The following is a 106,954-nucleotide window of genomic DNA, read 5'->3' as shown; positions in this document are numbered from 1 at the left end:
TTTTCCATTTCTCCACTACAACTATTGCAGCTTGTATTTTCTTTCCAACATGTGCTACATTGCGGCCTTTTGCCCACAAAGCCCCATCCTCGGCATACAAAGATTTTCCCATACTTGGATTAACTTGATTAAAAATGTCATGTATCATTATATTGAACAGCAACGGACTACACACACTACCTTGCGGAGTACCATTTTCCACAGCATAAACACTTGAATATTCTGCACCTACTCTTACTTGTATTTTTCTGTCCAGTAAAAATTCATAACCCAATTATATGCTTTACCACCAATTCCCAATGATTTTAACTTGATTAGTAGTCCTTCCTTCCAGAGCATGTCATAAGCCTTTTCAATATCAAAGAAGACTGCAATCACTACTTCCTTGTTGGTCTGTGCTTTCCTGATGTCTGATTCTCAGCACAATATAGAATCCATTGTATGCCGACCCCTACGGAACCCACTTTGACATGGGGACAACAGAGCTTTACTGTCTAAGATATATGTTAACCTTTCTGTAACCATTCTTTCCATGATTTTGCATACATGAGATGTCATGGCAATAGGCCTGTAGCTAGATGGATCTGAAGGGTCTTTCCTTGGCTTTAGGATGGGCACTATTATCGCTCGTTTCCACACTGAAGGAAGTTGGCCAGAATCCCACACCCTATTAAACAACCTTAACACAATGACTAGAGTGTTATCTGTCACGTGTTCCAACATTTTTTAACAAACACCATCTTTCCCAGGAGTGGTTTGACGAGTACTAATAATTGCTCTTCTCAACTCAAACCTACTAAAATGCAGGTCCAACTGATCCCCTAACACTTCTACTTTATCCAATATTCTCGGGTTTTCCATGAGTGTATTATTTCTGCACTGCCTGGCTTCCTCTGTAAGGTTATCTGAACTATGAACTTTCCTAAATGTTTGAGCTAGAAGTTCCGCCTTTCCTAAGTTTGTGACAGCCATTTTGTCCCCTCTGCTCAAAACTGGCAACTCATAATTCTTTCGAATTCCCCCCATTCTCCTAATCATGTCACGATTCTCATGTTATGTCACGTTTATAGTTTTGTAGGTTTGGGTGTTTTTGCTGTTTTCCATGTCATGTTTTCCTTTGGGTAATTGTCTGATTATGTTCACCTGGGCCCCTGTGTTTTCTCCTCCCTCCTCACCTGTGTCTTGTTGTGTGATTAGTCTTGTGTGTATTTAAGTTCTGGGTTTTCTGTCTGTCTTGGTCGGTTCGTCTTGTTCCATGACTAGTTCTGCGGTGAGTGTTCTGTTTTGTCATTGTATATATATATAGATATATATCTATCTATATCTATCTATCTATCTATCTATCTATCTATCTATCTATCTCTATATATATATCTATCTATATCTCTATCTATCTATCTATCTATCTATCTATCTATATATATATATATATATATATATATATATATATATATCTCTATCTATCTATATATCTATATATATCTATCTATATCTCTATCTATCTATCTATATTTATATATCTCTATCTATCTATATATCTATATCTATAGATATATATATCTCCGGCAGAAACGGGAAATGCCGTAACTGTATGTAACAACGGTTTCAAATCAGAATCTCTTAGACAAAAAGTTTAAATGAATAACTCAAATAAAACTCCGAACATCTTTCATTGTGTTTCTATATATCTATCTATCTATCTATCTATCTATCTATCTATATATCTATATATCTATCTCTATATATCTATCTATATCTCTATCTATCTATCTATCTATCTATCTATCTATATATATATATATATCTCTATCTATCCATATATATATATATATATCTCTATTGTTAGAAATTAAAATCAATGTTTTAATGGGGAAATGTAGTTTAAACATGCTGTCAGTTTTAATGCTCTTTTATACTGAAAAACCAGAAATTCTTGTGCACAAGCAGTTAAGCTTTTAAGCTTTTATTCTGAAAATCCTTCATCTCCGGTTAGCATTTAGCATGTGGCTAATATACGATTTCCTGAAGAGGTGAATTTAGTAGCGAAATGATATGGAGTGGTGCAAACCGAAGCCTACTGATTTAACACTACAACGATAGATGTCGAGATATTACCATGCTGAATATTAAATGAAGGTACAGTTTATTTGAATACATTATTGTTTACAGACGAGTAGCATGTGACAACATCCGGAATGACCGGCAACCAAACGAGCCGAGAAGTATTGTTTAGAGTATTGATTACAGCGTTTAGAATGTGTTAAATGAAAAGTGATGAAAGAGAATATGAGGAGAAACGGCGTGTTAAGCATATATGAATGTGAAAAGAACCTATCCTCTGTTTAAATGCAATAACGGACATTGGAGACGAGGTGAGCCGGCTGGCGGGGAGGAGCCAGCAGAGGATATATATAGCAGCGCCGGAGGAGAGATCCGCTGTCTTTCTTGCTCAGGAGAACCGGACCACAGCTGTTTGTCTGACGGAACAATATTCTGTCTGTAACACTACCGCGCCTTTTTTAATTAAAGTATCCCATTTGAATCTTTTCAGAGACTCCATTTAGTCTCATTTTAAAGCTTCTCTCCTGGACGCGAGAATAAAGAACACATTTTAACAATTGGCGAGCTAGCCCAGGATCTCGCAAAACCGGGAGAGACTACAGCAGGCTGCTTGCTGGACCCGCTGGCATCCGTTCAGCACACAGAGAGCTCAAATCAACTAGGTATGGAGAAACCTGTTATATCGAATTCTTCAATAGTTAATGTAGGACAATGTTAGTTCTGTGTGTTTGACGGCGGCCAGCGGATCCTGAAAATAGCTGTGCAATTTAAGTTAAAACAAGCCTAAATTGATAAATATTGGTAGTCTACCACGTGGCGTTGCTTTGTTACAGGCAGGGTGAGTTCAATTTCTTTTTTCTATTTAACCCTGCATGCTATTCGTTTGTCTGTTAGTACATGTCGGCTAGAGGCCAATCACTATATGTGTCTTTTTTGGCGTTTTACGTTTTACGTGAATGGTTTTAGGCCATTAAGCAGTCGGGACTGCTTGAGGGAAAGACACAGCCAAAGTTTGAAGCTAAGGTTATTGGAGTGAGTGTTTTGTGTAACAAACAGCGTGAGGCTGTTTTAAAAAAGTCCTATTTCAAGGAAAAGGCCTGAGCAGTTTGAAGCTCTCAGTGGTTACACCATTCTGTTTTTCAAGACATTGCGTTGTGGATTACGGCAGGAAGTGCGACATTCGTGCGTTAGATAGACGATATTCTTCTAATTGTGTTTGCTTAGCGTCCTATTTGTCCCATAAATAGCGTGTTTAAACAGAAGAAATGACCATACTGGCTCTTAAAGTCAAAAAAATTTACGTACATGGGTAGAGGGCTATGACGTAAGGGTATGAGGCCCATTTATCATTGTAAACTAAATGGAAATGTTATTTTAAACTACAGTGTTGTGTGTTGAATTTACTAGACAAAATATCACCTCACCAATTTCAACTCCAGGTGTTTTCTCAAATCCCTTTGTTCTTCAGGTCAAAGGTTGGAAAACCAGTTGCCATTTTGTCTTGACCTCATGTTCACGGTGAGCCACGGCAGTCACCATTTCATGAAATGCTAATTGAAGTACTCTGTTTGCTTTAACACACTGAGGCTGGGCATTCCATCTTCTAAAGAACATCATACTTCTTGTTAGAGTTAGAACTATTGGAAGTACTTCTGCTGGCAAATGTGTATTGGCGGTTATGTGTTGTGTTGTTTAACCATAGTGTAAATTCCTATTTTAAAGATATTTTTGAGGAAACAACCGTTCTCCTTTGTCAAAAACGAGTCAGTTTTGAAACAGCTATTCCCTAGTGGATTAAGCTGGAATTTAAAATAGCGCACTCTGGTGGTAGTACAGAATTATTACCCAAATAGCGGAAACACCATAACATAGTGAATATTCTTCTTTGCAAATGTGTTTTGGCAGTTATGTGTTGTGTTGTTTAACCATAGTGTAAATTCCTATTTTAAAGATATTTTTGAGGAAACAACCGTTCTCCTTTGTCAAAAACGAGTCAGTTTTGAAACAGCTATTCCCTAGTGGATTAAGCTGGAATTTAAAATAGCGCACTCTGGTGGTAGTACAGAATTATTACCCAAATAGCGGAAACACCATAACATTGTGATTTTGAACCAAATTCATATTTCAAAGTCAAAACCATACACGGTACAACTTTATTTTAACATTTCATATTTTAATTTTGCATATTTTTTATATATTAATTAACTTTATTAATATTTTACCTTAAACTTGAAAAAAAAAAAAAAAAATCTATAAAAATAATAAAACTTTGAGCAAAAAAAAAAAAAAAAAAAAAAAAAAAAAAAAAATTAAAGTTCGGACGAACAGCAACGAAGGTGATAGTCAGAAGATTAGTGCTTCATCTTTGATAGGTTAATACATAATTGGAGAACATGTCACCAAAACAAACTAAGTTGAGACTAGATGTAGAGCCAGGCTCAACAGCAGATATCAAAGGAAGGATACAAATCAGATCAGATGCCATAACAGCTCCAAAACTTAGAAAAAACATGGAACCACATGGAGAAACTGTTGGAACAATGGCAAACAAGAGGACTGTATCCAGCTGATGATCAACCAGCACCAGCCCTTCATGCAGGTCACTCTCTGAGAGAATAGTTCATATTTTCCCTCCAGTTTGGAGAAATATTATTTTATCATATGTTAGTTCAGCAGTGTCAACCAATCCTCTAATCCTAGAATTATTGAGACGCATTAGCGACACCAGGGGTATTGTTTTTCGCAGCAACGATGATGCATAATACCATGACAAAAGCCATTATTGAAACAAGTAAACTATTAGAAGTGCTAATTGCTGATTTTTTTATAGTGAATATGCATTTATACCATCAGAAAACCATAAATCATACGATATTTTTGTACCCCTTGTGGGTACACGGAGAATTTATATTTCTTTAATGCAACGTTATGGGTTTTACATGTCCTGTTCAGAATAGGGTAATCATTGCAATATTAATTGAGCATTTTATGCTCAAAGGAGGGAGTGTCATGATTATACAGATATGTTGATTTCAGTGACGTTGTAGTTAATAAATAATAACATGTAGTCAACAAGAGGTATGCCGAAGCTCGGGCCTTCTCCAAGGAGGGAGTGGTCCAGTTTTAGATATTAGACAAATAGAAGTGGATGAATATGTCAGAACTCTGAGTAATATTATGCAAGTTTTGTCTACACAGCAGGCTAGGAAAACTACAGAGATACCAGACGAGACACCAGAAGAGACTCCTGTTCGGCCAGGTGATTGGGTGAGGGTGAAAGTTCACAAAAGACAGTGGGCTGATCCCCGGTGGACGGAAGCGTGAAAGGTTGTAACAAACTTCACACGCGCTCCGGTTTAAAGGTAAAGAAAAAGGAGCAAATTGACACCACCTCACACATTGTCACCCTTCGCTGGCAACTTCCAGAACATTATTGGGAGTTAGGACTGATTTGGCAGAGCTGGAACAAAACAATAAATAGAAATAAGATAAAGATAGAAACAGCTCAAAAGACAAATTGTCTATAGATTTTTATAGATTGTACATTAATGTGAATACCTATTTTTTGTTTTACATCTGTAAAAAGAGTCCAATTTGTTATGTTATTTTTGTACTCATTATTTAAATTCTGTAACAGACACAACCAGGTTTAAAATAGAGATGATGAGAACAAAGCCAAACCAATTGTGGGGTCCCCTAGGGATAAGAGTCGGAATAGCATTGTTGATTGTGCTCATTACACTTGGCACCTTTCTGGTTGGAAGGGGAGTACAATATTATGTAAGACATGGATCCATTAGTTCACTCATAGAATGCCCACATCACTAACAAGACTCCAGCTGGGTTTCAGAGACTTTCACTTCTCCCCAGAGCCAAAAGATCAGCTGAGCAATAAGAGGAGGAGTTAGAAATACTCGGTCCCAAACAAGAGGCGGTTATAATCAAGATGATTCACCCCCTTATATGCAGTTCTTGTATCAAATGATGAGATGGGTTTAAGTGATTGGGATATGTAAGTGATGGGGATTTACAGATTAGGGGAATCTCTAAATACACTGGATCCATGTTTTAGTCTGTACCAGAAACACCCCCTGTTAAGCTATGAACAACCGATCGGTGACCTGAGCACAATTATTGAAAATGATTGTTAGACACAGGCTACTAACCCACAAGTACAGCTTTGTACGTACAAACTCTATGAACAAGATTCCCCAGCAGATAGTGGCGACATTGCAGATATGTCCAGTCACAAAAGTTACTACGGTTCTAAATAACAGTGAGATTTAAAGTGATGGAGAAAATATGGAGACGTTCTTTTATAGTGTGTGAAATATGTGGTGCTTGAAACATCTAGGTATTTAAATGTATAGAAGAAAATGGTTTCCTGAAAGAGTTAATTGGAATAAACATGTTACAGTGGGTGAAGGCAATGTTTAGGGATATGGTAAAATTATTAGTAGACATGAATTGTGTTTAGATGGCATTTAACAACTAAGATGGATAGTATGGTTAGGAAAATAGAGTGGAAAAGGTTGGATTTATTTTACCTCAGTGTGTTAGAATTTAACTATACGTAATGCCTCCCGAGATCTCTCTCTCTCCACCTGTCAGAACGCTACGACCCCATCGTCCAAGCAGACAAAAGACCTCACCACGGAAGACTCCTCCTCCTCCATAGAACAGACAGAGAACCAGAGCTGAACCAACAACTCCAACGCTGCATCCAGAACCATCTCCACCTGAGGCACCAAGAACCAAAACCAGGTGACATAAAAAGGCACACTCTCATCGGTCCCCCACAGGACATGAAGTTCCAAGCTGAGCCACAAGATTTGGGCACAAGAGCAGAGTGTGGGACATGAGAGCGGAATACGCCCTCCATGCAACAAAGTAGAGACTGTAAAGGAGGAGATGAAAAGCAAAGCAGATGGGACACTGAGAAGAGTTACAGCGGAAGGATCCAAGAGCGGATGGACTGAGGAGAAGGTGGACGGAGGAGAGGAAAGAACGGAGGAGTTGGCATGGTCCGGCAGAATGTGAGGGGGTCGTGGCGACAACCAGAGGGGGAGAGAAGGAAAACGGGAGTGAGTGAGTTTACACATAAACACACTTATTCACCAACGAGAAATACGGAAAGAAAAAGATTTATCAGCCATGAATTAATCAATTGGTGAATTTATAAAGAAAAAAGAGGAAACTATTAAATAACCCTAAAAACACACTGAGGGTAGAACATATTATTCAATCTTTTCATCATATCAACAAATTATTCTTTAAGAGTTTTTTTTATTCATGTGTGAATTTGGGGAAGATTTAATTTGTTACAGTATAGACCTACAGTTTAAAGGGATGGTTTTAGTAACCACTCTATAAAAGCAGACAAATCTTTATTAGTATGGAAAATGTTAAAGGTAGAGCTAGTACCAAGCCAAAGATGGTGTTCCAATCTAGAGTATTGATTTCTCCATTGTAGCATGGTTATTACCTCAGGAGGGAAGATTAAGGTGGAAATAACATTTGTTTTTCGTCCAAGATGTAGAGTTTTAAAATGACACTGGGCAAAGAGCGAAAGCAAAGTTTAATTAAAAAAAAAAAAAAAAACTAATGTAGTTGGGAGTAATACATGCGGGGCCTTGGATCACTCATTGTGATGGTACATATTTGTTATAACAAACATCGTTTAGGGAGAAGGGGCCGCTCAACCCACCCTGCAGATGTTTTAAATCTTACTTGCAGCTTCAGAGGGAGCGCACGGCACCAGAGTATGAGTTTTAAAAGACAAGCGCCACCAGCTCCTAAAGGTCATCCATTCACCAGATGACCTGACGTTTAGAGATGTTATTTAAAGGAGAAACATATCTGCCATAGGTGTAAATTCCTGAATTAAACTGCAAACCATTAATGAAATGACTTCTGTTTTTAAAATCCTTGTTAAAGGAGGGAGTAATTATCACATGCTCGGGCACCCAAGGTTCCACACACTGTAAAAGGGGTTAGCATAGGTATTTAAGTAGACCATAATTGAAAATAAATTAGTATAATGAGTTATTGATATTCCACCGGTTTTCACACCATTTCAGGGACTTTATCACTGCATTAGAACAGACCACCCAAAGGTACTGAGTAGGAACTTTTAAGTGATGAAACTCTACAACTGTTGTAACTGACCAAAATCTTCTCCCAGAAATGACTGTCTAGACTGCCGTACCCCAGAGTAGAACGCACAACGGCCCCTTCTAGAGAACATATTACTTTCATACCTTAAATGGTATGAAAGGAGGGAGGGTAAATTTCTCAGGAGGAGACAGTTACAAATGCTAGCAGAACAAGACGACCCACCCCGTATACAGATGTGGATGACAATGATGAGTTAGTTTAAATGATATGGATGTTCGGAGATGAGATTGATCAATGAATGTCCAGCCGATGTGATTCTTTAAATGATGAAATCATGTGAAGAAGTGAGCAAAATTAAAATGGAGTGAATCCATTTCAATTTACTTCATACTATTCCAAGATAGCATATTTTTAATATTTTTATTATTCCAATTAATTTTACACTATTCTAAGATAGTCCATTTTATTTGACTTTATTACTTTATACTATTCTAATATGGTAGATTTCATGTTGTATAAATCATTGCTATTCTAGAATGGTTTGTTTCTTTTCACTTTGTAAAAACAAGTGCCTTAACACTGAGCGTGGTATGAGAACGGTTTCTGTGAAAGGAGGGAGGAAGAAATGTTCTGATACCAAGCCATTGCTGCTATTTTGAAGAATGATATTGAATGTAAACACTAGAAGTTATACACAAGGGAAAACTTTTATGTTTAAACACAGACAAGAATTTATTTTGTATTTTTGTAAAGCCGGCTGTAAAACCATTCCATTTGATTGTATGTTTGTTAATATGAGATATGTAATATGCAAAGTTCAGATGAAGAACTCATTGATTTCAGTATTATACACACCTTTTAGGTGTGTAAGGAGGGACTGTTAGAAATTAAAATCAATGTTTTAATGGGGAAATGTAGTTTAAACATGCTGTCAGTTTTAATGCTCTTTTATACTGAAAAACCAGAAATTCTTGTGCACAAGCAGTTAAGCTTTTAAGCTTTTATTCTGAAAATCCTTCATCTCCGGTTAGCATTTAGCATGTGGCTAATATACGATTTCCTGAAGAGGTGAATTTAGTAGCGAAATGATATGGAGTGGTGCAAACCGAAGCCTACTGATTTAACACTACAACGATAGATGTCGAGATATTACCATGCTGAATATTAAATGAAGGTACAGTTTATTTGAATACATTATTGTTTACAGACGAGTAGCATGTGACAACATCCGGAATGACCGGCAACCAAACGAGCCGAGAAGTATTGTTTAGAGTATTGATTACAGCGTTTAGAATGTGTTAAATGAAAAGTGATGAAAGAGAATATGAGGAGAAACGGCGTGTTAAGCATATATGAATGTGAAAAGAACCTATCCTCTGTTTAAATGCAATAACGGACATTGGAGACGAGGTGAGCCGGCTGGCGGGGAGGAGCCAGCAGAGGATATATATAGCAGCGCCGGAGGAGAGATCCGCTGTCTTTCTTGCTCAGGAGAACCGGACCACAGCTGTTTGTCTGACGGAACAATATTCTGTCTGTAACACTACCGCGCCTTTTTTAATTAAAGTATCCCATTTGAATCTTTTCAGAGACTCCATTTAGTCTCATTTTAAAGCTTCTCTCCTGGACGCGAGAATAAAGAACACATTTTAACACTATCTATCTATATATCTATATCTATCTATCTATATCTCTATCTATCTATCTATATTTATATATCTCTATCTATATATCTATATCTATATCTAGATATAGATATAGATATATATATATATCTCCGGCAGAAACGGGAAATGCCGTAACTGTATGTAACAACGGTTTCAAATCAGAATCTCTTAGACAAAAAGTTTAAATGAATAACTCAAATAAAACTCCGAACATCTTTCATTGTGTTTCAAAGCTCTTTTAGTTTTAAGCCTGATGTTTATAAGCTTCTTAGTTTTTGCAACAGTCTGTAAATATACACAACTTTATAATAAAATGCACACATTTACCTTTTTCTAGACTAAACACAGGTATGATCCTAAGTTAAAAACATATGAGGTTATCATGAGGTTGTTAACATCGCAATTTATCAGTGGATGTTTGCTGGAACTACTTGTAAACAGCGTGTTTCCTGACGGACACACACAGCGTGACTCCGGTCAGGTAGAGACCGGTCTCAAGTCAGCACCGCTGCAGACTCGCTGTTTGAGGGCTTGATAGCCCACTCCCCCTCCACACCGCTCCACATTCGTTGCTTTGGAACAGCCCTCAATATGGCGGACCCTCCGCGTGAACGCGCAAACGGAGGGGTAGGGGTAGGGTGTAGGGGGCGGTTTGAGAATGGGCCGTAGGCCCATTTTCCATTTTCACAACTCCCGCCTGCTACGTCCAGGGTTGCGTTCCGATAATCCAAAAATCAGCTCCTAAATTCTAACCCTATCTCCTATTCCTTGACCTCTGAGTGAAACGTCACGGGGTTAAGGGATAGTGGATAGGACAATTCAAAAGGACTTAGGAGAAGAGACTGCGGTACTTTAGAGAATCCGAATGCACTTTCACTATCCGACGTGTTTATGATGCGCCAGCGGACGTCATTGTGTGCGTCTGCTGCTGTGGGGAAACTGGAAACTACAGTGTTCTATACAACGGACTACAACATGAATGAATAAGAACGAGGGACTCATCTAGAGACTCTGCACCGTGCTCTGATGCTGTTGCTTTATGCTTTATGAACGTGGACAACAGAGAAACATATTCTTCATGACCAAAGTTGGAATTTAAATAAAAAAGTGAAACTTATGCTCGTCACCCTCTTCCTCCGGTCCACATTAATACAAATGATCCCAATACGTATGATTGTATGAACTATGAAAAGATCTTAAAATAAATACAAATGTATGTATTATAAACGTTAGTCTTTAACACATATCACTGTGTATATCACCATTCAAACATCTTTTCAAAGTTGAACAAACCCCATACAGCTCAGTGAAATGTTGACTTTATTTGATCATTGCAGTAAAAACAAAGCACTTTGGCAACTTACCACATACGTTTTAAAATGCTTAATAAGCACCGTAACTTTCATGATATAATTTCTCCGTCATAATCGTTTGTTTCCGTTAACGGCCGACTGTTGTGTGACGCAAATGCTGCGGCTGCAAGGCATTGTGGGGCAGCATTTTCTCCTCTCCTTTCGGTAAGGGAGGTCCAGTGGTTCCTAAGCTAAAGGAGGTTATAAAGGAAGTTTGAAACCTCCTTTCCTTTCATTTGGAGAATTGGAACGGCACTTAACATGGCTGCCACTGACGTACTTCCGGGTCATTTCACTTGGTTAGGAAGGTTCCTAAGCTAAATGGACTATTGGAACGCAAACCATGTCTCCTAACTCGCTTCCTGCCTCGTCACTTCCCTCTGCCATCTCTCGTCCAGTCACGGTCCAGTGTTACCACCGCCCAAACTCCACACGACCATGACCAACCGCCACCTAGTGTTAAAACACGATGCTGAAGTTGGCTTCCAATTCAGAGCATCCGATTCGGCAGTTAAGGGGAAAGTTAAGGGACATTTAATTTACAGCGCTGAGCGAACAATCCTCCGTGTTTGAACCTCTTAAATCGCTGCATAGCCGATTTATTTGGACTGGATTATCCCAGAGAGTCTACAGATTCTTTATAACAGTTTGAGATTTGTGAAACCTTCATTATATTTGTGAACATTTAAAAAAGGCAGATTTCAGTGCTTTTTTCGCATCTTGACCACACATAACCAGGTCCTGATCTAAAACCACTATACCTAGACTCATCAAATATGGACTGGATTATCCCAGAGAGTCTAAAGATTCTTTATAACATGGTTTTAGATTTGTGAAAACTTTATTCTATTTGTGAAAATACAAAAAAGGGAGATTTCAGTGCTTTTTTCGAATCTAGACCACATTGGACCAGGTCCTGATCTAAATCCCTAAAAATCTAAAAATGTTTGGTTTTTGTGACCAGTTAGACTCATTAAGGCCATTGTTTCCCTTTATAAGTACAACTACGGAAGTGGATTGGAGTCTTTCAGAGCCAGTGAAGCTATATATACATTCTTAATCATAGTTTTTCTATGTCAAAAAAAGTATAAACAGCATCAATATCAAAACTTGTTAAACATGCTCATGTCTTTATTATATTTGTGTTGCAAAGGTCATGCCACAGTCTGACAAGCATAACTTGTTTAAGAATTCAAAATGTAGCCCCCACTTCAATCCATAAAGCATTCCAAATATATATCATGTGCAGTGCTCATTAGTAGCCGTCATCCCATGCAGTTTAAATATACTGGGACCCCAGCAAGGCAGCGTTACACTGGTGAGTACATGTGAAAGGATTTCAGGAGACTTTTGCTTCATTTACATTATTTTAGTGGTTTGAGTAAGAGTACTTTTTACAAATTCTAACAATGTATTTTTGAAAATGTATGAAACAAAAAAAAGTCTCCATACCTGTTAAATAACAAACTAACTTTCTACGAATAAATTCAAGATATTTTTTAAGATAGACTATATACATGTTCTGAAGCCACTGTGGCCTCAGCTTGCTTCCGACACAACATTCAATAGCTTTAGCCAGCGCCGTATAGACTGAGAGTTACGTCATCTCCGTTCACTCCAATGGACCACTTTTTTACAGCAATGGCGGATCGTGGAGCCTCTCAATCGTTCCCCTGAAGTTAGCGCCAAGGCTAGCAGAGCTGTAGAGTTGCAGCATAATAGACCGTTCGTGACGGACTTTTAAAGGTAATAAGAAGTTTAAAGATTTATATTGCGGATATTATCAGTACATCTGATTCAAATTAACATGTGTATTAAAGTATGTCAGTGGATTATCCCTAAATTAGTAGATTTAGGGAACGTTTACAGATAACAGATAAAGCTAGGATTCCGGATCAAGTTAGCAACACACGTTGAACAGCCTTTTAACTGTAAATTCCGTTCTCTTAATGTCATTTCGTCCAACGTTGTTGAATTAGAGAAGAGGGGCTTCTAAAAGGGATTGTATGCGGGGGTGGAGGGAGTTAAATATTAGATAAATATAACTTTGGTGCGTGTAAGAGTGAGTGTTTTTAGCAGAGCCATATTGTGTCCTTGTGATTATGTTGATTATTACCTGTCTGTATAATGTTGCAGCTCAGCTGATTTTGGATTGATGGCAAAGGGAGAGGGACTTAAGTGAGAGTGAAAACACAAGGTAAGTTTAATACTACTGTTTTATATAAGTAAGCATACTAAACATGTATTCTATCACTGTATTATATAAGTAATCTTGTTAGTAACCTACTGTATGGCAGGTGGAGGGGCAGTGATGTTACAGGTGGAGGAGCAAAACTGCAAGACTGCAAACTCACAAGACAGAGAAATCAAAGTTTGTTCTCCAGAGAAGAGGTTGATTTCACTTCATTTATTTCATATTTTCTAAAGATGTGGAAATGGCAACAAAAAACAACTTGAGAGCTGCAACCAAGACAACTGTAACAACATGAGTAGAGAGCCACCAAGGTTTTTCAAGTCCCTCTCTTACTCCATTTTGCCAGCCCAAACTTCCAGGTACATGACGGGACACCTTGCTTGTTTTTGTTGTTTGCGCTCCTCTGGCTGGGTGCTGGCAGGTGGAGGGCAGTGATGTTGGCAGGTGGAGGGCAGTGATGTTGGCAGGTGGAGGGCACTGATGTTGAAAGGTGGAGGGGCAGTGGTGTTAGCTGTTACACACCAGGCTCAAACTTAACACATTGCATCCTTCTTTGCAGTGTCCTTATTCCTGGAAGGGGAATCTGCAATTCCTGCAGAGTTTTGTAACCCGTTGGTCCGCACGCAAAGCGAATTTTTAAAGCCTTCTTAATTGTATCATTGCTCCATTTCATCCCCTTTGTGGTGAGTCTGCCTAATGCCTTCAGTTGGTCTTTTGAAAACGTTTTTCTTATATTTCTTGTCCCTAATTTTCATTGTTTTCTTGAGAGCTGCATTTTCCTTCCTGATTTTTCTTAGTGCAGCCTTTGCTTTTTTGGTGATTCCTTCTTGGCTCTTTAATTTTCTCTTTAATTTTTTTAATAGATGTGTTTGACTGGCTGCTGGTTCCCTCGTATGCCGACTGGCTGCTGGCTGAGTGGGTGGTGTCCGCCCTCCCTGTCTCTCCTCACTAGCCATGTCCTCTCTTTCTTCACCCTCACTTTCCTTTCTCTCAGTCTCCTCATCCCTTCTTCCCTCAATCTTTGAGACTAATGTAAGTAGAAGACATGGCACTGTAGATTTTCGAACATTTAAAATATTATACCACTTAAAAATAAGAAATATGACTTTTGTTACTAAGAGTTCATACTTATTATACCTGTGTCACCTTTCAAACTATAGCTGTGATCATGAGCTATGGGCTTTGTAGATACAGGTCCCGGGGTGAATCGTGGTGCAGGGGCCCTTCTGTTTTTGAACACAGGGCGATGCACGAAGATGGTGGGTATAGCCTCTGCTCTCAGCCTAGTCTTGCCCTTTTTTGTCTTGACAAACTGGTCTGCATCAAAATGTGCCTGCGGAGTGACTTGAGGTTACTTCACACACAGAACAACTCAGTTTTGTCTGCCCACATACATATTCCATAGTGGTTGAATACACAGTATTAGGAAACACTTTATACTTACTGGACATGTTATACTCATTACATACTGTATATCAAATATGACCAAGAATGTGAGACAACTTTATAGAAATTCATATCACATCTGTTACTGATGCCATTGGTCATACTTTGTTAAACTCACAAATAATAAAGTTCCATAACTTCAGTTGGGAACAAAGACCACACCTTATCTCCCCAAGGCAATTTCCCATCCAATAGGTGTGCTATATAGGTGTGTATAACCCTTTCTCCTGTCTGTTACCCCCTCTTTCAGCACAAGAACCAGAGGGGGATTCAATGGAGCCTGAATACCTGCATTGAGACCCTCACCCTGCACCCTGAGTCTCAACTCTCAGTGTTTTTCAAGCCTTTCCCTGTTTTTTTGTATTAAACAAAACATTAAGCTTTCTCAATGGTGTGGTTTTCGTTTTGTGAAAAAGTGCAAATGCAGTGTTTGTATATAATATCCTCACATATTTTTTTGCTGTTGGTCGTGAAATTGCTCCAGCTGACTTGAGCCAGCCATTTTTTCCTCCGCTCTGTGTCAGTGGGGAAGCCGTACATTCGTACTCCTTTCTCGGAGCGATTTGAGCATCCCCAGGCAGCACAGCAAACCATGGTGGCGACTAGGAGGCAGCACAGCAAACCAGGACAACACGGAGGAAAAGGCACAGACAAACTGCATGATATGCTATTCAATGTTTATTGAATTCCATGTATTTGCAATGGATGTTCCTAAAACAACACATTTAGCATCATCATCATGCTGCTGCTGCTGCTAGTCCTTTGATAGTCACCTGTCGGTCTCCTGTCCTTTCTGAAAGCCATAAAGATGACATTAGTCATTTCGATAACTTGTGTCCTCAATTACCATGGGATTACTGAAACTACCATGAATTTAAGAAAATGGTAGAAATTAATCTAATCTGAATTTTGAAGCATTCCTTTAGATCCCCTCCCTCTAAATATATCAATAAACATTAGAAAGTGATGCTCCTGACTACCATACAAGTTTAAGAAGATAATATTGGTTTTAAAGAATTCCAAGCTATAAACAGCAACAGGCTCTTTAACCAAGGCACTGTTAGCCTAACATGTAAACTAGTTGTTCACACTAATCCTAATATTATCACTTAATATTAGCAAATTCTATTTTATTTTTTAAAACATATTGATGTAAATACATACACATATCGATTTGTAGTATAAATATTGCAAATCAAAACCTTTATTCACTAATAATTACCAAAAAATCGTAGTTCTATCTCCTGTTATCAATGCATTCACATTGCCTGCCATGAACTTCCGGGGAACGATCCTCGTCTGCATGAACCACGTGACGATAACCGTTTTTGGACTTCCGCTGTCGTAACTCTTCTATCTATACGGCGCTGGCTTTAGCCAACGAGCTGCTGGGTCAGGTGAGGCTGCAGCAGCTCTGTGCCCTGATGTGAGCTGCATCATCTGTCTTTAGGAGTATGTGGTGTTCTAAGGCTCTGTGCCTGTTAGCATGTTAGCCTAGCTACTGCTGGGTGACAGACCCTGCAGTTTGTGATGGACTCTTACCGCTGATACACTGGCAGAAAGAACATAATTGTGAGTTCTGGTCTCCTAAAAAGCAGGTGCAGCCTACAAACAAGAGCAGGGAGGATGAGACACATGTTGGCACAGTCATGCATTACAATCATAAAGCAAAACAAAAACAGTTAGCCAAAAGCAAAGCAGCATGAGCAGAACACTGAGAACACGCTGTGGTGTCTCTTAGCAACTCGGTGCAAATAATTTATGACTGGATCATTTATTAATTGCTGATAAAGCATAAACAGTTAGTTGCTTTAACTTTAATAAAATGATCCTGTGAGGATAATAAGTTAATTTGAAGCAGACTGAGTCTCAGGGTTGGGGAGAAATAGGACCCAAATGCAGTAAAAGGACTAAAAGTTCAGGCAACAAAAAGCGAGCTTTTTAAAAAGCACTGAAATCTCCCTTTTTTAATTTTCACAAATAGAATAAAGGTTTCACAAATCTGAAACTGTGTTATAAAGAATCTTTAGCCTCTGGGATAATCCAGTCCAGATTTGATGAATCTAGGTATAGTGGTTTTAGATCAGGACCTGGTCTTATGTGGTCTATATGTAAAAAAAGCAGCAAAATCTTCCTTTTTGTATTTTCACAAATAGAATAAAGGTTTCACAAATCTCAAACTGCGTTATAAAGAATGTTTAGACTCTCTGGGATAATCCAGTCCAGATTTGATGAGTGTAGGTCTAGTGGTTTTAGATCAGGACCTGGTCTTATGTGGTCTATATGTAAAAAAAGCAGCAAAATCTTCCTTTTTTTGTATTTTCACAAATAGAATTAAGATTTCACAAATCTCAAACTGTGTTATAAAGAATGTTTAGAGTCTCTGGGATAATCCAGTCCAGTTCGAGAATAAAGTCGTAATAATATGAGAATAAAGTCATAGTAACGAGAATAAAGTCGTAACATTACGAGAATAAAGTCATAATTACGAGATTAAAGTCGTAGTTTCATAAGTGACTTGAGAAGGGGACTTGGAGGAGATTGTCTCCTGCAGGAGGAAATGGCTGGTTCTGGCCGACTACATTAAATTACATTGCATTTAGCTGACGCTTTTATCCAAAGCGACTTACAATAAGTGCATTCGACCAACAAGATACAAACTTGAAGAAAACAGAATCCTATAAGTACATCAGGTTTCAGTTTTCAGTCTGCGCCGGAAGATGTGTAAGCTTTCTGCTCCTGATTTAAATGGGGAGCTCATTCCGATTCCACTACAAGGCTATCGTTCGACTCCTTCTGGATCCAAAGCCTTGATTACAAGTCTCATCGTTTCTTGTGAAACAACAAATCCCCTTTGAACAGCTCGTAGATGTAACCAACACTATCGTTGGTTACATGTTCAAAGGGGATTTGTAGTCGGCCAGAACCAGCTATTTCCTCCTGCAGAAAGGAGACAATCTCCTCCAAGTCCGTTTGGTTCTTTCTTCGAAATAATAGACATAGTTTCTTGCACAACCTATTCAAAGTTCTAATACTTATGATAATCTGATGCTGATGTGCCAAAAGATTAAGTATTTCGTTATTTGAGAAACCTAAACTAAAGTACTGCTTCACAAGATGCTCCACATTCCTCATTGTATTGCAGGACGCTGCTGTTGTTCCTTCTCAAGTCACTTATGAAACTATGACTTTAATCCATAGACTATATATATAAAGCTTTAATCTCGTGATTATGACTTTATTCTCGTAACATTACGACTTTATTCTCGTAATATTACGACTTTATTCTCGTAACTATGACTTTATTCTCGTATTATTACGACTATTCACTATGACTTTATTCTCGTATTATTACGACTATTCAACTATACGATTATTCTCGAAATCTCTCTGTTTTTTTTCTAAGTGTGGCCCTAATACTCCGCTGTATAAAATGAAGAAATACATTATGAAAAACAAAGTAGGATTCATTTTATTAGACTTGTGGATACAACATATACAGATTATAACAATAGGCCTACTATTAATTAAAAAGTAATTTTTTTGGATTGGCTAAGATGAGTGAAAAAGAATGTTCTTTCAAGACAGGTTTGGGAAACCATGAATCTTTTAGAAAAGCAAGTAATGTGCATCCGACCATAAGTCCTCATAAAGCATACAAACAAAGAAAAGGTGATCAGATGTTTCAATACCACCATAAGGAACACAATTATTTGTTTCTATTCCAAAACCTTATTCCAAAACACTGGATGGATACACAATATTCAAAAATGTGGAATTCATTTATTTTGCTAACTTTGGGAGTTATAGGGAATTTAAAATATTTAGTCAGTAACATGTGAATGGTACTTTTTAAACAACACTTTCTCAGGAGAGAGCTCTGATCTACACATACGAATGGTACGTTTTTTTATTGAAGTTAGTAAAGAGATTGAAAACGATAGTGACAGGCTGTTTCAAATGGTCAAAAAGAAATCAATAAACTAAAAACCCTTTATTAGGGCTAACTAACAGTTCTAAGTGCAGACATAATGACTTAATAGAAAGTGAAAGGCACATGATCAGATGGTTGCGGACAATAATTCCTTTATTGGAAAACAGTGCAGAGGCTTAAAGTACACAGTAAAAGAGCACATTGGACGTCGTTTTAGGGGCGTTGTTGGAAAATTAAGGAACTGAAGTCTCGGATGGAGCGTCTCTGCAATGGGGAGGGACATTTTTAGTTCTGGCGATGAGCAGGAGGGGTGAACATGCAGAACGGGGAGGAGGAGGAAGCATCTCTGGATCTGGAAGTCGAACAAGACCTGGAGAAAACACAAAGAAAGGGTGTTGCATTAAAATAGGTTTCATCAGCAAACTTGCATAAAAAATTCATTACCTAAAATCTCATATTGCTATACTGTACGTACAACTTGGGAGGAAGAGGAGCTCTCTCGTTTCATGAAGGCATCATCACAGTCAGTCAGGTTCATGTTGAGGAGTGTGAGCTCAGTCTTTCACACCACATATGGAAACACCTGTGAGAAGAAGAGCAAGTGAACAGAAACAGAGAGCCAGCTTTAATAACACAGAAATATTTGTGCATATTAACTGAAGAAATATATCTGCATGTGTTTCTCTGGTCCTTGCTGTTCCACTCAGGTCTCCACATGGCAGTAGGATAACATCTGTGCATGTTTCCTTATAGAGGCTGTAGATGGAGGTTTGGCCTTCAGCTATTCAACAGAATGTGCAGTTGGAGGAGATGGCTGCAGGTTGCTGACAGAGGGTGGAGGTGGAGAGGAGTTTTTCATCTCACAGGCTGCAGCTCAAGGCTGATGTGTTGTTTGAGGTGGAAGGTAGAAGTAACAGGTGGAGGCTGGAGGGTGGAGCAGGTGTTCTGGCAGGTGATAACTGTTGCTGTTGAAGCTGAAGCTGGATTAAGAAGAATGTTAACAGGGGAGCAGGAACTGATTCAGAGGAAGACAATTCATCAGTGGTGAGATACATTAAGATCAATGAAAGTAAACGTATCTCAACTAAATACTAACTCTTAACACTAAATACTTATTCTTAACACTAAATACTTAAACTTATTAATAAATACTTAAACTAAACACTAAATACTTATACTTACTACTAAATACTTACTCTTAACACTAAATACTTATACTTACTACTAAATACTTACTCTTAACACTAAATACTTAAACTTAAACTTATTACTAAGAACTTAAACTAAACACTTACTCTTAACACTTTATACTTATTACTAAATACTTAAATCTAAAGACTTAACACTTAATACTTATGCTTGGCACTAAAAACTTATCTCTACACTTAATAAACTTAAACTTAACTGCCATACTTAAAACTTAAAACTACTCAAATGAAACTTAAAACAACTAAACTAAACTTAAAGCACAGTATTATTTAGACATGTCAGCTTATGAGAGTGTGTCTTAGTGCTTTGCCCTTTTTGCTGGTGGATATTCGGGCTCTGGTTCACCAGAAACATCCACGTTGTAGAGCGGAGGCTGGACTCCAGCACCGTAGGACACGTCCACATGGACCAGACCGTCTTCATCCACTGTCTCTGTGAACATCGGACGGTCCAGTCGCTCCCACAGCTTCTGCTTGATACGACGACCCAGACCCAAACTATATGGACGCAGGAGACCGTCCGGGAACCTGAGAGGAGAAACACAAAATAAATCTTTATGATGAAGGAAAATAGAGAGATAGATTTCTAAGAGAGTGTAAATTAACTGACTCATTTGGGACACAACATACCTCAGCATGTTATCCACAACTTCATGGTAGATGAGCTGGTACTCCTCGACTGAGCGGTTGTGGATCCTGATAGGGTCGTCGAGGTGCTGGGGAGCAGGGGAGGTCCGGGGGCTGGGGGCCACATTAGAGACAGGTGGCAGGTCAGCAGAAGCAGCAGGGCGCCGGCGCTTTGTATGTGGCACCTGGAGAAGGTCAGAGGATGTCAGACTCTAGCAAACTTCTTACTTAACAAAATACTTTTATAATTGAGAAAACATTACTTCAGTTCTTGAAGATTAAACTGTGTACAATTTCAAGGAACAGAGTTGAGGATCAGATGTTTCACCTGGTCGTCCATGCAGCAGGGACACTGTCTGCAGACTGCAGGCCTCCTCTGGCGGGCAGAGACTCTCCTTTCTGTCTGGTTCTCCTGCGGGAGGACGGGCACTCGACCCTGCAACAACACACACTCATGTTAGGATGAGGCTTTACAAGTACCTGCAGGATTTACCTTTTTCTAATATTTTGTCATGTCGTAATAGGAAAATCAAATGTGTTATTGCTAGTTTTATGTGCTGCAAGATTACCTGGCCAAAACCTGATGTGGTTGTTAGATAAAAAACATAAATGAAGGAATATGAAACATGTAATCAAAGTCTGAAAACCTCATCAAGACGAGACAGGTCCGGTGACAAAACAAGACCCACCTTTAGGCCATCATGTCAGTTAATATTGTGCTTTAGTGACACATATGTGACGTGTGTATAATATATATTAAGCATATTTCCGTCTAATGAAAAAAATGCTACGTTAAAATAGGCTACTTCAGTTACTTTAATTAGCTACATTCAAAGTCACAATATTAAAGTATTTCAGCTTGGAGCTGGGTGATATAGCCTACAAAGTTAATATAAATGATTTGTATTAGATACATAACATGTATGTGTTATTATTATGTTCATATAGTCTTGTTTAGATTAATTAATGTGTATTTTTGGTATTTCGTACTGCATAGATTCATTAATTGAATCGTTTCAGTGGCATAGCCGACATGATCTTAATGTAATATCAACTTTGTTTAATTGTACTTATCGTTACAGGAGCCTAAATGATTTGTTAAACATCAGTAAACTATGAGGTTTCTTAAAATGTCGACGGTAAATCACATTGGAAACAACGGGGACATGAACGTAATGAAATCTTACATTTTCCATACCGAAAGTGAGTTTTCTCTGTGTACCAACTATCAGGCGGTCTCTGACTCTTGTCGGGATGTCAAAATACTTGAGTAGAAGCGATACTTTGGAAGAAACGTCGAGTGAAAGTGGAGACCGTCTTCAGGTAGTTTTCAGGTTGTTATGGTTTAAATATTGATCCGATATTAATGCTAGTCCTGCGTCAATCCATGGCAACCATGGAATCCTTTCCGTCCATTTTGTGCACACAGTCACGTTTTGCCTCTAATATAAAGTTTACTATCAGCCTGAGATAAAGTTAATATAAATGAATCTGTAGATATAACTGGTATTGAACTGGAGTATTACAGTGTATGCAGGCAGTGCAGTAGAGACCATATCTAGTGATATCAGTAAATGGTTTGTCGTTATCTTTAACCCGAAAACAAAACTCTATGGGAATATAAATTATGACAGCACTTGTTATTGAACTATTAGTGGTAGGACAACATAGCCTACATGTTGTTGTGGTCGTTCCTTTCGTTAATTACTCGCACAGCAATTGTGCAGCTTGTTGAAAAAAGATTTAACTTCCAACTTTCCTTAACTTCCAACTTTTGTAACATATAATCTAGCAGCTAGCTCTTTCTTTTATTTGAATGTCCCTCTGAATGAATCATATCGTGGTGACTGACCATAACGTGGATTTTTTTTGATTGTTTTATTGACAAAGGTGTTATGAGAAGATTTACACCACTCATATTCACAGAGGTGGTAGAAATACTCAGATCTTGTACTTGAGTAAAAGTAGAAGTAGGCCTACCAGAGTGTAGGAATACTCTGTTACAAGTAAAAGTCCTGCATTCAAAATATTACTCAAGTAATAATGGGCTACAAAAGTATTAGCATCAACATATAATATAATAACATACTCATTATGCAGAATAATATATATGATATGTTTTGATTATAATTATTGATGCATTAAAGTGTTATCAAAGCTGGTAAAACATTTTTTCACATTGGTTATCCAAATCTGCAAAGATATTAGATAAATATTGTGGAGAACTACACTATTTACCTCTGAATTGTAGTGGAGTAGAAGTACAATGTACCAAAACATGTAATACTCAAGTAAATTATGTTGTGAAAATGTTTAATAACCCAGTGAGAATAGTTTAGGCAGAACAAACATAGACATACAAATGTCCATCATAATTACAAGTCTCTCATACTTCTACTTAAGCAGTACTTGAGTAAATGTACTTAGTTACTTTACCACTTATTTTATACTGTCCCCTTGTGCCTTCCAATACTCCTTAGTTATTACCATACTAATTTGAATGGCAAAAAAGGTTTAGCATGTCCCTATACATAGTACGTATTGTGGGGGAAACAGCAATGGAGAATCAGGAATCAGAGAGACACGAGGAGAGCTGGAGCTTTGATGGCAAACACTGGTGGTTTATTTGGAGTTACGGCCGGAGAATTGACAAAACAGGTGGTGTGTCGACACAGCGGTTGCCAAACCAATTCTGAAGAACTCTTTCTGTAGTTCGAGGTTTTAACTAGTTCGGAGTGTAATAATCAACATATTTATCAGTGAGACTAAACAATTATGGACCCGGAATCTAACTAGAGCTCTTGTCCATAGAAAAGAATGTGCGCCAGGGAACCTACGTCCCTGAACAGTAAACTACCTCATGGAGGCTTGTGCTCTGTCATAGACTGGCAACAACAATGTGCCCAAGCTGCCCCTCCTAAAGAGAGATAGCAGCAATACCCAAGGCTGTAGAACTATGCCATGAGAAAGGAGACAGTGAGAGGAGAAAATGATTAACTGTGTCAAAGGTTGAATACCTAAGCAAATTATTCCCGAACACGTATGTCAAATGTCAAAAAAGGATGTCCCTTCACATCTTGTCGCAATAATGTTTTTTTGTCTATTCTGACCCACAATCCTTTGTACAGCGGTTGTATTACAAAAAATTAAAGGTCCAATTTGTTGACTAAACAGTATGTTCCAATCATATGCATATCATATGTAATGGCAGCTGCACTAAATACTGTAAGACAAGAAAAAAAAGTATGCACTTTTTAATGCTGCCCAAGCTGGGAATCAGGACTGTTACAGGGCTCATGGAGCTTTCCAATCACAGCAAAACAACCCGTCCTACCCATAAACTGTATATAAAGGTCCTGCTAAACCCATCACAACAAGGGGGTGTCTAAAAAAGGCCACCCAGGTAAAATAACTCCTTGGTACTCTCCACTAGGGGTCTGCTTCTCTCACCATACAAGCACAAAACAGTGTACAACAAGTCATACCGGTCCCCCTCAAATCAGTCTGTTCGGTCTATGTTGTTGTGGGACATTTTCAGGCATGCAGCTGGAGAGGAGGGACAAACTGTGAAAAGGTGTCGTATTACAAAACTTCAGGTTCTTAGAACTTTATGCCCTCAAACTGACAGAATTTGAAGACTGCAATTGGCTCTCTTGATAAAGGGAGGACTTTGAACGCACACAACTCGGCTCAGTCACAGAGGAATTTCCACAAGAACCTGAGGGCGGTGAAAGCTTACACAAGCATTCATAGAGAAAGTGTTGGGGGGGTTTATGTCCATTGTTTACTTACATTGCCTCACCTTTTCCTTCTTGTTGGATTCAGTGAGCTGCAGACACAGAAGAGAGAACAATGTGGAAATCTGCAGTGTTTTTGTTCCTGCTTCTAAACGTGGATATGCAAGTAAGTGGTGATGTAGATAAGACCGTGGCAGAAAACTCCATACCAGATAAGCTCAAGACAGAAGAGGCTGCAGCGACCAGCAACATTCCTGCAAGGGACAATGCTTCTTCCGGTTACCTGGGCAATTTGCTGGTGGTACCCATGGATGGGAGTCACTGGGTGGGTATAAAGGCCATTGCCCAAGAAATGGGTCGCCGTGGACACCGGGTCACCGTGGTGATACCAGAGGTCAGAATTCGGATGGGTCCAGGAAAACACTACCATACCTTGACCTATCCTGTTCCTTATGACCGGGCTCACATTGATTATGTCATGTCTTCACACATAGACGTGATGAAAAAATCAGCACAGTCTTTCACGGAGAAGGTGGTGACGCGATTTTCTCAAATCAAGAAAATTACGGGCTTCATCCACACCACAGCAGAGAGCCTACTGTTCAATGCAAGTGTCATCTCACATCTGGCACAGCAGGTGAGTGGAAGTACAGAGGTTGAAAACAAAAAAATACAAATATTGACAACCAGAATCTGTTTTTAGTGGCGTCATATGCAAACAAAGTTCATGAACTACTGGTTTAATGCATAAAATATTTAAAAAGGGTTAGGCTGAGGGTTAGACAAATATGACATTTTCTGTAGAAATCATGCATGAGTGTAACAAGTATGTACTTTTAACAAATGACATTTTGTATTATGTGTGTGAGTGTTTAATAGTGCATATGCTGTAGAAGGTGGCCAAATTCCATTTAATTTATTCTGTCTCAGGGTCCTAAAATGTGTTATTTTATTATCATAAGTCGAAACATCTGCTGAGAAAGCACTAAATAAACACAATTATTAAGGTTTTAGAGATTGCTTTTGACCCTGTACTCTATTTTTCGGACCGTGTCTCTCTGCAGAACTTCGACGCCGTCCTAACAGACCCCATGGTGCCCACAGGCTCTCTTATAGCTCGGAAATTGGGTGAGTTCTGCAACCCTTATATTATTTGTGCTCTCATGTCTGCACAGTTTCTCACCAGTCATCACTTGCAGGTCTCCCCACAATAAACTTGCTGAGAGGAATTCCATGTTCCATGGATATGAAGTCTGCAGGCTGCCCATCCCCTCCCTCATATGTGCCACGCTTCTTTACAAAAAACACGGATAAAATGAACTTCAAGGAGAGGACTATCAACACTTTGGTGAGCAAATGAATCCCTCTTTATAGCTCTCATTTATTTCCCTTTCTCTATCATTCTACAGAAATATTCAAGGGTATTTCAGATGTTGCCATGGTATAACTTGCCTCTATTATCATGCCACTACGTCTCCCTGCCTTCCTACCCAGTCATCATGACTTTGGTTTCAGCACTGTTAAAATGTAACTTTCACTACTGTAATTTAATTCTTATGCCAAGCACCTATGCCTTACTCGGTTAACTGGTTTATTAGTGTGAATGCTGTGCAACAGCATGTGCAGTCACCTCAAACACAAGCAAAAAGACTGGACTTTAACAGACTCTCTCAGCCTATTCTTTTCTGTTTGATGGAGACTTCATACTGACTTCAACATGTTCCTCATATTTTATACATTATTGGTGAAGTATGGTTTTAGTTCAAAAGTTTGCAGTTAAAATATTCTGATGCTTTTCAAAGCGTTTTACTTTCTTTTCTCTTCTTAATACACATTCATTCACTACTTGGCTACTTACATTTAATATCTAACTCCTTCAGCCTACTTTCAGATAAACCATTCAACTATTACATTATTCAGCTATTTCAGGACATTGAGGCTATACATGTTGTTGTTTATACCTTTTTTAAACCTTTTCTGTTCAATATTAAGCTTCTTCACTATTTTTCCTACTCTTCCAGTTTAACATTTCACTTTCAAGTTTTCAACAATGCATTTGAGCTGTAACAATTTTGATTCAAATAATTTCACTTTTCTGCATTTCTCCGCTAAGTTCAGCAACACACTTACTTGGTTTTTGCAGCTAAAAGCAATTACAGAGACCATTCAACTAATAACATATTTAGCTTTTTCTGCATTTTCAGCTACATTCAGCCACAAGTGTTCACAGTTTACAGCATGCACACGCATTTTCAGCAGGAAATGCATTTTCTAGTTGCTGTTTGATGCCTCTGACCTACAGGTGGCTTTCCTGGAGCCGCTGCTTTGCAGACTGATGTACTGGCATTTTGACAGTTTAGCCTATCAGTTCCTGGGGGAGGAGGTGGGCGTGGCTGAAATACTGTCAGACTCGGCTATCTGGCTGCTGAGGTAACACGTACAAAGGTTATTTATTGACATTTTGGAAAAGAATACTCATCAACTGCAGATGGACTTTACCAGTGGTGGAATTTAACAGAGTTTATTTACTAACATAGAGCCATACACAAGTACTGTTTCAACTAAATTGCACATGCATGAGTATTTCTAATTTCTGCTTCTTTATACTTCTACTTTTCTACATTTGAAAGACGAATATTCCCCGTATTCCAAGTTCTTTTACATATAAATACATATTATATGCTGATATGTTATGATGCAGTACTGCATTACCAATCTACCCGGTATTTTAAGTAGCTGAAATTGGCTCCATATTAACAAACTACTATTTTAAAATGCTCTTACATGTATTTGTTAGTAATACAACTGGATGATATAATATTCTATAATAGGATAATACTGTAAAAAAAGAACAATTCTGCATACTGAGTACTTTATTTATGGCCGATAGTACTTCTACCTAAATGACATTTCAATTCAGAACTGTAATGGGGCATTTTAAGACCATAGTATTTCTACTTTTACTTAAGGAAAGGATCTAAGTACTTTGTTAAATGATTGTTGTAGTGTTTCTGTTGTCCCGTGCTACTGAATCAAACTAAACTATAAAACATTTTAGATTTATTATTTACATAAATATGTAAATACTGTGTTTAAACAGGCTTGATTTCACGCTGGAGTTCCCACGGCCACTCATGCCTAATATGGTGCTTGTTGGCGGAATTAACTGCCATGTGAGGAATCCTCTGCCTGAGGTAAGGCCTGTGTGTCTGATCCAATAATTAACTGTAGATTTTAAATTGTTTCATATTCTATTGAGACACCTTCTTGAAAAATTGCATTTCAAATTGATTTGGACTCAAATAAACATTCTGAAAAGAATATAATAAAGAAAAAAACTCTCACTGACCCTGGCATCTATGTGTGTGTGTGTGTGTTGCAGGATTTGGAGTCCTGGTTATTAGACGGAAAACATGGGTTTGTAGTGTTCACTCTGGGCACCATGGTGTCAGATCTGCCTGAAGACAGAACCTCTGTCTTCCTGGAAGCCTTCAGACAGATTCCACAGAAGGTACAGGAGCATATATGTAAACATATACGTAAATGCAATTCAAACCAAACTATCTTCAAAGAGCAATGCATTATTTTTGATAGGTCGTATGGAGATACACTGGGCCGGTTCCTGATAATGTTCCAGAAAACGTGAAGTTTATGAAGTGGGCTCCTCAGAATGACCTGCTAGGTGGGTAAATCCACTGCAACACATCCTGAAATGTGAAGCCCACGACTGAAAACTTCCCAATGATGTATAACATAACTTAGAAGATCCAACATCTGTGTGTTAGCGCATCCTGGAGTGCGGGCGTTCATCACACATGCCGGCTCACATGGTCTGTTCGAGGGACTGTGTCACGCTGTTCCCATGGTGATGGTGCCACTTGGGGGGGACCAGCCTGACAATGCGCAGAGGTTGGCGAGCAGAGGAGCCGGACTCGTGCTGGATATTTTTGACACAACTACAGAGATCCTTCTGCATGGACTGAATGAGGTCATCAACAACACCAGGTGAGGGGACGCTTAAGCTCCTTAGTCCTGTAGTGTGCCAATATGTTTGTGTGCATGTAAAGTTTCCTCCAGAGGGAGTTTCTCTTCCAAACACTCCCCCCCCTGCCTCAATTGTAGTCCATTGTTTACTTCCCTAACAGTGAAATCATTCCGTCACACTCGTGCTTCTATTGGCTGGCACCAATACAACACCTTTTAAACAATAAAGCATGTAAACTTGTCACAATAGATATGAGACATGAAACTGAGCCTAATAGGGTCGCTTTAAAAAAATTGGTTTGGAATGTGCTTTGATAACTTTGCCTCCATGTTGTGTTCTTCAACTCTTGCCATTAATCTGTTTTTATCCAGGTATAAAGAGAACGTGCAGAAGCTGTCTGATCTCCATAAAGACCGGCTGGTCGACCCGCTCGACCTCTCTGTGTACTGGACAGAATATGTGATGCGGAACAAAGGGGCAAAACATCTTAAAGCTGCCGTCCATGGCCTCAACTGGATCCAGTACTACTGCCTGGATGTCATAGCACTACTGGCTACTGTAGTGCTGTTTTTTGTAATCCTGACAGTAAAATGTTTTAAACTAACCTTTTGGAAGCTGAGCAGGGAGAGAAAGCAGGACTAGTCGTTCTATATGTGCATGTTCAAATACAAATTTACTGTATGTTAAATTGGTTTTGGTTTAAAGATGGGACAGGGTGAATAGGTAGAATAAGGGAAGCCATGGAGGGATCAGAAAACATTTAATGAACAGAAAATACAGATTATTAGACTCTGGGGTCGAGCGTTAGTGTCCGCCCTTCTTTGGTGGGAAGAAGGTGTACTCTACAGCCAGAGCAACAGCGAAGGCGGCAAAGCCCCACTTGAATCCTTTCAGAAGCACTTCAGGCAGAGTGACAGTACGAGCGAAGCCCCCAGTGTATCTCCAAGCCTCGTTGCTACAGGGACAGTTAAAGAAAGGATAGTCAGTAATCAGATTCATTAAATGGGAGACAGCTATATTTACTTTTGGTAGAAACACTGACCGTGCCCATGGATCCTTGAGGCCCCTGGAAGCCAGCCTCCTCTGTACGATCTCCAGTGGGGTCCCCTCTACCTTCCACTGCCGCCAGTCTGGCAGGACCAGCTTGTTGTGCCCGTGGTCACCTCCCATTCTGAAAACAGATACATGTTAATATGTAATCACCCATAGGTAACTTGAACCTCTCATATTATTATTGGCTTTTATTTTAGAAATGTGTTGTCAGAAACAAGCCTGTAAAGGACAAAAACAGGCTCAAACATGTTTCCGCTTATGTAGAAGTGAAAACTGCTAACTCTTTGGTTTCCATGTCTGTTTACGTCTAGAAATGTACATGTGGGACCAGGTTTCAACCATGTTTAAATGGCATTAAAACGTTTGCTTGTAATGACGACATTACACTGGCTCAATACCTGTTTAAGCTTTTGTAAGATTCTCAGGACGCAAGTTGGCACATAAATCAAACTTTATAACACTCGGTTTAGGCAGTCATTATCATTATGTAATGTTGATGTTTTAATCTTTGCAATAATGGATGTAAACTAGCTGTGAAGCAATTTCTGGCAGTGATTTAAATGTTGTTGAATTTTTACTGTTCGTAAATAATCAATTAACAATCTGGTCGCAGCACCTGCAAAAACTGAACCTGTCAAAGCTCAATGATGTTAAGCTTTAATGAACATTTGAAACATGCCCTACTTTATTCATGACTAGCTTTCTTTATAAACAGTGTCATACAAGTTAAGTGTCTTACTAAAGCAAAGATGTGTACATAATGAATAGGAAAAAAATCGTTGTTTAATGAAAGTACACAGCGTTTCCTCAGCTAGCATTTCGTTAGCTAACGTGCTTACGTCAGCTAACTTGTCTAGCTACATCCATACAATTGCAGCATTTGCTCTATGAGGCATTATCTACAGCTTAATTTATGTTAAGATACCGTTGTCAGCCACAGTGAAAAAGCAACAAAAGATGCTTCAGAAATGTAACATATTAATTAAAAAGCATAACACTGTACCTGAGTGGTTTGTTGTGACCTCTGTAGCAGGACTAAGTGTTCTTCTTCTTCAGCGTTTTATCGCAGGGAGACACCAGGGATACAGTACATTACCGCCACCTACTGTGTTGGAGTGAACCAAAAATATCTATATCTAAGAAAAAAGGAATCCCTCAGAAAATGTTTATAAAATATACACTTGACTAAAACGTAATGTCTAATGAACAGCTCCTGGATTAATTGTTACTAATCTAAAGTGGTTTAACGCCAATATTACAGCAAAGCACGCTGGGCCAAAAAACAAAGCGTCTTGCACCTTTACAATTAGAGCTGTACCTTTATTTATTGTTGTAATATATAATACATTGTAAGACAAGCTATTTTGTCATTGGAAAAGCAAATACTTTATTTCTAATATACATTATTATTTTTACTTTCTATCCAATTCAACTATCAAGGGCAATTTTTTTTTATCCAAATAAACACTTTATATGATTCAAATATTTTTATTTATTTTACAGTACTAGGTTTAATTTTCAGTTTTCCCTTAAATATTGGACAAATAAAGGAAACATGTTACATTTACATATAAAGTCTGTATTTCATAACTATATCAAAGACGAACAGCCTCAGCACATATATTTAAAACATTATTGTAATTTTCCATCGTTGCTTCTGTCTTTTGTCTCCATTTGCAAATAATGCAATTTTGTCAAATAGCACCGTTAATTACCAACTTACAAAGGCACTGAACATTTTTTATATAGTGCTCTGTCACAACTCATTACCAAAAAAACAATCAGACACTTGTATATCTATTATTAAATACAATTATGTACAGAATTTGTTATAATAAATCACACTATCTTAGTCCCGGGCCACTATGGTGTCTTGTTTCTTCCCATTGCTTGTGGTACCCATCAGCTCTCTGTCCATGGTGGTATGTTTATACATTGGGCTCAGACAATTAGAGCTTGCTTTTGGGGTTGAGTAGTTCCTTCAGAGCCTCCTGGTTCTCCCCCTCTGGAGCTTCAGGCCATGCACTGTGGTCTGGAGAAAGAAACATAAAAAGACAATAATTTAGAATACAAAATAGTGTGCTGTGACCTGTGAGGTATAAAGTATAAACCGTAGTGTTGATACGTACTCGGTATCTCCCACATGGAGTGGTACAGACTCTGTCCTGCATCAACCCTCAGAGTGTCTCCAGAGATGTAGGAGGCCCCAGGAGAGAGCAGGAAGCAGACTGCTGATGAGATCTGAACAAAGAAACAAGTACAAAAAAACATTAGATATAGCCAAGACTTTTCTTTAATCTGTTAGCCTACTTTTATTATTTTTGCTTTCAATATACACTGCCCCTTTGCTGTTGTAACACTTTAAATTTGCCCACTTTGGAACAAATAAAGGATTTCTGATAGTTTAGTTTGTGGCTCAGTGGGTAGTGTGCTGGACTTGGAATCAGGGGGTAGCAAATTCGAGTCCCACTGCAGTCAGCATGTCGTTGTGTCCCTGGGCTAGACACTTCACCCCAAATTGCTCCTGTGGGGATTGTCCACAGTACTGAATGTATGTAAGTCGCTTTTGATAAAAGCGTCTAACAAATGACATGTAAATGAATGTTTATTTTAAAGCTGGAAGGCAGAATGATGGTTATACCTCTTCTGGTACCCCTAGCCTTTTTGCGGGGCTAAATGGAACAGACATCTTAAAGAGACTTGGTCCAAGATCCTTGTAGTTTTCCATTGCAGTTTTGGAAAAGATTGTGCCCTGCAAACAGAGAAAAGCACAGCTTTTTAATTACAAATTAAACCCCTTCATCACTTATCCTGTGTTTACTCGTGATCTGTACTTACAGGTGCGACAGAGTTGACCCTGACTCCTGAAGCTGCCCACTCGATGGCCAGACTCTTTGTCAGGTTGTCCACTGCTGCCCTCGCTGCCCCTGTGTGGCTGTAAGTGAGAGGAGATTCAGTAAGTACATCATACAAAGTCTTGCTCCTTGATTATTGGTTGAACCAGAGTGGTTCTGGTAAGAAATCAAGGATTGGGGAGCAAGCAGAGATCTCTGAGTATCGATGCTAAGGATACACGAGAGCAGCCTTCCTGATCTGACTGATATGATATATTACAGTCAAATGCATCAATCCCATGTAACGTTTTTTTTGTTTCTGATTTTACCATATAGTTCAAAATCTGTGTTTATTGTAGATCTGAACAATAAAACGAACCAAAATCCTCCTAATGTTTTCTTATTAAACATTCTCTTTTCCCTCTCCACGCATGGTTTTCTTGCATCATACGGGCCCAGAGGGAGGGATTAAGACGCAAGGAAAATACCTAATTGAGGGTATCATGAATTTAATTTAATTTAAGATTTAGGATTAGGAACTCACAATACAGAAGAAATAACTAATTAGTTTGACTAACTTTGCACTGTGATTTATTTCAGATATATGAGGAAATTCAAATGATCACTTAGGAAAAGTTCTCATGCATCTGTTTACAGTTAACTTATATATCGTTACAATATGCAGTATTGTATTCCACTGTACAGTATTTCATTTTACATTGGTTTTTATTCTGTCTTAATCTATTTTACATGCATATAGTTTACTTCTTCCCTCTAAATATTTCATTTTTATATCTTCTTGCACTATTTTTATTTATTTGAATGTCTTAATTACTCTGTTTTTTGCACTGTAGAAGGAGCCAGAAACTGAAGATTTTCATATCACCTTTCGGTAGAGCCTTTTAATCTTCTGAATCAATGTAAAATATATTAAAATGAACATAGTGTGATATTTTAAGAGGACCTTTATCAAACGAGGATTTTATTATAGCGTTTGAATGCCTGGAACTCTCTGCAGCCACAATGCTTCATTCATAATTTTCACATATTTTGTATTTACCAAATATTGCGCTTACTGCAATTTGGAATTGCACTCATTAACATTGATTAATTTTTTGTTTTAACTAAATGGAAATGATTGTGTGAATTCATTTGTTGTTCGGTGCTGCTGCTTACGCCATCCCCGGAAAGCCTTTCCACATGTCAGCTATGATGTTGACGATAACCCCTCCATGCTGTTTCATCCATGCGGCGTACACTGTGTGGACAGAACCATAAAAGTCACACTGAGCTCTTTACCCAACACACACTGAGGCTGTGTTAGCTTATCAAACACACACTGAGGTTGTGTTAGCATCTTTACCCTGCTGGCAGCAGTGGAAGGTTCCCGTCAGGTTGGTGTCTATCACAGCTTTCCAGCCTTTAGACGAAATGTGTTCTGCCGGGCTGCTGAACTGACCTCCTCCATTGTTCACCAGGAAGTCTATCCTACCGTACCGCTTCAGCACTGACGACACAAGATCCTTCACCTGGGCATAAAAGAAAACAGAAAATCAGCTGTTGAAAGCAACAACATGAAGTCATGTGAGCCTGAGGGTGAGTGCAGGCCCTCACCTCATCTTCGTTTCGGATGTTACACTGCAGAGGAGTGACACGCGCCGGGCTGGAGGCGGGGATCTTCTGTCTCATCTCCTCAGCTGCTGCTTCCAACCTCTCCACCTTTCTACTGGAGATGACCACATTGCAACCTGAAGACAACAGTCAGCTTCAAAAACTAGGATTACAGTACTGACTGAGGGCTGGGTTATATATCAATAACATTATATGAGATAAAATATCGTATTAGATCTTTGATATCTATAAATGGCATTAGTGTATTTCCTAGAGACTGCATTAAAGTCATGTCATTTTCAGAAATCCTGTTCAAACTGTTCTATTTGCCTTTACCCAATTAGTCACATTACTGACGTATATACAAATCAAAATGTCATTGTGTGTCTTCATTATTACATTGTATTTTAGGGTTTTGGTAAAAAAGTTTATAGCTAGTCTGTTCACATGCAATATATTTGATTTAGAATGTATTTTCAAATGAACAAAACACATCCCTTGAGTTTCTGAGTTCTTCATGGCGTTAACTTTGAGAGAACTTGGAAATCATTAATGGATTATTTGGAGCTAAACTTTAACCCACACACCCACCACCATTTTACTGAATGTAACTCCAGTAAGTGAGTGGCATTTATTTATAAACTCGTATTTTTTACTGCCTTTATACCCCATCACATTGGAATTAGATGTGGGTATATTGTCCCTGTTTCATTCAGAATTTCATTTGATAGCTGTAACCAGTTTGCCTGCACAGTGTTTAAACCTTTATATATACAGTCTATGGTTTAAACTGAGTAACATTTTGAAGAATTCAGTAGCCTACATGGCTTCTTGTATCTGTGTCGAAGTTCACTTGGCTCTTGTTGTCAGTCAGTCGCTGTTCACTTCTGAATCTCAGCTCTATGAAAGTAAAACTCTGTTCCCCAAGCACCCCACATCACTCACCGAGTTCCAGCAGCTCTTCAGAGATAGCTTTACCGATCCCGGTCCCGCCGCCCGTTACTATTGCAACTTTGTGGTTGAACAAGCCCGGTCTGAAGACACTGGACGCCGCCATGTTTATTTCTTGACGTTGCTGCTGGGGAAGACGAGCGCCCCCTGGTGGACAGCAGCTGTGTTCGGTTTAACATTGATGCCCTCTTTAGGAGTACACTGACATTGTTCTGCATTGACCTTGTTAATACAACAGAAACTTAGTGGAATATTATATATTCAACTGTATATATTTTTCTTTGTTACTTATATGCCATGGATATTCAATTTGATTTATTTACTATCAATCTTACCAACCAATATTATTCCAACCGTTTAGTACCAATCTAAAGCTGTAAATTGATATTTAGATGAGTTTGTAGGCAGACCATTGGGTTGTTTTTTCATTAAAATATGAAAAATGTACATGATACAAAATCCAGTTATTTAAATGGTACACCCTGATGGATTCTGCACAGCAATTGTTCAGTTTTCAGCTGAGGTTCCCGTCAGATGAACTCACAGGCCCTTGACTCCCAATGTTTTACTTTGAGATTAAAGTGGATGAATTGATCGAATACAATTGATCTCGACATATATAATAGTTTGGTCTACTACTTTGTGTAAAGTTGAATCGTTAAAATTGTAATTACTTTTGGCTACCAGTTGAACTTCTGTGCCCTCTTGCAAACTGGTTTTGAACATAAGGCTTCATGTAGATTAAGGTTTAAACCTTACCAACTATACATTTGTAATTAAATCAGTATTTAAAAAAAATAAGTTAGTGGAGCTACGCTAGTCTTCCTACGGACTTCCCTGGCAACTTCAGAAGTACCCCTTGATGGGAATCTCATATATAGTAGTCTATGGTGGGGAATCACTGTAAAGTACCAGTAATTTTTTTCAAGCACTCTCACAGCAGGAATTATTCCAGTACTCAATATTTCCTTAAAATCGCTGTGGATTAAAACAGGCAAAGGGTAATGTGTCAGAGCGATAGATTAAGTATAAAAAGGTTATTAGAGTGCAGGCCCGAAAGACACTATTAAATACACATTTCTTATAACATTGGAACACCTTTTGATGTTGGAACCCTGATCTCTAGTGCGACTTCGACACACGTTTTGATTTGACTGCTTCATTATAAAAACAGACACAATAATTCCGCTCCAGACAGATTTATTTGTTGATGTTGTGGCCATGTCCAGTGTGGGTTAAACAATAGAAAAAGTCCCAAGGTTTACTGGTCTTTCAACTCCTTCAGCCTCCTGATCGCAGACTTGACTGTGACAGCTGAAGTTGTGCTGCAAAGACAAAAAACAACATTAATACTTATTCATTGTGTATGCATTATAATTCAATTATTTAAACCTTGTCTATCCAATTGCTGTCCCTTGCTTCAACAGGAGCTTACCTCTCTAAAAAAAGTAAAGAAAAAAACTTGTTGCCGCATTCATGAAGGTCCTTTAAAAAAAAAATAACTTTCACATAAAAACTCCATTAGGTGATCTTGCCTTTGTTGCATTAGTTTTTCAATATAAAAACACTTTTCCTTTGGCAATATAAAAAACACTGCAACCCTTTCTTCTTCTTATGAAGTCTACCCATAGCCTGTCTGCCTGGTCTGTAGAACAACCTTATTAACAGTATATTGGAAAACATTCCTGAAAACCCCTTACATCAGCACGTAGCTGTCCACAATCCCAAAGATTCTTCATTTGAAAGATTGCTTGCTTTGTGGTTCAGCGACAATGCTCAATGCAATGAAGATGATTTAAGGTTTTGATGGTAATTGGCAAAGCAATCCAATCATCTTTCCTATTGTAGTCTGGGAAAGGCTGCTACCATATCAAGTTAGGAAATGTAACATCACCCCTTGACACATCGATTAACATCTCGTTCACTCACAGATTGGCAGTTCCCCGTCCAATTAAAATTTGAACAGCGGAAGCTTTTCTCTAAAAAGTCAAATGTCCCTGAAATATCTTACAATTTACGTTTCTTAAAAAACAGGGGGGGGGGAATACAAATCATTGTGATTTTTAAAAATGTTATAAATGTTTGGTCTGAAAGGTCTGACTCAATTCCTTAGTTATTCCATTTCACATGTATCTCATTACATTTGAGTATTGTACAGAGCAAGTTTGTCAAACATTATGTGACACTCAGCTCCAGGAGAAACCTGTATGGCTGCTTCCTTTTCATACAGTTCTTCTATGTTTTACTCATTTACTGTCAAATAGTTGCAGCAAGTGGAACAACATCATCCCGGTGGCTAAAATAGAATTGTTGATAGGGGAATCAGGCTTAGCAACAGCCGAAGATGCCGCCCTAAAACATTAATTCTCAATATGAAATAGTAAAAAGAAACCTACTTGTATGTCCAGGCGCCTCCAGCCACGGTCTTCCTGCAGGACCCACAGTGCCAGATGCCAACGGCCCTCCTCTTCATCTTGGTCTGTCAAAATACATTTAAAAGTGGTATCTTGTCAACAAATACACAATATTGAAATATAAAAATGTTTTACATATGCTTGAGGTTTTAACAGTGTTTCGTTACATTAATATATACACTTTAAATGAACCTGAATAAGATCACAAGTTAGTTGGAGCAGTTTTTGGATTTTATAGTTGACCTTACCTTGCCACAGAAAGAGCAGGTGTATTTTGCGTGCTGGGAGATTTCAATTTTCTTAACCATCTTCCTCAGCGACGCGCCATAACGCGTGCCATATTTACCCACGATCCCCACCTTCTTGGTACGCTTGGCCTGTGAACAACATTAAAAAATACAATGTTCAAAATATGCAATAATAATGCAGCTGTAGAAGCAGAACTCCCTCTGATATATTTAGCCGATACTGCCACCAAACTCTTAGGCAGCAACTGTTACTAAAAGGGGAAAAGTTTTTGCACAATATTCTAGTTATGCTTACACAAAAAGCCAGTCTAGTTCTAAGGATTACATTTTCTTACAGCAGAATTTACAGAGGACGACCACATGTCACATCACTGCAGCTTTTTAAAATGAGTTTACACCATTAAGTCGTGAAACTTGTAGAATCAGGCTGCTGTGTTAGCAGTGGTGTAACCAGCTAGCCTAGCTTCCGTTAACCTAGCTATCCAACGAGCTAAGCTACACCAATTCAACAAGTGTATACAGGTTTGGAGACTACAACCCTCTAGAAAAAAAGCATTTACGTTTGCTTTCATTTTAAACCTGAGGGTCTTCCAGGTAAGCAAGGAATATAATATTAATGCTAATATGCCTAGCCCACCCGGTACATGGTCTCAGTGAGTAGCAATGGTGGCAGCCATTTCTGTCTCACTGGAACATGAAAACATCGTATTTGCTGGAGAAATAATCCCCAAATCGCCACAAATAACGGGCAGGTATAACAAACAAGAACATTGTGAAGCCTTCAAATATGTGATTCAATCATTATTAGCTCAGGAATTGGTAGATTGACACGGATTAGCAAGGGGACATTTTCGGCTCACCATCGTTTCAGTGGAGACGTAGGTCCAAAGAGGGATTGCTCACGGCGCAGGCGCGATTTACCCACTCGTTTACGTTGCATTGTGGGACTTAGAGTTTCCAAAGAATGCAGAGGCTCCGACATGAAAACAAAACTACTTTTATGAAACGTATAAAATACGCCGGTCCTTTTTTCAAATAAGTTATTTTATTATTGTATACTTATAACAACAAATAATAATACATTTATCCACCAGCTCGGATAATATTATATAAATATAATGACGGAAATGACTGTAACTATGGACGCGTCGGTGGATACGCGCACGCGCACTCATGGGGTGAAACAACATCCTTGCTCCTTTGCTGCTGTGTTGAAATGTTTGTCGACTTAGCCTGTCATAATGCGGCATTTGTTTCTTGTGAACATTTAGTGCATTTCAAATATTCTTTCTTAAAGGCAAAGTCAGTTCTTATGCTATGAAGCTAACACGGAAACAAGTTCTCGCGAAGGCTAAGGCCTCCGACTTGGAGAGCGTGAAGAAACTGAACTGCTGGTGAGTGTCGTCATTTGAAAATAATAGTTGACGTAAGTCGTTTTTGTAGCTTTTTGGTAAACGTTAGAGGCGTATGGTCGACAAATCCAGCTTATTTTGTATACGTCGCATTTGTAGTAACGTCACACTGCATTTTGTTTTTGCAGGGGATGCAACCTGACTGATGTGAGTATTGATATGATATTCTGGTTTAGCATTGTAATACTATTAATGCTTACATGACTGTGCTAGGTATATTTATTATTAAGTAAGTGTTAAGTTAAAATGATATGCAAGTATTGCTATAATAGTGTACCCTTATGCTCTATCTTCCCAGATTTCCATCTTCTCTCAAATAGCTAACATTGAGGTGCTGACACTTAGGTTGGTCTTTTTAGTCTTTGCTGTGTCTCTTTCTGACACATTCACACACGTCACTGACACAATATTATTTGTTACATCTGCACAGTATCTTGAGATGATCAGTGAATCCTGTCTGTGACGTCTTCTCTTTTTCTCCCTCTCCGTAGTGTCAACAGCATCTCGTCCCTCTCTCCTCTGGCTGGCTGCCTGTCTCTGTGTGAGCTCTACCTGAGGAGGAACAGCATCCCCTCCCTTTCTGAGCTCTCCCATATGCGCCCACTGACGCGCCTCAGGGTGCTGTGGTTGGCAGAGAACCCCTGTTGTGGAGCTGACTCCAGCCAATACCGCCTCACAGTGCTGCGCTGCCTGCCTCGCCTCCAGAAGCTCGACAACCAAGGTTTGTGTGGGCCTTTTGTTAGAATTATTTGCACTGACAATAACAAAAGAAACGTTAGAGCTATTGACTGGAGCAAAATCTGTAACACTAAGGTTTGACTTTGAAGACAAGGTGAGGGTTGGATGAATCATCAGTGTGTGTGTTTGCAGTGGTGACAGAGGATGAGATTGCACTTGCTCTCGTGGAGGGTGAAGAAGTCAACACGCCTCCAGGAAGTGTCCAAAACCAGCTTTCAACCAACGGACATCCAGAGGCAGAGACAGAGAATGACCCGCTCAACTATAACATGGAGGAGACAAAGTAAGCCTTTTGGATTGATACCACAAATAAATAAAATCATAAATCTGTCAAAGTGCTGTCGACATAGAGAAAAACACATTTCTCATCTTTTTCAGCAAAATCAGAGAAGAGCTGGGAATGAAACTCCTCTCCAGAGACAAGTTCCCCTCCCTGTCTTCTCCATCCACCCGAGAAAACAAACTGACATTGAAAAGGGTAAACTTCTCACCTGAACAATGCTTTCTAGAATTAAAAAGCGACAAACTATCTCCCTTATAACTTTAGTTTTATTTTTCAGACACACACTCTCGATGCAGTTCTGCTGCTGCTGCAGGATTTGGATGAAGAGGAGCTTCGCTTTGTGCACACAGCTGCCACAAACAGACTGCAGACTTACATGCTGGATTCAGAAACACTGACGTATTCACTGCAGACACAGACAAGTGCAGAGATCCAACACTGAAAAATCTCATCGCATGGAATCGTTTGCAAGACTCTCTCGCCTTCTTTGCATCAACCCTAGCCTTACTGACAAAAGGGATTATAAAAATCACCCTCCCCGTTATTTTTATCTTTTACATTACAAATGCAATGAATGGAATGTTTCACTGACCTCTCTCCTTTTTGTTAGTTTACACATGTGGAGTAGTACTTAAAAGGGCCCTGTTATGCTTTTTGGGGTTTTGTAAATGGTCTGCAAAGTTCTCCCACTCATTCCCCCCCTGCCTGAAACACCCCCATTGGACTCCTTTGTTTACTTCCGTGATATAAAAGCTTCTCATTTATCTAATTTCCCCTCTTCGACTCCTATCCTCGTGTCTTTGTCCCACCCACAGGAGATGCGAGCGGAGGAGAGAGGAGGGGAAGCAGCAGGCGTTTAGAGAAATGAGAAATCCTCTCCTCTGAGCGATCATTTTAAAGAGACGTCAATTACGGGCCAACACACACAGAATAAGAGGGCCCCTTTAATTGCGTTTTTTTTTTAACGCAGCATGCCTACCTGCCTTGAACAAACAAAAGAATGTACATTTTGCAAAATGTCAATCTATTTCTGTAATTAAAGAGATGAAATTGCATAACTCACAAAGTGTTCTAATTAAACAGGTGCTGTCTGAAAACATATACATTAAAGCACAAGGTGTAAATGTCACGGTGCAACAATGGGGGCATTATTGACAAGTGAAACTTTACATCAAATATTAGATTTATTCAAGTGGGCATTTATGTCAGTGATGGAAGCAACCAAAATATTGATTTGCTGGTAAAGTCAGTAGCAGATTTACATAAGTCCTCTCTTTTCAGTCCCCCTCTTCGTTCTCCAGGAAGTCCATCAACGTGCCCGGATCCACAGCGACGATCAGGTACTCCACTCCGTCTGCACCCTGGTGAGTCATGGGAACAATTGTAAGTGAGTCTGCCGAAAGCAATGGCAGCCATTAAAGGTTGGAAATCCTTAAGTTAAACAGGGCTCTACCTTGCGTGTGCGAATGAGTTTGTGGTCTCTGAACTCGGTCAGCTGAGTCCTGAGCGTAAGGTCGGAGTTCACCAAGAACGACTCTCGACAACGCTGGTAGAAATCTTGGAATGACAATCCTGCACCCAGCGATACAAATACGTTACAATCTTAAATCTACACACAATCATTTTAAGAAGAAGTTGTTACATCATGTTGAAGCTTTGTGTGTGCACCTGTGTATGAAGGGTTGTCTTTGTTTTCCAGCTGGAAATTCACCAACAGTTTGAAAATTCCTCTGCGAGAAGAAAGAGAACAAAGCCATAAAAAACTAAAGCAATTCAAGAGTGAGTTATATCAAGGTTTAAATAACATAGAATTGTAAAGACGAATCAAGAAATAGATTAATTATTCCAGACTTATGTTGATATTTGATTAAATATTGGGCCCTGTTACGCTAATGTTAAGGTTTCATAATATCTTGTTCCTCTTCTCTGAAATGGGTCCACCTCTTTAAGATGTCCCGCACCTTAGCCTATCATGTACAATGTGTTGAAGCGCTAGCCAATAGAAGCCAAGGCTGCGTGTCAGGTCGGTTAAATGGATTCCTTGCTTCCCTCACTTGCGTCGTTTCCCTGCGTTTAGTCCCTCCCACCAGGGAAGCATGGAGAGACGCATGAGAAGCAGGGAAATTAGTTTTAAGAGCAATGGGACGTCCTTTCCTCCGGAGCGTCACGTGAAGCGACGTCCGTTTGTGATGACGCCGCACAGCTGATCGTCTGACAGTAGCTCTGTCCCCGTTGTTTTCACAAACACCCCCGCCTCTGTTGGTACACATTTACTGATGTATACATTTGTATCATCTGTTGTAGACCCAAATACATTAAATAAAATAAGAACTCATTCTCAACAAAGATAAACGCCATTCTTAAAATGTATAAACGAAGAAAGCGATGAGGAAAATGTTTCCAATAAATGAATAAAATGATTTTTGACCACTTTGTTGTTCAGATATATCACATATTTGTAACTAAATGATACATTAATTTAAACAAAACACTGTATAAACTGAGGAGTGACTCTTGTGAGTTTCATGTGTTTTCTTCACTCCGCTGGGAAACTGCTCTCAATCTCATGTCAAGAAGCAACAGATCAGTGCATGCACTGCATCGTGATCAGTGAGCGGTACACAGTAAGGGGGCGGAGCGAGTGGCTGAGGATTTCACCGGAGGATGGTCCGGTGATTCCTCGGTTATCGCTCCTCCATTATCGTAGTGTGTGGAAGATAAACTTTGGGATTTTAGCCTTTGCAAACCATTTACATGCACAAAAACCTATATAACACACTACGGTTAAACAAAATAAAAAATGGCATAATAGGACCCCTTTATCAGTTAAATACAATTTTCATGCAAAAAATATGGAGATTTCCTTACAATCTTGATATGTTAAAGTGAATATGTTCTGGTTTTGGAATGACAGAAAAATACATTTAAAGCCACTTTGAGAAACTGTGGAAATGTTTCCCAATTTTCTGACACTTCATATATTTATCGCTTCATAGACCAAACTTTTTAATCTAAAAAATCAATGCTGGTACCTTGCATTGGGTGTCAAGCTGCGCAGCACGTGTGTGAGCGAGGACAGGGCGAGAGCGCCGGTCTGCTGCACCAGGAGCGAGTTTTCATAAGACGTTTCCTCTGTGTAGTGCTGGAAGGACACACACTCCCACCACAGCCAGTTGAACTGACTCTGCTTAAACTGGTCCCACACTGGAAACAGGAGAAAGTCAGCAACAAATACAGATTTGAGTAGAATAAACACAGAGACTAGAAAACACCCACCCAATGGAGCGTTAATGTGGTCCAAAGAAGCCACCAAGTGCAGGTTGGGCAGGGATGCCAGCTGCCCCAGTGCACTCTGGTTCTTCTCTCCTCGTAGCATTGGTCCATCGATGTTATGGATTATCAGATACAGATGGAGGTCTGGGCCTGTAAGTAGATGCTTCCATTGTAAAACACATCATTTAAACATTAGCTTTATAACGGGAAACAATATACAGTCACACTTACTGTCTTTTAGGGTCTGAGCGATGAAGTGGATCTGGTCTGAGGGGGCCCGGAAACTTCCCTCGTGCTCTAGAGCCTCACATGTCAGAGCATTTAGGATCTGCAATGAAAGCATATCATGATGAGTATAGAAGGGGAAAAACATTAATAAATATTCAGCACATTGAAGAAAAAACATGTATTTGGTTTCTCAAACAATAATTGGAGTAAAAATAATACTAGTAGGATACAATTCCTATGCACCTGTAGTTCTTAAAAGTCTTGATCTGTTATCAGCCTCGTCTTTTTATGTTGCTACTTTTGGGTTTTATGGTTTTATTGTACATAAACATTGTTTTAAAAAAATGTCCTTTAAAAAGTGCTATGCAAATAACATGTTTTTATAATGATCTATTGCTGGCTTTTTTCCTTATAGGAAATAAGAAAACAAGATTGCCAGCCTTATCAGCCCCGATCCATGCACATTCCTTTGCAGTTTAATTGTTGTTATAAAACGTACAAGTCAAATCAAGCAATCTGTCGGTTCTTAGCCATGATATAATTGCTTTTCCCAAGTCCTGTATCCCTCCGCGTCTGAGAAAAGCAACAACCGTTACAACTATTACATTACGTCCGTTACGAAACTAACGAACTAACAAAGAAAAAACCACCTAAACGACAACATGCAGAGCTACGTGAAGAGCAGGTAGACGAACTGGAAAAGTAGCACCATTCAAAAGCTTTCTTATGCAGGTCTTGAATCAAAGCAGAGAAATGATGACCGTTAGTGGCCACAGGTGCGAAAGCTCTCTCCAGAGCTACTGGAAGCCCAATCTCTGTGACCGGAGAAAGTGGAGCAATATTCTCGCCATGCCAAGCAACAGCCTCGAACAACCTCAACCTATACAAGTGACCACGTAAGCCATGCTACTGATGCTGGACAGGTTTTCAGTGGGTGCACAATAAACAGCAACATACACATTCATGTAAATAAATAGCCAAATAATGGATCAACGCTCTCTCTGTCTAATATGTTTGCTAGCTGTTAGTGTTGTTGCATAGCAACCACCTCGGAGGGACTATTTTATTTTGAACATCATTATTTACTAATAAAAACTATTTAAATTAGAGTGTGTATTTTTCTTCCATATTGCCACACTTGGTAACCGTTTTATAAAAGCAATAGCTCACTTCAGGCTGTGATATATATATGGTCATTATATCACAGCTAAGGGGCGTGGTACGGCCCGAGCTATTGCTTAAATATACACTGTACCAATAAAAGCATTTTTCTGTGCACACTGACCGATTTAAGAGTAATGGAGGGGAAGAATCCGTTGACCACGAGGTGGATTTCCTGAGCCAAGTGAGACACGCGGAAGTCCTCCAGCAGAGACTTTTTGCTGCCCAAACCGTAGACGATCACACTGAATCCCAACCTACACAAACAAAACACACAGCCACTTGTACCAAATATATATATATTTTTTAAAACATTGAATAAGGAAACCACACTCAACTGTAACTGTAACATCCATTTGCTAAAGTGCTTTCTGTGTTTGCTGTAGAGCTGCTGAATCTCTTTGGCGCAGCAGGACGGCTTCTCCCCTAAAAGCTGCCCCAACATCTCCTGTAGACAAAACAAAGAGGAGGATGCAGCTTTAAAACACGGGAACACAGCAGCTTATTGAATACATGGAAGTACAGGCTGTTTGTCACTGACCCTGTCCAGTTTGGGGGTGTGTAGCCGCTCCAGGGTCCGGTCTGACGTCAACACCTTAGAGTTGCCATGGGCTTCGAAATACTCCTCCACCATACTGGGCTGGTTGAGGGCTTCGGACTTGCTCTTCTTGGCGGGGGTCTTGTAGAGAGCTGCAGATGATCCTTTTTTTGGAGTCTTCAAGTTCTCCTTGTCTTCTTTCTTCACTTTCTTTTCTTCCTCCAGCCCGTCTTCATCGTCGTCCTCCCCAGAGTCAGAGGGCGACAGATCGCTATCGCTGTCTTGCACGCTTGGAGCTGAAAGCATCAAAAGAGCTTAGCTGTACTCCAACTTTAAATATCGGAGCAGTAAGAGAATATATGAATGTTACACTCACTGGTGATTCTCTTCCTGAGCCTGTGGGGGGTTGTGGAGACAAACTGAACCTTCTTGCTCTGATAGAAAAAGAACAGGAAATAATGAGAACACATCTGACACTGCAGCAATTTCACCTGATTACATCTGCTCACGAAAAACAATGATGCTGGATGTGATGTGTATATAAGAAGATAACAGGTAACTTTGATATTATTTAACCTGTTGTCCACTAAAAGTACTTATTTGTGCCACTGAAAGGTCCACATTGATATAATAATCCATTTGAAATACATAACCTGAAAACATTATGGAAAAGATCCTACAGAGTAACAAAATGTTCGCTTGATGTCAACTGTTTGTTATAGTGTTGTCTGCGTAAAACAACAATGGAAACGTCAGCGGACAGAGGACTGCCGGTGTAGTCAGAGTTTGTTGTTATGGAGTACAGAAAGCGTAGCTCAGTGTTATCTAAAAAGTATTTTTTAATGTCCTGGCTGAATATTTAGCCAATTTTGACAAGGTTGATGCCTTGTGAGATTTCAGAACCAGTCTTCTCAGGGCAAGAGTTGGTTTTGACACAATACCAAACAGAGCTGATCAAAGGAAATCGAAAGAAAAACATTTTATCTCTCCAAGGGGTCTTTCCAAAAATGTATTCACACACAATATCAGCCTGTCAGTGGCAAAGACAAGCCCTTTAAGTGGACATACCTTATTAAGCTAAAAATCCCTTCTAGTCTCACCTTCTGTGGCGTCCTGCTTTCACCTTTGTTGTCTAGTTAGATAGAGGGAAAAGTGGACTTAGCTGAATATTAACAGTCAGAGCAAAGAATGGACACATTAAAATAGTGAAGTGTGCTGAACTCACTGCGACCTTTCCTGGTAGGAGTCGAGGGTTCAATGTCGGGGGCTGAGCCGAAGGACACGCTTTTCCCGGGAGTCCTGGCCAACTCACTTGCTATTTAAAAAAACACAAAGCATGTTAAATCCTGAAATCTAAAGGAATAATCACACGATACAGGCAGCTGGTGTCATGCAATACAAGAGAGTGTGTGTGTTATGACGGAAGAGGACTGAGGCTCTCACCAGTCAGGGCCATGCTGTGTCCACGCCTGGATTTCTGAAAGGAGAAAATGGACGATCCAGCCACTCTGTGCATTCCCTCATCATCTTCTGTGAAAGCAAGGAAAAGGATGGAACTGAGATGTATCCGATTAAATAATAATTGACCTATGATTAGCAGCAACAAACTCAATAGACTTTTGCTAATTCACGCTGTACCAGTAGAGCTGGAGCTGGTCAATTCCAGCGTGGATCAGTTGTGAAAAGTGATCGGACGTTATAGAATTTTATATTAGATGGCAATAAAAAACGCTCATAATAAGTTGATCAGAGCAGATTTCCATTATCACGACCATAATGGCGAAGAAGTGAAAAATATAGCCTGTTCAAATAAAAACTGGGAAATAATAATATATTTCAGTATATTTTAAGATGATAATCGTGTTATTGTAAATAGTATTTTTGAACGATTTTATCCACAATAATCCAAACATTACATTTTCATATCATGCCATTGTAGTTTTGAAAATATATTTTGTGGAATAATATACTGCGTGTACATTTGTTATAAATGTGAATAAAAAATGCTTCTAGAAGCATTTAAGTGTTACACAATAGAAGATGCCAACAGTAACACACACTCTTCAAAACAGTTTCAACAAAAACAAACACTTTATAACCTAATAATGACTTAAAAAACTGGCAACTTAGTGTATTCTTAGTGTTAGAAGGGTATTGATTTATCTCCGGCATAATTATTTGTTCACAAATCTTTGCTGCTTGTGGTGTTTTATTTTCTATAAAAGGTCTTTACTTTTTAAATATAATGCTACAGTACATGTTTGCAGAACTCACTGCATTGTTATACTGTTTCAGCCCATCTGTGGGAATTCCTTGTTGGACAAGAAAACTAATACAAATATTTTGAAGAGAAAGAAGGGTATTGATTTGAATTATTTAACAGCAAGCTTTATAACAATACCCGATCAAACACATCGAGAGCTGGGGGGAAACCTGAAAAGTAGACTAGTAGCAAGGTTTACTACCCCTGATATGTATTCAATAATTACACAGTACCTTCTGTATGTTCTGTTCCTAGAGCTTCTATATAATGTTGCTCATCAAGGAATACATTTTCATCCCCATCATGTTGTGCATCCTCTTTGGGCCGACGTCCAGCTTGGCTCTTAAACGAAACCATCTTCTGGACAGCCCCACTGCTGCTCGGGACACCTGTAGTTACACACAAACGGACAGTAAAACAGAGGAGTTAGTCATCTGCTCATTACCAAAGCAGACTGTGTATATATAATGCTCATAACACAACACATCTAAGGAGGATAGAGGTTAAGTGTTGTACATACCCTCCTGTTTGTCCACGATGTGCTCCAGAGCATCTCCATCACCAATGAACTTCACCTCCAACACACTCATGGCTAAAGAGAAATACAGTATAGAGTTCGTCAGGAGCTAGCTAAAAGCTAACTAAGTTACAGTTCACACAAACTATACATTCAAACTCAATACAGACAGTACAGTGTGGTGTAAGTTACGTTAAATTAGTCTCGCTGTGGATTTACATGAATGTCGAGAAGAAAAACGGAACTGGTACAGAATAAATATGTTCAAACTATGATAACTTACCAGAAAAAGAGTCACTGTCGCCCAAGGAAAATGTAAACAAAAACTAATATAAGCTGAGAGCTACACAGTGCAGTGTGACAACTTTCCGCGCCATCCTCCTGAAGTTTTTAAACCACGTGACAAGTGAAAGGTTATATGGTGGCCAATCAGAATGTAAGCTTTACTAAAAACCACATTTCCCAGGATGCACTTCGTACAGTGGTTCGCAAGCTCCTTGCTGATGAGACGACAGCGTTTAACGATTATTTTCAAAAAAAATAGCAAACACAACTAGTGAATAATGATACAAAATATAAGGCGGCAGTTAACCACTGTTATAATACATATTATTTTTTTATATTGATTTCCTATTATAATTTGTAGGCATATTTGAGATATTATTCAAAACTATTCAAACATGTTACTGGTTACATGCATAGCCGTGGGAACATGTTTCAAATGGGGGGTGCTGTGGGGATGACACCAGGGCTGGTTCTGACCAATGTGCTGCCCTATAGGCAAGATTTTAGCTGGTAATGAAAAACCTCTACAAAAGACCAATACACTACAAAAAGAGAAACATATTGACATGGTGGACAGCTTATATAACAAGGCTTCAAATTTATTTAGTATTATAACATGTTTTAATTGGGGGGGGTGGACTTCACATCCTCTAGGGGGGTCCGGGGGTACTCCCCCTGGAAGATTTTTTTAACATTTTAAAGTAAAATGCTTCAATTTGGTGCACTTTGAGCGCCCAATTAGAGACTGATCTAGGGGGTACAACTCTAAACACCCATATGAAAAAGATCGGTTTGCATTTTATTAATCAAATAAGTAGGTATGTGAACATTTCCAATAACCTACCATAGCCAATAACAAATACATGTAACTTATTTTATTTGTGTTGTTCATTCATATCTTATTTTACCAGTTAACATTGATTTATTTATGTATATTTTTAAATCTCTCCAGTTTTAAACGATAATTTTGGTTTACTGTCCTATAGTATACATTGGAATGATTTCAAACCTGTTTTTATTTATCCTAATAATTATAAAGGTGTGCCTTGGAAATATTTGTTTACATAAATTGTGATCAAAACGTTTGAGACCCACTGAGATAACTTAGACTAAAGTGAACTATCTAAACCCTCAGAGTCCTTTACCTCACTGTGCCTCTCAGTCTGACAGGACAGAACTCTCCCTCCACATTATTGTAGAAACAGCTTCTTATATCCGTTAGCGCAGCAGAAGCTAACAACAATCCCCGCCGGTACCGCGGTATCCCCTCTCTCTATCTCTCTCACTTTGGCTGCGGGCGCCTGCTAAGCCAACATCCCCCACTTTCATCACTTACAGCGCCCATCGTACAGGGCAAATGGAAAATGTAACCGGGGTGAAAAGGGTGTTATCTTTACTTAATTATGAATGTTGTTACATCAAGGCTGAAAATTCGTTTTTTTTGTATTGTGGAAGTGCAGATCCCCTGTCCTCCACCAGGGGGTGCTGCAGCACCCTCAGCAGCCCTACTTCCCACGGCCCTGGTTACATGTCAACAACGTGGTGTAAAAAACTCAATGAGTATGAAAAAAATACCTGACACATCTAGGCTACACATATTGGAGATACAAATCAAGCTATCACGTATAGATAATAGCCTTACTGTAGGATCAGTGAAAGCCCAAAAACTGCCTACTGGCATATGTTGCTGCCATCTTGGTCTTAGTATGTTCACATGATGACTCATTTATAAACACTGCATTGATAGAATGATTATGAGACAACATAGAGCTACAGCTTTTATTAATTTAAACATTTAAAAGCATATACATTTGTTTATTTTTCATCAAATTGCTTCACATACAAAACAGAGGTCTACACAGTACGCAAAGTGTTATTAAATCAGTGGTTTTGGAAAATCTCTACACTTATATTCTGGGATTAATTACAAATGACATGATTGACAAGTTAGCTATCTGTTCACCACCCGCGCGTCGGGATCCACTTGCCCAGCAGACGGCCCTCAGAGTGCACATGGTACACAGGATGCATCACTGCAGTTGCACACGACTGTGAAAACAAATAGAAACAGGGTCAACCCGAGCGAGACAAGAAACGGATGGCATTCAACTCTTCACTCATTGAAGGGTACTGACATGGTAGGGGATCAGTGTGAGCAGAGAGCCCAGGGGGAATTTACTGTAGTCCAGCGGCCCTGAGATGGGCTCCACTCGGCCATGCTCCTGGGTCATAGACAACAACCTGGAGGAGATATAACATTTTATATGAATAACTCATCACATCTTACATTGAAGAATTACGAAGAACTGAGAAAAATCGTGATTCATTTAAGTATATGGGGGTAGCACTTTACAACAGACAAACTATATCAAAACATCCATTTACCAACTTTCACACATCTTGTGCAGTTAAATATAAAGTTTAGTGTGTGCAGCACACTGCTCACAACAAACAGATACATTTTCGCTGCTAAAGATTGAATTGAAACAAATGTTTTAATATAGTTTTGCGGTTATTAAACACAGACCCATTTATTTTTCAATTCATCTAGACTTTTCTCTGTTTTTCACATGTGAAAAAAAAAAAAACTTGTTTGACAAGGTTAACACAATGTGTGCTATGGTCATTTTGTGGCATCCTTCGAAATTAGTATTAAGACTACAGAAAAGAGTAGGTAGCTTCACTTGAGGTCTGTGTGTCCTTCAATCACAGCATATCCAGTGGGAAGTTTTCCAGCTCCGTCTAGACTGAGAGCAACAAGCAAAAAAGTGTTTAAAGAATATATGAAAACAATAGATACCCACAACGATTAAATAAAAACAACAGTAATGTAGTAGTGAGATAGAAATATGGTCTTTATTCTCAAGATCCAAAGAGGGTTTTGCATTATGTAATAGCCATAATGCTCTTCCATACAATTGAGGGGAAATACTTAAAATATATATATTTATTCATCCTTTTCCGAGCAACTTATGTATAGTTTGACATCTTTAAAGTTAAGGTCATCTAAAAATGGAAAACAATATTGATAAAGGTACCTGAGTCCACACCATCCACAGTCGATCAGGAGTTGGTTCCTGTGAGGACAGTGTCCGATGACTCTCGTCAGAACCTTCACAGCCACTTCCTCCAGAGTACACGAGCCAATCACAGACTGCTGCACGTCTACAACACAGAAAAAAGAGAAGGAAATAAACATCATTTTTCTAGATACACTAACTTCAATCAGAAAACAGCATAAACAAACTGGTACACTGATTCAACTACATAAATACACACCATAGAATCCATAGTTCCCAGGATGCACCTCGCTGAGCTTCCCCATGTCTTTTACTGGGTGACTACAGGAAGGGGTGGAGCCAATGCTGGATTTACAGGTGATCCCAGAAGCCTTCAGTCTGAACAAAAGAAGAAAAGATCACTGGATGATACATCTCAGTGAACATTACCTTTTTCACAATTCATTTACACAGATAAATAATTTTTACAAATATTGATAAGAGCATCTTTAATATATCAAAGCTGAATTTTGAAATAGGTTGACTTTTTTTTAAGTAGTAGTATAAACCCAGTTTTTGATTTTTTTGCAGGGAAAGTAAAGAACCTTTGTTATTATCTCAACTTTATTCTACTTTATTGTACAATCATAAAAAAAGAAAAGAAACTGTACTTCTTAAATACTAAAACTAGTATATGCCAGTGGACAGGTTATATATTGACATGTTTGGTCTTTAATTGCATTTGAAAATATTTTTTATGCCATACTTTTCCATGAATTGCAGAGTCAGGTCAGTGGTTTCCTGGGCGACGGCCTGAATCTGCTCCACTCCTCTGCAGTTATAGCTGTTCCCACAGTGAGCGTACACTCCTGTTAGCTCCACACCTTTCGTCCCAACGATGGCCTGAGCCAAGCTGATCGCCTCAGGCTGCGAGTGCAGGACCCCAGCTGACAAACAGAAGATCAGCTGACACTGACCTATCACATTTCAGCAGTTATTGATGAGCCGTGTCCTGGTTGTGCTGTGTGTTTACCTCTCCCATTACCACAGTCCAGTTTGAGCCAGACGTGCCACAGCCGACCGTCTCTCAGGGGTCTCTTTTTGAGCTCATCCAGAGCTTGAGGATGATCCAGTAAAATCTGGAAGAGATCCAGCCTCTCTGAGAGGTCGGCACAGCGCTCCACCTGTCAGCACGCATACACAGACATACGTTAGTGTGAGTGTGTGAGATGTCAAAGATAATTGGAATCAGAATCAGAAATATTTTATTTATCCCCATGGAGCAAGTGGATCTACTAAAAGTTGCTCCATTTTAGAATACAATAAAACAATAATCTCTTATACATACCTAAAGAAATGAAAAAGTGCACATTGTAATAAGATGTAAGACAACAGTAAATAAGTAAATTACATATTTTGAAATATATACAGTACTGTAAACATATTAATAAAGATATTCTTTATAAAGCAAGAACATTGCTTGAAATGAACAATGTAATACAGTAAGAAAATACAAAATAAATCAAATGTGTGACTGTAATGTCCTGCATGTTGATATTAAACATAAAATGTATGAGTTGGAAGGCAAAAAGTCCTATTGTTAACAATATAGTTAAATGATTTTCATCCATCTGTGCTTTCGATGCTCTGACAAGTAAAGTATATTCCCAATCTAATACTTCATACTTTTAGAAAACATACAGTACTCCAGTTAATTTGCAAGATATTAACTTAACCATTTGTAATTGTGCAAACTGTGACTTTTGTCCATAAAATATATATGATTTTCTATGTTTGTCATTGAATAAGTGTCAGCTTTTTCAGCAATGTTTTAATTATATGTAGATGTGAGCACCTCCCCAATTAACCATGTGTAGACATTTCCACACATAGTAGGAATAGGTTTAATTTATAACTTGACAATAGCTCAGTTTACAGTGAATACCAGGACTCTTAAACTGAAACAAGCGACTAAATAGATTGAATTAAAACTGTTTTATCATATGCTTTTCCAATTGGAGCTGTCAAAATGTCTTCATAACGTGTTAAGTTATATTACTTTATATAGTAATGTAGCTATAGTTTGCATGTACAGTACATTCTTAATCAAGGGGATTTGAAGATGCACTTTTATTTTATAAGTTGTTGTCACTTTTCAAATATTTAAAAAACACAACAAATTCTAAACATTTACTATACAACTGGTCTTTTTGAGTGAGTTGAGATGACCTTATCAAGGGGAAGAGAGTATGCATAGAGGATGTCATCAAACCCATGATCGGCATAGAAACAGGCCTCTGCCAGTGTGGAGACCACGATGCACCTCCGTGATCCACCTGTCATGATGTCAGCACACTCACTGCACATAAACACAGATACACACACACAGCATCCATTACATGTGACTGGTTCGTGCAAATGTACTATTAAGTGTGTGTCACTGCGCCTATTATCATACAGGGTTTTATGGGTCTTCATGTGGGGCCGAAGCTGGACCCCCAGATTCTGACAGCGCTCGATCATCCTCAGGGCATTTCTCTTCACTTTGTCCACATCCACCACCAGAGCGGGGGTGCACAGAGAGGAGAGGGGCTTCTCTTTCATACTGGCAGCACTTGAACACACACAAATAGACAAAAAGAAGAAGAAAAAAAAACACACACACACAATTTTCCAATCAGATACTAAGTGACAGTGACACTATTCATAAAACATGCACTGCTATACATATCATAAAGAGAAAGTATACGAGTGCATAGGCACAGACAGGGCCGTCCCTCCCTACAGGCCGATCATGCAGGCTGCATGGGGCCTCACATTGCGCAGTGGTCCTCGGCTTATGAGCTAGGCTTGTGCTTGTGCGCAGTTCTCTATCAGCGCTGACACACGAGAGTGAGAGGTGACAAGGGGAGCACGTCTGTAACACGACACCGTTACAATGAATCGACATCTGACCAGGGGCGGCGCCAGGGGGGAAGCACCCCCTAAGCGCCTCCAAGAAATATATGTTGTTGTTTTTTTTTCAAATATTTTTTTTAATTAAATTAGAAAGATTATTGATTAAATCAATGCAAATGTGAAACAAACAAATGTTTGACCAAAAACATAAAGCCAACACAGGTGATTAGGCCAATGGCCAGCACCCATTAGATTTTTGACCTACCCATAGGCTAAATTACTTTGTGACACTTGAGTGACTTCCTGTTAGCTGGAGCGCCAAATTATTTGCTAACAGCAAAGTGAAAAATTGATCGTTTTTTAGTCCTTAAACGTCCACGTGTGGACACTCAATCAAAACCACCTGAAAGCGAGAGGGATTCCGCACATAATAGGCCTCGTGAGTACAAGTAGCTTACTTCTGGCTCTCTGTGTTTCATTCAAGCTCTGCTCTGTGTGTGTGTGGCACGAGCCATTTTGTGTGCGTGCGCGAGCACCGTCGGGTCTCTACCGGAGATCGTTGTGGTTAGCATCTGGTGCTAGCTAGCCAAGCTAACGGATATAAGGAGCTTTTTCAACAACAAAGTGGAGGGAGAACTCTCTCCTGTCAGACTGAGAGTCTCAGATAACTTCAGCTCAGGTGAAGTAAAGGACTCTCAGTGTTTAGATAGTTAACTTTAGTCTAGTTATCTCAGTGGGTCTCAAACGTTTTGTTTTAAAAAGGGGAGTGATTTGTAAAATATCTATAAAGAAATAGTAAATCTGTTTACAGTTCTGTTTCATATGTATGTTGAGAGATGTATCCATAGATCTCTTCATTTTGCTCTCAAAGTGCACCAGATTAATGCTTTTAACTTCAATATTAAAAAAAAATTCTTCGGGAGCATTTCAAAATGCAAGATGGGGGGGGGGGGGGGGGGGGAATTAGAATTAATGTTTATCTCCTACACATCCTGCAGGCCTTGAGACTTGGGTCACCCAGCAGTAAATGAGATAAAGGTCCTTTTGAGCTTATCAATAAAATTTATTCATTCCTAGTAAGCTGACTTTGGTGTGAAGGGAAGTTCAGGGAAGCCATTAAGCGATAAGAACAATTAACTTCTGTTAAAGATACGTGATACGATGTTTGTGTGTTGAGGATGTTTAGGGGGAATGAGTATGTGTCCTGTCAAAGAGTCCTCTGTCATGACTCCAAATCATTGATTGGGGGATCTGCCTAAGGGCAGAGGGACAGAAACACACACACACACGCGCACAGAAGCAACAGATGGAATCAACAAACTGACTTACTACCTGGGATCCCGCCCAGAAGGGAAACCGACCAATGGAATACTGCCAACTCACTGTCTAGCTCGCTCAGAAGTGAACTCTGTGTATAAATGTTGTGATCATTTTGAAGATCGGGGCTCTTGTTTTTGACTGGCCGTTCCTGAGACCTGTCTCACACGGTGGTAGAAACCTGAGCCCGGACTACTCTGCAGAGTGCTTCGTGATTCGGTGATGTATTTGTATGTTTTACCATTAAAGCAGATTATTGTTTAACCCTTATCCTGGCTGCTTTGAATTTTTCCTTCTTTTGAGAACCCGCTCATATAGGAACGGCGCGGAGCAGAGATTCTGCCCCAACAACATGCTTATATTTTAGTTCTAAGTGCAATGCCTTGCGGCCTTTAGCACCATCCTTGATGGAGCATATGTGTGGGCAGGAAAGGAGTGAGCAGAGATTAGAGTAGTTGTCGATTTTTGTTCTGTTTTCTGTGACTATCTGCCTCACCCTCTCAGACTTTCAGATGCGCGCTACTAAAGAGACGTGTTACCATGGAAACCAAACAATGGTGTAGCTGTATTAAAGTCCGAGTGGAAACAGTCCTGAGTAAATCTGATTTTGTCAGAAATCGGGAGAAATATGACCCCGGGAGCAAACCGGGAGAGGGCAATGAAATCGGGAGTCTCCCGCGAAAATCGGGAGGGTTGACAAGTAGGAATTGCAGTGGAAAATTCAACTGTAGTGCTCGTGCATTAATGGGAAACCCTTAAAGTTTGAGCACTCTCTATGAAACGTCAAGCTACCCCACAGCACCCCCTAGAGAAAATCTCTGGCGCCGCAGCTGCATCTGACCAATCACGGCTTTGATACGGCCACTAGTGCAGGTGAACAGATGTTGGCGAAAAGACAGTTTCAGTCCGGCGCAAGCAAAAGGGAAAAAAAAAAAAACATGAAGAAACTAGAGCATCACTCAAAGGTGGGTTATTGTATGAGTCAAATGTACAACTTGCAAATGTTTTATAAGTCAAATGTCACACTTTTGCCAATAGCCATATTAAAACATCAGCTGCAATTCACGACATAAAGAAGGCAGTCTCTGCATAGCATATAGGCCAGCACGCCCCACTGGTGGGGCGCAGAGATGTGATAGGTGGGTCGCGAATGGACGCGATGAACGGGAGATCTTTTTTAATTTTAAAATGTTTTGGACCTCAGGCCGGAATCGAACCTGGGTACTTGCGGGCGGTAGTGGACTGTTAAGGCCGGAGACTCGAAACGGCTGTGGACTTTCACAGCGCCGCTGCGCTGGACTCACCGGAGCCTCGCAAAGGTGGGCGTTTGCAGCGGCGGGTGCGGTACCGGCGCTGTGAAAGTCCACGGCCCAGCTATGCCAGAGCCAGCGGTCCGACGGGAAAAGTCAGAATCTCCCGGTGGCCAATCCGAGCCCCCCCCCCCCCCCTAAAAAAAGGTTGGAGACCCCTGTTATAGAACGATACATTTGACAATTTTAAGCTTGGCATACCATTTTATTGGAGCAATGAGGAACAGGTGGGGCCTCAAAAGGCCCACCTGTTCAAAGTGGAGAATGACAGAAAAAGTTTGAGAACCACTTATATAGGCTAATAGAGATGCAGTTATTTCCAGCATTCTTTATTTACCATTCATTCAAGTATTTTATGCCTTTTATCTGCTAATGTACAGGAGGAAGAGAGTGATAAATTGTCTGTCTAGTTGGCTTACATAACAGTTAAAGTTTACAGCCTAAAAAACATGGAGCATTGTTTCCCCTTTTATTCATTTGTATGTCAATTTGCACATTTCATTGTGATGCTCAGCCTCTCCCCTTAACTCCTAACAGTCATCTCCATGTCAACCACAACAGAGAAATACTGATAGAAATGTGTGTGTAGTTGTTGATACATTGCTGACAGAGGGAACTACATTTGAATACAGATTTATCAGTTTTTGAGCATGTAATACGCATGTTTTGTCTTGACTATATTACACATACTATTTTATAATAAAATATAGTATTTATATTATTGAATTGATTATTATTATTATTAGTAGAAGAGGTAGTTTATTTGCATTAATTATATTTTTATCTTTTTGAGGCTAGTATTTGGCAAGAAATGCAGACGTATTCACCTGTAAACGCATGCTAATTATATTTGCAAAGTACTTTGTTTCCAAAAAAAAAATGTCACTCACAATGTCTCTTGGGGCCCCAAGTTGGCCAGGGGCGGCCCTGGGCACAGAGAGTCATTTAAACGCTCTGTGCTGTTTGCAAATGCGTTACGTTAACTTATAATTAGGGATGCACCGAATATTCGGTCGCAAAAAATTATCGGCCGAAAATGGTTAAAAAGGCTCTTTCGGCCGAAAGGGTTTTAGCACCGAAAAAATATCACCGAATGTCAGAGAACAGGGTTACGTTGGTAAGCTAACGTGTTGTTGTGATGACGTAATCAAAACGCGGCAACAAGCACGGCGCGCGACCATGCTTGCGGCTGGCTCACAGCCAACATGTCTGCCGCTTGGAGATATTTAAAAATATCAGAGAAAGAGGCGCGGATTGCGATTTGTAAAACGTGTTCAGCTGACATTTCTCGAGGGGGTGTAACTGCAAAGACTTTCACCACTTCGGGATTACTCCACCACTTGAAATCAAAACACCCGGACAAATATGCGGAGTAAGATCAAATCACAAGCACTGACAGCAAGAGACTGTTCAGCGCTGCCTCTCATGTGCTTGATGAGAAGAGGAACAGACTCTATGGCTGATAAAGCATAGAAGCTAATGTTCATTAAAAATAACCTCCCACTTTTCCTTAATAAGTAGACAAGGCTGGCTTATCATAGTTCTACATGTCTACTCTATACCCACTTTCCTGAACAATTTTCATTCTGAGTAATAATTTACCATCTCAGGTTATCATTAGGGGGAAATGACAGCAGCACAGTGTTCAATATATTGTACTTTCGTTATCTAAATGATACAATGTTGTTTACATTGCTCATGAGGACAGACCACCTTATTTGCAGATTCTTGAAATTGTAATTTGATTTGTAATTGATTGTGGATTTTGTATCCAGTTTTCACTTTATGTATCTTTATACAATGTGTACTACTTTGCTTATGAGGACAGACAGCCTTATTTAGATTCTTGAAATTCAATTGTAATTTCATTTGTAAATAGTTACATTCATGTGGATTTATCCATTTTGCACATTTGTATGCATGCACTTATAGGTGCATTTGTTGTTGTTGAAGCCTTGCTGTTACAGTCTTTATTTACACTATTTTGTTGTAGGCCTACTGGCCTAGATGTTTATGCAGTTTTAAAGCACCTTGGCTTTGTTCTGAATGCACTTTGTTGTAGTTATCCTACAGAGAAAAGAAAATGGACTTGACTTGGAATTAATGTAATGTATGCATTCAAAAGTGCTGAATAAATGTTTTATGGACCCATACTAGTGATTATTATTTAAGTTAAGTTTTGCCATAATCATGTCTTTTTCCATAATCAGGAAGCTGAACAACATTGGTAAAAAATGTATACATTATATATATTTCTATTAATCATTTTCGGCATTCGGTTTTCGGCCAACTGTTTCCTATTTTCGGTATCGGTTTCGGCCAAGATTTTCCCATTCGGTGCACCCCTACTTGTAATGTATGTAAATACATACATTAGGTAAATACAAACATTTCAAGTTACGGAACGCATTTGCAATCACCAGAGAGCGTTTGAATGGAATTTTTTGAGAAATGTATCAAATGTTTTTTTTAACGTAGCAAACTTTATTAATCCTCCCATTCATCAAAGCAGATCTAGCATTGAGCTAGCAATTATCAATATAAATAGCTTACCAATCCGTGTATCTACCGTCCATTTGTTTTTCTTTATTAAACAAGTAAACGGAAGAGCGTCTGAATCCGTGTATAATCCGTGTATCTACCGTCCAATTGTTTTTCTTTATTAAACACGTAAATGGTAGAGCGTCTGAGAGGCGTTCTTGCTTTTCTTCTTCTTCTTTAGTGTTTATTGGCGGTTGGCAAACCAAATTTTAGGTGCATTACCGCCACCAACTGGACTGGAGTATGGACAAGAGACTATGCAGAAAACAATAAACAAAATAAAACAAACAAAAAACAACAAAATAAATAAAAACCAAAACTCTAGATTATTTTAAATTGATCAATTTCTCTAAGAAACGTAATAAGCTCACAATACATATTGCCTGATGTTTTCCCTAACAGCCCTGATAGCGAAAAGTCAATGTATTTTGCTTTCTTCAGTGTTTGGAAAAGCACATTTCTCTGAATACTATATTTCCTGCAATGCAGCAAAACATGTTCAACCGTTTCTGGCTGGCTACAGTGTGTACACTTTCCGGTTGGATGCTTTCCTATTACCCTTAATGTATGATTGAGACCTGTGTGACCTGTTCTCATCCAAGAAACGTTCTTGATTTTTGCTTTTTTCTTTGCTTAAATGGTCATCGGAGCGAGGGGCGGGGCGAGACTCACGGAAGTGATTTCAAAACAAAAGCATTCGTTTGCTTGGAACGGTGATAATATTATAAACAAAGGGAAACAAGGTGAATTTAGCGATCACAACGAAAACGGCCAAGACACATATTGAGCCCAGAAAATGGATGTTACTAAGGGCTGTAAATATAATAAGCCTCTGTCTAAAATGGACAACATTGTGAGGAGATTTAAACTATACAGCGATTCTGCACTGCGGTCACTCAGCCGCCTCTCGAGTTTGTTTTTTTCAAATCAACTGCTCTTCATTCCTGCTATATTTGACGAGTGATGCAAATATGTTTTACCACAAGTTCTTAAGGAAACTGACACTGTTGGACTCGGTTCTAGTTTGACTTCTACCAGAAATAAAATGAAGAACTTTTACTGTGTACTTTGTGAGTAATCCTCTGTCATAGTCCCCTCCATAATGCATGTTTTTCTGCTATCTTTGATGAATGATAAAAATATAATTTTACCATTAGTTCTTAATGAAATTGATACGGGTTGACTTTGTATTAGTTAGCCTACTACTTAAAATACATTGAAGTACTTTTACTGTGTATTTTTTGAGAAATCCTCTGTCAAAGTCCCCTGCTGAGAACAAAATCAAGCCACTTCTGCTCAATTTGATGAGGGAATTCTTTTTTGTTGCCATTAGTTCTTTGTGAGATCGATCCTGTTGGACTCAGTACTAGTGAAACCCACAAGTATATGAAGTACTTACTGTGTACTTTTCCAGTACTCCTGTCAATGTCCCCTCCTGAGAACAAGAATGCATTTTTCTCTGCTATTTTGAATAAGCGTTAAAAAACCTTTCTTCATGAGACTGATATTGTTGGATAGAGTATTTTAAGAGGATGGTAGACTGCACACTGACACACTCTGTCACTCTTGTTGGCCTCTTATGAAGCTGCTGTCTTTTAAAATATGATTATTTCTCTGCTCCAGTTCATTCCTCGCAGATTCTCCTATCAGTCCCAGTCATTGCATGTCAGTCAATAGAGCTTTGAAAAATGTGTCCAATTCAACTAAATGTTTTTTTGTGAGTGAAGGCCAGAGCTAAATTATAGATTGCTTGATTGTGTAATTGCAAGGTGAGAGAAAATAAATCCACATCCTCCTATGAAACGTATTTTATTTCCTTTTCCATGTTATACTTACTTGCATTAGAACATTTGCATGTTGAACTACATGCTGGATATCTTCCCAGCCTCAAGGAAATACAATAAAATAAATGTATTCATAATTTTAAAAAATTGATAAAAATGTATAAATTAATAATGTTGTGGGCAAACATTTCAAATTTAAATATAAAATGAAAAATAAGTTTACTTTTGAAATGATTTCTCACAAAAACCTTTCTAAATTATAGTAAACTATTAAAAAAGGTTGGATCAATATACGTTTTTCTGCCTAAAATAGTTGACATTGAACGTAAACTATATTAAACACCACATGCATGGCAATTAACCCATTTTTGCCCGCTATTTAAATTGACTTTGGTTAGTTAATACAAATATTGATATTATATATATTATATATATATATATATATACAGGACTGTCTCAGAAAATTAGAATATTGTGATAAAGTTCTTTATTTTCTGTAATGCAATTAAAAAAACAAAAATGTCATACATTCTGGATTCATTACAAATCAACTGAAATATTGCAAGCCTTTTATTATTTTAATATTGCTGATTATGGCATACAGCTTAAGAAAACTCAAATATCCTATCTCTAAATATTAGAATATCATGAAAAAGTATACTAGTAGGGTGTTCAACGAATCACTTGAATCGTCTAATTAACTCGAAACACCTGCAAGGGTTTCCTGAGCCTTGAAAAACACTCAGCTTGGTTCAGTAAACTAAATCACAAGTATGGGGAAGACTGCTGATCTGACTGCTGTCCAGAGGACCGTCATTGACACCCTCCATCAGGAGGGTAAGACACAAAAAGAAATTTCTCAAAGAGCAAGCTGTTCACAGAGTGCAGTTTCAAAGCACATCCACAAAAAGTCTGTTGGAAGGGGGAAATGTGGCAGGAAACGCTGCACAACCAAGAGAGATGACCGCAGCCTTAACAGCATTGTGAAGAAGAGTCGCTTCCAGAATTTGGGGGAGCTTCAAAGACAGTGGACTGAAGCTGGAGTCCAGGTATCAAAAGTCACTGTTCACAGACGTGTCCAGGAAATGGGCTACAATAGCCGTATTCCCATGGTCAAGCCACTTCTGAACTCAAGACAACGGAAGAGGCGTCTGACTTGGGCTAAGGAAAAGAAGCACTGGACAGTTGCACAGTGGTCCAAAGTCCTCTTTTCAGACGAAAGCAAGTTTTGTATTTCATTTGGAAGTCAAGGCGCCAGAGTCTGGAGAAAGGCTGGAGAGGAGCAAAATCCAAGTTGCTTGAAATCCAGTGTGAAGTTCCCACAGTCAGCGATGTTTTGGGGAGCCATGTCAGCTGCTGGTGTTGGTCCACTGTGTTTCATCAAGCCCAGAGTAAATGCAGCTGTGTACCAAGAGATTTTAGAGCACTACATGCTTCCGTCTGCTGAAAAGCTCTATGGAGATGAGGAATTCATTTTCCAGCATGATCTGGCACCTGCCCACAGTGCCAAAACCACCAGTAACTGGTGTACTGACCATGGCATTACTGTCCTCGATTGGCCTGCAAATTCCCCTGACCTGAACCCCATAGAGAATATGTGGGGTATTGTGAAAAAGAAGCTGAAAGACACCAGACCCAACAATGCTAATGAGCTAAAGGCCGCTATTGAAGCATCCTGGGCATCCATAACACCTCAGCAATGCCACAGGCTGATTGCCTCCATGCCACGCCGCATTGATGCAGTAATCCGTGCAAAAGGATTCCCAACCAAGTACTGAGTGCATTAATGGACATTTTCAAATGTTTGATTGTGTTTTGCTGTTATAAATCTTTTTTTTTTACTTGGTCTGAGGAACTATTCTAATTTTTTGAGATAGGATTTTTGAGTTTTCTTAAGCTGTATGCCATAATCAGCAATATTAAAATAATAAAAGGCTTGCAATATTTCAGTTGATTTGTAATGAATCCAGAATGTATGGCATTTTTGTTTTTTTAATTGCATTACAGAAAATAAAGAACTTTATCACAATATTCTAATTTTCTGAGACAGTCCTGTATATATATATACAGTGGCGCAAAAAAGTATTTAGTCAGCCACCAATTGTGCAAGTTCTCCCACTTAAAAAGGTGAGAGAGGCCTGTAATTTTTAACTATGAGAGACAAAATGAGAAAACAAATTCAAGAAAATCACATTGTCTGATTTTAAAATAATTTATTTGCAAATTATGGTGGAAAATAAGTATTTGGTCATCTACAAACAAACAAGATTTCTGGCTCTCACAGACCTGTAACTTCTTCTTTAAGAGCCTCCTCTGTCCTCCACTTGTTAACTGTATTAATGGCACCTGTTTGAACTTGTTATCAGTATAAAAGACACCTGTCCACAACCTCAAACAGTCACACTCCAAACTCCACTATTGCCAAGACCAAAGAGCTGTCAAAGGACACCAGAAACAAAATTGTAGACCTCCACCAGGCTGGGAAGACTGAATCTGCAATAGGTAAGCATGGTGTGAAGAAATCCACTGTGGGAGAAATTATTAGAAAATGGAAGACATACAAGACCACTGATAATCTCCCTCGATCTCGGGCTTCACGCAAGATCTCACCCCGTGGGGTCGAAATGATCACAAGAACGGTGAGCAAAAATCCCAGAACCACATGGGGGGACCTAGTCAATGACCTGCAGAGAGCTGGGACCAAAGTAACAAAGGCTACCATCAGTAACACACTACGCCGCCAGGGACTCAAATCCTGCAGTGCCAGACGTGTCCCCCTGCTTAAGCCAGTACATGTCCAGGCCCGTCTGAAGTTTGCTAGAGAGCATTTAGATGATCCAGAAGAGGATTGGGAGAATGTCATATGGTCAGATGAAACCAAAATAGAACCTTTTGGTAAAAACTCAACTAGACGTGTTTGGAGGAGAAAGAATGCTGAGTTGCATCCAAAGAACACCATACCTACTGTGAAACATCGGGGTGGAAACATCATGCTTTGGGGCTGTTTTTCTGCAAAAGGACCAGGACGACTGATCTGTGTAAAGGAAAGAATGAATGGGGCCATGTATCGTGAGATTTTGAGTGACAAACCTCCTTCCATCAGCAAGGGCATTGAAGATGAAACGTGGCTGGGTCTTTCAGCATGATAATGATCCCAAACACACCGCCCGGGCAATGAAGGAGTGGCTTCGTAAGACGCATTTCAAGGTCCTGGAGTGGCCTAGCCAGTCTCCAGATCTCAACCCCATAGAAAATCTTTGGAGGGAGTTGAAAGTCCGTGTTGCCCAGCGACAGCCCCAAAACATCACTGCTCTAGAGGAGATCTGCATGGAGGAATGGGCCAAAAATACCAGCAACAGTGTGTAAAAACCTTGTGAAGACTTACAGAAAACGTTTGACCTCTGTCATTACCAACAAAGGGTATATAACAAAGTATTGAGATGAACTTTTGTTATTGACCAAATACTTATTTTCCACCATAATTTGCAAATAAAGTCTTTAAAAATCAGACAGCGATTTTCTGGATTTTTTTCCCCCTCATTTTTCTCTCATAGTTGAGGTATACCTAGGATGAAAATTACAGGCCTCCTCTTTTTAAGTGGGAGAACTTGCACAATTGGTGGCTGACTAAATACTTTTTTGCCCCACTGTGTATATATATATATATATATATATATATATATATATATATATATATATATATATATATATATATATATATATATCATTGATGCAGTCTTTCTGAACACTTTTTAAAATAAATACTGCAAATGAAGAATATTTTTAAATGTTCTGCACAGAGTGCCCCAACTTACAGCAGTTGAAAAGATTTGTGAAAGGATACATTTTATTAATAAATATTGCAAAAAAGGGCTCCAAAAAAGGCATGTATACTGGCCGGCTTAACCAGTGTGTAATTCTCAAGCACCACAAGATTCAGAGTTTATAAAGTACGATTCGGGGCCATTGATTGTGTCATTTCTACAAACACATACAGTAAAAATGCCTGTTTTGAAGCCTTCAAATGGTTCAGGAAAAGGACTTTACATTGTATTATACTTAAAGACAGGGCTATTCAGTTAAGAGAAGAGAAAAAGGAAAGCACATTGTTATAATGGGTGATGTAACATTAATGACAGACATAATATGAGGTCCTTGGCACTCAGACTTTAGAGGGGTCATTGTGTGATCATGGGGCATCACCCTTACAGCATCAGGACAATATCATATGGAGTCAGAAACTGGAAGTGTGCTGGAGGCGTTGACTGGGACTGATGGAAGGATGAGGCTGATGAGACTGAAGAATCTGTGACGAAATAGCGGCTGAGAAAGAATCATATATTAAAAGACAGCAGCTTCATAAGAGGCCAACAAGAGTGACAGAGTGTGTCAGTGTGCAGTCTACCATCGTCTTAAAATACTCTGTCCAACAATATCGGTCTCATGAAGAAAGGTTTTTTAACGCTTATTCAAAATAGCAAAGAAACATGCATTCTTGTTCTCAGGAGGGGACGACAGAGGATTGTTGGAAAAGTACACAGTAAGTACTTCATAGTACTTGTGGGGGTAGTTTCACTAGTACTGAGTCCAACAGGATCAATCTCACGAAGAACTAATGGCAAAAAAAAGAATTCCCTCATTAAACTTAGCAGAAGTGACTTGATTTTGTTCTCAGCAGGGGACTTTGACAGAGGATTTTTCAAAAAATACACAGTAAAAGTACTTCAAAGTATTGTAAGTAGTAGGCTAACTAATCCAAAGTCAAACAGTATCAATTTCATTAAGGTAAAATTCTCTTTTTTATCATTCATCAAATATAGCAGAAAACATGCATTATGTACTGGGGACTCTGACAGAGGATTACTCACAAAGTACACAGTAAAAGTACTTCATTTTATTTCTGGTAGAATTCAAACTAGAACCGAGTCCAACAGTGACAGTTTCCTTAAGAACTTGTGGTAACAAATATTTGTATCACTCGTCAGATTTAGCAGGAATGAAGAGCAGCTGATTTGAAAAAACAAACTCGAGAGGCGGCTGAGTGACCGCAGTGCAGAACCGCTGTATAGTTTAAATCTCCTAACAAAGTTGTCCATTTTAGACATAGGCTTATTATATTTACAGCCCTTAATAACATTAATTTTCTGGGCTCAACATGTGTCTTGGCCGTTTCCGTTGTGATCGCTAAATTCCCCTTGTTTATAATAATCACCGTTCCTTCAGCAGGATACTGTAGTGATTCAAAAGCCTCATCCCAATACCCCTCCTCGACTCCTCTCTTCCCCTCCTCCGGGACTTGCCCCGGAAATCGATCAAGACACGCCATTTTGAAGGACGTCCCAATAGCTGAAATGCACACGGAAGAGTCGAGGAGTATGGCGTTATATTTGTGCCTCTATCCTTAGCACGCAATGAAACATGTTGAGCATAGAAAATGCGATTGAGCGCGCACTTGAACATTTTTGAGCACAGAGAAATATATTTTCTCTCAAAAAACTCCTGCTCCATGCGCAAGCAGACCGCTGCACGTGCTCTCTCCCTCGCTCGCTCGACCTCTCCACCCTGTGCGCGCTCAGCTTTTCCTGCGCTCGCTCAAGTTGTCACAGCGTTACAAATGTGCCACAAAACCAACCAATCGGAGAACTCGAGAAGGTCAATTCTGATTGGTTGGTCCAGTCCAGCACCATGTAGAGAGAAGAGTTGCGACAGCGGAAGTCAAAAATGCTTGATCGTCACGTGGTTCATGGAGACTCAGAAAGTTCCCGGAGTTGTGGCGGGCCATTTGAATCACGATTTGAATGATTTGAATGCATTAATAACAGGATAGAAATGCAATTTTTGGTAGTTAGTGGTCAATAAAGGTTTTGATTTGCAATATTTATAGAACATATCGATATGTGTATGTAGTTACATCAATGTGTTTTTGTTTTTTTTCAGTAAAATGTGCTAATATTTGAGGATTAAGACAAAATAAGTACTTTATTGATACCAATTGTGGAAATGTTTACGCTGCAGCAGCAAAAGACAAGGCATTGTACATTAGACAGTTAAAAGACTAGAATTAAACAATCAAAAATGTAAACATCTTAAATAGAAATAAAATAGCACTAAAAAAAGTAGAAAATATATAGTGTGAACAGCTATCTTACCTGTTAACATACATGTTAGGCTAACGTTGCCTTGGTTACAGAGCCTGTTGCTGTTGTTTATTGCTTTAAATTATTTAAAACAAATATTATCTTCTTAAACTTGTATGGTAGTCAGGAGCATCACATCCTTATTGATATATTTAGAGGGAGGGGATGGGAAGGAAGGTTTCAAAATTCTAATTAGAATCATTTCTACCATTTCTTTAATTCATGGTAGTTTCAGTAATCCCCTGGTAATTGAGGACATAAGTAATCTAAATGACTAATGTAATCTTTATGACTTTCAGAAAGGACAGGAGACCGACAGGTGCCTATCAATAATTGTCAACTGACAGCACAATGAGTCAAAGGACTAGCAGCAGCAACAGCATGATGATGTTAAATGTGTTGTTTTAGGAACATCCATGTAAATATGGATGGAATTCAATAAACATTTAATAGCATGTCATGCAGTTTGTCTGTGCCTTTTCCTCCATGTTGTCCTGGTATATAGTCTCCCCCATGGTTTGCTGTGCTGCCGGGGGATGCTCCAAGCGCTCAGAGAAAGGAGTATGAATGTACGGCTTCCCCACTGACACAGAGAGGAGGAAAGAATGGCTGGCTCAAGTCAGCAGGAGCAATTTAACTATCACAAAAGACAACAACAGCAACAACATATGTGAGGTAATCATATTTTTCACAAAACGAAGACCACACCATTGGGAAGCTTAACGTCTGTTTAATCAAAAATAAGGAACAGGGAGAGGCTTGCAAAATTCAGGGTGTTGAGACTCAGGTGCAGGGTGAGGGTCTCATTACAGGTCTTCAGGCTCCATTGAATCCCCCTGGGGTTCTTGTGCTGAGAGAGGGAGACAAAGACAGGAGAAAGGGTTAGATACATCTAGCAACATATAGGATGGGAAATGGCTGGCCTATTTGAAACTTACCACTTTTCACTCTCACTTAAGTCCCTCTCCCTTTGCCATCAATCCAAAATCAGCTGAGCTGCAACATAATACAGAGAGGTAATAATCAACAGAATCACAAGGACATAATATGACTGCTATACACTCACCCATAAGTTACGTTTTTGTTTACTGTTTGGAAGTCTCAAATGTGCACTCTAAATCCATATCAATATATCACAAAAATAGCTCTCTTCCTTATTATTGTGTAACGTTAACTATATTATGCTAGCTTGAACTCCAAAATTGATATCCTCATTTCATCACCTCCACCCACTACAATCACACGCCCCAATGTTATATTGAACTAATATGTAACTCCTTCCACCCCAAATAAAAGCATGTTAAGAAGCCCTTTCTCTCTAATTCCACAACGTTGGACGGAATAACATTAAGAGAACGGATTAATAGGCTGTTCATGGTTAACGTGTGTTGCTAACTTTATCCGGCCCTAGCCTAATCTGAAAATTAACGCAAGCTCTATGCCCATTGTAGAACAGGAAACAAGTTGGTCCAGGTTCTGGTCAACCCAAAATTGTGAGAGAGAAACATGTTTTGTCATTCTGCCACCTCTAATACTTACAGCAAGTAATCAATACCTCAGAAGGGCAGTAGGGCCTGGCTCATTTCGTGGCATCTGCAGGCAGTGGCAAGTACTTCCGGCATCTGCCACAGAGGCCGCTACTCCGTGGTATCTGTGGCAAGTATATGCCACAGATGTGGTATCTGTGGCAAGTATATGCCACATATGCCGCAACTTGCCATGGCAAGTATATGCCACAACCATGCCACAACTTGCCGTGGCAAGTATATGCCACAACTTGCCGTGGCAAGTATATGCCACAAGTTAAGAGAAGGTTTATGGTAGCTGCCACTCGCCTTCCATGGCAAATGCTGATATTTAAACCCGTATTTATCGCGTAAAATGTCGCTGTTTTGGCATGACTTTATCGGACTGATCTGTACACAAGACTGATGATCTGTTACTGATGGTCCGATCTCTATTTTTCAAAAAGATTAAACATTATATGTTCTATAGATTTTACTTGGAGAACGTGGGTTGTTAAAATAAATAAACATGCTATTTTTATGATAATACTCAAGGTATATTACTTATTATATTATAACTGCGGCTGGTGCTTCGGTGAATGTAGCGGGGTCGACGAAGGAGTCCAAGATGTCTGATGACTGAGATGGAAGACGGAGTGGAGGAGTTGGTCAATGACAGCAGCTGTGAGATGGAGTATTTCAGCATGATGACAGGCGGAATGGCTGGGAGCAGTGTGATGGCAGCGATAGCAGCGATAGCAGCTAGCAGCAGATAGCAGCAGCTAGCAACTTGCGGGCTAGCTAGGTTCACAGAGGTGGAGGATTGTTGTGGAGACGAGGAAGATCCACGACATGAAAGGAGGATGTGAGCAGCGGGACGGGACAGATGCACCCCAGAGATGAAGGCAGGAGGCAGAGAGAGTCCACGGTTGTTGCGTGGGACGGAGACAGACAGTAGGCGATGTAGCAGATAGCAATAGCCACCCGGCACGTTGATGGCTACGTGAGGGCAGCCGGCTACAGCCAGCAACGGAGGCAGAAGTCCAAAATAAGTTTAACATTTTTTTTTTAAAACAATGTGCATTGCATTAAAGATGTGTAAATGCAGGGCAGTGGTCCAATTCGAAAGATTGAAGAACGAATGGTAGTTGAGGGTGATAGAGGGTGACAGAGGCGGAGAAGCGGCGAACAGTCAACGCCAGTGTCCTCTCCAGCAGCGGGAAATTATGATAGAATGCCACAGATGCCACAACTTGCCGTGGCAAGTATATGCCACAACCATGCCACAACTTGCCGTGGCAAGTATATGCCAAAACTTATATATGCCACAACTTGCCGTGGCAAGTATATGCCAAAACTTGCCGTGGCAAGTAAATGCCACAAGTTAAGAGTTAAGAGAAGGTTTACGGTAGCTGCCACTCGCCTTCCGTGGCAAATGCTGATATTTAAACCCGTATTTATCGCGTAAAATGTCGCTGTTTTGGCATGACTTTATCGGACTGATCTGTACACAAGACTGATGATCTGTTACTGATGGTCTGATCATATTTTTCAAAAAGATTAAACATTATATGTTCTATAGATTTTACTTGGAGAACGTGGTTTGTTAAAATAAATAAACGTGCTATTTTTATGATAATACTCAAGATATATTATTAGTAAGTTGACATAAAGATCTAACATTGTTGACCAGAGGTGGGAAATAGGCTAACTTGTATACTCAAGTAGCCTACTGTACTTGTGATTTAGAAATAGCCTACTTGTGCTATAAGGATAAGGACAACCAAGCGCAAAGCCTAAAAGCACTGGAAAGCTGGCAAGGGGAGACGGATGAGCATGACTCAGCGTTCTGTCAAGAACTCGAACAATATCAATTGTTCGCCAGTTTCAAAACGCAATAAAAGGGTGGATAAAAAAGCATGCATTGTGTCTCGATTTTTAATATACTGTCATGATTGTCTTAACGGAATAACATGGTTTGTTTAAATTCACTGATATCAATATTTAATAAGAATAATCTGAAGCATTTAAATAAAAATGTTCAACCAGAATTAAAATATTAAATAACAAAACAGATACAATGACATCAATCTGTTTATTAACAACGAAAATAATACAAATTAAGTACATATGCATGGATTTAAAATAACACATTTATACTTGTGTACAATCAAATATAACTGTCCTTTGCCTCATTTATAAAATATAAATCTTAGCATCTCACTAGCAGTGGCAACTGAAATCAGTTACAGCTGCCCTAAGTCTGTAGCCAAGTCTAATAACACCATTGTACACGTTGCTGTGTCAATACAGATATTTATTTTTTAATTATTTGTCTTTACTAGTAACAATACACCTGGTTATCGTAGCAAGCAGTGGAAACTCCCCTCAAGAAGCGACAATTGCCAAGAGCTTGCGTTGCAACGCTCACTTGCCAACATTTCTTTTTTTATTACAATATAGGCCTATGTTTAGCCTACTATCATAGATATAGCACGTTTGTTTATTTTAGCAAACCAAGTAGGCTATTCCAAGTAAAATTGAATATAAATGATAATTTATTATCTTTTTGAAAAATAGAGATCGCACATCAGTCTTGTGATAGTCCAGCGACATTTTACACGATAAATACGAGTTTAAATATCAGCATTTGCCACGGAAGGCGAGTGGCAGCTACCGTAAAACTTCCCTTAACTCTGGCATCTTGTGGCAACTCCCGTTCAGCATGCGCAAATGCCACGGCAACTTGTGGCATATACTTACCACGGCAAGTTGTGGCATCTGTGGCATTTACTTGCCACGGCAAGTTGTGGCATATACTTGCCACGGCAAGTTGTGGCATCTGTGGCATATACTTGCCACAGATGCCACAGAGTAGTGGCCTCTGTGGGAGATGCCACAAATGCCAAGGCACATGCCACGTCGAGTAGTAGCAACACTCATTGTGTTCTAGTATGATAAATAAAATAACATTGTACCCAGGGCTTAATTTGAGCCGGAACACGCCGGAACATGTTCCGGCACCTCTGAAATTGGATCCGGAATTTTTTTTATTGGATCCGCCACCTCCCGTGTCCCTATGAAAAAAAAAAACGCCCAAAAAAAAAAACGACTGTTTGTTCGGTGTTCAATGTTGTTATATGTCTTGTTAGTGTTTATTCCCCATTGAAGTTCCTCAAAAATCTTGTGTTTGCCTTTTTGATGCGTTTAAATTTTTAAGGTTTTTAGCGGGAGAGGGGGGGAGGGGGGGAGACTAGAGGTGTGACACATAGCCTACGCTTGCGCTGGTTGAATACATAACAGTTAGCTTCGTGTCTACAATGTCAACAAAAAAAAAAACTTTACTTAACTTTTTCAAAGTCAGTGACCAGCAGTCAGATCCAAAACGATCAAAAATAGTTTCCGAAAATCATGAGTGTGAAGACCACGGTGGACAGAGCAGTAGTATGCAGCCTACCATCGATGCTGCTAATGCACCTGTCGTTAGAGGGGATATTAGCGACCCCCACGGGGAAGGAGATGAAGGGGACGAGACGGATGATGTGAACTTGGAATCTGCGAGAGATAGTGATGGCGATGAAGCAGGTATTGTCAGGGACACTCACGATGGGCAAATCTGGACAGATGCCCAGTTTACACAGAAAAAAAAAAGTTATCCATGGCTGACAATGGAAACCACTGGACTGGGCTGTGCCATTTGCAAACAAGTGGGATCACTGGGTCCGGAAAAAACTGCAGGTGTGAAACTTGCAAAAGAATGGATCTCGGGCTCGGTGACATCATCTGCGCCCGATTTTAAAAAAAAGCAAAGAGCCTTAAGGAAAAAGGTTTTTGAGCATGGGAATACCAAAGCACACGCAATGGCATCAACTATTTTGGATAAGGCAAAGGCAAATGTATTTGTTAACACAGTAGTCAATGCCCAAAATGACCAGGTGCAAACGACTGCCAGAATCTTTCGCACAGCTTACAAGGAGGCCAAGCGTCATAGGCCATCTTATGGATTTGAACATGAGATAGACTGTCAGGAAATGAATGGTGTGGAAATGGGGAGGATTCTCCACTCAAACGTCGCATGTTCTCATATACAACAGCACATTGCAACTGACATGAAAAAAAAACAGCTTGAAAGGATTGTCACTTGCGCTCCAAAAATCGGACTCATGCTGGACGAGGCCACAGGGTTAAATAAAAAGAGCGCATTAATCGTGTATTTACGAGTGCAGTTGCCAGAGATGGATTCACCCGAGAACATTTTCTTTGAGCTCGTGGAGTTGTGTGATTTTGGTGCAGAAGGCATTGCCCGCAAACTGCTGGATGCCTTACAGCACGCCAAGTTAGACGAGGCCTTCCTCTCAAAAACTCTCGTCGGTCTCACATGTGACGGTGCGTCAGTGATGCTCGGGCGCCACAGTGGGGTGGCAGCTCGACTCAAAAATCTCTTCCCAAACATCATGGTGTGGCACTGCTCTGCGCATCGACTTGAGCTTGCAGTTGGTGATGTGATGAAAGAGATGGGGGCTATGAATCATTTCAAGATCTTCATGGATAAGCTTTACACACTTTACAGCACATCAAACAAAAACCGGCTGGAGCTCAAAGAGTGTGCTGACGGTCTGAACATTCAATTGTGCAAAATTGGCCGGGTCCAGTCTCAGAACAGTCGAAGCTGTGTGGAAAAGTTTTGCTGCCCTCAACACACATTTTACACACGCAGCGGAGGATTCTGCTCGCGGGAGCACATCTCGGGAAAGCTACCATGGCTTGGCAAAGCGCCTTTCATCCCATGCCTTTGTTTCCAATCTAGGACTTATGTTTGACGCACTGCAAGAATTGTCAGAGCTATCTCTCGAGCTCCAAAATCGAGAATGCAATATCATAACGGCTCATAAAGCCATTTGCCGACAGATCAGGGTGTTCGAGGCTATGTCTGAGCGGCCCGGACGCCTATTAAGCCAGCGCGGGGTCGAGGAAAACACCTTTCAGGGAGTACCCCTTCATGCAGGTCGGCTCACTGACAGAACCCTGGACCAGAGGACGTTTTTTGGGAGTCTGGCAAGAAACTTGGAGAAACGCATGCTATCACTTGGGGGAGACCAATCAGGATAGAACAAGCTAATTGAGGATTTAAAAGTGATTTATCCACAATATTGGCCACAGGATCGTGACGCAGACGCGCTGTTTGGAGAGAGTGAAGTTGAGACGCTCTGCCAGCAGTTTTGCATCGAAAGCCCGCGGAGGGTCATCAGGGCATTCAGGGAATACCGTGACAATGATGGGACATTCATCCCAGATGAACTGAAAGACCTCTTGGCTGCGGTCAACACGATCCCCATCTCAAGTGCTGAGTGTGAGAGGGGCTTTTCCCAGATGAACCTAATCTGTTCAGAAAACAGGGCGTCTCTTCTCCCCTCAACGATCTCCTCCCTACTCTTCCTTTGCCTTGTCGGCCCGCCACTTACCCGGTTCAACCCCGTTCCATATGTGAGGTCATGGATTGCAAAAGGACATCGAACTGCACTGGACACAAGGTGCAGAGACAGAAGCAGGAAAATGGAGGCCGGGGGCTCTATGGCTGCTGTATGGGCCGTTTTGGACAAATGATGGTAGGAATATATTTGTCCATGCTGTGTTTGATTATTGGGTGGTCTATGGTTTAATATGTCTGCAAATCTATATTGAAATCGTAACTTCGTAGAAATCGTAATTTTCCCACCTGTTGTTTTGTTTCTCCCGTTAATTTAACGGACAGATATAATTGCTGCTTGTTAAAATATTGCAGTATATATATTTTTTACATTCCGCACTCATTTGGTGCAGTGTTACGTTGTTTTGTTTCTCCCGTTAATTTAACGGACAGATATAATTGCTGCTTGTTAAAATGTTGCAGTATATATATTTTTTACATTCCGCACTCATTTGGTGCAGTGTTACATCGTTCTGTAATCTGAAGGCTAACAGGCTACAAAAATAAAAATTGACCTGATGTAGAAACATCGTCTGTAAGTGTATTTTTTTGTTTGTTCCCTTACCTCTAACCCCCGTACTGAGCCGCCGGATCCACCCCCCCTCTGCGTTCCGGCACCTCCCACTTTACAAATTAAGCACTGATTGTACCTTGAAAATCAATGCATTCGTTCATTTGACACGTTGGTGGTTTTAGGTAGGCTATACAGCGACCCCTGGCGGTTCTAGTGTGAAGTAAAAGTAGAAGTAGCCAACCTAAATGTTGGAATACTCTGTTACAAGTAAAAGTCATGCATTAAAATGTTACTCAAGTAAAACCGCAAAATGATTAGCATAACAATATACTTAAAGTGCATATTACATGTTTTCATTATAATGATTGATCATGAAAGTGTTCTCAAAGCTGGTAAAGGTGCAGCTAGTTTTAATGACTTTGTATACTGTAGTAGGGTATCTTGTGAATTTACTCCAGGAGTAACTATAAAGTCTGATTTAAGACTTGATTATATGTATCATCATTAATCAGAATCTGAAGTAAGTAACTAAAGGTAGCGTATTAAATAAATGTAGGGGAGTAGGCTACAATTACACAATTTAACTCTGAATTTTAGTGGGGTAAGTAACCTACTACGTAACATACCATTTACATACTCAACTAAAGCACAAGTAGGCTATTTCTAAATCTCAAGTACAGTACTTGAGTATACAAGTTAGCCTATTTCCCACCTCTGGTCAACAATGTTAGATCTTTATGTCAACTTACTAATAATATATCTTGAGTATTATCATAAAAATAGCACGTTTATTTATTTTAACAACCACGTTCTCCAAGTAAAATCTATAGAACATATAATGTTTAATCTTTTTGAAAAATATGATCAGACCATCAGTAACAGATCATCAGTCTTTTGTACAGATCAGTCCGATAAAGTCATGCCAAAACAGCGACATTTTACGCGATAAATACGGGTTTAAATATCAGCATTTGCCACGGAAGGCGAGTGGCAGCTACCGTAAACCTTCTCTTAACTCTTAACTTGTGGCATTTACTTGCCACGGCAAGTTGTGGCATATACTTGCCACGGCAAGTTGTGGCATATATAAGTTTTGGCATATACTTGCCACGGCAAGTTGTGGCATGGTTGTGGCATATACTTGCCACGGCAAGTTGTGGCATCTGTGGCATTCTATCATAATTTCCCGCTGCTGGAGAGGACACTGGCGTTGACTGTTCGCCGCTTCTCCGCCTCTGTCACCCTCTATCACCCTCAACTACCATTCGTTCTTCAATCTTTCGAATTGGACCACTGCCCTGCATTTACACATCTTTAATGCAATGCACATTGTTTTAAAAAAAAAATGTTAAACTTATTTTGGACTTCTGCCTCCGTTGCTGGCTGTAGCCGGCTGCCCTCACGTAGCCATCAACGTGCCGGGTGGCTATTGCTATCTGCTACATCGCCTACTGTCTGTCTCCGTCCCACGCAACAACCGTGGACTCTCTCTGCCTCCTGCCTTCATCTCTGGGGTGCATCTGTCCCGTCCCGCTGCTCACATCCTCCTTTCATGTCGTGGATCTTCCTCGTCTCCACAACAATCCTCCACCTCTGTGAACCTAGCTAGCCCGCAAGCTGCTAGCTGCTGCTATCTGCTGCTAGCTGCTATCGCTGCTATCGCTGCCATCACACTGCTCCCAGCCATTCCGCCTGTCATCATGCTGAAATACTCCATCTCACAGCTGCTGTCATTGACCAACTCCTCCACTCCGTCTTCCATCTCAGTCATCAGACATCTTGGACTCCTTCGTCGACCCCGCTACATTCACCGAAGCACCAGCCGCAGTTTTGTTTACCTTCAGCATGGACAATCCATTGCATCCATCTGCTCCACGCAACGCACTGTTGCACACCTGACGTGTCATCAGAACGCAACTCCTACTGCTTCTCTTACACTCTCCCCCGCTCACCTACACTCCCAGCTGCCCGGAATACCTGGAGCGGATCCCACTCCCCTCCGCCTCCCAACACATATAACAAGCCATTTCTCCCCACCATCAAGCCCCCCTCCTCTGCTCCACTGCCCCCCCTCTCATGCCCACCCCCGCACTGCTAACCTAGACAACCTCATACCTCTCCAGCCTGCCACCACCCCTACAACCCCCCACTTGACCAATTTTGCCCTTCTAAATATACGGTCACTCAACAATAAAGCTCACATCCTTCACGAACTCATCCTGGACAAATCCATCGACTTCCTTCTGCTCACTGAAACCTGGCAAAAACCCAATGACTTCTTCTCGCTTAATCAAACATCCCCCCCTGGTTTTAATTACATCACTAAACCCCGCCCCTCACGCCGTGGTGGTGGGCTGGCTGTCATCTACAACCAGAACATCCGGACTACAGAACTCACCCTCCCCTCAGTACCATCCTTCGAATTTCTCGCCTTCAAAACCCCTCCCTCACTGACAGTTATCCTCATTTACCGCCCCCTAAACCACACCCCTCCTTCCTCTCTGATCTCACTGAACTCCTAACCATTGCTTCATCCCTCTCCCCACGTCTGTTACTCCTCGGCGACCTTAACATCCACATGGACTCCACCACCTGCAAACACGCTTCTGAATTTTCCTCCCTTCTGGACAATTTCTCATTTACACAACATGTCACCTTCCCCACCCACGATAAAGGACACATCCTTGACCTTGTCTGCTCCACCAACCTCACAGTACTCGACCCCCACCCCTGCCCCTTTCCCCTCTCTGACCACAAACTCAAAAAGTTCACCACCGCCTCCCCCGTCCGCCGCCCCCCCCCCCCATCCAGGAACATCACTTTCCGTAATTTACGCTCTGTTGATCCCCAGCACCTGTCCGACCTGCTATCCTCTACTCTCCCCCTGGACTCGAACCTCAGCTCACCCGATGATCAACTCAACCACCTTAATTCAACCCTACTCGCCTCCCTCAATAGCTTGGCCCCCCTCAAAAGGAAAAATGTCACTTTTAAAACCTCCTCACCCTGGTTCACCCCTGCACTCCGTAAACTGAAGCAAACCGGCCGCCAGCTTGAACACCTAACCATGAAATCATCCCTCACAGTTCACCATGATTCCTACAAACTCCATCTCACTACCTACAGAGACGCCCTCAATGCCGCAAAATCTGCTTACCTCTCCACCATCTTCATCGACCCCTCCCGTAACCCCAGGACCCTCTTCTCCACCGTCAACAAGCTCCTCAAACCCCGTGCTGACACCCTCTCTTCCTCCACTTCCACATGCAGTTCATTCCTCCAGTTTTTCTCCGACAAAATCACTGCCATTAATCACTCCCTATCCGCTGCATCTGTCACAAAAACATCTCCCCCAACATCCACCGCCACAATTCCTCCCTCCATCTCCCATGACCTCCCGAGCCCTCCTCCCCACGGCATTCTCTCCCAGTTCACTCTGGTTACCCCCCCTGAAATACTCCAACTGATCAGCTCCTCCAAACCCACAACCTGCTCGCTTGACCCTCTACCCACCCCTCTTCTGAAGTCCTGCCTCCCCGTCCTTTGCCCCTACATTGTCAACCTTTTCAACTCCTCCCTGTCCCAAGGAACCGTTCCCTCTGCCTTCAAAACTGCTGCTGTCACTCCCATCCTCAAGAAACCCGGTCTGGATCCCTCCTCCCTCAGTAATTACCGCCCCATCTCCAACCTCCCCTTTCTCTCTAAAACAATAGAACGCATCATCTCCAAACAACTCCACCGCCATCTCCAAAAAAATGACCTTTTTGAACCCCTTCAGTCTGGTTTTCGTCCTCACCACAGCACAGAAACGGCACTCATCAAAGTCCTCAATTCCCTCCTCACCTCTGCTGACACCGGTTCCCTCAACATCCTCATCCTCCTTGACCTGGGTGCAGCCTTCGATACCGTGAGCCACACCATCCTGCTTACCCGACTCCGGGATATCGGTATCGAAGGTACTGCACTCAGGTGGCTCCAGTCCTACCTCTCCGACAGATCCCACTTCATCTCCCTCAACAATCACTCCTCTACCACAGCTTCAGTCACCCAAGGTGTTCCCCAAGGTTCAGTACTCGGCCCCCTCCTCTTCATCATCTACATCCTCCCCCTTGGTCAGATTCTCCGCCATCACAACCTGGACTTTCACTGCTATGCTGACGACACACAGATCTACCTCAGCACCAAATCCCCCCACAACCCCCCTCTCACACACATCGAATCCTGTCTGACTGCAATAAAATCCTGGATGCAACACAACTTCCTCAAACTCAACAGTAATAAAACTGAACTCCTCCTCATCGGCTCCAAATCCACCCTCAGCAAAACCCCCAACCTGACACTCACCATCGATGGCACCCCTGTTTCCCCCTCCACCCAGGCACGCAACCTTGGCGTGATATTCGACCCCACCCTCTCCCTCGACCCCCACATCCGCCAAGTTGTAAAAACCTCATCTTTCCACCTCCGCAATATCGCCAAACTCCGTCCCTCTCTCGCCCGCCCGCCCCGCAGCTGAGCGACTCATTCACGCCTTCATCTCCTCCCGCCTTGACTATTGCAACTCACTCCTCTTCGGCATCAGCACAACATCCCTCAACAGACTCCAGCGTGTCCAGAACGCAGCCGCCAGACTCCTCACCCACACCAAATCATGGCATCACATCACCCCGGTCCTCAAAGAACTCCACTGGCTTCCCGTCTCACACCGCATTCACTACAAACTCCTGGTCCTCACCTATAAAGCCCTCCACCATCTAGCCCCCCCCTACCTCACTGACCTCCTCATCCTCTACCAACCACCCCAGTCCCTCAGATCCACCTCAGCCGGTTTGCTCTCAATCCCCAAGGCCAAACTCCGGAGCTTCGGGGACAGAGCCTTCTCTGTGGCAGCCCCGAAGCTCTGGAACTCCCTCCCCCAAGACCTCCGTGAGTCTGATTCCCTCACCCTGTTCCAGTCCTGTCTCAAAACCCACCTCTTCAACTCTGCTTATCCTTAAACCCGCCCCTCCCCCCTCTGAACCAACATCCTCCTGACTGCTTTTCTGTTTTTGTTTTGTTTTTGTTTGTGTTTTTGTTCTTGTTTGTCGACCTGACTCATATTGTAAAGCGTCTTTGGGTCTAGAAAAGCGCTATATAAATCCCATTTATTATTATTATTATTATTATATACTTGCCACAGATACCACATCTGTGGCATATACTTGCCACAGATACCACGGAGTAGCGGCGTCCGTGGCAGATGCCGGAAGTACTTGCCACTGCCCGCAGATGCCACGAAATGCACTTGCTGTCTCTCCAGAAGGGTTCATGTACATGTAGGCTACGGTTTGTTAGCTGTTTGCTTAGCTATGTTGCCGGCTAGCAAACTCAGGCATTGCAAACAATAACGTGATATCAGAAAACTAGAAATGTATAACTCACCTGACACTGTGGCGTACTATTCTCTTTATTCGAGTCTGTCATGTCCTGTAAATGTCAACGATGGGTGTGTAATAAGAACGTCAACAGCCTGATGGCAACCGAAAATCCCTCTCTTCTTGTATCTCAGATAGAAGATATGATTGGAGACGAGCAGCCAATCAGAATTGACCTTCTCGAGTTCTCCGATTGGTTGGTTTTGTGGCACATTTGTAACGCTGTGACAACTTGAGCGAGCGAAGGCAAAGCTGAGCGCCCACAGGGTGGAGATGTCCAGCGAGCGAGGGAGAGAGAGCGCAAGCAGAAAGCGTCTGCTTGCGCACGGAGCAGGAGTTTTATGAGAGTAAATATATTTCTCTGTGCTCAAAAATGTTCAAGTGCGCGCTCAATCACATTTTCTATGCTCAACATTTTTTATTGCGTGCTCAGGATAGAGGCACAAATATAACGCCATACACACGGCACAGTGCTGCAGCATGTCTGAGCGAGAGAGATGCAGCGTGTCTGTGAGACCCCGCCCCCGCACGCAGATGAGAGAGAGAGAGATCTCTTTTAAAATATATTGAAAGTTAGAAACTGAGATGGTTAGAGAAAATGTGCAAGATAATGTTTATTTAGCATTTCTGTATTGTCGAAATTATGACATTTATAACGGGATAAAATCTAAGTGAATGGTCTGCTGCTGCTGAATGCATGGGGCAAGTGACTGGAACAAGTTTTAAAAGTTATTACATCATTTGATAATTCATTCTATTTAGGGGCGCCTTTCAAAGCACCCAAGGACACCTTACAATTCATAACATATTCCAAGGAAAGGTTTTAAGACAGTAAAGAATGCAGTCCGGGTGATGTTTTTTATGTGTGGTGCAGATGAGAGAGCTGTCCAGAATGACACCAAGATGTTGTGTTTGTGCTCTTGATAAGCCATTAAAACATTAAAATACGTGTCTCCTGTTCACCAAAACATACCCATCTGTTATGGAAAAATAAAGTATTCCAAAAGTATTCCAAAAGTAATCTGCCACCGGTACCGGCGGGGATTGTTGCTAGCTTCTGATACGCAGAAGAAAAATCTGGCCCACCCTATTTTTTACAGGCCCACCCTAAAGTACATTTCTGCCTACGCTACTGCTGCAGCGAGAGCAAAAGTCTGATCATTGTTAAAGAAGAAACAAGAACTGCAAACAAAAACCTATGCTAAAACAAAGAAAAAATACTTACAGTTTACATGATTACACAAATGATTTGTTTACAACTTATAGTTTTATTTTTGAAATTTATTTTATTTTGCTTGACTCAGTTTTTTTTTCTTTTAAACTCATAGTTTTGCTTTATTCTGAGAAAGTGTGGCTTTATCATTATGATACAAAACTAATCCCATAAATCAGCTGCTCTTCATTTTTTTCCTGCTATATTTGACGAGTGATACAAATATTTTTTACCACAAGTTCTTAAGAAAACTGAAACTGTCGGACTCGGTTCTAGTTTGACTTCTACCAGAAATACCAGAAACCTGCAAATGAAGAATATTTGTAATGTTCTGCACAGATAGTGCCTTAACTTCAATTTGAAAACGCGTGGCAACTTTATTAATACAGCAGTTGAAAAGATTTGTGGAAGGATACATTCTTCATGGGCTTCAATGGCTCTCTAGTAAAGGGTGTTTTATGGTTGCTTATATTATCCTTCCTCAGATGGTGGTTTGTTTAAATAACTAGTGACATTTGAATAAATATTGCAAAAAAGGGTTCCAAAAAAATATATAACCTGGCCGGCTTAGCCAGTGTGTATTTCTTCAAGCACCACAAGATTCAGAGTTTATAAAATACAATTCTGGGCCACATACAGAAAAAAATGCCTGTTTTGAAGCCTTAAAATGGTGCAGGAAAAGGACTTTGTATTATACTTAAAGACAGGGCTATTCAGTTAAGAGAAGAGAAAAAGGAAAGCAAATTGTTATAATGGGTGATGTAACATTAATGACATACATAAATGAGGTCCTTGGTGTTGAATGTTGTACAATTATGTGCGCCCTTGCTCATTGTGTCCTGCAGAGGGCAATGTTGTCTGCAGTGCGTCCAGGACGTGACGTCACTGACTATACCTTGCACTACATGTGGCCTCTACCTTATCCGTTCAGATGTTGTTTGGATCGAGAGCTGAGCGGCAGCACAACCGCATCTCTCCTACCACGATAAATAAATATGCCTAATGAAGGCTAAAGGTAGCTGTCTACTACTGAGTTCTATTAAATCTCCACCGCAACGCACTCCGCATAACAGGTTATGGGCCCAGGAATGCCAGTCTAGAGCAACAAGGTAACAGAAGAACGAGCTGTTAGCCAAGAGAAGCTACTAGGGGGACCTGGATGAAGACGGCGCTGAGAGACTCCCGCGTAAACTGAAGACACGGTGTTTCTACAAGCCGCAACCCAATGTTTGGAGATAAGTGAACTGTATAAAGAGAAGACGTGTTAACGTGGATGCAACGTAAAAAATGGCCGGAGCAGGAACATCCCAGCAGATTTTATTCGATGGAACAGAAGATAAGTATGATCTGTGGGAGACGAGATTCCTTAGCCGTTTGCACATTTTGAAGCTAAAAGACACTATTTTGCGAGTGCCCACGGGTGAAGCCGCATTAGCTGCAGATCCAGGAAAAAATGAAGACTGTTATGCACAGTTAGTGAATGCCCTGGATGATAAGAGCCTGTCATTGATAAGACATGATGCCGCCGAGGATGGAAGGAAAGCCCTGAAATTATTGAGGGAGCACTATTCAGGAAAAAGCAAGCCAAGGATTCTAAACCTGTATACATCATTGACCACGATACAAATGGCAGACAATGAAACTGTTACTGATTACATGATAAGGGCTGAGAATATAATTGCAGCTCTACGTGATGCAGGAGAGAACATGAGTGATGGGCTGCTTGTAGCCACCATTTTGAATTGACTGCCAGACTCATTCAGGCCACTGGCTGTCCATGTAACACAGAACGAGGATGATGTTACATTTAAAGACTTCAAGAGAAGACTGAGGATCTATGAAGAATCTGAGAAGATGAGGACGACTGGATCTATGGACAGTGTGATGAAGACTAACACAAGGCAACGTAGACGAGGCACCAAGACACACAGGAAGAATGGAGAACCCACTCTGACTTCAGTGACTTGTTACAAGTGTGGAGAAAAAGGACACATTAGAAGCAAGTGCACCCAGAAAGTGTGGTGCAGTCACTGCAAGAGCAACACACACACAGAGTCCCTGTGCAGGAAAAAGGGAAAAGAAGACGGAGCCAGGAAGGTTGCAGAGGAAGAAGAGGAGGACAACGGCGACGAGGATCATTGCTTCATGGCCAAGCAGGCAAACAGCGAGAGGCCATCAGCCAACGTAAAGACGAAGGGCATCATGGTGGACGTCGGAGCGACATCCCACATAGTGAACGATATCGCCAAGTTCAAGAGTTTTGACAACACATTCCAGCCTGACACCCATTCAATCGAGCTGGCGGATGGGACCAAATGCAGCGGGATGGCGCAACGCAGAGGGACAGCGCGTATCTATCTGCTAGACAACGATAGACGTCAGCAGAGAGCACAGCTGCATGAAGCACTGTATATGCCGACATATCCACACGATATCTTCTCAGTGACAAGAGCAACAAATGGAGGAGCGACAGTCACTTTCAAGAAGGGGGACAGCCACATGATCACCAAGAGTGGTAACAACCGGTTTGACTTCCATGAAAGTGGTAATCTGTTTTACTTGCCAACTGTTCAGAAAAATGTTGATAAATGTAATGTTTGCCACGACATGCAAACTTGGCATGAAATGTTGGGACATTGCAATTATGAGGATGTACAAAAGTTACTGGGTGGGGTAAAAGGCATGGAGATAAGAGGCAGTGCAGTCAGGCCTGCACAGCTGTGTGAAATGTGTACAAAAGGAAAATTCACCCAGACAAGGAATAGGGAGCCAGACAGAAAGGCTACATAACCTTTACAGCTGGTCCACACTGATTTAGCCGGTCCCATGAGAACCCCAAGCTTAGAAGGGCACAAATATGCACAGTCTTTTACGGACGACTATTCGGGTGCCATAACTGTTTATTTTCTCAAATCCAAAAGTGATGCAATACATGCCACAGAGAGGTTCTTGGCAGACTCAGCACCTTATGGAAAAGTAAAATGTTTACGTTCAGACAACGGTGGCGAATTTAATAATAGAGAATTCAAATCACTGTTAACCAAAAATAGGATTAGACATGAGACATCTGCACCCTATTCACCTCACCAAAACGGCACAGCAGAGAGAGGTTGGCGAACCCTCTATGAAATGGGCAGGTGTATGCTGTTAGACAGTAAGTTGCCAGACACACTGGAGTTATGCTGTACAGACGGCAGCCTATGTAAGAAACAGGTGTTACAGTAATCGCACAAAGAAAACACCTTATGAGATGCTCACAGGCAAGAAGCCAGACATGTCTAAACTTCAGAAATGTGGATCTGTGTGTTTTGCCTACACACAAGAGAAGGGGAAGTTAGATTCCAGATGTGAGCAGGGCATTTTTATTGGATATGATAAGAACAGTCCAGCTTATCTTGTGTACTGTCCAGACATAGATAAGGTCCAAAAACACAGGTTGGTGAAATTCACAAACAAGACAGCCAAAGAGAAAGAAACACAGACTCCTGAGTCACACATTGAATGTCAGGACAGAGAGGTACACCCCAGGGTCCTTGACAATGAGGAAAATGTTGATGAAAGAATGGGAAATGCATCAGGTCAAAGTGTTCAAGGTGATGTTTCTGTGGCTGAATGTGAACAGCCAGGCACTGAGAGTGAGGCTAGAAAGAACCCCCCTAGAGCTAGGAGAAAGCCAATGCACTTACAGGATTATGAGACTGAGGATACAGTAGACCAACTGGTAATATGTGTAGACTCTTGTTATAGAGCAGTTTGTGACATACCACAAAATTACAAGGAGGCCATAGGGTCAACCAAGTCACGGCAGTGGATCAATGCAATGAATGACGAGATGCAGTCACTAGAAGAGAATGACACATTCAAGATCACCCAGTTGCCTCTAGGCAAAAAGGCAGTGGGGGGTAGGTGGTTCTATACTCTCAAGTGTGATACTGATGGGTCAGACAAGTATAAGGCAAGATTTGTTGCAAAAGGTTACAGCCAAAAACAAGGCATTGACTATGAGGAAACTTTCTCACCTACAGCTGACATGACAACTGTTAGAGTTGTCATGCAAAAGGCAGTGCAGGAAGATTTAGTTTTACACCAAATGGATGTGAAAACTGCATACCTGCATGCACCCATTGATTGTGAGATCTATTTGGAACAACCTGAAGGTTATGAGAAAAAGTCAAAAACTGGAGAAAAGTTAGTATGCAAATTACAGAAGTCCCTATATGGTCTAAAGCAGTCAGGCAGAAACTGGAATGCTCTGTTACATGCATATCTCACTGAAAATGGTTCTGAACAAAATCCTGCTGATCACTGTCAATACACAAGGGAAAAACAAAACGAAAAAGTGATTCTGATTGTATGGGTTGATGATCTGATAATTGCTGCTAACAATGAGGAGGTTCTGAAAAGTGTCAAAATGATGCTCAATGATAGGTTTAAAATGAAAGACCTGGGGAAATTAAACAATTTTCTTGGTATAGATTTTAACCAGTCAGAGGGTCAAGTCACAATGTCACAGGAAAAGTATGTAAACAAAATCCTCTCCAGATTTGGAATGCAAGATTGTAGGGTCAGAGAAACCCCATGCGAGTCTAAACTTGAATACACAGAAAATGCTGAAAAAATGGAAGAGCCAAGGATGTATAGAGAGGCAGTAGGAAGTCTGATCTATTTGGCTACATGCACTAGACCAGATTTAAGTTTTGTGGTCAGTAAACTTTCCCAGCATTTTGCTGAACCAAGTGAAGAGCATTGGAGCACTGTGAAGCATGTGTTCAGGTATCTTAAGGGTACAACAGACCGTGGATTATGCTTTAAAAAGGATGACGCAGGTAAACTGGGCCTAATAGTCCATAGTGATGCAGACTGGGCCTCAGAGGTTACAGACAGACGTAGCACCACAGGGTACTGTGCCAGTCTGAGTGAGAGAAGCTCTCTCATTTCATGGAAGAGTAGAAAACAACCAACAGTTGCACTGTCTACCTGCGAGGCAGAATACATGGCCTTAGCGTCAGCCATACAGGAGTGTATGTATTTACAACAGCTACTCAAGGGTATTGATGAGTATCAATATGGGCAAACCAAGGTTTATGATGACAACCAAGGAGCTATTGCACTTGCCAGAAATCCAGTAAATCGGCAGAGGTGCAAACATATCGATATTAAATATCACTTTATCCGAGAAACTGTGAACAGTGGGAGGATATCTTTGGAATATTGTCCTACTGACAACATGGTAGCTGACCAGTGCTTGAATTGGAATAAAAAAGGTGCCAGTGCTCTAAATCAGCAACTGTTTCAAGTCAATTTATTTATACAGCCCAAAAACAAGTATTTGGCTCAAAATCATTGTATATCCTATAATGCTGGTGGGTTTGTCTCTTTACTGTATATTTTAGAAAGGCTCACTGTACTTAAACAAAATGACTCAGGGTGCCAAAAAAAGAACTGCTATTTTTATAACATTTATAACATTTTTTTTTAAATATTGAGGTTAGATGCATCAATCTGGTGCACTTTGAGAGCAAAATGAAGAGATATATGGATACCTCTCAACATCTATATGAAACACAACTGTAAGCAGATTAACTTTTTCTTTATGGATATAAAATAAACTAAAGCCTGACTCCTACTGGCGGCTGGTTAAATGACTCCTCGTCCCTGAGTACACTCACCATCTTTCAGCAGGAAAGGAGAGAGGGAATCAATGGAGCTGCCAGGGAGGACACAGGGGAATCCAGACGTTGGTCTATGGGATGTAGACGTAGCACTTTGTATGGAGAACTGAGAGAGAGAGAGAGACAGAGAGAGAGACAAAGAGAGAGAGAGAAACATTATATACTGTATGTGTTCATTATATCTACTATTTCAATATTATTATGTATTGTTTCATACTCACATTGTTAAAAAAGGCTCCAGAAGGCCTTGGGGACAGCAGTATCAGGGGCTGAAGCTGGACAGGCTCTTTCATCAGCACTTCTCCTTCCCTTTGCCAGCCACGACCTCACATACTTTTCTGGATTGAACTGTCCTAGCGGTGGTCCATTGCATTTGATAAAAACCAGACTGGACAGTCGGCTGACAGAGAGAGCATTCCTTTTTGCAGTAAGGATATCATTCATGCTGCTGAATGCCCGCTCACACTCACTAGTGGAGACAGCGATGGTTCGGACTGCTTTTAGTAGAGGCTCCATGGCAGCAGGCGTACGGGATGCCCTGATTTCCTTGTATTCACGAAAGCCCTGAACAGTCTCTCTTCTGTCCACTTTCAGCAGTTCGCACAAACGTAGCACCTCTGCGTCCCCATACTGTATGTCTAACTCCTCTTCAGGCCAACTACCAGGATGGAGAACTTTTATGTCATGTATTAGCTGATTGTCCCGGGCCTCCCGGCCATGTAATGGGCTTTCTCTTGTGCTGACATGAGAGGAGGTTGTGGAAGTCATTCTGTGTCTCAGATTCTCTACCATACTGCGGAAAAACTGACCTGCATGAATCTGTACAAGCCTGCCATTCTCATGCAGGGCAACACCCTTGAAATATTTCTCAGCTAGAGCTCTATGAACTGTAGTCATATGTGGGCCAGGCATGGAGACCATGGATTCAAAAACTCGTATTTCTTGAGTTAGGAGCCTATCTGCTGTAGGCAGTGTCATCTCTCTTTTTTGGAGTTGCCGAGAGAGGTCGCTGAGCTCTGTGAGCGCATCATACATCAGTCCCAGATTGCTGACAAACGGTGCAGATGTGAGCACATCATCAAGGCCCTTGTACTTTGCTCTGTCTCTGGAATCCCTGCTCATGTCGTTTGAAGCATTTGAAAAGTGATCATGAAGCACTCTGTAGTTTTCCCAGACTGCTCTGACGCTCCTTTCACTTGAAGCTACCCAGCGGATGGACAAAACACGCCCGATCACCAGGAGACGCTGTCCGACTGCTTGTGCACACTGCGCTAACTGCCTCTGATTTTTGGGGGAGGCATGAAACAAAGAGTAGAGTTTATCAAAAAATATTTGAAAATGATTGACCCCTGAGACCTCCTTGACCACATCCCCAACTGCCAGCTCTAGTCGATGATTTGAGCAGTGCCACACAAACAGGCTTGGGAATTTACTACACAACTGGGTAGCAACGCCTGTTCTCTTCCCTAGCATTACTGAAGCCCCATCACATGCAAAAGAAACTAAACACTTACCTAAAAAGTCCTCGCTAAAATGTCTTCCAAGACACTCCATTAAAGCCTTTGTGATGTCATCAGCAGTTGTTCCATCCAACTCGATCAGCTCCCAAAAAAACGTTTCGGGCTCAGCATCAGCTAATGCTGAGCGTAGACACACAACAAGCACAGTTTTACCACTAATAGTGGTAGATTCATCGACCAAAACACAGAGTTTTCTTTTGTTTTCTATAATGTCTTTGGCCATTTTAGTCTTCAGCTCATCTGCTATGTGGTCGATGATTTCACCGCAGGTTTTATTAGAGTGCAAAACCCTGCCCACGTTCAGCCCGTTCAGTTTCTGCAAGTTCAAATCAATTGGCATGTCCGTGAATGGCCGGCTATGCTTTCCAATTTTATATGCCGTTCGAAAAACTCTGATAGTGGTCTCGTATTCTGATCTATGCATAGACTGCACTTGCTTTTGAATTGCTTCACGTGAAGCAGACTGAAGTATGTCAGCAGCTTTTACATGGGCTTGTGATTCTTTGTGTTCTTTGATTTTTTTTCTCAGGCTAGCTTGTTGTTTGCACTTCTCACTACCAAAATGAGACACTTGCACACTCACCCCATTCAATCGAGAGTTTCAGTCCTTGTCCAGTGTGTTTTCCCAAATATTTCACCTCTTTACATATCCGACATCCCAGCTTTTTGTCTTTAACAATGAGCCATTCATTGATCTTGCAAAAATAGTCCACCTGGTCCCTTGTCCAGCAGTCAGGTGCATCGCTTTGCCCGGTGTTGTTGGTGGTAGTTACGCCAGCAGCAGCTAACGTTAGCGGGAGAGAAGGCTCTGTTGGAGCTAGTGCTACTGAACTTGGAGCAGGAGGGTCGACGAGAGAAGGCACAATTTCAGACACAGGCACAGCATTTTCTGTATTTGAAGTCGGGTCCTTGTCCGGCGACAACCGCTGTCTTTTCGCACTATTAAGCCACGTTAACATTTTTGAAATGCTAACGTCGTCGTTATGTGATGTATTTTCTGCTCTAGTCTATCGCGGCGGTGCGTCAGAGATGCGTCATGAGATGTCGCCGGCAAATTTGTTGACATGCGTCATGACGTGCCGCCGGCTGCCGGCGGCTGAGTACCGACATTTTACTGAGTACCGGAGTACCGGCAAGGTGCCGGTACTCAGTAAGAAGTGCCGGTACTACAAGGGTAAAAATCAGAAGTGCCGGTACTGCGTACCGGTGAGTACCGGCCCAATTCAAGCACTGTAGCTGACCTTATGACAAAACCAGCCACTAAGCTACAACTGAAAAAGTTTGCTCAGTATTTATTTTGGCACTTAAAGTGCAAGAAATGCATATATGTGCCATTGTATTTTTGTTGTTTATTTTGTATTGAAGGCCATATGGGGAGAATATTTCTTTTGTTTGTATTCTGTTATGAAAATGTACCACAATAAGCTAGGATCGAGTGGGGGTGTTGAATGTTGTACAATTATGTGCGCCCTTGCTCATTGTGTCCTGCAGAGGGCAATGTTGTCTGCAGTGCGTCCAGGACGTGACGTCACTGACTATACCTTGCACTACATGTGGCCTCTACCTTATCCGTTCAGATGTTGTTTGGATCGAGAGCTGAGCGGCAGCACAACCGCATCTCTCCTACCACGATAAATAAATATGCCTAATGAAGGCTAAAGGTAGCTGTCTACTACTGAGTTCTATTAAATCTCTACCGCAACGCACTCCGCATAACACTTGGCACTCTAGAGGGGTCATTTTTGCGATCATGGGGCATTACCATGGATGTATAATAAGAACTGGATACAGCGTGGCAGGCGGGCCCTCGTTCATTCCTATGAGAGTTGCTCATGTTGTTTTGAAATCACTTCCGTGAGATAGATAGGTAGATACACGGGCCCTTTCTCATTTCATCAAATCCCCCTCCTCGACTCCTCGGTCCTCCGGTAGTGACCCGGAAATGAATTTCAGCGCACCATGTTGAAGGACATCTAATTTCTCTAAATGCACTTCGAGGACCGAAGATCGAGCGTCGAGGAGGCTCTCTGGAGGAGTTATAACCGAGCAGTGGCGGCTGGTGGAATTTTTTTTTGGTGGGCTGTTGATATAGTGAGTACACATTTTTTTGGGGGGAGAAATGACCCCTTAAATTGGGACTTATGGTGATGTAATGGCCCCATAAAATCGTGGTTCTAGGGCCAGGAACAACCAGGCTGAGTCGGGCTGAGTATGCTAAACTAGAGAGAGAATCGCTGTCAAGGGGGCTACAACTACAACAAGATGAACATATTTGACCGGGATTTAATTGTAATACACGTTTCAAAATGATGCCGAAGTAACAACATACTGATACCGGATAGTAAAAACCATGAATTAAGGCTTTGACAAGTCTGCAGACAGACGGCAGGCAAAAAACCTTTTAAAATGCGTGTTGTCTAATGGAGATTTGGCTAAGCTAACGTTGTAAATGCTCCGACCGTCCACACCCACAACAACGGCCTATACAGACATAAATAAACCAGCGACTGTATTCGCCATGACATAGACAGTATGTGGTTTGTACTTGTTTAACTTTTGTCTAGTTTCTGAACAGATATGAAGAGCTCTGAGTGCTAAGAGCTAACGGCTGTGTTGTTTTTCTGGGGAGCTCATTGAAGATGACGTCACGGCTCCGCCTACACTGCGTTACGATAGATACTACCCCAGTTCCTCAAGAGTCTAAAAAACAACTCACGTCAACGCACGTAAGCAACGTGAGCACCCTCGTGACCAAAATATTTGACGGCGCTGATTGGCTGAAATTATGTTTCGGCGGCACAGTTTACTATTGACACTTTTGCAACGTGCTGGTTGCTGCTGTTTGGCTCGGGGGCAGCGCCCCGTAATGATAAACTAATGCCAAGGGCAAGGCCAGGCAGGAAACATGTGACTTATCAGTAACTTTAGACACCGTAACGCAATTTTAAACAAGATTTTATTGTAGATTATACATTTTACTGATGCCAATTGTATGATATTTACCTTGTTCATTAAAAAAAAAAAAAAATGTATATTTTTGAAATATATACTTTTTGAAATATTTTTTTTTATTTAATATTTTTTGAAATATTTTTTTTTGTATGTGGGAAGAGGTGGGGCAGCGCCCCTATGGGCCGGCCGCCACAAACCGAGGATACACTGATGGGTCCTCCACGGCCCTCCACGGCTCCTTCGTGAATGCATTTCCAGGAACAGAGATGTTTCAAAGAGTCGTGACGCACGGCCGGACTTATCTCAGCCAATGACAGCTCTGCATGCGTCCCCTGGATATTATTTTATTAACTGCTTTCATCGCGACGCAATGTTTACAGTGAGAACAGCTGTGAGGTCCGTGCAGAAAGCATAGCAGTGTGTATAATATGTATCACTCAGTATAACAGGCCTACATTACTCTCTTTATTTGCTTTAGTTTAGTAGATATCTACAAACAAAGAGTTGATATTTTTCTAAAACCATTTAGTGCTTCACATAATAAAATACACAACGACTGTAGCCTGTTTTAGGACGTGTGTGTGTGTGTGTGTGTGTGTGTGTGTGTGTGTGTGTGTGTGTGTGTGTGTGTGTGTGTGTGTGTGTGTGTGTGTGTGTGTGTGTGTGTGTGTGTGTGTGTGTGTGTGTGTGTGTGTGTGTGTGTGTGTGTGTGTGTGTGTGTGTGTGTGTGTGTGTGTGTGTGTGTGTGTGTGTGTGTGTGTGTGTGTGTGTGTGTGTGTGTGTGTGCAGCGGACAGACGGGTCTCAGTTGGTTTGGTGTCCTCTGCTTACTTGTAATACTTGTAAATTAATCTTTTGGCCCGTAATTTATTTTCCTCATTGTAGCGACCAGAGAGGGGAGAGGGGGGGGATATATCCAGTCTCTGATAGTGTTACGTTATTATGAGAGTGCTCTGTTTGATTCTGAAATTGTATATATTTATATAAATATATACATGGGCCGTTTCTTCCTATAGGCGGACTATGCGGGGGCCTCAGGGCCCTGTTTCTGTCTGCTCATTAATCTGCATGTGAATGTTTTCAGCTGTGCGTGCAATATGTAAATAAGCTGCGCAGTAGCCCTGACGTCATTGGCTGCCCATCCTTTGGTCCGCCTCTGAAGATGGTGATTGGATTGACATCATCCAATCGCAGCGCACAGCCGGCGCACACCTGCTGGGGAGGAGTACAAAGGCCGCGGACTATCACCCCTCTGGAGGCTCTGTTGAGTGAACAGACGGCTCTCGCTATTTGCTCTTCGTTCTTGGGGTTAACTTGTGTGGACCGTGTTATTGTGATTAACAGTATTGTTGTGATTAGATGTGCGTAGATTAGTTTGATTAGATGTGCTTAGATTAGTTTAGTATTGTTTGACTGTTGTCCTAGCTGTGTTTTCTTACAGCCTTCCTTTGCTAGTTGTACCACTTTTACATTGAGGTTTTGTTTCCTTCTTTATTTAGTGTGTGAGTATTTAGTTTCCCTGTATGCGTTTAGACTCACTTTTTAGAGTCCTCCTTTAGTTTGGTTGCCCATTTAAACTTGCGCCCTTGTGGCCTCTATTGTTTGTTATTTAAACCGGTGTTTGTGGCAATTTGTTTGTTTCAGGCTGCTTGCCTGCCATTTTGTTCACCTGTTGTGCATTAAAACAACGTATAACTTTTCCCAATCCCATTCTGGTTGTGTTGCTTCCCTTTGATTCCCCTAGCTCAGAAGGGAACGTAATACACACAAAGATGAACAAAATTAGTAGAAGCGGGAGGGCTGAAGCATAGCTTGTGGAAAGTTGCCCTCCCGTGCATCATCCTAATACAGCGGTATTATTGCGTCAAAAACGTATAGAAATGAAGGAGTACAAAGAAATAAAGAAAACAGGAGAACAAATTAAATAAAAGTTAGGGCAGGAAAACAATAAATGCATATATATATATATGAAAACTAGATATAGGGTCATTTTCTGTACATGTCAATAGCATTTTCAACTATCTTTTTTTGGAAATTAAAATACTATCTATAAATATATACATAGGTACACATGTACTTGGCAAATGAATAATAATAATAATAATAATAATAATATATGCATAATTGCATATAAACATTGTGAACACTTATTTTCAAGTGACTTTTTTTACATTCATATGTTCACGCTGTGGTTTGGAACTGCTTTTGAATGTTATTAGGCATTTTCTTATGGAAAATGTTGTGCATAATCAGTACTGTTTTAAGCTGTACTATCTCAACACATTTTAATAGATTGAGTTTTCTTAAATATGGGAGTTGTGTGTTCATATTTACCAACACCACAGACTATTCGTAATACCTTTTTTTGGGATTTTATTATTTTTTGTAGATTTGTTGAGTACGTGTTTCCCCGTATTTCGGAGCAGTAGTAAAGGCAAGGGAGAAATAGACTGTTATAAAGAGTATATTTTCTTCAAGAATGTTCTTAGTATGATACAAAACACCTATTGTTTTTGACAGTTTAGTCTGTAAATAATTGATATGGTGCTTCCAATAGAATTTTTCATCAACAAGCAGTCCTAAAAATGTACATGCGCCAACTTTTTCTATCTCTATATTGCAAATCCGTATAATGCAGTCATTTCTACTCTCAGACTTTGTATTGAATAACATGTCATTTGTTTTGGCCACATTAAGGGATAATTTATTAACTGCAAACCAGTTACATAGTATTTTTAATTCTGCATTCACAATTTTAACAACATCGCCAAGATTATGATGGGAGCAGAGAATTCAAAGTTCAGGTTCAGCCTCAATATATTTGGGGAGAATTAAAATGAGCCGACTCTTTATTTGTAGGCCAAGCCCCGTCCTGTGTTCGCAGTGGCGTTTTTATATGAACAAAAGTGGTGGGGCACAAAAAACGTAGATGTCTATATATAAGCTTCTGCAGTGAGGTTCATTGCTGGTGAGGCACTGGCACTGACTCCTCAGGTTTACAAATATTATATTTTGACCTAAATCAAAATATAATATTATTTTCAAAAGCAATTTTTGTCTGATGCTTCGATTAATTTTAAACAGACAGTTCAACAAAAGAATACCCAAAAAATGTAATTTTATCATTTAAATATTGAATTGTTCTCTCTTAGTAAGATCCCATTTACAATAAAATTGCGGTCTTACCTTGACTTGAAGATGAAGTCCATTCGCCTATCCTTCTGGACGAAAATCTCTATTACTTTTTTGTAAAAGTCCTCCTTATCATCTTGTAGTTTCAAAAGTCTGTCATAAATCTAATCGATAGATTTATGATTATAAAATTATAAAAGTAGGGTAGACATGTGGATATTATCCGGCTGAACAAAACATGCATTTATCTAACAGGTACGTTTCCCACAGATCTTATTTTGAGCTATTTTCTAAAATGGGGATGGCAGCTCTATGCCCCTATGGTCATTATTTTTTTGCCACACATATTAAATAGGACAATACTCTGAGCATGCGCAGTGTAGTTTTTATAGTCACCGTTCACATAGACAGGGAGAGAGAGGGGCATGATCGGGTTTTGTCCCACATGGCTCTAAACAGCTCAATAGGCACACACTGTAGACACTAATTAGAAGAACACAGACTAAAACAGCAATGTACAGACGAATCAGATGATTAACCGTGATCTTAAAATATATTTTATATATTTTGTTATTTACTTTTTGCATTTTTTGGTAATCATTATTTGTAATACTTTCTGCTGACACTAGGTGGGGCTGTGTAGGATATAAACACGACTAAACTGCAATGATAGCAAAGCTGTGGCTTGGGTTTTTGGGGTAATAAAATGAGTCACTCAGATCACTCAGACGTCTGAGGAAGATGAAAAATGTAAATTAAACATTGTTGAGAAAATGCTGCATCTCTTGCATTTATTGACATAGAGGAGCCTTATTGTTTACCTTTTTAATATCATTTTTTGTCATTTTCAATTGCTTGGTTTTGGCGAAATTAGCCTGTTTTCCTATTAAAGTGTAACAGATTGATGCATCTCCACAGATCATCTTAAAGGCGTCGGAATCCCCCCCATTGTAGTTAAAAAACTGTCAAAAGTAGGGCCCCCAAACAGCATCTTGCATAGGGCCCCCAAAAAGCTAGAAAAGGCCCTGTAAGTGTGTGTGTGTGTGTGTGTGTGTGTGTGTGTGTGTGTGTGTGTGTGTGTGTGTGTGTGTGTGTGTGTGTGTGTGTGTGTGTGTGTGTGTGTGTGTGTGTGCCCGCCCGCCCGTATAGCCTGCCCGCCCGTATAGCCTGCTATTGTCGCATTATACCGCACTGTGAATGAATTAAAAGTAAATATATAAGTCGTCATGAACACATCTTTCCATCGGACAGAGTGCGGGGTTATGGCTAGAAAGGATCCGTCTAATGTAAATATGACGTCACGTTCTCGTTCTAACTCTCGTTGTAATCGGAGCGGCTCGGTTGTAATCGGAGCGGCTCGGAAGCGCAGTCACGTGGCTGAATGTTTACGTTTGGGATGGCGAGAAACTAAACTATATTAAGTATGTAAATACTTGTTAGCGGTCTTGCTGTTGAAAGAAGAATGACAACACTGTAGATCAGCAACACTATGGTTTATTTTGTATTCACAGGCAAGTCAACGTTGTTGCAGTAAAAGTCCCAAGATAGCTCCTGGTGCAATAAAATATATGTTGCATGTTACTGCTGTAGATGTGTTTACCTCTTTTATATCCCGTTGGGTAGTTTAATCTTCAGCAATACATCATATTCTATAATATCATCATATATGTGTAGCTTTGTCTCTGTCGTATCTTTCAAAAGTAAAGTGAAACAGCTGTTTTCAGTTTTGTGATGTATTTTCCAGCTGATCCAAGAGGCTTTTTAAACACCTTACTTGGCTTAAGAGGGAGGAGAATTTTCTCAACACATAAAGGAACACTTTATCCTTCAGTTTATCACAAACATTACATCAACTCATTTGGAGATCCTAATTTGAATTCAGTCTGTAATTTGATATTAAGGTTTTAATAATGAAATGAGATCATGAATCGAGTTCAAGGTTAAGATCATCTTTATTATCCTATGTACAAAAATTAACATACAACATTAATATAACAGTAACGAATAAAACAAAATAACATTATGCAAATCTGATCTTCTTGCTGATACTTTTCAAAGTTACTTTTACATTTGCTCTACTTCTCCTGCTACTGTTTGCTCTGCTTTCAACTTCTCTTTCAACTCTGCTCTTTACTCTGCTTTCCCTGTTTCCTCTGTTCTCCTCTCCTCATCTTCTCCTCAGACTATCCTCCTTTTGCTGTATCCTCTCCTCTCCTGTTCTCCTCTCCTCATACTCTCCTCCTTTTGCTGTCTCCTCTCCTCTGTTCTCCTCATCTCCTCTCCTCCTCAGACTCTCCTCCTTTTGCTGTTAGATATTTAGACTGTAATGACAGCTTATGATATACTTTTTATAACTACATAAATCACATGCAACGGATTAAAAACGTTGTTTTACTTACCACCTCTTTACAGCTCCATTCATCTCCAAGCTTCCAACATTCACCTGGCGGTGGTGCCTTGGATGAAAACAACTTTTGATATGATACAATACAACAACAATAGTTAACACCTAGCCACAGCAATAAGCACAATGAGAAGACTAATGGTGTCTTTTATACCAATTTCTATTGGAGTGAAATGAACTGTGCCATGTCACATAGGATTGGCTGTGTTTTGTGAATATAGAGGAGATGGCAAAAGTAAATATACTTTGTTCTTACCTAAAGCATCTATCCTCCTCTTCGTACCCCTGCCTGCTCCTCCCGCATTAGACTCTGGGGACTTAGCTTTTAAAATCTTGTTCAAGCTGTCCACTCTGTAGTTGGATCTCATGACCTCAGCTTTATGACCCACCCGGCCTGAAAAAGGGTGTCTACGATGGCTGGTACTGAGAGGTGTTATGGTCCTCTTCTGCCTTTTGTGTTTGGGGGGCGTGAAGGTGAGAGGAAGACTACTGTCATGTGGGGTGTGTTGCTTTACGCCCTCCAAAAGATAATTTAGTCTTGATATCACTGTACACATGAACGTCTCATCCTGTAGGTGGTATGTGTGCTCAGTAATTTCCCGCAACAAGGTCCCACACTGCTGTCGTTTCCAATACACAAGTTATTGAGCCGTTTCCGCTTTTCATCCTGAACTCCTCCCTTCGATGCAATGCACTTCCGTTTTGGCGGACTGGGTTTGTTTTGCTAGCTAGCTCCGTTGTGCCGACAAAGCACTGATATCGCAGAGACAAAGAGGATATAACAATTACAACATGAAGAAAAGTGGTTCGGGAACTACGTGTGCGGTAGTTGGTTGCAATCACTCGAGAAAGCACCTGAACGAGTGGTTAGATAGAGAGTGCTACGACCACAAACCAGCACCCAGCCATGTTGTTCATTAAATACAGATAAACACAACAAATACTGCATGCATTGTATTTTTTAATATTATATATGAATATTTTCATAGTGATGTAATTGTGTGGGCTGCTTTTATATTTTAATTTGTAATACCTGTTAGGATTAAACATGTGATCTTTCTTGTTGAAGCCATTTCTTTAGTTTCCTCTAAACAATTAATTCATTCAGTGTTATTTATGTACAGTATGAGCTTAATATGAATGATGAACTGTGTTAAAAGAAATTGTAGCACTCTAAGGAACATATGAAATGCAATAATGCAATAACAGTGCAATAATGAAATTAAATTACATCAAACTTTATTTTCACTCAAACAGTACAGGCACATATGATATATTGCACAGCATAAAGAGATCATGTAAATTGTGCATTATGTAAACAACAGACAACTGTTGGCTCCTGTGGGCATGACCTAAATAAGGCAGTTTATTTTGGTTTTATGCTGGGCCACGTCGTCATGTTATCCTCCCAGTTTTGCACTGAATTCGGGTGGGGGAGAGTAACGCCATCTCCAGTCAAAGAAGTAGAATCGTGTTCCCAAGCTAGCATCACTGTTAGCATCGAAATCGCTGTGTTTACACCAGTGCCCGTCTGACTGTTTACATCGGTTTACACCGACAGACGCTGTGCAAAAGACTTCCGGCGGAAATGAAGTGCATTTGTGTAGTGTCATGGCGCTACCCGTGTTTTGGCGCGTAAACTTGTCTATCTCTTGAGGACTTTGAATGGTTACCACTGCTCTGATTACAACGAGAGTTAGAACGACGTCTCTTCCCGCGTCCCGCCCACCCCGACCCTTTCCGATTACAGCCGAGCCGCTCCGATTACAACGAGAGTTAGAACGAGAACGTGACGTCATATTTACATTAGACGGATCCTTTCTAGCCATAACCAGAGTGCGGCTGTGCCTCCTGTCATCATTAATGGACGTCTCTTTAAAATGACCGCTCAGAGGAGAGGAGTTCTCATTTCTCTAACCACCTGCTGCTTCCCCTCCTCTCTCCTCGGTTCCCTCCTCGGCTCCTCCGCTCGCATATCCTGTGTGCGGGAATAAGTCTCGAGGATAGGAGTCGAGGAGTGGAGTCGAGGAGGGGAGTTAGAGAAATGAGAAAGGGCCACGGATTCGAGAGCTGTGGTCACGTAACTCTTACGGTGTCCTCGAGTGGACAAACCTCGGAAGTGGCCATTCATTCACGTTAGCTATACAGTTCATGTTTTAGAAAATAACAATTTCAACGTTTTGGTACAAAAAATATTAACATCAAAATTAACTTGAAAGTACAATAAGTGGAAGTATTGATTATGCAAAATGGTAATACAATATTTGAATATAATTATTATTGCATTAAAATGTAAAAACTTGAATGTGGTTGCAGCTGGTAAAGGTGGGGCAATTACACTGCTGTGTAACTTAACCTTTGATAATTAATTATAATGTATCAGTTGATTTGAATGTATTACATTTTGTAGCCTAAAGCTGCAAAACAGATCACTCCGCTTTGTATCTTTCCGTATAGCAGAGGGAGCCAAATGCACATACACCCATTTTTTGAAATAACAGACAACATTTGTCTAATTAAAATTATGGATAGAAGATCATTATTACATTCCAAAATATTAAAGTGTAGTATGTAAGTATGTGACTTATTTACTTTATTAAAATCATTGCCTCCTCCTTCATGCAGTGTTTGCAGTGATTCAATGACAAATTGCACATGGATCAAAAACACATGAACACATCACACATGTATTAGTTTAGCAAACACAGAACACAGAGTTGGGGTCACCACATTAGGCTTTATTTGGAATGAATGTTTACAGATTTGGTTATTTTCCATTTGTCCCTCAATATGTGTGTCATTAACTACAGCGTGTACCCGGTGAGGGATTCTCATGTGGCTGAGTGTGGGGTATTTATGTGATATCTGTTTCCCCATGTAGAAGATATGTCTCAATGCATTCATTTCATGAACATACTACAGTAATTACATCATTACCACGATGTAAAAAAAAGCTTTCAGAACCAATCAGATGGCTTTGTCCTTTATTTCTATTTTAGCACCATTAATGTAAATACTGACTTTGTGAAGACTGAGGGAGAGAGAGTGAGAGAGAGAGAGAGAGAGAGAGAGAGAGGGAGAAGGGGTAAGAGAGAAAGAGGGAGAGAGAGACTTCAATACAAAATAAAAACAAAATAAAGTGTACAATTTGTTTCATACACATTCAATAATCATACACCTCTCCTCCGGATACTTGTGAGTGTCTTTGGAAGTGCTGGCAATAGATTTAGAATGACAATCGAGTTACAAATGATATTGCAAGCCTATGTGTTTGTGTGATAGGTGAAGGATAGTTTTGTTTTTTATCAAAATTAATCTGGTCCCACAACAGTGCCTTACATCCAGTATTGAGAATGAGGTTTGTTGAACTCTGTGTGTGTTTACGTGTAGCTGAAGGAGCTTCCTTCACTCTCTGGGTTCTAACTCTATGGTGCAGAGTGTTACAGTTGCTCACTAGCATATCCATCGGATAAAGCGCTCAAAGAACGAGGGGTTGTTCAGCACGCTGTAGTCAGCTCCCCTGAAGATGGCCGACATGTCCCCTAGCGACACCTTCCGCAGCACCTCTTCGTCTGTGTCTGATCCCATGGCAATAACCGTGGGAACGCCTTCCGCTCGCCTCATGGCAGACACGCCCTCGTCCAGCTGCTCGCTGGCTGTGATGCCATCGGTGATGAACACAAACGCCAGCTCAGCGTTACGACGGACCAAGCGGTCTCCCTGCTAAAAAAACAAAATGCAATGTTACAATGGAAACACACTTTCATTCATGTCAAGAGTTATACAAGAGGATTCATATCATACTCATTTCTGTGTGTTGTTATCTAGCTGGAGCCAAATACATTTAGCTTGGCATAAAGACAAGAAGCAGGCCAAAACTGCTAATAACATGTTTATCTGTTGTTTTTGACATGTTATTATTGGCTTTCTTGCCGAGAGATGAGATAGAGGATGGGTACTACTCTTACGACTTTATAGCAAGAAAAAGCTAGAGCTAGGATGTGATTAGCTTATGAAGACTACAAACATGGGGAGAAGCTACACTGTTCCGTGTTTAAATATATATTAATTTACCAAAAATAAAGTGTAAAGATGACAGGTAATGTTTTTTCTGGGAGTTATATGCCTGACTGACTCTTAGCTGTAGGTGGTTACTTCCAGGAGTCTGAAAAATACATTTTCATGAAACCAAAATGCTGCTAATAGCTTTCATGCAACGAAAAAACTGTGTGAAAGGGTTGAACTTTTACGTTTTAAACAAGGACAAGCAGGTGTAGCAACGTGTCAATTACAAGGGAGCACTGCCCTAAAGCATACACTGCTATATTGATGTTTATTTTGTTCTAAATGGGACCATGATTTACAAAAAGTATGGTAATTTCCTCCTAGACTTCTATACAATTTGACTTATTTTTTGCCACCCTTGCCCCCTGCTGGCCATTAGAAAGAATGCAGGTTTACAACACTGGTTGGTGTTTGCCAATTGGTGCAGAATGAGTGGTATTCTTCTTACACAAGAAATCAAATAAAAAAAGAGGAAAACTGCTTGTGTGTGTTCATACCTGTGGAATCACCAGGTTGTTGACAGCATGGATGATAGCACTGCCCAGAGCAGAAGAGGAGTCCATGTAGTTCACCGTGGACAGCGCATTATAGATCACTGTGAGATTGTGCGTGAGCGCGAACTCCACCCGCTGTTCTGTGGGGCTGCCGTACTGCAGCAGAGCAAAGCGGGCATTCCTGTTGTCTGTCTGGCTGCTAGCCAGGGTGAGTTTGCTAGCCACTTTCTCGATGAACTCTTTGGCCCTGCGGTGGTCCTCCAATCCCATCCTCTCAGAGCCATCCAGCATGAACACCACATCCACTGGTCTCTGAACGCAGCTAGCCACTGCTGGCTCTGCAACAAACACATACATACACACATGAAGTTCCAAATCAAAACTTGATGTTCATAGAGCTACAGCTGGTACACAGATGCTCGTAGGCCAAAGCCAGCAAATGATATGGTAACATGGTGTTTTTCAAGTCTACCTGCCTAAACCCATTTAAACCTTCTTATATCAGTACTGGCCTTTTTAAGAAATTACTTTTGTAGTTTGCTTTATGATTTTATTCTCTTTAGATAGCATTATAAAAACATGAATACATCTTGTACAAAACAAAATAGTTCATATCAGCAAGTTTGAGTAACAGAGCCAACATTTGGTTAACGTCGCTCTGTGGTCCTTTTCCTCTAGTCATCCTACTTTACAAGCCAAGCCACATGCAAAAGAAACATGCACCAATCAAGGGCATACCAGACAATATTTCCTTCATTTTCAGTGCCAAGTCCATTACCCTAACATCAACATACACCTACGTCTGACTCATATGCTGTTATATATATAAAATCAGATATTTTCCAAATGTCATGGCCTTTTCACCAACCTGACTCATTCCCAGAGCACAAAAACATTAAGGCCGTAACCATGGATATGTGCAAAACAGCGAAAAAAAGTAATTGTAGTGATTCAGCGGGCTCGTGATTCACATTGGAAATGAGGCTTCATCAAAGAGCCTCTGTACACTAAACAGGAGCAACATGAATGGCTCTGCAGACCAATCTGCCTCCAACAAAAGGACGACATTGGCTTTCAATGGGAATGGAGAACGTTCCTCCACTAAGGTTTAGGAAATGATATGTATCATATTTCTAACAGTCTTACATTTCTGTGAGAAGGCTCATTGTATTTAGTTAGAAATGTTCTATGAGAAGATGGAGCATCACATTTTTAATTTCGACCCATCATCATACTGTATAACTTTACACAATGCTGCTTTGATATGTTAGTACTAGGCCAGTGTCATATCATGCAATCATTTTGCATCAGCCCAGGTGAACATTGCACACATTGAGTTCATAAAAAAAGCCCACAGTTTAATAAAAATCTATTCTATGTCCAGCAGTAAGCTTATTAGTTGTTGGCGTCCAGATTGGCGAGGTAGCATGGATAGTATATTAGCATTAGCAGAGTCCTAAGGCTCTTTCTGGGTCTCCCATAATGTCTCCGTAGACATATTTGAAGGAGTCGATGAACAGCTGGGTCCACTGCTGCCTGTCCGCTCCCTGGGTGAGTTTGGCTCTCTGGGCTGTGTACGCCATGGTTGCCACGCCAACCCCATACTGCTGCTCGCTCAGGCCGTTCAGCAGGTTGGTCACACCCTCCAAAGAGGTGGGGACAAATGAGGGGCTGCCTTCCTCTGCCAGAGGTTTCCATGGGGGAGGGGCTTGCCCCTCAGTTACGCCCCCTCCTGAAACAAGCGGGCGATATCTCATTGTGGGCGGGGTCCCACACACACGACGCATTAACACAGCCAACAGAGAGGGGCGGAGCTATACTGAGTTGCCTTAAGAATGCTGGTTACCCAGGCCTAAACGCTGGAAGCGGAGATATCACGTAATACAGAATATTTCAATATATTACCTGATTTACAAGGGAGGTCTGGGCATTTGGTGATGGGATCTAAAGCAAAGATAACGACAGATGTCACACAAAAAGGTCACAATAAACAGATGGACATACTCTATGTAATCAGAATAAGGAAATGTACATTGTTACAGCAAAAGTAAATAGCCATAAATAGCTTAATATTAATAAGAAGCATAAAATATTAAAGATACAAATTGAAATTACACAAATTACAATTTACAATATTGAAATCTAGTATCAGAGACAGTATTTAAGAAAAATAAGTGTAGCATGTATAAAGTAGTGTGATAGCAGCCAGGTGAGCTGTATTAAAAGTGGAAGTATATATTGCACAGTATTGTGCAGTCTCACTACAGATCAGCAGCAAGTAATACAAGTAATGTTAATGAAGTGGTGTGTATAGAAATATATATATATATATATATATATATATATATAATTTGTGCTTCAGTATAGATCGTACCTGGGCAGATCACATGTTCTATCTTGTCGATGAACTCCTCGGCCACCAGGTCTGCAAAGCGCCTCATGCCCATCACCCTGCCGTCCTTCTGGCAGGCGATGCTCTTCAGACTCTCATTCTCCTCTATCTGGTCAAACATGTCTCCGATACCGATGGCACTCACATCAACGCTGGGATCGCTGCACGCACAATACAAGCAATGAGATAAAGCTTTGTTCTTCCAAACAGTTCTAAATCTGGATATGCAGCCTAACGGCCAGGCACCTGCAGAGGTAGGTGAGCAGCGAGTCGTCATCTCTGGGGTCGAAGCGTCCGTCTGTGATGACAACCACGGTGACGTTGGCTTTGGCTCTGCGGCTGTCCCTGATCAGGTTGTCGTAGGCGTACTTCAGGGCGGATGGAGTCCATGTTCCTCCAGCGATCCACTCCAAACGCTTCACTGCGTCCTGAATGGTGGACAAGTCAGACTGTGAGAGGTCTGTAGGTTCATGTTATGAGAGAGAGTGGACACAGAGGAAGATCCTGATTCAAAAACTCATTGTCATAGCTGTAAACTGCACTTAAGTTAAATTACTAGTCAGTTGTTTGCACTTACTGTGTTCATAAAACTTAAACTCAGACAACAAAATAGTAGCTACCTTGGAATCAATGCCTAACAATAAATAGACCTCTGGAGTAGTGGGAACAATCTCTTAGCTGGGTAGGGTAGCTTTTCATTGGTTAAGATGTCAGGTTCAGCAGAAGGCTAAGTTTGTTGTATTTTCCATCATCCACAAATGGTGAGGTAGCATGGTTAGCATATAACCTTTAGCATAAATCTAGCTTCATTGTTAGCTATGGCCCAGTGTGACCTGCCCTACTCTGCATTTTTTACTCAAAATACAGTGTAAAGGACGATAAGTATTAATAGTAGTCTTTTAATGGGAGAAAACAAAGAAAAGGCCAGCTTTGGTCTTTAACATGGTTCTACAAGTCATTGCCTATACAGGTACTTGGTTAATGTCAGAACTGAAGTGCAGGATATGTGCACATATGTAACCCTGTTGTCATGTGCCTTATTTCAGACAGCACATCAGCCCTGATTAATTAAGAAACATCTGGACAAAAGAAGACAAAACAACAGTCTGTAAACACACTAAAAATACACTTCAAAGCAGTTTGCACATGTGTTTGTGTTTTGAGACCTTGAAAGCAGACAGTGAATTGATCTTGGGGTCGTCGAGCTTGATGGCCTGGAATGTTCCACTGTGACTGTACTGAACAACGCCCACTCGTGTGCCTGGGGACACAAGCAAGCAAAGTCAGCATCCATCTTGTACATTTTTATGACATTGTACAGACATACTTCAATCATAAAATCACTTCAATTAATGAGGCAAAAAAACGCGCGGACACTTTTTTCATTATTTATGTTGCTTGACTAGACCCTTTTTTTAACTGTATCAACTCCATTTTGCATTTTTGAATAGGGAATTGGGCCTTAAAGGTTTGTTATTGAATCTTATAAAATAAATGTTTTTTTTGCTGACAGAGCCAAGAGCTAAAAGCTAAAAGAAGTTCCATTAAGTTACAATCTGATGTGTTCAAGGTCTATTTATTCAAATTGAGTGTATGGAAATATTGGAAAAAGGGAAAATATAACTTTAACCGTGATACGTTCAAATGGAATTCTGTTAAACATATTTTTTGTAACTTGAACAAATGCATGTTCAAACCTGTTTCTGATTTAGGGTCTTTGGCCATTGACCCCAGTCTGTTGATGGTGTTGATAACAAAGTTCTTCTCCAGGGTGAAGTTGGTCAGACCCACTGACTCTGAGCTGTCAATCACAAACACGATGTCCAGGGGTCCGCAGATTTTCTCACAGTCTGCAGACGACAAAAAAAACACAAACTGTGAGAATCTGCCAGAGCATATTCAGATAACAAACGGAAACACAAGGGCGATAATAAAACTCACCACAGCATCCACACGTTTCCCTGATGTAGTTCATAACATCACATTCCTGCAGGAAGAACAATTAAATCATTAAATCCATTATTTTAATGTGGCTGTGATAAAAGAGCGCTTAGATGAAATGTTCTTACAGTGAGGCCGGGGTCTCCCTCAGGACCAGGGTTTCCCTGCAGAGGAAGAGAAGGCACAAAATCACATCCTGCCTCTTAGCTTTGGTTTGGGATTTCTACAAGATCATTTTCATTTAATTTAATTGTTTATTTGAACAGGGACATTGATGAACATTTTAAACAAAATAATGCTTTCAAATGTAAATGAACCGGTTTTTAGCTTTGAGCTAATTTCCATCCTTAGTCCCGTCATACACAACATTTATGAACATGACGGTTATATACATGGCAAAAATAAATATATGATATGCTGAAAAAGCATGAGCAGCATACAAGCATTTACCACACGGCAGAACAATGTAGCAGCTACGATATATAAAGTGCAGGAGGAGATACCCCTGTGTTAAAGTGCATTTTGCGGTGATTGCACGTCTGTTTATTTCTAATAATCACTATCAAGTAAACAAATGAATAAAAGGAATGCACAATATATACTTTTTTGTACTTGCTGAAGACTGTAACAAGACTGTGAAATAATACTGAAATATATATATTTTTTTACAATTTAGTAATGTTATTACTGACTACTTTTATTTGTTCCTATACTTTCATTTGCTATTCTTTTTGCTGTCTTTGTGTTAGATTTGTATTTCAGTCTACTCGTTTTATTTTGTCTTTTTATCTGCAATGTCCCCTTTATTGTAAAAATGAAAGTGTAAATGTATTTGCTGTGGGGTGAATAAAGGATTCATTATTCTGCCTATCATTCCAATTCTAGTCAATGTCAACCATTTGTGTTTGTTGAAAGTGAGTTATAGTGGAGAACCGCAAATCAAATTTGTTTTTAACATCAATCTTCAATTAAACAATGTTCTTATTTCAATCGAACACGCATTTTGTCTTATTTTAGAAGCATAATGAAAGCATATTCACTTGAATATCTATTTATTGACTCAAAGTGATATCTTCTTTGCGATATTCAACACTTTTTTGGCATATCTCCCTAATATAGTCTATACCACATGAAGACATTAGCTGAG

The 106,954-nt window shown here is 40.4% G+C and overlaps 9 protein-coding genes and 3 long non-coding RNA genes across 16 annotated transcripts; 4 read left to right on the top strand and 8 right to left on the bottom strand.

The window, feature by feature from the left end:
* Positions 1-10,038: 10,038 nt before the first annotated feature.
* On the top strand, positions 10,039-15,221 carry LOC307019741. 3 transcript variants are annotated; one of them, XR_013802728.1, is made up of 3 exons: positions 10,039-12,943; positions 13,334-13,394; positions 13,495-15,221. It is a non-coding gene; the product is annotated as an uncharacterized lncRNA (long non-coding RNA). The 3 variants fall into 3 exon arrangements; XR_013802729.1 differs by having other exon boundaries at positions 13,477-15,221; XR_013802730.1 differs by having other exon boundaries at positions 13,334-15,221.
* A 3,139-nt stretch (positions 15,222-18,360) lies between these two features.
* Positions 18,361-24,687, bottom strand: LOC307019738 (uncharacterized protein). The gene is made up of 6 exons (XM_079650822.1): positions 24,553-24,687; positions 24,399-24,435; positions 20,935-21,042; positions 20,610-20,791; positions 19,247-20,507; positions 18,361-19,141 (listed from the first exon to the last, which is right to left on the bottom strand). Exons 3-5 carry the CDS (start codon positions 20,944-20,946, stop codon positions 20,279-20,281), a joined length of 423 nt encoding a protein of 140 aa, XP_079506948.1. The 5' UTR covers positions 20,947-21,042; positions 24,399-24,435; positions 24,553-24,687; the 3' UTR covers positions 18,361-19,141; positions 19,247-20,278.
* Positions 24,057-28,979, top strand: LOC307019722 (UDP-glucuronosyltransferase 1A1-like). The gene is made up of 9 exons (XM_079650789.1): positions 24,057-24,980; positions 25,408-25,471; positions 25,543-25,691; positions 26,646-26,773; positions 27,444-27,537; positions 27,726-27,854; positions 27,938-28,025; positions 28,129-28,348; positions 28,700-28,979. The coding sequence occupies exons 1-9, from the start codon at positions 24,459-24,461 to the stop codon at positions 28,968-28,970; spliced, it is 1,665 nt and encodes a 554-aa protein (XP_079506915.1). The 5' UTR covers positions 24,057-24,458; the 3' UTR covers positions 28,971-28,979.
* A 92-nt stretch (positions 28,980-29,071) lies between these two features.
* Positions 29,072-30,534, bottom strand: ndufb3 (NADH:ubiquinone oxidoreductase subunit B3). Its single transcript, XM_079650824.1, has 3 exons — positions 30,385-30,534; positions 29,371-29,499; positions 29,072-29,283 (listed from the first exon to the last, which is right to left on the bottom strand). Exons 2-3 carry the CDS (start codon positions 29,496-29,498, stop codon positions 29,133-29,135), a joined length of 279 nt encoding a protein of 92 aa, XP_079506950.1. The 5' UTR covers position 29,499; positions 30,385-30,534; the 3' UTR covers positions 29,072-29,132.
* Positions 30,535-30,939: 405 nt separating this feature from the next.
* pecr (peroxisomal trans-2-enoyl-CoA reductase) lies at positions 30,940-34,921 on the bottom strand. Its single transcript, XM_079650818.1, has 8 exons — positions 34,772-34,921; positions 33,830-33,963; positions 33,579-33,744; positions 33,392-33,473; positions 32,220-32,316; positions 32,023-32,133; positions 31,511-31,622; positions 30,940-31,413 (listed from the first exon to the last, which is right to left on the bottom strand). The coding sequence occupies exons 1-8, from the start codon at positions 34,881-34,883 to the stop codon at positions 31,331-31,333; spliced, it is 897 nt and encodes a 298-aa protein (XP_079506944.1). The 5' UTR covers positions 34,884-34,921; the 3' UTR covers positions 30,940-31,330.
* Positions 34,922-35,960: 1,039 nt separating this feature from the next.
* Positions 35,961-38,450, bottom strand: rpl37a (ribosomal protein L37a). The gene is made up of 4 exons (XM_079650823.1): positions 38,300-38,450; positions 37,440-37,568; positions 37,174-37,256; positions 35,961-36,102 (listed from the first exon to the last, which is right to left on the bottom strand). Exons 1-4 carry the CDS (start codon positions 38,300-38,302, stop codon positions 36,039-36,041), a joined length of 279 nt encoding a protein of 92 aa, XP_079506949.1. The 5' UTR covers positions 38,303-38,450; the 3' UTR covers positions 35,961-36,038.
* A 133-nt stretch (positions 38,451-38,583) lies between these two features.
* cfap410 (cilia and flagella associated protein 410) lies at positions 38,584-40,541 on the top strand. Its single transcript, XM_079650819.1, has 7 exons — positions 38,584-38,833; positions 38,980-38,998; positions 39,150-39,196; positions 39,343-39,572; positions 39,722-39,872; positions 39,968-40,067; positions 40,150-40,541. The coding sequence occupies exons 1-7, from the start codon at positions 38,757-38,759 to the stop codon at positions 40,312-40,314; spliced, it is 789 nt and encodes a 262-aa protein (XP_079506945.1). The 5' UTR covers positions 38,584-38,756; the 3' UTR covers positions 40,315-40,541.
* Positions 40,542-40,796: 255 nt separating this feature from the next.
* orc2 (origin recognition complex, subunit 2) lies at positions 40,797-48,255 on the bottom strand. The gene is made up of 16 exons (XM_079650787.1): positions 48,136-48,255; positions 47,856-47,927; positions 47,569-47,724; positions 46,516-46,602; positions 46,298-46,387; positions 46,173-46,204; positions 45,449-45,506; positions 45,076-45,368; positions 44,873-44,982; positions 44,659-44,791; positions 43,377-43,473; positions 43,149-43,295; positions 42,905-43,076; positions 41,541-41,602; positions 41,326-41,444; positions 40,797-41,233 (listed from the first exon to the last, which is right to left on the bottom strand). Exons 2-16 carry the CDS (start codon positions 47,923-47,925, stop codon positions 41,150-41,152), a joined length of 1,710 nt encoding a protein of 569 aa, XP_079506913.1. The 5' UTR covers positions 47,926-47,927; positions 48,136-48,255; the 3' UTR covers positions 40,797-41,149.
* A 1,647-nt stretch (positions 48,256-49,902) lies between these two features.
* Positions 49,903-87,268, bottom strand: LOC307020609 (D-serine dehydratase). 3 transcript variants are annotated; one of them, XM_079652081.1, is made up of 11 exons: positions 87,130-87,268; positions 86,906-87,014; positions 53,595-53,750; positions 53,366-53,495; positions 52,170-52,320; positions 51,903-52,083; positions 51,417-51,535; positions 51,176-51,302; positions 50,822-50,884; positions 50,273-50,378; positions 49,903-50,186 (listed from the first exon to the last, which is right to left on the bottom strand). In XM_079652081.1, the coding sequence occupies exons 3-11, from the start codon at positions 53,738-53,740 to the stop codon at positions 50,097-50,099; spliced, it is 1,113 nt and encodes a 370-aa protein (XP_079508207.1). In that variant the 5' UTR covers positions 53,741-53,750; positions 86,906-87,014; positions 87,130-87,268; the 3' UTR covers positions 49,903-50,096. The 3 variants fall into 3 exon arrangements, with proteins under 3 accessions (XP_079508207.1, XP_079508209.1, XP_079508208.1); XM_079652083.1 differs by lacking the exons at positions 86,906-87,014; positions 87,130-87,268 and adding an exon at positions 59,215-59,394; XM_079652082.1 differs by lacking the exons at positions 50,822-50,884; positions 86,906-87,014; positions 87,130-87,268 and adding an exon at positions 59,215-59,395.
* A 1,407-nt stretch (positions 87,269-88,675) lies between these two features.
* Positions 88,676-93,078, top strand: LOC307020611. Its single transcript, XR_013802949.1, has 2 exons — positions 88,676-90,519; positions 92,464-93,078. It is a non-coding gene; the product is annotated as an uncharacterized lncRNA (long non-coding RNA).
* Positions 93,079-95,935: 2,857 nt separating this feature from the next.
* LOC307017546 lies at positions 95,936-97,842 on the bottom strand. The gene is made up of 2 exons (XR_013802219.1): positions 97,172-97,842; positions 95,936-96,967 (listed from the first exon to the last, which is right to left on the bottom strand). It is a non-coding gene; the product is annotated as an uncharacterized lncRNA (long non-coding RNA).
* A 1,790-nt stretch (positions 97,843-99,632) lies between these two features.
* LOC307020608 (collagen alpha-2(VI) chain-like) lies at positions 99,633-106,017 on the bottom strand. The gene is made up of 9 exons (XM_079652080.1): positions 105,936-106,017; positions 105,808-105,853; positions 105,564-105,716; positions 105,033-105,127; positions 104,113-104,294; positions 103,849-104,027; positions 103,380-103,418; positions 101,478-101,812; positions 99,633-100,638 (listed from the first exon to the last, which is right to left on the bottom strand). The coding sequence occupies exons 2-9, from the start codon at positions 105,839-105,841 to the stop codon at positions 100,369-100,371; spliced, it is 1,287 nt and encodes a 428-aa protein (XP_079508206.1). The 5' UTR covers positions 105,842-105,853; positions 105,936-106,017; the 3' UTR covers positions 99,633-100,368.
* Between the last annotated feature and the right edge of the window lie 937 nt (positions 106,018-106,954).

The sequence above is a fragment of the Notothenia rossii genome, assembly GCF_949606895.1.
Source record: "Notothenia rossii genome assembly, chromosome: 9".
NCBI lineage: Eukaryota > Metazoa > Chordata > Actinopteri > Perciformes > Nototheniidae > Notothenia > Notothenia rossii.
Note: the sequence above shows the minus strand (reverse complement) of the source record. Positions and strands in the feature narration are given on the sequence as shown.

Coding starts and splice junctions, on each gene's coding strand:
- LOC307019738 (XM_079650822.1), bottom strand. Junction 20,508..20,609: donor GTTGTGGATAACATGCTGAG/GTATGTTGTGTC, acceptor TTCTCCTCTCAG/GTTCCCGGACGGTCTCCTGC.
- LOC307019722 (XM_079650789.1), top strand. CDS start 24,459: ATGTGGAAATCTGCAGTGTTTTTGTTCCTGCTTCTAAACGTGGATATG. Junction 27,538..27,725: donor TGAGGAATCCTCTGCCTGAG/GTAAGGCCTGTG, acceptor TGTGTGTTGCAG/GATTTGGAGTCCTGGTTATT. Junction 28,349..28,699: donor GAGGTCATCAACAACACCAG/GTGAGGGGACGC, acceptor GTTTTTATCCAG/GTATAAAGAGAACGTGCAGA.
- ndufb3 (XM_079650824.1), bottom strand. CDS start 29,498: ATGGGAGGTGACCACGGGCACAACAAGCTGGTCCTGCCAGACTGGCGG. Junction 29,284..29,370: donor CTCAAGGATCCATGGGCACG/GTCAGTGTTTCT, acceptor CTGTCCCTGTAG/CAACGAGGCTTGGAGATACA.
- pecr (XM_079650818.1), bottom strand. CDS start 34,883: ATGGCGGCGTCCAGTGTCTTCAGACCGGGCTTGTTCAACCACAAAGTT. Junction 33,474..33,578: donor CTTCCACTGCTGCCAGCAGG/GTAAAGATGCTA, acceptor CTGTCCACACAG/TGTACGCCGCATGGATGAAA. Junction 32,134..32,219: donor GGGTCAACTCTGTCGCACCT/GTAAGTACAGAT, acceptor CTCTGTTTGCAG/GGCACAATCTTTTCCAAAAC.
- rpl37a (XM_079650823.1), bottom strand. Junction 37,257..37,439: donor CCTGCTCTTTCTGTGGCAAG/GTAAGGTCAACT, acceptor GTATTTTGACAG/ACCAAGATGAAGAGGAGGGC. Junction 36,103..37,173: donor GGAGGCGCCTGGACATACAA/GTAGGTTTCTTT, acceptor TTGTCTTTGCAG/CACAACTTCAGCTGTCACAG.
- cfap410 (XM_079650819.1), top strand. CDS start 38,757: ATGAAGCTAACACGGAAACAAGTTCTCGCGAAGGCTAAGGCCTCCGAC. Junction 39,873..39,967: donor TATAACATGGAGGAGACAAA/GTAAGCCTTTTG, acceptor CATCTTTTTCAG/CAAAATCAGAGAAGAGCTGG. Junction 40,068..40,149: donor ACAAACTGACATTGAAAAGG/GTAAACTTCTCA, acceptor TTTATTTTTCAG/ACACACACTCTCGATGCAGT.
- orc2 (XM_079650787.1), bottom strand. CDS start 47,925: ATGAGTGTGTTGGAGGTGAAGTTCATTGGTGATGGAGATGCTCTGGAG. Junction 44,792..44,872: donor AAATGGATGTTACAGTTACA/GTTGAGTGTGGT, acceptor TTGTTTGTGTAG/GTTGGGATTCAGTGTGATCG. Junction 41,603..42,904: donor AGCTTGACACCCAATGCAAG/GTACCAGCATTG, acceptor TTCTTCTCGCAG/AGGAATTTTCAAACTGTTGG.
- LOC307020609 (XM_079652083.1), bottom strand. CDS start 59,237: ATGGACGGTAGATACACGGATTG. Junction 52,321..53,365: donor ACTCTCTTCCCCTTGATAAG/GTCATCTCAACT, acceptor GCGTGCTGACAG/GTGGAGCGCTGTGCCGACCT. Junction 52,084..52,169: donor GGACTGTGGTAATGGGAGAG/GTAAACACACAG, acceptor TCTGTTTGTCAG/CTGGGGTCCTGCACTCGCAG.
- LOC307020608 (XM_079652080.1), bottom strand. CDS start 105,841: ATGAACTACATCAGGGAAACGTGTGGATGCTGTG. Junction 105,717..105,807: donor GGAAACGTGTGGATGCTGTG/GTGAGTTTTATT, acceptor TGTCGTCTGCAG/ACTGTGAGAAAATCTGCGGA. Junction 103,419..103,848: donor AGAACATGTGATCTGCCCAG/GTACGATCTATA, acceptor TCTTTGCTTTAG/ATCCCATCACCAAATGCCCA.